General features: G+C 44.3%; 2 protein-coding genes and 2 pseudogenes across 2 annotated transcripts; 2 read left to right on the top strand and 2 right to left on the bottom strand.

The window, feature by feature from the left end:
• Positions 1–7248: 7248 nt before the first annotated feature.
• LOC121456338 lies at positions 7249–9418 on the bottom strand (annotated as a pseudogene).
• A 5792-nt stretch (positions 9419–15210) lies between these two features.
• Positions 15211–82672, top strand: LOC121456306 (NACHT, LRR and PYD domains-containing protein 1a-like). Its single transcript, XM_041664370.1, has 15 exons — positions 15211–15464; positions 16247–16387; positions 17742–17906; positions 37589–39263; positions 43456–43626; positions 51100–51270; positions 53712–53801; positions 65285–65370; positions 65913–66012; positions 66969–67192; positions 71736–71998; positions 72536–72661; positions 73498–73639; positions 78846–78890; positions 79311–82672. Exons 1-15 carry the CDS (start codon positions 15314–15316, stop codon positions 79598–79600), a joined length of 3840 nt encoding a protein of 1279 aa, XP_041520304.1. The 5' UTR covers positions 15211–15313; the 3' UTR covers positions 79601–82672.
• A 1284-nt stretch (positions 82673–83956) lies between these two features.
• On the bottom strand, positions 83957–86685 carry LOC121456339 (annotated as a pseudogene).
• Positions 86686–100602: 13917 nt separating this feature from the next.
• LOC121456340 (NACHT, LRR and PYD domains-containing protein 1a-like) lies at positions 100603–125568 on the top strand. Its single transcript, XM_041664423.1, has 13 exons — positions 100603–102323; positions 105761–105931; positions 107208–107378; positions 110467–110556; positions 111679–111745; positions 111777–111849; positions 114451–114592; positions 118166–118389; positions 120069–120319; positions 120833–120958; positions 123980–124115; positions 124811–124855; positions 125270–125568. Exons 1-13 carry the CDS (start codon positions 100603–100605, stop codon positions 125566–125568), a joined length of 3516 nt encoding a protein of 1171 aa, XP_041520357.1.
• Positions 125569–131015: the final 5447 nt, after the last annotated feature.

A 131015-nucleotide genomic window follows, 5' to 3' on the forward strand; every position in this document is an offset into this window, starting at 1 on the left:
GGTCATGAAGGAGAAAAGTTATATGGGAAGACTGGGGATAAGGAATAGAGAAGACAAAAGCAGCAGCTGGGACCACCAAGTCTTGCCTAAGCTGATTAATTAAGTCAAGCAAGCTTATGAGGAAGTACAGCATAATACATACCATCTGAGGGATGGTGAGGCAGAGAGCTAAGTCAGACAATGTGTGAAGAGAACTCAGGATCCATCAGACACAGCTGCCCAGGGGGAAGAGTCACTTCCCCTGAAGCTACAACTTCAATTCCTCGGAGACACTGGCTCCAATGTCAATCAGGCCTCACCAAGCGCACTCTCCTGGAAAAGGACAAGGAACTAATATTCCATTTGTCCTTTCAAAAAGCCTCTGGGAAAGTCTTGAGTGACTCTAAAGCCCCACACTTGCCCATGTTGCTGTTTGGTTTTCTCTGTGTAATGTGTCCTTCCTGCTGAGTTGTCTCTGGATTGTTCCCCTGTATGGTGCCCATGGATAAGAGACTTCTAAAGATTCCTCCACAGGGCCTAGCCTGAACTCAGACTGAGCTCTTGACTCCTGCTCTGTGCTACCTCTCCTCATCCTACTCTCAGATACAGTGATGGCTGAAGGATTGATCTCCTTAGAGTGGGACACTAGAAAAGGAAGAATTTGAGGAACACAGAATAGTGAGTGTCCTGCATGTTCCATCCCTGCATCCTTCATCCCTGTCCTTGAGAGGGGGAAGGGGGATGGATGCGTGCATTTATCAGATCAAAACCAACCCGGTGAGCTCCCCCTCGCCCCAGCTGTGGGGTAGGTGCCAGCGGCTTTGGTGACTCTAGATAACCTCAGGTCAATCGCACGCTCACCCCCCCGCCCCCCACCCCGTGGCGGTGACGACCCATTCGAACGTATGCTCCTGGCAGCACCAGCTACTTCAAGAGGAAGATGGGCATTGAAGAGGCTCCTTATGGAGTTGGTTAGCCATTTGGGCAAGAAACTGCTCTTGCCTGGACTGATGCATAAACTGGACATAAAGAACCCGCAGAGAGAGGATTGTTGAACTTGCCTAAAGATAAGATGATCCTTCGGGGTTCCTGATTCATGAAAGGGTCTACGAGACATTCTGCAGGATACAGAAGAAAGTGACTGAACTGTCTTTGAAATTCCCTGCTTCATGGAAAAGTCTGCTGGATACTATGGGCCTGAAGGCCAGATATGGATGCCCCAACGATACAGAGGAACTTTGGATACTGTCCAAGCAGCATGATGTCTCTGTGATTTCTAGAGTTTTGGAAGTTGCTTATTTCTTGTTTGCTTAGGTAATATTGTATTCTTTTGGAGTCTTTGATGGAGTTGAAGAATAGATAGATAGTTATAGTTATAGTTTTCCTTTGTTATGATAAAAGATAAAATAGATATAAATATTGTAACTGTAATTCTTGCTTGATAACTGTTTTGTTATATGTAATTTTACTATGTTAAAGTGAAAGCCTTTCCTTTTTGTTTAAACAGCAAACAGGGAAATGGTGTAGGAGGGTTTTCTTTCTATGTGTTGCTTTCATTGGTTGAATAAAGGAAACTGCCTTGGCCTTTTGATAGGGCAGAATTTAGATAGGTGGAGTATGAATAATGCTTTACTAACTTCAAAATTTTTAAATGCCATTGAGGCAGGGACAACAGCTGCTAAAAGGCATGGGACTTTGGGGGAAAAAATCTGCTGAAGTGAGTCAGCCTGCAAACTACAAGGATATTTTAACATCAGAATGGAAACCAAGGAAGGTGTTGTGTTGGAACTGAGGTTATGCTTATGTTTCTGCGGGAGATGGCAAGCTGTAAAAGAAGGATTTAAAAGCCTTTGAAGTGGGTGGCTGATTCTCCTACCTGGGGAAAGCTTAAGGAATTGTCTGATGAAGAAGAAAGAATAGTTCCACTGGCCAGAGAACCTTTGAATGCTACAGTTTGTTCCTTGCAATGCTGTTTGTAGTAACTGTACAGGTAACAGGGACCAAGTATGCACAGGGGGCCAATATTCCTAATCCCCCAATTAACATAGGAGTAAATTGGGGAGATTTGGATATCCCTGTGGTGGCTAATGAATCTTCTTGGCTACTTGGTCCTTATGACAACGGAGGGCCTGCCAAGCCTATGGGCGAGGTTAAGGAAATCATAAACTACACTATAGGAGTGCAAGAAATTTCTATTTGTATGGGAAATGGAATATAATGTCTAAATATAACCTTTCAAGTGTGGTCATCTATAGTTAATGCTACCCAGGATTTTCGTAACTTTTACATGTTTCATGCATCTGGTTTTAGAGGGCAGGAGATTAATGCTACTAGTTCCTTAAATCTTCCATTTTGTGAGATGTGGGTTACCAACAAGGAATCTGACTAGGTACACTGGCAACAATGTAAAAGTAAGAAACCTTGGGTGCTTATTAATATCTCTCGTGGAGAAATTGTTGATTGGAGCCCTTTGAGCTTCCCTCAGGAAAATATTCTCACTCAGAATTGAGACAGCAATGGTATAATTTAAATGGAACTATGGAAATCAGTTCTACTGTTAATGAACCTATCTGATGGCCTGGAGTTGAAATCCAAGTCAAGGCCTCTCTTTGTCATATTATTGGACTGATTATTACTGTGGTTACAGGAATTACTGCATTAAGTCCTGTAGCTGCTACGCCTTGGCCCATGCATCATAAAGAAATTCATACTGTTGAGTTAGCTAGAGACAGACGTAACCATTCTACAGAACTTTGGACTCAACAGAATAAAATAGATAAATGGGACAGTTAATGAGATAGCTGATTTGAGACAAACTGCAATACTAATGGGAGAGCAGGTAGATATGCCGAGGGAACAGATAAAATTAAAATGTGATTGGAAAGTTACATCCTATTGCATTACACCTTGAAAGTTCAGTAATAGCAAGTATGACTGGGAAACGGCTAAGATGCATTTGACGGGTCATCCCAATTCTTCTCAAATGATTTATGGTTTACAGAAAGAAATTAAGGAAACCTTTTCAGAAAGATTACCTGATGTGACAGGCATGGACGTTATCAAAAGCCTTACAGATGCCTTAGCCTCTTTTAATCCTGCCCATCATCTTAATAAATTTCTTGTCCTAGCGATTGCTATCCTTGTTCCAGCAATAATAACTTTATCGGCTTTAAAATATATTTTGGCAAGGCTGGAGACATGGTTCAGTGGTTAAGAGTACTGACTGTTCTCTTCTAGAAGCTCTAAGTACAATTCCCGGCAAATTTGAGGTGGCTCACAACCATCTGTAATGAGACCTAGTGCCCTCTTCTGGCCCAGCAGGCAGAATGCTGTGTGTATAATAAATCTTTTTTTTAAAATGCATGTTGACTTATTTGCTTACGACTGTAAAATAGAGAGAGGGCTGTATTTATTGTAAGGCTACATAATCTTCAATGTAATTAATTATACTTAAACAAAATGAGGAGACATAGTAAGGGATTCCACAGAGCCCTTGCACATGGCCTGCATTTTGTAGTGATAAGACCTACGCTTTGAACAACCTTTGTATATATCAGAGATTGTTATCTGAGCTGCTATTTGAAGGAATTACAGAGCCTTAGCATAACTTACTCTTGGAGTACCTGGCAAGCCAGGATGTCTCATGACTGAGTATTGCTTAGGCAAACGGTTCCTTCAAACAAGCTCCAAATAAGAGATTTTTGTATGCAGAAATTGGCTTGCTAGAGGTGTAATTTGTGTAACAATAAAGCTTCCTTTAGCAATACAATTCTTTTTTATTATTATTTTTTTAGAGAAAAATATGTTTTCTTTCATTTCCTTTTTTAACAGCACCTGTAAAAAAATGAATATATATATGGATGGATTTGTGGATGTTGGATTATCTAAACATCAACTGCATCACATTAATAGTTACTGAAGGCAAGGTAGGCTACACAGGATAGAATTTTAAAACTAAAATTATTCATAGCAGCAACTTTTGAAAGGTGATTTTATTAAAGTTATTGCACTTGGTCATTTTATTGCTGCAGCACAAGGCTATTCAGCTGTAACACTTCTCAATTCTGATTGTAAAGATCGTCTCATTCTGCTCATACATTTCAAGTTTAAACGTAAGCATAAACATTCATCAAAAAATCCAGAGTACTTGGAGCGTTTTCTTGAATGTGACCACTGTAGGGGAGTGTTAAACCAGGCCCATTCTCTCTGCATCTTCCAGCTTCCCAGTGAAGTTTGCACAGCTCTGTGGAGGTGACAGCTTTATAGTAAGAAATGAGCTTAGTGGTCACAAGCACACCAAAAGAACATTGAAATCCCATAGAAACGTAGAAGTATTGTGTTTCAAAGAACAGCAAATCTGACATTCACTAGTAATTTGGCAATGATAGATTCGATGCTGTCTCATCGAAACTCATATATGGGGAAGATTTACCTCAAAATAGAAGTTATTATTAATATAATTTTGTGATATTAACTTCAGGAAGAATAAAAGTTCCCATATCTGGGGCAAATACTGGCAAATTATTAAAGGAAATCATTTTTTTCCCTTTAGTAAGTTCAAGCTTGCTTGTTTTTTTCTGAATTCTTCCGTTAATGTCAGAAAAACAGACGTACAGAATGACTTCTCCATTCTGACTGAGAAGGCAAACGTGTGCACCACAGCACCCTCTGCCGTTCTGACTGTACAGGCGAGTGCAGAGCACTCACTATCACCACCATCACCACCAAAGGAAGATTGTTTCCTTCTTACCTCGGTCCCTATATAGCACAGGCTGGCCTCAAACTCATGGTTCTCCTTCCTCGGTCTACAATCTACAGGCATGCAGTCACCATACATAACTACAATAAACCTTTTAGTAGCTCACAACTATTAAAACATATGTGTTGCAAGGGCCAAGATCACCAAGCAGATACATGATGCATAATAGTTCAGAAAGGAACTGAACTGCACAAATTTAATATACAATTTTCCTTACTCATGATTATATCACATAAGTTCAGTTTTCTGTTACCTTTTTCTATAAGAATTATTTTCTCATTTATTTTTTACATTTTAATTAGCGTCTGTGAGCTACATATTTGTCCAGAAAGCATACATTAGTCACTCGCCTACTGTTGAATATTTACATTATTTTTCTATTAAAATAACCTTCAATGGGAAAATAAGAAAGCTTGACCTGCTGGAGCCTTTCCCATCCAGCATTGTGGAGGAAGACAAATCGTCAGTGTGGAAAGCAGGGGGTGATATCTAAGATGGGATGATTTACTTTTATCTGAAAACTGTCATTAGGAGCTAATTTATTAACAAAAAGCAAATTGATTCATTTGGCTAATTTTTTGTTCATCAATAACCCCTCATTAGATGAGCTTAGACTTGAAATGGTTAAAACGGCTAGGCACAGTGGTGTGTCAGTCATCCTAGCACGCAGTGGGCAGAGGCAGGGGGATCAGAAATCTAAAATCATCTTTGCTACGTAACAACGTTGAGTCCAGCCTGAGCAATATAAAACCCTTTTTCAAACAACCAAAAAAGCTAAAATGCACACTTGATGTACAGTTAATGCTGTCCCTAGAAGTTAATCAAGTGTAATTTTGTGTTGGCAATTCTACTATTTTCTACTTCAGTTCTCTTTTATTTGAAGCAACACAAAAAATTTTATTTAAAAAGATTTCTCCATTTTAAGATTAAAATGTAAAGAAAAAGTATTTTTTAAGAAGTATGATACCAGCCGGGCGGTGGTGGCGCACGCCTTTAATCCCAGCACTCGGGAGGCAGAGACAGGCAGATCTCTGTGAGTTCGAGACCAGCCTGGTCTACAAGAGCTAGTTCCAGGACAGGCACTAAAGCTACAGAGAAACCCTGTCTCAAAAAATAAAAAAAAAAATAAAAAAAATAAAAGGAAGTATGATACCTCCAATCTGACATTCATTTAATTTAATAAAGTAAACCTTAAAACCTAGCTTGATTTTTAACAAATAATACAATTTCCTCATTGATTTTAGACATGTTGCCCTACAGATAGAAAGTTTTAAATGTTTGTCTGGTCTGAATGTGGTTGATCTAAGATGTTCCACTATCGATTTGTGATGATGAGAAATGGCTAAGCATTTATTCTGAAATGATCTTCAACATGGTCGATTATATTTGATTCTCATAATCCATAATGTCACTATTTGTGAAATACTAACACTCTTTTAACATTTACATAAGTAACAATCCAAAATATCTCTAGGAGTTAGTGTGTTCTAGTAGAGAAATTATGTCTGTAAACCCTGAGTTTACATTATAGCTTTCCCAATAAATTTCGTTCTGAATTTTTGAAAAGATCTGGGTTTAGAGGCTTTGCTTCCTAAGGTTATCATTAGTGAAAACTAAGGGAAGGCTACAAAGAGCTAATTGTAAGATAATGAAATGAGTAATATTTAGAACTGTAGAATGGGCACAAGAATACAGCAGTAAGGCTGGGGTTTACACTATTTAACATGTGCTGCAGTGTCTAGGCACAAATAAGAATCAGCATGACATTTTTAGATTCCTTAGGCCACATGAATGAGAACAAAGCTCATATTTTCCCAAAGATTAATCCAGTAAATTTTAACTAGCTTCCCTTAATGAACCCTATAGTGTGAGCATTATAGAACACCCTAGAAGTTTAATTTGCTTTTATTATTTCATTAACGATTCATTATGCATGGGTGAGGAACCTGGTAATTAGGAACTCTTATTTTACCATCCAATGTACAAAGGCACAACAGTGTACTCCTGGGTAAGAAGCTAAAAGTGTGTGTGTGTGTGTGTGTGTGTGTGTGTGTGTGTGTGTGTGTGTGCATGTAGTGCATTATGCAAGTGTATGTCCTTATGTGTTACAGGAAAGCAGTGGTTCTAGTTACTATAAAGCTAACCCGTCCATCTCGAATAGTTTATCTTACAGCTTATTTGTAAAGATAGTACAATATTTATAGTATAGAACCCTTTAAAAATAATACAAGTTTCGATAAAAAAAAACTATTGTGAACTTTCATTCCTTTTTATACAGATTCAGTAGTATTTTCAAGCAAACAACATAAATGTTTGCTATCCCAGCACAGTAGGAAATAAGGCCTCATTTCTCATATTTGCAAATATATATATACACATATAATTGTCATACTCCCTAACTTTCTGGTAGATATCACAGTTCGTGTCCTCTCATTCTTCATCACAACACCACATCTGCTGTCTTAACAAGTCAGTCAAGTTCACAATGTTGCTCCTAAATCACTGGAGCATTAAGAACACTGGGTCCACAACACCTCAAGAAGACAGAACAACTTCAGCTTTGCAATTTCCACCTCTAGATTACTCCGCATGGCCTTCTCTTCTATCTATTCTTTGCGTAGCTTTTCCAGTTCTTTCCCATGATGCTTTTTCAGTGCATCTACAATACACAGTAATTCAGCAATCTGGGCTCTAAGTTCATCCAAAGGACTTTTTTCTCATCCTGTCTCTGCTTTAGCTTTGAGTTCTAAGGGAGTTAGGGAAGCAGTTGCGTTTACTTTAGAAGCACTTGCGGGTGTTGAAAGAGATGGCTCTGAAGAGCAGCGTGTATCCCTTTTAAGCTCCACCGGCTTTAGCTTATCACCATCTTCTTCTCTTGGTAACTACAACATTTTTTTCTGGTCTTTGAGTTGGAGAATGTTCACCATTGAAGCATCCAGGCAACCTTCCAGGCATCTTGGGTCTATTTGTACTGAAATATAACAAGTTCTCTGAGGAAGCTATGTCATCAAAATGCACAGTGTCTGTTCTTTGAAGTACCTGGCTAACAAGGCATCAAAATCTACTGATTTTGGCCTGACTGGCAATTGTTCAGGATCTAACTTTGCTTTTGATACTGTCTCTCAGTTTCAATCTTTGAAGAAATTGTAGAAAGTTCTCCCTTAACTTGGGCTGCTGGAGGTGGAAGAGGAACTAGTTTGTCGGGTCGCTTTTGGGTTCCAGGAGACCTTAATAAATCATTGGCTTTGTTAGGTGGGGTGGGCTTTTTTAGGTGGAACTTGAAGAGCAGCTGGCCTAGAAGGTTTTATATTCCAGTGATTTTTCATCTTTTTCTTCAGACTTTAAAGGGAAAGCTTTCTTCTCTGCAGCTAACAGGTCAGGCTTTGGAGCTGGACCCTTTGCAGAAGGAGGTGATTTCTTTGGTTTTGGAAAGTCTTTATCTAGTTCACTTGTCAGAACAGTGAAATTGTCTGGAAACACTCCTTCTTTGCCATTATTTCACCCTTCCACCAGCCTGCTTCTCCAGTGTCCTTATTTATCCAATGGATTATCTCCCCTTCTTTAAAAGTAAGTTCATCTTCATTGGTTCCTTCATAAGCAAATAATGTTCTAGAATATTCCTTAGCTTTACTCTTGCCATCAGTGTCTGGTTTGTCACCTCCACGTTCTGATTTCTGGACCCCAGTGACTGCAGAATTAAGGGCTTTTCTGGTTTGGTTTGGTTTGGTTTGGTTTGGTTTTCTCTTCTGTTTCACTACTGGATGCTCTTGTCCTAAGTTTCACAGAGCCTTCTTTAAAAATATCTCTAAACCCAACTCCTTGGAAAACTTTCTTTGGCTGTGTAATTGATCCAGAATCCCTCCCATTTCGTGGAGGCAGTAATGGTGAGGTAGGGCAGTCAAAGCTATTTCCGATTCATCCTGAGCTTCGTGAGTTTCACCATCATCTGTGAGCGGCTAACTCTTTCACAAAGTTCGAGGGGGAAAGTCCCAACTTATTGTTCAGGGTTCTGCTCCACCAGCCTTCCTCCACCTCTTCATTAGTATCAATGATACCCTCACTCTCAGCACCAGTTCGTCCTCATTTTATGGAAGGTAGTCAAAAAGAACTTTACACTGACGCTTTTGTGTCTTCTTAAGGGTTTTGATTTGTGGATGTGGCTGAATTCCTCCAGCTGGAAGTCCGTAAGTGCTGATTCGCTGTACAAGACTCGCTACGTTTCCATGCCTTTCCCGTTTGATGGACAAATTGTTATCCTTGGGTTCCGTCTCTCGCTTAATTTCCTTAACAAAATTATCAGGTGAAGGGGCGTAAAACGACCAGCAATTAGTATTAACCAGACTAGCTTTAATATAAAATATTCAGCTTTAATAAAGGGAATAAGGGGAACTTACAAAACCAGGGTTCCAGCCGAGCGCAGGAAAACAAAGAGGAAGTGGGGAGCACACCTGCAAGATTTATCTATATTCTTTGGCCGGAGGGGAACACACCCCCAAGACAGAATGTGATTGGTTGAGCTTCCCCATCAATCAGGGAATATCCCTCTTCTCCCATTTAGTCTCCTTCCAGCCATCCTTCTTCCTGTAGTTTTCTCACATTTCTGATGATTTCCCCAACTCGAATACTTAATTCATCATCATGTACAGCGTCAAAGTCATACTCCACCACATAGTCAACCATTCTGCGGCTCTGGCGGGGAGAGTGTGACCCCTCGCGGGGCCTCTTCTGTGCACCCATTCAGGCGCAAAGGGGAGGAGGCTCCATGTGCCAGCTAGCGCTCTCTGCCTCTCCTACGCCCAGCCTCAGCAATAAAGGAGACTTTTGCAAAGCCAAGATTGGTCAGTCCATCAAGACTGATGCCTCCTGCTACTTTTGCTGAGCCTAAATTACATTTTGAAGTGAGCCTTTTTCTTCAAATGACCCATGAAAAACAGAACACCCACAGAGAGCTAACTGGGAATGGTGTGGGGTTTTGAAGCCTTCCAGGCCACCCCCTTGACACACCTCCTCCAAAAAGGCCTTTTAATCCTTCCCATACAGTTCCACCAAATGGAAACCAGTCATTCGAATATATGCCCCTGTGGAGGTCATTCTTACTCAAACCACCACAGCATCACACACACACACACACACACAAATTAAGAATAAGAAAGGGCAAAACAAATCTCGCTGGACCCCAGCTAGAAGGCTCAGCAGGGGAAGGCACTGGTTTATAGTAACTTTATCTGAACCGAAATCTCCATCTTGGAGGGAAACTTGTTAAGACAGAGGATGTGTCATATTTTGGTTTCCATTACTGTGCTAAACACCATGACTGACCACAAGCAGCCTGGGGAGGAAAAGGTTGATTTCACTCTACAGTGACAGTTTACTGCCTTTCCTGAGGAGACAGGGCAGGAACCAAGAGCCAGAAGACTGCAGCAGAGGCCCTGGAGGAGGGCTGCTTACTGGCTTGCTCTCTAGGCTTGCTCAACCTGCTTTCTTAAATGGCCCAGGGCCACCTGCACTGGGACAGCACCACTCACAGTGGGCATGGCCCTCCTGTATCAGCCATGTTTTGTCAGAAGAGAAGCACACAGCCAGTGAAGGAGCACTAACCCACTCCAGCTAGTGGGTCTGGCAGGCCTTGCCCTTCTCCCCAGTTCTCTCTGCCTTGGTAAAAAACCGTTACTTTATATTCCTGCAGCTACCGCCCAAAGTCCATTTCCTTATTGTACCAATCCCTCCTCTCGAGGCTGACTACCAAGAGCCAACTAGTAAAATATTAAAACCCAACAATCAAAAGCCCCCTTTGACTCACCTAATTAACATGTCCAATTAAAATTAAACACCTCACCCTAACGCAGGGTTTCCCCTTGAACCTTTATAAACCACCATTTTCCTACCTTGCCACCTTTCTATCCAGAGACAGTTCTTTGTCTTCCAGGACAGATATCCCTTCCCCTTTCCTTTGTTACCCTCTTCTCCCTCTTTCTCTAACTCCTGTCTTTTCTGCCTGTCCCTGGCCTCTGTTCATCTGGGGCAAAAAAATCTCCTTTGTGCTGAGAACATGGTCTAAGAACTTGGTCTTGGGAGTCTGAGCCAATACTTTACATTTAAACAGGCACCTGCCTTGAAGCCTGATGTCCTTACACAGTTACACATGGTAGAAAGAGGGACCTGAATCCTAAGAGCTGGCCTATATCTTGCACATATACTCCATGGCATGTGCACACATACCACATACACACCAAACATACACACACACACACACACACACACACACACATACACCACAAGAAACACATCAAACTCATAACATTCAGACAACACATGCCACACACAGATACACACAAACATACACCACATACATACACCACAATCACACACCACATATATACATGCATACACATACACCACACAAATGCACACACCACACACAAACACAAATAAATAAACATTAATATTAAAGAAATAACCATTTCTCAGAGACTGTGAGCACCTCCATGCTGTTATTGTGGGTCAGGCACTGACTTGAGCCCGTGGGATATAACAATCAACAAACATACTTTGCCCTGTCTTCCAAGAGTTTCCATTCTCTTTGTAGGTAGAAGTGACAGAAACAGATCAAGTTTGTGATGGTGTGTGATAACAGGTATTAAGCAGAAAAATAAAGGAGGGTAAATTCTGAAAGGGCAGTGCTGTTTCTGAAAGGGGGTAGCAGTCTTCTACCTAATAGAAAGTCATCCCGAAGGAATGATGAAGCCAGTGCAAAGGAGAACAAGTTCCTAGTGTGTTCAAAGAATATGAAGGTCGAGCAGATAACACACAGCAGTGTTGCAAGGAGAGCCAGGTCACTTGTTCGTCCGACTAGCTAAGCCCCAAAATAACTACACAGAAATTGTATTAAGTAAAACACTGCTTGGCCCATTAGCTCTAGCTTCTTATTGGCTAACTCTTATTCTAATCTATTTCTATTCATCTATATATTGCCATGTGGCAGTGGCTTACCTGGTAAAATTCCCAGCATCTGTCTCCGGCAGATGCATGGCGTCTCTCTGACTCTGCTTTCTTCCTCCCAGAATTCAGTTCTGTCTTCCCCACCTCCCTAAGTTCTGCCCTATCAACAGGCCAAGGCAGTTTCTTTATTCATTAATGGGAATCACAGCACAAAGAGGGGACTCCCACATCACAGCAAGGTGAGTGAGGAGTATGAAAGTGTATCTACTGTCAGAAAAGGGTAAGGTAGGATGGATTATGTCATGTAGAGCCTCATGAGTCACTGAAGAAGCCAGTATTTCGTAGAATGATAAGAGAGTCTAAGAGGTAACTTAAACTAATTTACATATTAGATATGTGACTCTAGATTCAAGACTGAGAATAGACCATGAAGCATCAGCAGGAAGAGGTAGGAAGCTGGACCACACACCCAAGATGCTGGCTGGACCAGCAGTCTCCTTGGACACAGTGAGAAGGGTCAGATTACAGATCTGTTTACAAGCCAGTGTCAGGCTGCAGCAATGGCTCAGTGGGTAAAGCAGTTGCTATGCAAGCATGAGGACTTGTACTCTGATCCACAGCATCCTCACAGATGCCTTCTGGGCGTGGCTACAGGCTTGTGATCCCAGAGCTCAGGAGGAGGAAACAGGAAGTCCCCCAGCTGTCTAAGTAGCTAGACTAAACATATTCATAAGCTCTCAATTCACACACATGCACACACATGTGATTTCTCATGTACATGAACATGTACACACACCATAAACCTGAAGGAAACACATGGAACCAAATACCAGATTTGAGATTTAGGAGAGGCCAGGAGTGAGAAAAGCCCCAGGGTTTGGGGCCTGGCAGCTACTTCCTGAAATGAAGAGCTTGTGAACTGGACAGGCTACAGGGAGGAGAGGAAGTACAGAGATCCAGAGCACAAATCTGGGAGATTGGGAGCTTTTGCTGAACTGGGGCCTGTTGGCAAACCTGGGGGGCGGGGCGCTTTAGTAGATGAGAGAAGTGAGGCTCTTTACTCAGGAGGCGAGGCCTCTGCAGGCCAGGAAGAAACTCTCAAACTTGATGCTTCTGCAGAGACTTCACAACAGGAAATGAGCTGAACAATGTTCAACCTCCACTCACAGGGTTCAGAGGAAGACCATCTGCGCAGGCTCTGATGCCTGGCTTCCTGGGGGAGTTCCTGGCTTCCAGAATCTCTTTCACTTTTGAAGAAGATAGTTTGGCCAGAGATTCAGGCATCAGTGGGCCCAGTGGAGAAGCAGGGTGAGTAGTGGGACCAACAGAGTCCACAAAACCATTTGAGTTGTGGGAAGATAAGTGCTGGCCTGACAGCACTAAGGCATACTGTGGCAGACATGGGGACTTCTTCCTTATAGGAAGGACGGAGGCTTGAGCCACTACTTGGAGAGTCTGCAGGCCAGCCTTGGTGGGTGGGAGGTCGCTGGATTTCCCTGTATGCTTCATGTACCTACTCCTGTCATAGCCTATCCTGCACCCTCCTCTCTCCTGTCTGTCGTGAACCTGCAGGATTAAAGGTCCTGAGTGGGGAGGTGTTATAGTGAGAAGCCTGAGGATGAGAAGTAAAGAAGACAAAAGCAGTCGCTGGGCCCAGCAGGACTTGCCTACGCTGAGAAATTAGGCCAACCTAGCTTACTAGTTAGTACGGCACTATTTATATTATTTGAGGTATGGGTGGGTCAGTCAAGGTCAGCAGAGAGCTAAGTCAGACAATATGCAAAGAGAACACAGGATCCCTCAGACATAGCTGGTTTAGGACTGATCACCACAGCCCAGGGGGAAGAGTCAGGCTCCAAGCAACTATAACTTCAATTCTTCCAAGGCACTGGCTCCAGTGTCAGACCGGTCTTGCTATGTCCATTCCTGGACAAGGACACAGAATTTGTCCTTGTATTGGGGCCTCTAAGAAAGTCTTGGGTCACTCTAACCCACACAGTTGTCCATGTGGTTCTTTGGTTTTCTCTGGATAATTTATCCCTCCTGCTTAGTTGCCTCTGGATTGTTCCCCCTTGTTTTGTCCAGGGACAGGAGACTTCTAAAGATTCCTTCACGAGGCCTAGCCTGAACTCAGACTGAGAATCTCCCCCATCTCATCCTCTGTCACAGTAATGGCTGAAAGGTTGATCGTCTTAGCATGAGACACTAGAAAAGGAAGAATCTGAGGATTGCAGACTAGTGAGTGTCCTGCATGTTCCATCCCTGCATCCTCCATCCCTGCACACTCCATCCCTGTATCCTCCATCCCTGCATGTCTCAGCTACTGTCACTATAATCCCAACACCCTTTCATCTATCCCTAACCCTTCACCCTTGATTAGCATCCTCTAATCTTCCTAGCTATCAAGCTTCATGTCCTGCATCCTTCCATCCTCTTGCTTTCCCATCCTTACATTTCCCCACCCTCCACTCTCCAGATGCCACCTTCCCGCTCCCCATCTCCATCACTTTCCATAGTTAGGCCTGAGACAAGTCTTTGCTGCTGTGGTTCTCCAAAGTTAGAGACCTAGATCTCTAGTCTGCTGCTGGTGGTAGAACTGTGCCCTCCTCCAGGGACAGCGCTGCTTCTGCACCAACAAACCCAAGCTGGTTGACAGGGCCCCAAGACTAAATTAAGGACCAAATAAAGATTCAGTGACAGTCATCTTCCTGAAGATGGGCTTTTGTTCTCTCCCAATCCAGTTCCTTCCCCTGAGCTCTCTATTCCTCCTCATCCTCGTCCTTCCATTTTCCCCGCCCTTTAAAAGTTTCACACAAGTTCCTCCTGGATCAAATCACTGCCATCACTAGGTCCATGTTAGGACAATGGGTACCCTGGCTAGGAGCTTACTGGGTCCCCTGTCTTCGGTCTCATCTTACTCACTGTAGCCCTGTCTATTAACTGTTTTCACAGGTTTCTCCAGGAGTGAATGACAGCAATCACATGATCCACTGCAGCAGATCAATTTACAATTGTTTTCCTGCTACATGAAGCCACCCCACAACTTAAACCCCCTTAAATCCAAGGACAGAGCCTGCTATCGTCTCCACCGTCCCCCTCCCACAGGAAGCAGCTTTGTGAGAGAGTACACCTCCTCTTCTTTTTATCTGTCCTCAGGGTCAGATAAATGACCTTAATGACCTAAAAGAAGAAAATTTAGACAAACTGAGAAACCCCTGGCTCAGCATAACAGCACACTTGCCTGACAGGAAAGCCAAAGCAGTAAAGAGAACATCCACTGGCACCATTCATGAAACTATAGAGAACACATTCACTGTAAACTTCACTTCCCAGCGTTCCCTTTCCTGCCCTATAAAGACCAAGCCCCTGCACTTGGACACACAGGCTCCATCCCCAGGAAAGACCTGAGTCCTTCGGTTGTTCTGATCAGAGGACAATCTGTCCCTGTAGAGGCTGCTCTGCTCTTATTTCCAGGGTTCCTCTATCAGTTCTGATCAAATGCCCTTTCCCAAAGCAGAAATGGGTGGCAGAGACAAGAATTCACTGGCCTTCTGCTTGGAGTTACAATAGAAGGAAGATGTGAAGCTGTGTGGGATTTAGCTGCATAGCCAGGCATCATCTGAGGGCTCTATCACCATGGGAACAGCTCAGTCCAGGAAGGCGAGTGGCTCAAAGAAGGCTAAGTATAGGTGTCGACTGTTCTTGGAACGTACTCAGCACACAAGGAGACAGATGGACCTGGAGCTGCAAGAGATCAAAGCCCAGGCCGAGAAGGACTCGATGCTAAGTAAGTACACCAAGAACTACAACCCACCACTGCTGTGACCCCTTCATCACCACTGAGCCCTCCTGACAGGTTTCCATGGGCAGGCTAACCTCCTGTCAAAAGAGTTCACAGGCCCCAGGAGAGGCTGGAACAGGAACCTTGACAAAGGTAGTGAAAGAATGCTAACCCACACACACTCTCCTACACTGGCAAATTCTCAGGCTCCTGTGGTACTCAGAGCCCCTGGGGAGAAGCACTCGGAAGCTGTAGTGGGAAGAGGATGGTTTTCAGAAGGACTATGAGAGGTGTCAGCACAGGGTTCTAGTCATCTTCCTAAAGGAGCACCTGATAACACTGAAGTTAGAAACCCAAGCCTTAGAACTGGGCAGAGGCTGACTGCAGCCTCTTGAGTGTCTCCATCTGGGAAATGGAAAGGTAAACAGTTGTCTCCTTGGGCTGTGGGAGTAAAGTGTCAACCACAATGAATATTAACAATCTAATATTCAATAAATGTTCAGTAATTATAACTATTATATATAGCTCCACATGAGGGAGCTGAGGCTCAGAGAGGAATAGAGACTCACACAGAGGACTAGTGTAGAACCAGGACAGGTGAACTTCATGGTGACAGAGCAGGACCATTTCCCAGCAACACTTGTGACATTGTCTTTCTCCTCATGCAACTATAGAGAAGCATGTGAGGGTAAGCAGGAAAGACCCCAGCCTTACTTGCCTGGCTCCTGACTCTGCCTCTCTGCCTCTCTGTTAACACACAACCATTGTTTCTTCCTCCACAACCACAGCTCAAACCAGCATGCAATTCATTGAATGGATGAACGACAGGGAAGAATTCTGCATGAACCTAGAGACTTGGAGACACATTCATATCTCAGAAAAAAAACCTGATGAATCGGAATCTGAGGACTCTGGATTCGGAAGCAGAGGTAAGCGAGGCTGTGGATGGAACTTCAAGGTGATGTTTCTTCACAGGTGAGCCTCCAGTCCTATGGGGACCTGAGATAAGAGACTTAAATGGAAAGTCAGAGGAGCAATCACGGAGTTCTAGGTGTCACAGGCTACCAATGATCCTTCTGGGTTCTGCAGTGCTGAAGTAGCACTGAAGCTGACACAGAGGAAACTGGAACCCTTGAGGTTAACAGTGTGTCTAGCCCAGCTGATACCCAGAGCTCAGTGGAAATTATGAGTGGGAACAGAGGATCCCAGGGGTCTACGTCCCGAAGCTTCATGGTCTCTTCTCTTGAGCTGAGCCCTGAGAAGAGGATAACTTCCTGTCTCAGCTTCAGCCAGTGTCCTCTACTGGCTTCCTTATTTCATTTTCACTTATCCAGATCACACCCTTGCCTCTTCCTCTTCTCAAGCATCAAAGTAGCCACTGCTCTCCAGTGCACAAGGTCTAGAGATGGAAGTTAACTTGTCCAGGCTCATGGCACATAGAGGCAGACGCAGGGCTGGAACCTAGAAGAGTGAGACCTGAAAAATGACTTCATCCTCCTTCATCCTGCTCCTGCCCACACTGAACTCTTGTCTCTCCCTTCAAAGTCCATTCTTCTCACCAAAGCTGAAGAAGCCTGGGTTCAGGACTAACCTGAGCTCCATAGCGAAATTCTATTAAAGTTACTAACTGTAGGGTGCTAGTTACTTGGTATGTCACTGTGAAAAAGTTACTAACCCAGGGTGCTAGTTACTTGTTGTGTGTCATCTTGACAAAGTTACTAACCCCAGGGTGCCAGCTACTTGTTAACGTCATCGTGACAAAGTTACTAACCCAGGGTGCTAGTTACTTGTTGTGTCCTTGTGACAGAAGCAATTTGGAGAAGACAGGGTTTGCTTGGCTCACAGTCCATCAGAGCAGAAAAGTCAGAGCACAAAAGAATGGAAGCTCTGCTCACGTTGTATTTAGTCAGGAAAGAGAGATGAATGCTGGTCTCAGCTCACTTTTCCTTTGTATTCAGTGCAGGACTCCAGCCCTTGGGATGGTGCTGCCTAACTAAGGTGGACCTTCCTACCTGCCCCACAAGTGTTCCCAGGGACATTTCTGCTAGGAGCATCTAGATCCTGTGTTAATGACAATACTGGTCTCCACACCATCTGACAGGATCGTTGTAAGAGTTCAAAGTGTAGCAGGACTGCTTCCCAGCAGCACTTGTGCCATTGTGTTTCTCCTCATGAGACGATAGAGAAGGGTATGAGGGTAAGCAGGAAGGACCCCAACCTTGCTTGCCTGGCTCCTACCACTGTCTCTCTAATAAACGCACAACCACTGTCTCCTTCCCATAGAAAATTCTGCCTCCACAACCACAAGCACAGCCCGCATGCAGGCCCTTGAATGGACAGAAACCGAGAAACTATTGAGCACAGACCATGAGTCTCAGAGACATTTTCGGATATCAAAGAAGAAACCTGATGAATGGGAACCTGTGAACTCTGGGTTCAGAAGTGAAGGTAAGCTGATGACTGTGGAAGGGACTTCAAGTCCACATAGATGAGGTTTCTTCACAGGTGAGCCTCCAATCCTATGGGAACCTGGGACCGGAGACTTAGAAGGAAAGTCAGAGGAGCCATAGTGGAGTTCTAAGAGTCACAGGCTACCAATGATCCTTCTGGGTTCTGCAGTGCTGAAGCTGCATTGGACACAAGGGAAATTGGAACCCATGGGGGTCAGCAGTGAGCCTAGCCCAACAGGCACCCAGAATTCAGCTCAAAATATGAGTGGGAACTGAGGATTCTGGGGTTCATACAGGTCCTGGAGTTCAAGGTCTCTTCTCTTGAGCTGGACCCTGAGAAGAGAATAACCTCCTGCCTCCACTTCAGCCAGTGTCCTCTACTGGCTTCCTTTATTTCAACTTATACAGGTTATACCCTTGCCTCTTCCTCTTCTCAAGCACCAAAGTAGCTTCACAAGTGAGCCTCCTCTCTCAGGTGCACAAGGTCTAGAGTCAGAGGTTAACTTGTCCAGGCTCACGGCACATAAAGGCAGACGCAGGGCTGAAACCTAGAATAGTGAGACCTGAGAAATGACTTCATCCTCCTTCATCCTGCTCCCGCTCTGTGAAATTCCTGCCCACACCGATCTCTTGTCTCTCCCTTCAAAGTCCATTCTTCTCACCAAAGCTGAAGAAGCCTGGGTTCAGGACCAACCTGAGCTCCATAGCGAAATCCTATTAAAGTTACTAACTGAAGGGTGCTAGTTACTTGTTGTGTGTCATCTTGACAAAGTTACTAACCCCAGGGTGCCAGCTACTTGTTAACGTCATCATGACAAAGTTACTAACCCAAGGTGCTAGTTACTTGTTGTGTCCTTGTGACAGAAGCAATTTGGAGAAGACAGGGTTTGCTTGGCTCACAGTCCATCAGAGCAGAAAAGTCAGAGCACAAAAGAATGGAAGCTCTGCTCACGTTGTATTTAGTCAGGAAAGAGAGATGAATGCTGGTTCAGCTCACTTTTCCTTTGTATTCAGTGCAGGACTCCAGCCCTTGGGATGGTGCTGCCTACAACTAAGGTGGACCTTCCTACCTCAGATTACCTAACCTGTCCCCACAAGTGTTCCCAGGGACATTTCTGCTAGGAGCGTCTAGATCCTGTGTTAATGACAATACTGGTCTCCACACCATCTGGCAGGATCGTTGTAAGAGTTCAAAGGGTACTTGTCTGAAGCACAGTGGACACTGAGGAACTAGCTGTTTCCTCCCAGTCTCTTCTCGCTCAAAGAGCCCTTTTCACACTTTCAGCAAGCTTTTCCAGCCACACCCTCAGACCACAAGTTTCCGGACCAAGAGTCACCCAATCTTTCAATATCAGAGGGGGTAATGGGCTGGAGAACCTCCATCCAACCCTTAGAACAACAGTTAGAAAGCTCCTAGAAAGAAATGGCCTCCAGCAAAAAGTCTAAACTCACTGCTCAGGCGGCATGAGCTTCTTTTTTTTGTTTGTTTGTTTATTTTTTTTTTAGTTGTCGAAAAAATTTCTGCCTCCTCCCCATTTCCCATTTCCCTCTCCCTCCTCCCACACATCGCCCCCCACTCCCCTTCCCCTTTCCTCACTACTCTCCCCCTCCCCCCACTCCATTCCCCCTCCCTCTCGAGACTGAAGAGCAGTCCAGCTTCCCTGCCCTGCGGGAAGTCCAAGGTCCTCCCACTTCTATCCAGGTCCAGGAAGGTGAGCATCCAAACAGGCTAGGCTCCCACAAAGCCAGTTCATGCATTAGGATCGAAACCTATGCCCTTGTCCTTGGCTTCTCATCAGCCTTCATTGTCCACCATGTTCAGAGAGTCCAGTTTCATCCCATGCTTATTCAGTCCCAGTCCAGCTGGCCTTGGTGAGCTCCCAATAGATCCATTCCACTGTCACAGTGGGTGGGTGCACCCCTCGTGGTCCTGACTTCCTTGCTCATGTTCTCCCTCCTTCTGCTCCTCATTTGAACCTTAGGAGCTCAGTCCAGTGTTCCAATGTAGGTCTCTGTCTCTATCTTGATCCATCACCAGATGAAGGTTCTAAGGTGATATGCAAGATATTCATCAGTATGGCTATAGGATAGGGTCATTTCAGATTCCCTCTCCTCAGTTGCCCAAGGTACTAGCTGGGGACATCTCCCTTGGTTTCTAGACATAAATAAAGGACATTGAGCATATAATTTGTGATCCTAGAGAAGCTAAATAAGAAGGTGAACCCAAAGAAAAACATATAGTCATCTGCCTGAATATGGGAAGTAGACAAGATTGCCAGGCAAAAACTGGGAACTTGGGGGTGAGGCGGCATGGGGCTAAGGGGAAATGGTGTGAGAAACGTGAGAAGGGGAGGATGTGGGGAGCTTGGGGGAATGGGATGGTTGGGATAAAGGAAGGGTGGATACGGGAGCAGAGAAATATACATCCTAAGTAAGGGAGCCTTAGGGTTGACAAGAGACTTGACTCAAGAGGGGCTCGCCGGCATGAGCTTCTTAAGGTGACAAAAAGACATGAACAAAGACTCAGTCCCCTGGGGCCACATGCCAGCATAGCACCCAGAACCTGGAGAACTTTAGAGGACAGCCTAGACATTCTGTCCCTGGAGTCTCTCACTGTTGGGCTCAGCACTGCTCCCAGGAGGCCCTTGGAACTAGGGACAGTGTCTTCTCCAACACAAGAACACAGCTGGCATATTGAGCAGGGAGCTGACATCAGGAGAATCCATTATCACAGGATCCCTCATCACTCACGTTCCCAAGGGCCAAAGGGTTTGCCGAGCACCCCACTTATGTCAGACCCTGTGCCCAGAGCTTCACTTGCATCTCGCTTGCACTTGAATCGCACAAACACTTTTGAGAGAGAGAGAGAGACTGCTATTGTCTCTCCTTGGCAGGAAGAAGACCAAGGCTTAGAGAAGTGGACACTCACAGTGGAAGAACTGCATTCATTCTTCACTGTCACTTAACACCCTTCTCTCCCTCTCTCTGACGTCAGGGCAATGAGGACAGTCACACAGAGTCAGGGAAGTACAGGCTCTGAGTGCCAAGGGCCTGACCTCAATGCTAGGAGATGCCACCTTTGAAATCTGAGCTACACTCAAAGAAAAGCATTCCAATTCAGGTGGTGGGGGCGCACGCCTTTCTTCATTTTTTTGTTTTTTTTTTTTTTGTTTGTTTGTTTTGGGGTTTTTTTGTTTTTTTAATTTATTTATTTATTAAAGATTTCTGTCTCTTCCCCGCTGCCACCTCCCATTTCCCTCCCCCTCCCCTAATCAATCCCCCTCCCTCGTCAGCCCAAAGAGCAATCAGGGTTCCCTGCCCTGTGGGAAGTCCAAGGACCACCCACCTCCATCCAGGTCTAGTAAGGTGAGCATCCAAACTGCCTAGGCTCCCACAAAACCAGTACGTACAGTAGGATCAAAAACCCATTGCCATTGTTCTTGAGTTCTCAGTAGTCCTCATTGTCCGCTATGTTCAGCGAGTCTGGTTTTATCCCAGGCTTTTTCAGACCCAGGCCAGCTGGCCTTGGTGAGTTTCCGATAGAACATCCCCATTGTCTCAGTGTGTGGGTGCACCCCTCGCGGTCCTGAGTTCCTTGCTCGTGCTCTCTCTCCTTCTGCTCCTGATTTGGACCTTGAGATTTCTATCCGGTGCTCCAATGTGAGTCTCTGTCTCTGTCTCCTTTCATCGCCTGATGAAGGTTAATATTCAGGAGGATGCCTATATGTTTTTCTTTGGGTTTTCCTTATTTAGCTTCTCTAGGATCACTAATTATAGGCTCAATGTCCTTTGTTTATGGCTAGAAACCAAATATGAGTGAGTACATCCCATGTTCCTCTTTTTGGGTCTGGCTTACCTCACTCAGGATAGTGTTTTCTATTTCCATCCATTTGCATGCAAAATTCAAGAAGCCCTTGTTTTTTACTGCTGAGTAGTACTCTAATATGTATATATTCCATACTTTCTTCATCCATTCTTCCATTGAGGGGCATCTAGGTTGTTTCCAGGTTCTGGCTATTACAAACAATGCTGCTATGAACATAGTAGAGCATATACTTTTGTTGTATGATAAGGCCTCTCTTGGGTATATTCCCAAGAGTGGTTTTTTCATTTTTTAAAGATTTTTATTTCTTTTTTTGAAAGCAGATTATTTTTATTACTTTATAAATAATACCATTCAAAATTTCCACCTCCTCCCATTTCCTTCCCACTCCTCTATTCCCCCTCCCCCTCCAGTCCTAAGAGAGGGCAGGGTACCCTGCCCTGTGGGAAGTCCAAGGCCCTCCCCACTCTATCCAGGCCTAGGAAGGTGTGCATCCAAATAGACTAGGGTCCCAAAAAGCCAGTACATGCAGTAGAATCAAATCTCAGTGCCATTATCATCGTCTTCTCGGTCAGCCCCCATTGTCAGCCACACTCAGAGAGTCCAGTTTGATCACATGCTCCTTCAGTCCCAATCCAGCTGGCCTTGGTGAGCTCCAATTAGATCAGTCACACCATCTCAGTGGGTGGACAAACCCCTCGCGGTTCTGACTTCCTTGCTCATTTTCTCCTTCTTTCTGCTCTTCAACTGGACCTTGGGAGCTCAGTACAGTGCTCCAATGTGGGTCTCTGTCTCTATCTCTGTCCATCGCCGGATGAAAGTTCTATGATGATATTCAAGACATTCATCACTGTGGCTATGGGAAAAGGCCAGTTCAGGCACCCTCTCCTCTACTGCCCAAGGACCTAGCTGGGACATCCCCTTGGACACCTGGGAACCCCTCTAGAGTCAAGTCTCTTGCTAACCCTAAAATATCTCCCTTAATCAAGATATCTTCTTTCCTGCTCCCATATCAGCCCTTCCTCCATCTCAACCATCCCACTCCCCAAGATCTCCACAATCCTCCCCTTCTCCACTCCTTTAATCCCAGAACTCAGGAGGCAGAGGCAGGCGAATCTCTATGAGTTTGAGGCCAGCCTGGTCTACAAGAGCTAGAAAGGCTCCAAAGCTACACAGAGAAACCCTGTCTCAAAAAACCGAAGAAGAAGAGGAGGAGGAGGAGTGGGAGGAGGAGGAGAGCAGAGGAAGAAGAAGAAGAAGAAGAAGAAGAAGAAGAAGAAGAAGAAGAAGAAGAAGAAGAAGAAGAAGAGAAGAATGTTCCTTCTACTGGCCACTTGCAGTAAACTTGTACATTCCAGGGCCTTAAAATGTGGTCCAGGCTTAAAGAGCACCAACTGACTTAATCAGTTCCACCACTTCCCATTCGAAACATAAAGAAAGGGAAGAAGGAAAACAGGGAGGACTTGAGGCATCTATAGACACATACAAACGCAGTAACATCCATGCAGTGCAGCAACCTTAGGAATGACAATCGCAAATGTGAAGCCACGAGGACTAAAGAGTTGCTGTAACTGAACAGCCCATGGATTAGAGGATCCTGGCAAGCAGGATGATGGGCAAGGGGGTTCTATATTAGGTATTATCAACAGCAGAGCAAAGACCAATTGAAGATAGAGGTACTTTTCATTGATTTTAAGTACCAATGGAGTGTCCCATCTGAGAAAATAACGTAATATCTAACAACAGCTTCATAGCAAATGTTCAATCCACATGGCATGCTTTGTGATGTATCAAGAGGAAAGGAGGGAAACTGAATAAGGGACATGATGATTGACACTGTAGGCTCTGTGGGTCTCTGTCACACCTGTACAGCTCTGCTGACACAGTCTCAAAGATGAACAGACAACAGAACAACAAATGACCATGCTGTGCTCCAACTGTGCGCCATGCTGTTTGTAGTATTCCTCTCCTGATTTTATCTGTTTACACTCATAACTATTTTTTCTATTATTTTCAGCTTGCAAAAACAAATGACTAGCTGAGGCTGGCAAGCACTAGCCGAATATACCCAGGTTGCCCCTCCTCTGTGTGTTTCACCGGGGTTTGTTAGCCCCTGGTCATGGGAATATTAAAGTGAACCTCATCAGGATCATAGGAGTTTTCCCAACTTCCCAGTGGGCTGATAGAAGGTCCAGGTCCACGATTTTCACGTGGCTTGGACCTTATGCCTTCAGTGCAGCAGTGGCAGAAATAGGGCTCCATGAGTAGAAGAGAGACAGATTCCTCCAGCACTGTGCGGGAGACAGCGCAGCACTGGTGGTGGTGGGACAGAGTGATTATGTGTCTGAGATGAAAGGCAGATAGAAAAACGCAGAAAAAGTAGGCTATATTTCCAACTAACAATCGCTGGTAGAATGTAAGCTGATGATAGGCAGCTATGTAGCTTGATATCTGAGGAGGGGAGGCACACACTCCATGAGTAAGGCAAGAAGATCCAGAGACAGAACTCCAGCATCCCAGAGGTTCAGCATGGATCCCAGCTCAAACTGGCTTTGGGTCATCACTCTCAAAGTCCAGAGGCCATGAAAATGGGTGGGCACAAACCATACCGCTACATCATCACATGGAGTCGGGAGTCTGAGTGAGGGGCCTTAAGCCTGAAAGGCAAGCAGTTGACCAGTACTGGGCCATTTTTATGTGGTGGGAACTACTGCCAAGGGATTGCACACTCATGGAGGCATGGCCGGATGTGTGGGAGGAACCTACCATTTGATGTTGGGTGTAGAATTGCAGTGATTTTAAGTTGAAAAGGTGACACTATTAAAGGGGAGAGGATTATAGGATCCCTAGCAGTCCTCAGCTGCAAGGGATAGCCTGCCATGTTCACAGCACCAATGAAGGATTTACAGAGGCCCGACCCTGGTAGGTGGGAGACCCAGTGAGAGACAGACAGATATGCAGTGCAAAGAGCTTGGGTATAGAGGTTTTTTTTTTTTTTAATGAATAAGGGGATTACAGAGAAAAGAGGGAGGAAGAGAGAGAAAGAAAGAGATAGGGAGGAGGGAAGAAGGGAGGGGGAGGCAGTAATTACCTCTTCAGAAGAGGGACAGACAGAGAGAGAAGATGGAGGGAAGGCATGAGATCAACTCGCCTCTGTGGGAAGTAGGGGGATTGGGGATGGGCAGAGCTTGTCTCTTAAAGGGACAGGGTATACAGGTGACAGGGAAGGTCAACAAAATGATAACTCTAAGCACCTCCCCTTGTATTAAGGCTGGGCAAGGAAACCCAGTATGGTGAGTAGGGTTCCAAAAGCCAGCAAACAAAACTCAAAGACAGCCCCTGCTCCTACCTTTAGGAGTCCCCAAGGAAGACAAAGCTACACACTATCACATATATGCAGAGAGCCTAGGTCAGTCCATGTAGGTTCCCTGGATGTTGATTAAGTCTCTATGGGCTCCTGTGAGCCCAGGTTACTTGATTCTGTAGGCTTTCCTCTGATGTCCTTGACCCTTCTGGCTTGCACACTCCTTCACTTCAGCAGGATTCCCTGAACTCGGCCTAATGTCAGCTGTGGGTCTCTGTACATGTTTTCATCAGTTACTGGATGAAGGCTCTGATGTCATTTGGGGCAGAATCTCACTGGGCATCATTACATTGACTTTTTTTCTCCAGTTGTATTTAGTTCTATCATAGGTCTCCATGCTACCCAACCTCTGGGTCCTAGAACTCCAGGCAGTGTCAGAGGTGGGGAGAATTTGGGTTTTTAGTTCTTTATATATTCTGTATATTAATCTTCTGTCAGAAGATTAGACGGCAAATATTTCCTCTTTCTCCATGGGCTTCATTCAACTTATTGTTTATTAGATGCACAGAACCTTTTTAGTTTGATGAGATCCCACTTATCAGTTGTTGGACTTAATTGTTGGGCAAATGGAATCCTATTCAGGAAGTCCTTTCCTACACCCATATCCTGTAGCCTGTTTTCTTCCAGCAGTTTCATAGTTCAGAGCTTCATTCTTCTAAACATATGCCAGTTCTGCCAGGGCCACTTCGAGAAGATGCTGTCTTTTATCTACTGTACACTTGTGGGGTCCTTGTTAACTATCAGTTGGCTCTAGTTAGGTGGATGCATGTTAGAATCTTCTATTTTTCCCCACTGGCCTCTATGCCTATTTTTGCACTGGTATCAAAGTGCTTTCATCACTATACCTGAAATTACCTGGCGCAAGTGAGAAGGAAACACGGAACACACAACAAACCTGCTTAGGAGTTTATTAGAGGGGGCGTGCACAGGCCTGGGGAATCAGTGTGCAGAGAGAGAGAGAAATGGCATGTCCAGCTTTTTAAAAGCTGCCTAGTGCATGCACACAGGGGGGTTGACATGGCTACATCATATGCAGATAATGCGGCTCACACATGCACGCAAGGGCTTAGCTGAGTCACACATGGATGTAACCACACATGTGCACACATGGGTCATGTGGGGCCCTTTAACATTCAGGCACTTCTGCCTAAGGGCTTGTCTTCATGTGCATGGCTCTAGAACCTAGAAGTGCAGCCTTGTTTGTGGCTGAATAATTACATTCCACCCTTTTGTTTATTATAAAAAAAATTGGGAGTTTGGAAGTCTTTAATGGATGGGAATGGGGCGTCGTAAGGTCTTTTGTGACTACTTCATGTTGATTTTGTGGGTGTTGGGGACTTGAGATGCTTGACCATGTCCTGGGGTAGCTGACTACTTTTGTGTTGTTTTCCGGGCTCTGTGGAACTGGCTGGCTGGCAGCTTGGACCTCTCAAGATACTGGAAAGGCATAGAATTATGTCTGGAAAAAAATTTAGATCCCAGTAATTAAGGGAGGAGAGTTCCAAGATGGAAGATAGAGAGGGGTTCTTTTGTGGTGGAAGGAGGGAATTTCCAAGGGGTTCCCAAGACCAGGAATGATAAGGAAAGAATTAAATAATACCTATTCTGGGTGAGTCTGGTCTGTTTAGGTAGGTTCAGTTGGGTCCCTGAAGCTAATGAAAAAAAATGTTTGAAAAGAAATAAATTTTAGACATATTAAAAGCTTATGATTACAATGGTATAGTGTTGGAATGGAAGATGGTGGGGAGGGGGAGGAAAAGAAGGGGGAATTATTGAAAGGGGGAATTATTAGACCACTTAATGTTTTACCTGAAGTAAATCTTAAGTCACTTGTTTTCCTTAAGCATCATGGTATTACCTAACATCCAGGAGACACTGCTGCAGTCAGTTATGTTAAAGTCTGTTTTGTGAGGTTTTGGAATTTGGGGCTGCAAACTCGTTATTGTTTCTTACCACTTGGGCTTTTGATAGTCCTTGTACCTCCAGATCTATATTTAGTGATGGTCCCCATGATAACAGCTGAGTGGTTAACTGGAAAATTAAGTATGACATTAGAGATATCGAGAAGATGGTAAAGCAGATAGGAGAAAGAGGGAGGGGGAGAGTATATGGAGATTTGGGCACAGGAGAGTTGAGTACAGTGATGACACTTTTATTTTTCTGGAACTGGAGAAAGAGTGGCTGATCTTGGTGCCCTCTAGAACTTAACTTAAGGGAACATGGCCCTGTTTGAGTTATCATATATGAGGGACTATCTTGAGCTGGAAGAGTAAAAAGTTTAAGGTGGGACAGGTAAATCCAATGAGGAAATCCCTCGAGTTTGGCAGCTGTGGGAGTTACAAGAATTACTTTAAAGGGACCCTGCCATTTAGGGGGGAAGGGTTAAGGAGAGTTGGTCTTGGGTAGAGAATAGTAACTGATCCCCTATTTTAATCGGCAGTGGGCATGAATTAGCACATCGTTGAAGTAATGAGTAGTTGGTAAAATCCCATAATAGGGAAGAGAAGATGGGGAAACAGCAGAGTAAGCAGATGATCAGGAAAGAAAGAGGCTTTAGGTGAGAGGCCAGAGGATAAAACTGGCTGCCCATACATGAGTTCAAAGGGTGAGATGAAAGGGGGGCTTTGGGGGAGCCCTAAGCCAAAGAAGGGCCTGAGACAAAAGTTTTACCCAGTCAAGGTGAAGCTCCTGTGACATTTTAACAAGACATTTTTTTTTTAAGGAACAGTTAGTTTGTTCTACCTACCCTGAAGACTGAGGGTGGCATGGGATATGAAAAGGCAGGGGATGTTAAGAGCCTTAGACAAAGTTTGATAAATTTGGAAAGTTAACTCTGGGCCATTATCTGAATAAAGAGAGAGGTTGGGATTCCAAACCAGGGGATGATTTCTCAGAGAAGAACATCGGAAATTGTCTGGGCCTTCTTGCTGGTAGTGGGAAATGTTTCAATCCACCCAGACATGGTATCCACCAAAACCAGGAGATATTTAACTCTTCTGACCGTGGGCATATGAGTAAAATCCAGCTGCCAGTCAGTTCCTGGAAGGGAGCCCTTGGCCTAGTGGGTGGGAAAAGGGAAGCTACAATATATGGTCTTGGGATCTGACTTTTGACAGATTTTTACAAGAGGCAGTAATAGCTTTTAAGGGCACTAGGTTCTCAAGGTGGGTTGGAGGTGAGCCTTGACAAAATGAAATAGAGCTTTGCTATTAGAATGAAAGAGCTGATGTAGGTAGGACAGAATTTGCTGGGTGTCAGGGGGTGTCTGTGAGAATGTGGGCTGTATTGTATGAACCCCCTGAGGTGACTGAGGTAGGTTTGGGCTCTGGAATGCTGCTGTTCTAGCTGCTTGGTCAATCCAGTTATTTCCCTTGGAAATAATGGAACTGTTGGTCTGATGAGACTGACAGTCAATAATTCGTATATCTTTGGGGATATAGGAGGCTTTTAACAGGTCCATAATGTAACCTGAGTTAGTTACGGATCCTCCTTTTGTTGTCAGAAGCCCACGCTCATTCCATATAGCTGCATGGGACAGGAGGATATAAAAGGCATATTTGGAGTCTATGTAAACATTTAAAGATTGTCCCTTTGCTAACTGGAAGGCACAGGTAAGGACTATTAATTCAACCTGCTGATTGGCACTATGGGAGGAGAGTGCCTGTGCCTCCACTAGCCCAGTACCTGACACTATGGCGTAGCCTGCTCTACGGGTCCCCTCACCTAAAAAGGAGATGCCATCTCTGTACCAGGTATAAGTGGCCTGGGACAGTTTGCCCTCCTGTATATGTGAGGGGTGGGGCAGTACATGCTCTAAGATTTCTGGGCAGGAGTGAGACAGGGAATAATTAATGTTAGTTTGAGGTAGGAGATTTGAGATATCAAGGGGTGGGCAGCATTGGAAAGTGAGTACGGCATCTTCCACTAGTGCCATCTGGAGAGAAAGGACTTGGGAAGGGGGTAAGATCTGTAAGCCTTTGTAAGTTAAGATATGGGGCACATTGTGGTGGGAGAAGACGGGTAGATGACCCAAAGGTTAGTTTCTTTGACTCACAAATAAGAAGCTCAGTGACTGCTGAGTAATACTCTAATATGTATATATTCCATACTTTCTTCATCCATTCTTCCATTGAAGGGCATCTAGGTTGTTTCCAGGTTCTAGCTATTACAAACAATGCTGCCATGAACATAGTTGAGCATATACTTTTGTTGTATGATAGGGCCTCTCTTGGGTATATTCCCAAGAGTGGTATTGCTGGATCCAGGGGTAGGTTGATCCCGAATTTCCTGAGAAACCGAAACACTGCTTTCCAGAGTGGTTGCACAAGTTTGCATTCCCACCAGCAATGGGTGAGTGTACCCCTTTCTCCACAACCTCTCCAGCAAAGGCTATCATTGGTGTTTTTTATTTTAGCCATTCTGACAGGTGTAAGGTGGTATCTTAAAGTTGTCTTGATTTGCATTTCCCTGATCGCTAAGGAAGTTGAGCATGACCTTAAGTGTCTTTTGGCCATTTGAAGTTCTTCTGTTGAGAATTCTCTGTTCAGCTCAGTGCAGTGGGTTTTTGATCCTACTGCACGTACTGGCTTTGTGGGAGCCTAGGCAGTTTGGATGCTCACCTTACGAAACCTGGATAGAGGTGGGCAGTCCTTGGGCTTCCCACAGGTCAGGGAACCCTGATTGCTCTTCGAGCAGATGAGGGAGGGGGACTTGATCGGGGGAGGGGGAGGGAAATGGGAAGCGGTTGCGGGGACGAGGCAGAAATCCTTAATAAATAAATAAATTAAAAAATAAAAAAAAGAAGCTCAGTGACTGCTAAAGCACATTTGCAGGGTGCCCAGCCCTGAGTGGTGAGGTCTAGCTTCTTTGACAGGTATGCAAAGGAAGGTCCAAGCTGATGACCTAGGACTCCAAGGGCATATCCCTCCTTTTCTGTAACAAAGAGGGAGAAAATATGAGTTAAATCTGGAGATGAAGAGCTGGGGCCTGGATAAGGGCTTGCTGGAGTCTCTGAAAGGGTTTACTAATGGGATGGAGAAGGGGCTCATGCAGAAAGCTGAGAGCTGCCTTGTTTAAGGGGTGAGTGAGGAGAGAAAAAGAGGGGATCCAGAAACACAGGAAGCCAGCTATTCCTAGGAATGATAAAATCCTCTTCTTTTGTAGAAGGAATTCCAAGGAACTGAATTAGCTTTTTTCTGTCTAGGGTAATAGCTTTTTGGGTTGGGGTATTAGTTAATCCCAAGTAAATAACCTGAGAGGTAGACAGTTGGGCCTTAGAAGGTGAGATTCTATAGCCCCTTTTGGACAGAAAATTTAAAAGAGTGGAAATATCAGTTTTGTTGATCTCCAAGGATAGACTGCAAAGAAAAATATCACCTGTATACTGTGTGAGTTTAGACTTAGCGAGAGACCGTGAGAGTAGATCAGAAGCTAAAGCCTGACCAAACAGGTGTGGGCTGTCCCAGAATCCCTGGGTAAGGACAGTCCAGGTGAGCTGTGTGGAGAGGTGAGTGTCAGGGTCAGTCCAGGTGAAGGCAAAGATATTTTGAGATTGAGAGCTGAGAGGAATAGAGAAAAAAGCATCCTTGAGATCTAGAACTGAGAAGTGGGAGGTTCCTGGAGGGATAGTGGAAAGAAGTGTGTAAGGGTTAGGCACTACAGGATGAAGAGGGACCACTGCAGAGTTAATGAGCTGGAGGGTTTGAACCAGGCGATAGATTCCATTAGGTTTCTTAACAGCAAATGTAGGGGTGTTAAAGGGAGAAGAGGTAGGGCGAAGTAGTTTTTTTCTTAGAAGGTCAGCGATAATAGGCTTAAGTCCTCTAAGGCTCTGAAGAGAGAGGGGGTACAGAGCTTGGGTAATGCACTTAGTAGAATCCTGTAATTGGATAACTATGGGGTAATGATTTTTAGCAACAGAGGAGTTTTGGGTGTCCCAGCCTGAGAGGCTAGTAGAGGAAAAGACATATTGGGGCTGGGAAGTTGGGAGGCCAGAAGGAGAAGGAGTGGAGCTGCTGGCGAGTCTGGGGTAAGGTGAATGGAAGGAGCAAATGAAATGGAAGCTCCTACTTTTGCTAAAAAAAAAAAAAATCTCTTCCCATACGAGGTACCGGGAAGGCTGGCATGACTAAAAATGAATGAGTGAGATAAATACCCCTAAAAACACAGTTAAGTGGTGGAGTCTGCTAAGGTAGATAAGGCTATCCCCATGCCCTGACAATAGGGAAACTAGAAGGAGAGGTGCCCCCAGAATTCCCTCAGTACTGAGTGTGTGGTTTCAGTGTCCAAGAGAAAGGTGATGGGCCATCATGATACCGTGATGTTTACCCATGGCTCCCTGTTACAGATGACAGTTGTGGTTGGGTCAAAGGAACCCAGGCAGCCTTACTTGTCAACAGCCAGACCTAGCAGGTCAACTTGGGAATTTTCTGGATTTGATGTTTCCATGCCACTATGTACATGAGGACAATAGACTGCCCAATGTCCTTCCCTATGGCATCTCGGACAAGATGTTGCGGGACCAAGATGAGGATTAGGGCATACTCGGGCCCAGTGACAAGTTCTACAACATTTGAAACACAAGCCTGGTGATTCTAGAGCCCCCGGTGGCAAGGCACAGAAGAGTCTTGTCATGGTGTCAGAGACCAGCTTCAACAAAAATACCATATATCATGGCCTCAACAACCTCAATGGTATCTAGATTGCTGACCTTGCTCTAAGAATATATAAGTTTTCAAAGGTCGAATTTAAAAACATACTGGAATTAACACAGGTATGAAGGGTAAAGCATTCACAAATGATGTTGTAATAATTAGGCTGCCATTGTACAGTAGTAAGTGTTAGGAATATTTTCCTAAAACGAGCCTCCCTGCTGATGCAAATAATCCCAATCAGACTGAATCAGACAAAATTAAAAGATATCAAGGTTTAATTGAATGCCTGCACTCTCAGGTGGCCCAAGGGGGGGGGGGGGGATGGAAGCCACAAACATGACCACCAGAGAGGAAGAGGGAACACCATGTGATTATTTTCTAGGGAGCAGTTTAAATAGCCTGTGGGAGTGGTCTTGACCTATGCTGAGGAGGGATCAAGGTTTGGCAGGCTCCTTTGACCCTCCCTGGGGAGGAGTCATGGTTTGATGGGCTCAGGGTAGGGGACTTCTAAAGATGGAGGCCTGAGGCTGGGATTACAGTAAGTAAGGAAGTGGTACACATGGCAGAAAAAGACAACTTTGATTTAGTCTAAAAGACAAAGTATATTTACCTTTCTTAATGTTTAATTTTCCTTCTCACACCTTACAAGGGTTGAAGAAAGTTAGACAGGATGGAAGAAGCTAAATGTCTGTTCCAACTTGTTTTCCCTAAATCCTGTAACAAAAGTATGTTATGTCTTCAGCAATAGAGTCTTAACTCTAGTTCTGGTAGACTACCAAGAGCAATAGCAACAGATTTTGCTGTTTGTGGAGTCTCTGCATGACCACTAACTCTTAGGAGGTACTCCATGCTTGGCGTTCTGCATCCTCCATGACCAGTAACTCTTAGGGAAGTACTCCATGCTGGGCACTGGGATTTCCCTTTAATTACTCATGTCTTCTGAGGAAAGTACTGTGCACCCATTGCTCATCAGCTTATATTTATTTGAGTTATATTTTTGATTAGCTTACAAAATGGTGTGTTCCTTAGGAACTTTCATACATTGTTAGTTTTTGTTAATCCATCACCACCCAGTCCTCTTCCCTATCTCACAACCCCTATCCTCACTTCAACTTTGAATGTCATTTTCATATCACAAATATTCTCCTCTACCCACACCACTTAAGACCCCTTACCCTACCCCTCTCTTGGGTTCATTATACTTTCCTGACCTCTAGAGATACTCTAAATAAGTCTCACATGGTCCCACCTCTAGTTGAAAAGCTACAGGCAATCAATGGAAGCTGAGAGAGGGAGACTCAGTTCTCTCCAGAGATGAGTACCTTGTAGGTTACCAAATTCCAAGAGGTCATCATTAAACACATAACAGCAACACTAAATGGACTCATCAGAATGTGTGTATGTATGTATATATGTATGTATGCATGCATGCATGTATTACCAATCAATAAAGAAGAAAAGGTGATCTTAGTGGGAAAGAGGGGACATAGGAGGAGTTAGAGGGGATAGAGAAGTTAAAGAAGGGTGAAGATGATGTAAATATAGTATAAACATAGAAGATTAGAAAAAATTAACTTAAAGTAAACTTAAAAAAAACAAAGTAAAAATATAAATGTAAATATACCATGCTAATATCCACATATGACAGAGAAAATTTGGCATTTGTCTCCTTAGGCATGGGTTATCTCACTTAGTAGAATATTTCCCATTACTATTCATTTTCTGTAGATTTTTTAAATTGGACTTTTCTTTCTATGTGTATTTTTATGCTGTGGATACATATGTGTATGCATATTTGCATGTGTTGGGCATACATATGTTGGGAGTTGCACTTGTATGTATGTGAATACCCTAAACTGATGTCAAGAATTTTCCTTAGCTGTTCTCCCTCTTTATTCATTAAGACAGAATCTCTCATCATCCATATTCAGAGCTTGTCAATGGAACTAGTCAAGCTAAAGATTTGCTCTGGAGAACACCTGACTCGTCTTACTGAGCCTGAAGTGACAGGTGCCACAATGCACACACAGCGTGTATGTGGGGTCCTAGAATCCAACTGTCCTGATAGCTCTTTAACTTCTGAACCATCTTGCTGCCACGAGGTCTTTTGAAGTGTGACAGAACTGAAGAAGATTTAGATGTGTGCATGGAAGCAGATACATTCCAGCTGAACCTACCCCTTTGCACCTGGGTCAGGCATGGCAGGCAGACCTTGGCCACAGGCATGAGTGGCCAGCCTGCTGCACTCAGGAGATTGTAGTTTTCTTACAAAAGACAACAAGAGAAAATCTATAGACACTTATTTCAGAGTCAAATGACCCCTGAAGCCAGTTTCTCGGGGGCTGATTGTGGGAACTGATGTTATACTCTGTGCTCTACCCAAATTTCCTTCAGCACTTTGGCCAAGGCAGGACAGACAGCTGCCTTGTATTTTGAGAAACCTGCAGATGCTGAGGGATGAACTTGGATTCTGGTCCATGGGGAATTCTCCTGTCTGTCTTGCCTTGAGTTTCTTAAAAAAGAGGCTGAGATGAAATTTATTTTCAGGCCCAAAAGTGGCGAGAAGACTCCTCAGATGCACTGGTTGGAGGAAGGGCGAGTAGGGCAAGATGCGGGAAGCCAGCAAAGTGTGCTGAGTAACAGTGGAGCAGGTTACATCAAGAGCAAATGTGTTCATTTGTTTCTATTGCCAGGACAGAAACCAGCGATTGGGTAACATTTGTTATTCTTGTTCTTTGTTTGATTGACTGACTGGTTGATTGATTGATTGACTGATTAGTGATTGTAGCTCAGGAAGTTTCCAAACTCACTATATAGAAAGCCTGGCTCTGAGTTCCTGATTCTCCTGCCTCTATCTTCTGAGTGAAGAATTACAGGGCTACACCACCATACCCAGGGTTTTATTTTTTGTTTGTTTGTTTGCTTATTTGTTTGTTTAGAATATGTATATTAAATCATAGTTCTGGAGTTGGGGAGTCCAAGTAGAGACTATGACTGTTCAGCTTAAGAAAAAATGGTATACAGGCAGGCAGGTGCCTGCAGGAAAGAAAGGGAATCCTTTCCCCGAAAACAATATTTTTTTTCATTTATTTATTTATTTATTTATTTATTTAAAGTAGAACTTGTGGATGCCTCGCAGCATCTTTTTTTTAAATTTATTTATTTATTAAAGATTTCTGTCCCTTCCCCGCCACCGCCTCCCATTTCCCTCCTCCTCCCCCAAATAAGTCCCCCCCCCAGCCCGAAAAGCAATCAGGGTTCCCTGTCCTGTGGGAAGTCCAAGGAACCCCCACCTCCATCCAGGTCTAGTAAGTTGAGCATCCAAACTGCCTAGGCTCCCACAAAGCCAGTGCGTGCAGTAGGATCAAAAACCCATTGCCATTGTTCTTGAGTTCTCAGTAGTCCTCATTGTCCGCTATGTTCAGAGAGTCCGGTTTTATCCCAGGCTTTTCCAGACCCAGGCCAGCTGGTCTTGGTGAGTTCCCAATAGAACATCCCCATTGTCTCAGTGTGTGGGTGCACCCCTTGCGGTCCTGAGTTCCTTGCTCGTGCTCTCTCTCCTTCTGCTCCTGATTTGGACCTTGAGATTTCAGTCCTGTGCTCCAATGTGGGTCTCTGTCTCTGTCTCCTTTCATCGCTTGCTGAAGGTTAATATTCAGGAGGATGCCTATATGTTTTTCTTTGGGTTCTCCTTATTTAGCTTCTCTAGGATCACTAATTATAGGCTCAATGTCCTTGGTTTATGGCTAGAAACCAAATATGAGTGAGTACATCCCATGTTCCTCTTTTTGGGTCTGGCTTACCTCACTCAGGATAGTGTTTTCTATTTCCATCCATTTGCAAAATTCAAGAAGTCCTTGTTTTTTACTGCGGAGTAGTACTCTAATATGTATATATTCCATACTTTCTTCATCCATTCTTCCATTGAGGGGCATCTAGGTTGTTTCCAGGTTCTGGCTATCACAAACAATGCTGCTATGAACATCGTAGAGCATATACTTTTGTTGTATGATAAGGCCTCTCTTGGGTATATTCCCAAGAGTGGTATTGCTGGGTCCAGGGGTAAGTTGATCCCGAATTTCCTGAGAAACCGCCATAATGCTTTCCAGAGTGGTTGCACAAGTTTGCATTCCCACCAGCAATGGATGAGTGTACCCCTTTCTCCACAACCTCTCCAACAAAGGCTATCATTGGTGTTTTTTATTTTAGCCATTCTGACAGGTGTAAGATGGTATCTTAAAGTTGTCTTGATTTGCATTTCCCTGATCGCTAAGGAGGTTGAGCATGACCTTAAGTGTCTTTTGGCCATTTGAAGTTCTTCTGTTGAGAATTCTCTGTTCAGCTCAATGCCCCATTTTATAATTGGGTTGGTTAGCCTTTTACGGTCTAGTTTCTTGGGATCTTTATATATTTTGGAGATCAGACCTTTGTCAGTTGCGGGGTTGGTGAAGATCTTCTCCCAGTTAGTGGGTTGCCTTTGTGTCTTAGCGACAGTGTCCTTTGCTTTACAGAAGCTTCTCAGTCTCAGGAGGTCCCATTTATTCAATGATGCCCTTAGTGTCTGTGCTGCTGGGGTTATACGTAGGAAGTGGTCTCCTGTGCCCATGTGTTGTAGAGTACTTCCCACTTTCTCTTCTATCAGGTTCAGTGTGTTCGGGCTGATATTGAGGTCTTTAATCCATTTGGACTTGAGTTTTGTGCATGGTGATAGATATGGATCTATTTTCATTCTTCTACAGGTTGACATCCAGTTTTGCCAGAACAATTTGTTGAAGATGCTCTCTTTTTTCCATTGTATACTTTTAGCTCCTTTATCGAAAATCAGGTGTTCATAGGTTTGTGGGTTAATGTCAGGGTCTTCTATTCGATTCCATTGGTCGACTTCTCTGTTTTTATGCCAATACCAAGCTGTTTTCAATACTGTAGCTCTGTAGTAGAGTTTGAAGTCAGGGATGGTAATGCCTCCAGACGCTCCTTTGTTGTATAAGATTCGAAAACAATATTTTTAAACAAAAGAACATTTGTTTAAAAAGTATTGATCAATTAATAAGGGGCCTGTCCCCATGACTACACTAAACCTTTGTCCCCTTACTGCTACATTAGCAACTAAATTTCTACACAAGTTTCAGTGGGGACAAAGGACATCCAAACAGTAGTCACAAACAAGGCTTGTTATTATGAATGATATCTGGAAGGCAGTACAAAATAAGCTTGGGATTGGCAGTACTGGGAACAGGGGCAAGTCTATGTCCTGAAACACACACTCTAAGGCATCCCAAGATCACCTTATCAGACCTAGAATCTCAGAACCTACAGAACAATGTTGTCAGGACTGCAACTGTGGGGCCTGTGCAATCTATCAGGAGCAGACATTGACTCCACTGGCTGTAATCACCCCATCATTCTAAGGCCTACTACAGGAGAGACCACAGCTCCCAAATTCCAGATGGGAACACTGAGCTCTGTGGAGCCGTGGTATCATCACATGGACTGAATGAGGACAAAGCTGTGTCTGTGATCTCACCCTTTATTCTCAGCCATAAGAACAGGTCTGGCACAGAGTAAGACATTGGTAAATACCTGACATGTGGATGAAGGTCACACAGCATTGTTACAGGTGAAGTGAAACTTGAACTAGACTCTTCTATTCTCTAAGCTCAAGTTCTTTGCACTGCACTGTTCAGAATATCCCAGCACCCACAGCCAGTCCGTTGCACAGCTTAGACAGATGCCTAAGCATGTCCAGTTGTATAGATTGGAAAGAAAGAAGATAGAAAGGAATGAAAAAACAAACAACTCTAGTGTGTACACTTATATTCCTTTTTTTCTCCCTTATTTAGGAAGTGTTCCAAAAATATATCAGAACCTTGAAGAAAATGATCTTTATAAGACAGAGACCTTGAAAACAGAGGGCTTGCTCCAAAATTTCACACAGCTAATACTCCTACAAAAATCTTGTCCAAGAGACTGGGAGAGCATAGTCGGAAAAAGCTGGTATCAATGTGTAGCAGAGAAGAGAGGACATCTGATTGAGATCCAAGATTTATTTCGCCCAAACCCAGATACACAGGAAACGCCTCAATTAGTTGTATTACAGGGGGCTGCTGGCATTGGGAAGTCAACACTGGCCAGGCAGGTGAGGAGAGCATGGGAGGAAGATCAGCTCTACAGAGATCGCTTCCAGCATGTCTTCTACTTCAGCTGCAGAGAGCTGGCCCAGTACAAGCAACTGAGTCTGGCTGAGCTCATAGAAAAAGACCAGGCTGTGCCCACAATTCCCACCATGGAGATCCTGTCTCACCCTGAGAAGCTGCTCTTCATCCTAGATGGCATAGATGAGCCAGCTTGGGTCTTGAAAGATCAGAATCCTGAGCTGTGTCTGCACTGGAGTCAGACACAGCCTGTGCACACACTTCTGGCCAGTTTGCTGGGGAAATCTGTCCTGCCTCAGGCTTCCTTGCTGCTCACAGTTCGGACCACAGACCTGAATAAGATCATTCCTTCTTTGGGACAGCCACATTGGGTGGAAGTCCTGGGCTTCTCTGAGTCTGGGCGGAAGGAATATTTCTACAAATATTTTTCAGAAAAAGGAGGAGCGATTAAAGCTTTCAGCTTGGTTTCCTCAGACCCAGTGCTCTCAACACTGTGTGAGGTACCCTGGGTGTCCTGGCTGGTCTGTACTTGTTTGAAGCAGCAGATGGAACAAGGGGGACAACTCTCACTCACCTCAAAGACCACCACAGCCCTCTGCCTGAAATACATTTCCCTGATTCTCCCAGACCATGCCCTACTGACCCAGCTCAGAGGGCTCTGCTCACTGGCTGCTGAGGGGATCTTCAAAAGAAGGACCCTGTTCAGTGAGAGCGATCTCTGTGAACAAAGGTTATCTGGTGATGTCATTGGCACTTTTCTGAAGATTGGAATCCTTCAAAAGCAGCCCAGCTCTCTGAGCTACAGCTTTTCCCACTTGTGTCTCCAGGAGTTCTTTGCAGCAATGTTCTGCATCTTGAGGAATAAGGAGGAGAAACGTGGTGATAGGAAAATATACAGAACTGTGGAAACACTGATAGAAGTGTATGGGAGAGAAGACCTGTTTGAGGCACCCACCATACGCTTCCTGTTTGGCCTGTTGAGTAAACAAAGGGTTAAAGAAATGGAGAAGATCTTCATCACCCGCTTGCCTCTGGACACCGTGTGGGAAATGCTATATAAAGCCAGGGCATTGCCCGAGCACCTGGATCTCTGTTCTCTGGGGTTGTTTCACTCTTTTTATGAGACTCAGAATGAGGGGTTCCTGACACAGGTGATGCGCAATCTTCAAACAATAAAGGTCTGTAACCCAACAGATATGGCTTACCCAGTGTTCCAGACAAATGTGAACCACCTGGTGGTCCAGACAGACGTGGAGCTCATGGTGGTCACTTTCTGTATTAAGTTCTGCCGCCATGTGAAGAGGCTCCAGCTGAGTGGATATGGACAGCAGAGACCAACACTGTTGGCCTCCAGGATGGTTCTGTGAGTATCCAGACACAGCCCTCTCTCCAACTTCTCTGTGGATCCCATAAGCACACGTGTTCTAGGCACCAGCACCACCCTAGGCTGGCTCCAGGACAGCGGGGTACAGGTCACCAGTGGCATCTAACTGCTGAATCTGATCTCCTTTCTCTATTTGCCTCTGTGTGCCTGACTATACAATGGAGCTATAAGCATTTATCTTTCTCTCTGTCTCGGTAAGGACTACCCACCTGCTCTGATTCAAATCTTCACCCTTCACAAGGTTCAAAAGGCCCACAGTTATTGGTTTCACCATGCTTTCTTTCTAAGAAACTGCTCATTCAGCTCCTGCAAGAACCATCCTCTCTCCCCGTGACAGTGACCTTGACGCTGATGTCTTGCCCCATCTCCTCAGAATTCATATGTATGAGAATTCCTATGTTTTCCCTACCCAGTTTGTGTCAATGTAGGCAGTCTAGTCCGGGCACTCAGCATGAAGGCTTCCTAACTTCCTGCCAATCCAGCAGCAAGATAGACCACCCCTTCCAAGATCGCCTACACTGGGCAGAATGCTGACTGGGATCAGTATGTGTCTCTCTCCCTTCCAGATGATTCACTCCAAAGCGCTGTTTTTATGGCTGACCCTAACAATCAATTACAGGGGGAAAAACTGTTCTGAGTATCTCAAAAACTGATAAAAATTCTTCTCTGATTAAATTCATCTCCACCCTTCACAAGGTTCAAATGGCCCACAGTTAGCTGACCCTCTTTCACACCATGCTCTGTCTCTAAAAAACTGCTCATTCAGCTCCTATATGCACCATTCACTATCCCCAGGACAATGACCTTGGCCCTAAGGTCTTCCCACCAACACCTCAGGATGCATACTTGTAAGAGTCCCTATTTTTCTTGCCCAGATGTCTTCCTTGTATGTGTCATGAAGGCAGCATGGCCCTGACACTCAGCCTGAAGGCTTCCTAACTGCCTTCCAATCCCAGCAGCAACACAGACTTTGCCTTCCACAGTGCTGTAGTGGTGACTCAGTACCAGGATGTGTCTCTTTCCTGTCTAGATGACTCACACCCATCAATATTCATTAAGCACTCATTTTATAAAAGGCACAACCAATCAGCTACAGGAAGAAAACTACAAGTACTGCCAAGAGGATCTCAAAAAGTGGAGATAAGGAAGTCAAATATACTAATTACATAGGGCATGACACTTGGAACGACCAGGCACACACCAAGTATCAGGGAGGAAAATGCTCACTCAAGTGAACCAGAAAGGAAAATATTCACAGAGGAGGAGTGTAGTAATAAGGGCGGCGGATATTTTCATTTTGAGTCTTCTGTTTCTACACACTGAAACTTTTCCCAGATAAGCTGAGTTGACTTGTTAGCAAAAGTTTGAAATTCCATTATTCTGGTGGTTAAAACTGGGATATTTCTTGAGTTCTGGCTTTGACACCAACATGAGCAACACAGCAAAAGAGGTGAAAAGCCCACATAAAAAGTAAATGACTTAAAAGTAGTATAGCAACTGTTAGAGAACAGGAAGGGAGTAAAGAGAGAAAAGAAAATGAGTCAGAGAGAGCAGACATGATCAAACTATGTTATACACATATGGGAAGTTGTCTCAATGACTCATTTGATTAGAATGACGTAATTAAAAACCTACTTGTTGTAAAAGAGTAAGGATATATCAATTATCAAAACAAAAAAGTAGCTTTTATAATTCCATGTATCAGGAAGGACAGCCTTAAGAATTGGAGTAGCTGAGCTTGGTCTGGCACATTTGTCCTCCCAAACTCAGAAGGTTGAGGCAAGAAGACCAATATGTCCCAGTATGGCCTGAGCTACCTAGTGTGCGGCTGTCTCAAAATATTACGGGCTAAGAATGTAACTCATCGGTAGAGAGATTGCCTTTGCTGGTTAATTCTCTGTTGCTGTGATAAAGCGTCAAGGTCAAGGCAGCTTACAGAAGAGTTTATTTGGGCTTCTGGTCCCAGAGGGCTCAGGGTCCATCGTGGCAGAAGGAATGGATGTGACTGGAGCCCCAGCTGAGAGCTCATTCTTGAACCACAAGCAGGAAGCAGAAAGAGTGCACTGGGAATGGCTCAAGATTCTGAAGTCTTAAAGCCTGTGCCCTGTAACATACTTCATTCCACAGAGCCACACCCCAGGAGCATTCTTAAATAGTGCCACCAAATGAAGACAAGGCATTCAAATGCCCACGATTCTTGGTCACATCTCATTCAAAACACCACATTTAGGAATCCCAAAACCCTAGATTTTGTACAGAGCATGAGGTAAAGAATTGGAGTATAACTATTAATCCCTTTTCTATATACTTTTCTGCAGTATAACTGAGTCACACAATATATTATATTCATGTTTATTTACTTAATGAATTAAGACTGTCTTCTCTAGTTGCTAAAAGTCTAGTTACCATTCTGAATAGCTCAATAAAAACAGTTAAAAAATAATATTCTCCAGGGAGAACACTTTGGCCAGTTGGACAGTTTTTTCTGTTCTTGGCTATTTAAGGTAGTTACTGTCAATGGTTATAAACAAGTCAGCCTTGGATGACTTTGCTACAGATGTTGCAAGTAGAAAGGTCTTCTAAAGTGGACCTTTAGAAGAATTCTAAGTCGGTACAGAGACAGGCCACATAGCACAAAAGAAACCAGAACACCAGCCTGCTTGGAAAGGACAGTGGCGTTAGGATCCTGGGACAATCCGGTGAGAAAGGAAGAGGCTTTAGCTGCTAGAGAGAAGGGAAAGTTGAAAGGGAAAGTCAGCCAGACAAAGCAGGGGGGCAAGCAGGAGGCCATTGCACACTCGGAAAACATTTCAGGTGTGAAGACTGGCCAAAGCCAAGGGAAGGGAAAGACCAGTCCAGGGAATTAAAGCATCAAAGATTGCAAGGTGAGCACTTTCTGTATGTGGCTCATAATGGCACCTCTTGGTTTTGGAATAATGCATTCTGAAGTTCCACTTTCAGTCAGTGCAAACACTGACCATGCACCCAAACTGCCATCCTTTGACGGCAGGGAGGGGTTCTGTGCTTAAGACCATTGCTGGGCTTGTAGAGGATGTGGATCCATTCCCAGCACCCCATCAGATGGCTCACAACCACCTTTAACTCAGTCCCAGAGGGTCCAAAGCTCTGATTGTATCCTCTGCGGGATTCTGCATGCACAGAGCACACACAGACAGGCAGGAATACAAATGTACACATAAAGTAAAAAATAAGTAAATTCTTTTAAAATCCACCAGCTTTCAAAGTTTAGTATTTTATTTCCTTGACAACTCTTTGGTTCTATGAAACTGGAATGAAATATTTTATAGTTTTTGTTCCAGTTAATGTTGGTCACTTTTCATCTGTGTTTCTGGAGTTGTGGTTTTTGAGTTGTTATTTTGTTTTATTTGTAGAGTTTGGGACAGAATGTTGCACAGGCCAGGCTTGAGCTGCTCCCAGCCCCTTCAGGTTTGTAGCTTAGGCTGGCCTAGAACTCACCACTTTCCTGACTTCATATGCTTGCTTTTTACATTAAAGGAATTCACTACCACTCTAAGCTGATCTCTCTCTCTCTCTCTCTCTCTCCCTCCCTCCCTCCCTCCCTCCCTCCCTCTCTCCTCATTCTCTGTCCCTTCTCTGTAGTTTTCTAGTCCTGTAAAGATATAGGGACCATGTGAACCAGCACGCCTGTGGTGTTTTTGATCATGCTCAACATCCCATCACAGGCATGCTCAGTTACCTCTGCTGAGCTCTCTTCCCATCTCCCCATTCCAGGTTATCTTTACGAAACTCTAGACTTCTGTTCCAAAGGAAATCAGGTATATTCACATCAGAAGGAAGAAGGCTTTGTGCCAGGCATTGTACTGGGCATTCTAGAGTAAAAAGAAAAGACACCAGTTACCTGTTCACACCCTGTAGGACACCTAGACTAGTCAGACACAGACACACAAAATGAGCAGACAGCATGCTATGTTAAGGATATAGATGAGGAACCACCCAGAAGAGAGGATCAAGATGCTGGAACAAAGGAGGAGGTAGAAGCTGGTGAATTCTAGGGGTGGCATGTTGAGGCCTGGTGCTCAGGCAGATAGGAGCCTAACCTGCTGTGTAGGGCTGTGCACATCAGACCATGCATACACAAGTTACATCCCTCATTTCTTCTCCCCACCCCCGCCATATCTCTCTCATTCAGGTCGAGGTGGATCCCTTTCACAGATACCAGTTGGCAGATTCTCTTCTCCACTCTTGAGATCACAGGAAGCCTGGAGAAGCTGGACCTAAGTGGAAATCCAATGAGCTCCTTGACACTGTGGAGACTTTGTAAGACCCTGAGATGCCCTGGATGTCACCTAAAGACATTGTGGTGAGTCAGACCTTGGTTCTTCCCTGAAGCACAGATGGGTTGAATGGAGACCAAATGCAAAACCTGAGTCTAGGGTGAGGCCTGGTATTCATCAAATATTCGCCAAGCTTTCTTGACCACCCCTGTGACAGATGCCAGATTAGCTATGATAAACAAATGGGGTTCTGTTCTTAGAGATCATGAGAGACTGACATGCAGCAAGGAACCTCACTACCAACCAACCCATGAGGTCATGAATGGAGCAAACTTTCTGAGAAAGGGATCAGGAGAGTTGCAGAACACAGAGACAAAGTGAAGCAGGAGGACAGAAAACTCCAGGCCCAAGGAATGTCAGCCCCCATTTCCTCCTGCTCTCTGTCCTTGCAACCACCTTCTACTCCGTTTCTATGGACTCCATCTTTACTAAGATTCCACATGAGCAGTGAGATTATGCTCCAGTGAATAATCTCCAGTGAGATTATTCACCAGTCTATGGCTGGTGAATGTCACTTCCGATGGCTCTTGAAATAGACCGTGAGCTATTAGACATAAAGCAAAGGATAACCAACCTACAACCCACAACCTCAGAAGACCTAGACAATAAAGCAAACCCTAAGAGAGACATATTTAGGAAGGAGAAAAAAAAGACAAGATCTCCTGAGTAAACTGGAAGTGTGGAGGAGGCATGGTAATGGTATAAGGGGAGAGGGGAGAAAGGAAGAAGAGTAGGAAAAATGTCTAGCTTAATTAAAAAAAATTTAAAAATTTGTAAAAAATGAAATAGAGCAGGTCTGAGGCAGCAAACTCCACAGGAGCAACCACCAAGAGAGCAGGCTCAAGTCACAGACCTCTGCGGAACTGGGTCCAAGTCAGGACCTCTGAGGGAGCAGATCTGAGTCAGTAACCTTCACTGGAGAAGGCCTGAGTCAGTGACCTCCACCTGAGCAGGCCCAAGACAGCAGCCTCCACAGGAACAGGTACAAGGGAGAAACCGCCGTGGGAGCAGGCCAAAGACAGACACTTTTGTGGGACCTGGCCCAACACAGGGACCTCTGCAAAAAGAGGCTGGACCAGCCACCACCCTGGGAGCAGACATGAACAATCTCTGGGATTTCAGAGGAACCCTTGGGAGCACTGAGCAACCTTCAGGGGTGCCTGGAACCATGGCCCTGACTACACCACAAGGAGCAACCATCTGAACCTTAGGTCCACTAGCACCTGGAAGACTGATCAACAGAGACACAGCCCCAACTGCACCAATCAGAGGAAAAGGTGGGTAGACAAGGTAAGAACACACTCAACACCACAAAGAACAACACAACACCAACAAAAACTAGTGGCTCTACAACTGCAAGACATGAACACCCCAAAATAGATGAAGCAGAGGACAATGACCTACAAAATAACTTTAGGAGAATGTTTGAGACCCTTAAAGAGGAAATTAAAAATTCCCTCAAAGAAATGGAGGAAATGACAAATAAAAAAATTGGAAGAAATCAACAAATCCCTTAAAGAAAATTAAGAAAAGCAATCAAACAGATGAAAGAAACTATTCAAGACTTAAAAACTGAAATGAAAAAAAAAGGAAACACAATCCAAAGGAATTTTGGAAACAGAAAATATGAAAAAATGATCAGGAACCACAAATGTGAAAAAAAGGGTGGAGTCAGGAAGACACCAGAAGTCGCCAGAGAAGCAAGATGTGAGGTAACAAGCCATGAGCCTTATTGCAAAATATAGAATAATAAAAATGGTTTAAGTGGTAAGACCTAGCTAATAATAAGCCTGAGCTAATAGACCAAACAGTTTGTAATTAATATTAAGCCTCAGCGTGGTTATTAGGGAACTGGTGCGCAGGAGAGAAACCCCAAATTGCAGGTAGTTGAGCTGTAAAGAAAAAAAAAGATGGAATATCATGAGAGGAGCATCTTTAGAGAAACATCATAAGAGAATATAGAAAGGAAACCATCAGGAAAGTGTATAAGTGTCTCCTCCAAACCCTTCAGATAGAAAAGTCTTTGGGCATTGACTCCTGGATTTTTTTCCCCAATACCCTGTGCAGTCTATGAGTTGACTGTTCTCTAGACTGCAGTATAGGTGTCCCACAGGGTGTGAACAGGTGGCTAGTATCTTTTCTTTTTCATCTAGAGTACTCAGCACAGGCCCTGGGACAAAGGAGGGACCTTGGTAATTCAGACAGCCTCTTCCATTTGATGTGAATGTACCTGCTTTCATTTGGAGCAGAATTCAAGAGTCTCATAAAGTAAAACTGGAAAGAGGAGATGGGAAGAGAGCTCAGGAGAGGTGGTTGAGAATGATTCTGTGGTGGGAGGTTAAGCATGGTCATAAACTCTACAGATGTGCTGGTTCACATGTCACATATCTCTCCAAGAGAAAGGGGAGAGGAGAGATAGATATATAAATAGGTAGATAGATAGATAGATAGATAGATAGATAGATAGATAGATAGATAGATGATAGATGGGAAGATAGAGACAGGAAGAGACAGAGACACACAAAGACGTAAATTTATAGACACACACACAGAGACAGAGACAGACAGACAGGCAGAGAGAGAAGGGGGAGAGAATATACATGACCCTGAATGGTAAGGCATTCCTTTAATGTCAGTAACCAATCATACAAAGGCAGGTGAACCATGAATTTTGAACCAGCCTAACTTACAAACTGCAAGGAGCTGTGAGTAGCTAAGAATCCGGTGTGTGCAGAATTTCATCACTAACACTGTAAACTAAACAAGCTAACAAATTCAAAATAAAACCACAAGTCTCAAAACACAGATTAAAGATGACCAACTTGACTGAAACAGAAAGTATAGGATGTTTCCTTTTTGCATTTACAAAACCAAAGAATGCTAAGAAAACCAAACACTAAAATCTAAAGGATTGTGTTTTTTTTAAAAAGTTTAATGAATTAATTAATTTTGATTTTTTTGAGACAGAATTTCTCTGTGTAAATAGCTGTCCTGGAATATTCCCTTTGTAGACCAAGCAGACCTCCAACTCACAAGAGATCCTCTTTCCTCTATCATCCAAGTGCTGGAATTAAAGGCATGCATCACCACGGCCTGGCTATTTATATTTTACTTTATGTAATTGAATGTAAATGACCTCCAAAATCTCATAGGGAGTGGCACTATTAAAAGGTGTGGCTTTGTTTGAGTGTATGCTACATTGTTGGAGGAAGTGTGTCACTGTGGGGGAAGGCTGTGAGGTCTCCTTGGCTCAGGATACCCCTGAAGGTATCAGTCAACTTGCTATGGCCAGCATATAAAGATATAGCCTGCACCACATCTGCCTGCACACTCCATCCCCACCCTGATGATAATGAACTGAATCTCTGAAACTGTTAGCAAGCCTTCTGTATTAACTGTTTTCCTTATTAGAGTTGCCATGTCTGGATGCAAGCCCAGAGTACTATAACTACTGGACAGGTCTGCCAGACGGAAACTTTACAGAGAAATAAGGAAACAGATGTTATGACTCAAATGGATTTAACAGACATCTATAGAATATTCCATCCAAACAGAAAAAAATATACCTTCTTCTCAGCACCTCATGAAACCTTCTCAAAAACTGACCACATATTAGGTAACAAAACAAACCTTAACAGATACAAAAATTAGAATAACCCTATGTATCTTATCATGTCACGATGGCTTAAAATTAGAATTCAACAGCAATACTAATTTCAGAAAGACCACAACACATGGAAATTAAACAATGCTCACCTGAATCATAAATGGGTCAAGGAAGAAAGAAAGGGAGAAATTAAAGACTTCCTAAAATTTATTGAAAATGACCACATAACACACCCAAATTTATGGGACACGTTGAAAGCAGCGTTAAGGGGAAAGTTCATAGCACTAAATGCCTACATAAAGAAGTTAGAAAAATCCCACACTAATGAGTTAACAAAACACCTGAAAACTCTAAAACAAAAAAAGCAAATTCACCCAGGAAGAGTAGAAGGCAGGAAATAATCAAATTGAGAGCTGAAGTCAACAAAATAGAAACAAAGAAAACAATACAAAGAATCAATGAGACAAAGAGTTGGTTCTTTGAGATCAACTAAATAGGGAAAGCTTTATCCAAACTAACCAAAAAGCAGAGAAAGAATATCTAAGTTTAAAGCCGGGCGGTGGTGGCGCACGCCTTTAATCCCAGCACTCGGGAGGCAGAGGCAGGCGGATCTCTATGAGTTCGAGACCAGCCTGGTCTACAAGAGCTAGTTCCAGGACAGGCTCCAAAACCACAGAGAAACCCTGTCTCGAAAAACCAAAAAAAAAAAAAAAAAGAATATCTAAGTTTAAAAAAAAATCAGAAATTAAAAGAGAGATATAACACCAGAGATGGAGAAAGTTCAAAGAATCATCAGGTCTTATTTCGAAAACCTGTACTCCACAAAATTGGAAAACTTAAAGGAAATGAACAATTGTCTGGATAAATATCACTTGCCAATATTAAATCAAGACCAGAAAAGCAAATTAAATAGATCTATAACTGCTAAAGAAGTAGAAACAGTCATTAAAAGTTTCCCAAGCAAAAAAACCCAGGACCAGATCTCAGCTCAGAATTCTACAAGATTTTCAAAGAAGAACTAATACCAATGCTCCTCAAATTGTTCTGCACAATAGAAGCAGAAGGAACATTGCCAAACTATTTTTATGAGGCTACAATTACCCTGATACCCAAACCACACAAAGACATTACTAAGAAAGAGAATTACAGACCAATCTCACTCATGAGCACTGATGCGAAAATACTCAATAAAATAATGGCTAACTGAACCCAAGAACACATCAGAAAAATCGTTCTCCATGATCAAATCAGCTTCATCCCAGAGATGCTGGGATGGTTCAACATAAAAAAATCTGTCAATGTAATCCACCATATAAACAAAATGGAAAAAAAAAACACACGATCACCTCATTAGATGCTGAAAAAGCCTTCAACAAAATACAACATCCCTTCATGATAAAGGTCTTGGAGAGAGCAGGGATACAAGGAACATACCTAAGCATAATAAAGGCGAAATTCAGCAAGCCAACAGAAAACATTAAACCAAATGGAGAAAAACTCAAAGAAATTCCACTGAAATAAGGAAAAAGACAATGTGTCCACTCTCTCCATATCTATTAAATGTAGACCTTGAGGCTCTAGCTAGAGCAATAAGACACTAAAAAGAGATCAAGGGGTTACAAATCAGAAAAGAAGTCAAACACTTACTTTTTGCTGATGATATGATAGTTTACATAAGTGACCCCAAAAATTCTACCAAGGAACTTCAACCACTCATAAACACCTTCAGTAATGTAGCAGGATACAAGATTACATTGAAAAAACTCAATAGCCCCACTTTACACAAATGATAAATGGGCTGAGAAAGAAATCAGAGAAACATCACCCTTGCCAATAGCCACTAATAGCATAAAATATTTTGGAGTAATCAAATGAGTAGAAGACTTGTACGACAAGAACTTTAAATCTTTGAAGAAGGAAATTGAAGAAGACACCAGAAAATGGAAAGATCTTCCATGCTTTTGGGTAGGTGGAATTAACATAATAAAAAAGCAATCTTACCAAAAACAATCTACAGATTCAATATGATGCCCAGCAAAATTCTTCATAGACCTCGAAAGAACAGTACTCAACTTCATATGGAAAAGCAAAAAACCCAGGAGAGCCCAAAGAATCCTACACAATAAAGGAACTTCTGGAGGCATCACAGTCCCTAACTTCAAACTCTACTACAGAGCTTCAGTACTGAAAACAAACTGGTATTGGCAGAAAAACAGACAGGAGGACCAATGGAATCAAATTGAAGACCCGGATATTAATCCATACACCTTCAAACACCCACCTGATTTTTGAAAAAGAAGCAAAAAATATCAAATGGGAAAAAAGAAAACATATTTAACAAATGGTGTTGGCATAACTGGATATCAACATGTAGAAGAATGAAAATAGATCCATATCTATCATCATGTACAAAACTCATCCAAATGGATCAAAGACCACAACATAAAACCAATCACACTGAACCTCATAGAAGAGAAAGTGGAAATTACACTTAACTCATTGGCACAGGAGACTTCTTCCTAAATATAAATCCAGTAGCACAGACACTGAGAAGAACAATTAATAAATGGGACTCTTGAAACTGAAAAGCTTCTGTTTAAAAACAAAAAAAAAAAAAGGACATAGTCAACAAGACAGAACGGCAGCTTACAGTATGAGAAAAGACCTTCATCAACCCCACATCAGACAGAGGTCTGATCTCCAAAATATGCTAAGAACTCAAGAAATTGGTCATCAAAAGAACACATAATCCAATTAAAAAAAATGGGGTACAGACCTAAACAGAGAACTCTCAACAGAGGAATCTAAAATGGCTGAAAGACACTTAAGGAAATGTTCAACATCTTAGCCATCAGAGAAATGCAAATCAAAACAACTCTGAGATTCCATCTTACACCTGAAAGAATGGCCAAGATCAAAAACACTGATGACAACTTATGCTGGAGAGGATGTGGGGTAAAGGGAACACTTCTCCATCACTTGTGGGAGTGCAAACAGGTACAGCCACTTTGGATCATCAATCAATATGGTGGTTTCTTAGAAAATTAGGAAACAAACTTCCTCAAGACCCAGCAATACCCCTTTTGGGTATATATCCAAAGGATGCTCAATCATACCACAAAGACATGTGTTCAACTATGTTCATAGCAGCATTGTTTGTCATAACCAGAACCTGGAAACAACCTAAATGCCCCTCGACCAAAGAATGGATAAGGAAAACATGGTGCATTTACATAATTGGATACTACACAGCAGAAAAAAATAATGAGATACTGAATTTTGTAGATGAATCTAGAAAACATCATATTGAATGAGGTAACCCAGACTGAGAAGATAAATATAATATGTACTCACTCATAAGTGGCTCTTAGACATAAAGCAAAGAAAAACCAGCCTACAGTTCACAATCCCAGATAACCTAGATAACAAAAAGGACCCTAAGAGAGATATACATAGATCTAATGTACATGGGAAGTAGAAAAAGACAAGATCTCCTGAGTAAATTGGGAGTATGGGGATCATGAGAGAGGGCAGAAGTGGAGAGGAGAGGAAGGAACAGGAGCAGATATATATATATATATATATATATATATATATATATATATATATCAATAAAAACAATTAAAAAATGAAATATACCGGTGAGCTGTCCTGAGCCTTGTGGAGCTCTGCCTTGGCCAGTCACAGCAGAGCAGTGGTCCCCAACCTGTATTACACTGCTCCTGCTGCTCAGCTGTGGGAAACATGGAGTTACACACCCGGACTAGACAGGGCATTCCAGAGAGCTAAGCACTGCTAACACCGCGTGCCAGGGCTCACAAAGGGAGACCTGAGCTCAGTTCCCAAGAGCAGTGAGCTCTGGAGAAGCTGATGGTGAGCATCTCCCATGCAGGCTTGTCAACTGTGGCCTCACATCCAGCCACTGTGAGGACCTGGCCTCAGTGCTCAGTGCCAGCTCCAACCTGACTGAGCTAGACCTGCAGCTGAATGACCTGGGAGACAGTGGTGTGAGGCTGCTGTGTGAGGGGCTCAGGAGTCCTGCCTGCAACATCAGAATCCTGCGGTAAGTAAGACCCCAGTATTCCCTCTGGGCTGGAGGCAGGGGAAAGGACACAGGTGCATTACTAGATGACAAGACATCGAAAAGAAAAGGGACAGATAATGTACAGTCAACCTGACTCCTGTCCAGCTGTGTCTCATACACCGTGACTTGGGCAAGTGACATTCTTCTCTAAAACTCAATGCCATACCCACCTCATGGATTGCAATGACACAAAATGTGCATATGTACCAGGTAGGGAGCTGGGCACAGTGGAATCGTATGTATTAGCAAGGCTGTATATCCTGGAAGACTCCCAGGGTTGCCTTACTCCAGGACAATGCTTCAGTCATTTATTCATTCAAGGATCCATGCATGCATCCTTATCAGGGCCCCTGTGTGCCAAGCACTGGTCCAGACCCTAGACATACAATCACAAACACACATGGCTCTGTCCTGCTGAAGCTGGGTGGAAAGAGACAGACATAGATCACCCGTCAGCAGGTGACTGTGTTGACAGGCTCTGCTGAATGCCGTGGACTCACAGTATTGTAAGATTGTCATGCTGTGAGAGGTGCGACTTTATTGAATGCCCACGAGGGTTGTCTGAGGCCTGAAGGAGAAATAGGACTTGGTTGGGCCAAGCTGAGACCAGACAAAGGCGGCAGAGTTGGGGAAAACTCTAGAACAGAAAGAGCCTGGAGGCCTGGAGGGTCAGCAGCTTTCACTACAGGAGCCTGAGATAATTCTCTGTACCAGAAACAGAGCCATTCCCCCTGAACTGAGTTTCACACAAGCTAGGCAAGTCTCCAAACTACAGCCCTGGAGACCCTCCTTCTCCACACAGCCCCTTCATGTTGTCTCTAAGCTTCTCCCTCCCCAGCACAAGCCCACAGCCAGCTTCTGGAGAACTTCCCAGAGGTTTCTGGCCAGTGCCCTTCATGGCCTCAGAGATCCACAGAGATCTGACCCCTGTACCCAGAGCCTTCTGGTTCTTCCAGCCAACAGGAGAAGTTCAGAAGTCCTGTTCCCTGGGACTTCCCTGTCAGGTCTTCTGCTCCAACTCTATTATTGCTTTTATTATTATTATTATTATTATTATTATTATTATTATTATGTTAATTACTTTGTTTGTTTATGTCTGTGGTTCTCAACCTTCCTAATGCTGTGACACTTTAATACAGCTCCTCGTGTTTTGGTGACCAAAAACCATAAAAATTTTTCTTCATTACTCCATAAATGTAATTTTGCTACTGTTATGAATTGCAATAAATATCTGATATTTCCAGTAATCTAGGCAACTTCTGAGAGGATTATTCAACACCCACACACACAAATCACAGCGCACAGTCTGAGAACCGCTGTTTTATGTGGGTGCAGGTGGCCCCAGAGACCAGAGGAGTCAAAATCCCCCAGAACTGGAGTTAAAGGTGGATATGAACTGTATGAAGTGGGTTCTGGGAATTGAACTCAGGTCCTCTGAAGGAGTAGTACATGCTCTTACCCACTGAGCCTTCTCTCCAGCTCTCTGGTTCAATTTTGAGCACACAGGAGCAGCTGGACAGTGAAGAGTCTTCCTCCACCTCTCTGGGAGCTGAAACTTACACAGCTGCTTGTCACCTTTGTTCCGCAGCCTGCTTTCAGCCCTGACAGTTTGTCACAAGGTGAAGAGCCTGTCCAGAGCTGGCCTCTGCTGCACCTGACAAGGCACAGCCTCTCACAGGTGCAGGAACCTTTCCCTCCTGCCTTGTCTGTGCCTCACAGTGGGCAGATGGGAATGATGGGTCTGTGTTATGGACTGAGGATGTGGAAACCCAAAGAGGGACACTACCCCAACTCCCAGAAATCCTGCAACTTGAAGATCATAAGAATGCAACCAGCAGAACTCAGATTGTGACTGCTGTGTGAGGACAAGGCTTCCTTCGTCAGCACAAAAGGAAATGGGGAGGGAGGCGAGAAGGGAACCAAAGTTCTTTCCATCCAGGTACACCCATGATCCCAGCACTATGTGTTTACTTTGAAGAGCTGCCCAGAATCCCTTTGGGGATATGACCGTGACATCTAGTCACTGAGAATTCTGATGGCTACTTGCTGCTCTTTGCCTACATAAGTGCCCTCATCTCCGGCCATGTTCCCCTCCCTGAGACAGTCTGTTTCCAATGACTGGTATGCGGGGGAGGTATATAAGTGTATAAGTGGTAAGACCCTTACTTCAGCTCTGCAAAGTTCCAAGGTCCTCATCCTGAATTCAGCACACTGACCAACCCCACTGAGACTGTATTGAGGACGCATCTCCCTCTGCTCAGCCTGCTGCTCTCCATCCTTTTTCCTGGATTTCACTCAAAAATAAGCTTACTAAGGCTCCTCACTGGCTCTACAGGCAACAGAGTCCAGAGTCCTGGACTCTGAGGCCTCATGATCCTGTGGTGGATCCCACAAGAAATAGCCTCCTCTTTTGCTTGCAGGCTGGACCAGGCCTTTCTCAGTGACCAAGTGATGAAGGAGCTCTGGGTCCTGAAGGCAGAGAATCCACGCCTGTTCATCTCCAGCATATGGTAAGGGGTAGACACAGAGCTCCTACTGGTCAACCCAGGCCCTATGTGCCTGCTCCAGTGTTGAGAGGTGGGAAAACTATCCTGAGGTGATGGGAAAGACAAACAGAGCCAGGAAGAAACCAAGAACCACAACAACCAAAATGAGGTGTGAGTAGGGTGTGTGTGTCTGTCTGTCTGTGTGTGTGTTACAGTTGTATGAGTTTAAAAAAATAGGATTATATAACATGCCTTCTTAATTTCTTCAATCAGGATATAATAATATAAGAAGCTGAGGGAGTGGTGACTCCTCAAGCCCTACAAGTGTGATGATAGTAGATAATAGTAGCCAGCAGTGAACCCAGGCCACAGGAACAATGAAAGCAGTCACCACACTGAGGAGAGAAAGACACAGACAGAAAGACTCTCAGAGAAAAAAAAAAACCTATGTATATCACTATCCCAATCCCAATATTCAAACACGTGCACACACATGAGCACACAGACACACAGACACACACACACACACACACACACACACACACTGTACTATGGGAGGGAGGGGAAGCCATAGAACAGGAGAGTCATCTTCCATTCGAGAGACTGCTAAAGCCCCACATTCTCCTAGTTTAGTCAATATCTGTTCCCAAGGTCGCAGCTGCTATGACACACATGAAATGGAGGGGGACTAAAGGCTTAGAGGGTCAGACATTCATTGAGCAGACATTCCTGTAGACCTACTGCACATCATGCACTATTGTGGGATGTGAGGGTAGATCAGTGAATAAGGTAGACATGAACTCTGTCTAGAAGGAAGGAGACGCTTGTTCTCCCATAGCCCACACAATTGTACCTGGGACCTTATGAGAGTCATGGTGGTCCTTATGACCTCATCCAAAACTGAAATGAGCAGAGGTGGACTCTCAAAAATGGGAAATGAGGGATGAGTAAAAAAGGAAAAAAAAATCATGCAGACACAGAGGGTTTTGTAACATTTTAAATATGTATTTATTAGACCATAAACAAATCACCTCCTACCTCTCAGACACTGACACAGGCTTGAGAGGCAATCTCATATACAATAAGTTTACTAATCTACCAATCACAAAACCTGTTGAGAAACCACCAAGGTCAATCTTCACAGTCACTCGGGATGGACGGGAATGTGATGAAAGGAAGCGTACACAAAGGAAGAAATAAAGACTCAGAAAAGTGAACTGTTCCCCAGGTCTCATACAACTAAAAGGTAGAAGGTACCTGAGTCCCTCACTAACATCAGGACCCCAGGACTCTGTTTTTTTAATTTTATTGATTTTTATTGAGCTCTACATTTTTCTCTGCTCCCCCCACACACACACCTCTCTCCTCCCCTTCAACCCTCTCCCAAGGTCCCCATGCTCCCAATTTACTCAGGAGATCTTGTCTTTTTCTAAGTCCCATGTAGATTAGATCTATGTATGATTCTCTTAGGGTTCTCATTGTTGTCTAGGTTCTCTGGGATTGTAATTTGTAGGGTGGTTTTCATTACTTTATGATTAAAAATCACTATTAGTGAGTACATGTGATAATTGTCTTTCTGGGTCTGGGTTACATCACTCAAAATGATGTTTTCTAGCTCCATCCATTTGCCTAAAAAATTCAAGATGTCGTTAGTTTTTTTTCTGCTGTGTAGTACTCCATTGTGTAAATGTACCACATTTTCCTTATCCATTCTTCAGTCAAGGGGCATTAAGGTTGTTTCCAGGTTCTGGCTATGACAAACAAAGCTGCTATGAACATAGTTGAGTCATTTCCTTGTGGCACTATTGAATATCCTTTGGATGTATACCCAAAAGTGGTATTACTGGAAGAAAGTTGTTTCTTAATTTTCTGAGAAATCACCACACTGACATCCAAAGGGGCTGTACCAGCTTGCATTCTCACCAGCAATGCAGAAATGTTCCTTTTCCCCACAACCTCTCCAGTTTAAGTTGTCATCAGTGTTTTTTATCTTGGCCATTCTTACAGGTGTAAGATGGAATCTCAGAGTTGTTTTGATTTGCATTTCTCTGATGACTAAGGATGTTGAACATTTCCTTAAGTGTCTTTCAACCATTTTAGATTCCTCTGTTGAGAGTTCTCTGTTTAGGTTGTACTCCATTTTTTACTGGATTATGTAATCTTTTGATGACCATTTTCTTGAGTTCTTTGTATGTTTGGGAGATCAGTCCTCTGTCTGATGTGGGGTTGGTGAAGATCTTTTCCCATTCTGTAGGCTGCCATTTTGTCTTGTTGACTGTGTCCTTTGCTTTACAGAAGCTTTTCAGTTTCAGGAGGTCCCATTTATTAATTGTTTCTCTCAGTGTCTGTGCTGTTGGGGTTATATTTAGAAAGTGGTTCCCTGTGTCAATGCGTTCAAGTGTTCCCACTTTCTCTTCTCTAAAGTTCAGTGCGGCTGGCTTTATGTTGAGGTCTTTGATCCATTTGGACTTGAGTTTTGTGCATGGTGATAGATATGGGTCTATTTTCATTCTTCTACATGTTGATATCCAGTTATGCCAGCACCATTTGTTAAATATGCTTTCTTTTTTCCATTTGACATGTTTTGCTTCTTTGTCAAAAATCAGGTGTGCAAAGGTGTGTGGATTAATATGTGGATCTTCTATTCGGTTCCATTGGTCCTCCTGTCTGTTTTTCTGCCAATACCAGGCTGTTTTCAGTACTGTAGCTCTGTAGTGGAGTTTGAAGTCAGGTATTGTGATGCCTCCAGAAGTTCTTTTATTGTACAGGATTGTTTTGGCTATCCTGGGTTGTTTGTTTGTTTGCTTGTCCTTCTATATGGAGTTGAGTACTGTTCTTTTGAGGTCTGTGAAGAATTTTGCTGGGATTTTTATGGGAATTGTGTTGAATCGGTAAATTGCTTTTGGTAAGATTGCCATTTTCACTATGTTAATTCTGCCTACACAAGAGTATGGGAGATCGTTCTAGTTTCTGGTGTCTTCAATTTTTTTCTTCAAAGATTTAAACTTTTTGTCATACAGGTCTTCCACTTGTTTGGTTAGAGTTACTTTGAGATATTTTATGCTATTTGTGGCTATTGTGAAGGGTGTTGTTTCTCTAATTTCTTTCTCAACCCATTTATCATCTATTTTACAGGAGAGCTACTGATTTTTTTGACTTAATCTTGTATCCTGCTACATTACTGAAAATGTTTATGAGTTGTAGAAGTTTGTTGGTAGAATTTTGGGGGTCGCTAATGTAAATTATCATATCATATGGAGAGAGTGGACAACCTTGTCTTGTTCCTATTTCAGTGGGATTGCTGGGAGTTTCTCTCTATTTAGTTTGATGTTGCCTGTTGGCTTGTTGTATATTCCCTTTATTATTTTAGGTATGTTCCTTGTAGTCCTGCTCTCTCCAAGACCTTTGCCATGAAGGAATGTTGTAATTTGTCGAAAGATTTTCAGCATCTAATAAGATAATCATGTGGTTTTATTTTTCAGTTTGTTTATGTGGTGGATCACATTGACAGATTTTTGTATGTTGAACCATCCCTGCATCTCTAGAATGAAGCCTACTTGATCACTGTGGATGGTGGTTCTGATACATTCTTGGATTCAATTTGCCAATATTTTATTGATTATTTTTGCATCAATGTTCATGAGTGAGATTAGTCTGTAATTCTCTTTCTTAGTAATATCTTTATGTAGTTTGGATATCAGGGTAATTGTAGCTTCATAAAAACAGTTTGGCAATGTTTCTTCTGTTTTTATTGTGTGGAACAATTTTCAGATTATTGGTATTAGTTCTTCTTTGAAAGTCTTGTAGAATTCTGAGCTGAAACCATCTGGTCCTGGGCTTTTTTGATTGGGAGACTTTTGATGACTGTTTCTATTTCTTCAACAGTTATAGGTCTATTTAATTTGCTCATTGTTCTTGATTTAATTTTGGTAAGTGATATTTATCCAGAAAGTTGTTAATTTCCTTTAAGTTTTCCAATTTTGTGGAGTACAGGTTTCTTAAATAAGACCTGATAATTCTCTGGATTTCCTCCATGTCTGTTATGTCCCACTTTTCTTTTTTTTTTTTTTTTTTTTTTTTTTTTTTTTTTTTTTTTTGCTTTTTCGAGACAGGGTTTCTCTGTGGTTTTGGAGCCTGTCCTGGAACTAGCTCTTGTAGACCAGGCTGGTCTCGAACTCACAGAGATCCGCCTGCCTCTGCCTCCCGAGTGCTGGGATTAAAGGCGTGCGCCACCACGGCCCGGCCATGTCCCACTTTTCATTTCTGATTTTTTAAATTTGGATTCTCTCTCTATTTCTCTCTCTCTCTCTCTCTCTCTCTCTCTCTCTCTCTCTCTCTCTGCCTTTTGGTTAGTTTGGATAAAGGTTTGTCAATTTTGTTGATTTTTCTCAAAGAACCAACTCTTTGTCTCATTGATTCTTTGTATTATTTTCTTTGTTTCTATTTTGTTGACTTCAGCTCTCAATTTGATTATTTCCTGCCTTCTAGTTCTCTTGGGTGAGTTTTCTTCTTTTTATTCTAAAGTTTTGAAGTGTTCTGTTAATTCACTAGTGTGGGATTTTCCAAGCTTCTTTAAATAGGCATTTAGTTCTATGAACTTTCCTCTTAACACTGTTTTCAATGTGTCCCATAAATTTGGGTATGCTGTGTGGTCAATTTCATTGAGTTTTAGGAAGTCTTTAATTTCTCCCTTTCTTTCTTTCTTGACCCATTGATGATTCAGGTGAACATTGTTTAATTCCATGTATTTGTAGGTTTTCTGGAATTAGTGTTGCTGTTGAATTCTAGTTTTAGGTCATGGTGATCTGATAAGATACATTGGGTTATTCCAATTTTTTTGTATTTGTTGAGGTTTGTTTTGTTACTGAGTATGTGGTCAATTATTGAGAAGGTTCCATGAGGTGCTGAGAAGAATGTATATTCTTTTCTGTTTAGATAGAATATTCTATAGATGTCTGTTAAGTTTATTTGAGACATAACATAACATCTGTTAGTTCTCTCATTTCTCTGTTTATTTTTTGTCTGACTGACCTCTCCAGTGGTAAAGTGTTGAAGTCTACCACTATTAGTGTGTGAGGTTTAATGTGTTACTTAAGCTTTAGAAGTGTTTCTTTTACATATGAGGGTGCCCTTGTATTTAAGAAATAGATGTTCAGTATTGAGATTTCCTCTTGAAGGATTTTTCCTATGACTAATATGAAATGTCCTTCTTTGTCTCTTTTGATTGATTTCAGCTTGAAGTCTGTTTTGTTAGATATTAGGATAGCTACACCCACTTTTTTGTAGGTCCATTTGATTGGAATATTTTTTCCCAACACTTTACTCTGTGGTGATGTCTGTCTTTGAGACTGAGATGTGTTTCTTGTATGCAGAAGAAGGATGGATTCTGTTTTTGTATCCTGTTGCTGGAGGTCCTTCCGCTCCTTCAGCCAATAGCCGCTGAGATACCAGCCCTTTGGGGCATGGCCTCTCTCTTTTAAAAAGCAGCCACTTCCCTCCTCACTCTCTCTTGCTTCCGGCTCCGCTTCTGGCGACTAGACTTCTTCCTGATTGCGCAGAGGGCTGTTGTCTGGGATGGTGATCTGTACGTTTTTTCCCCTTTAAATAAATACCATCCTATTAATCATAATTCCAAACTGGTGTGGGATTGTTTGTGATTTATGCCTTCATCAGTATTCAATCTGTTAGCCTGTGTCTTTTTATAGGTGAGTTGAGTTCATTTATATTAAGGGATATTAACGACCAGTGATTGCTATCTTCTGTTAACTTAGTTTTTGTTGTTGGTGATGCTAATTTGTGTGTTTTTCCCTTCTTTGGGATATGTTGCTGTGTGGTCATCTATTGTCTGTGTTTTTGTTGATGTAGCCAACTTCCTTGGGTTGGAGTTTTCCTTCTAGTTCTTTGTGTAGGGCTGGGTTTGTGGATAGGTATTGGTGAAATCTGGTTTGTCATGGAATATCTTATTTTGTTCTCCTATGGTGATTGAAAGTTTTGCTCAATATAATAGTCTAGGTTGTCATCTGTGGTCTCTTAATGTATGCATAACGCTTGACCACAACCTTCTGGCTTTTATTGTCTCCAATGAAAAGTCAGGTGTAATTCTGATAGGTCTGCTTTTATATATTACTTGGCCTTTTTCCTTTACAGCTCTTAATATTCTTTCTTTATTCTGTATGTTTAATGTTTTGATTATTATGTAGTGAGGGGACTTTTTTTGATCCACTCTGGTTGGTATTCTGTATGCTTCTTGTATCTTCATAAGTATATCTTTCTTCGGGTTGGGAAAATTTTCTCCCATGGATTTTGTTAAATTTATTTTCTGTACTCTTAAGTTGAATTTCTCCTTCTTCTAAAGCTATTATTCTTAGGTTTGGTCTTTTCATGGAGTCCCATATTTTCTGGATATTTTGGGTTAAACTTTGTTAGATTTAATGTTTTCTTTGACTTATAAGTCTATTTTCTCTATTGTATCTTCAGTGCTTGAGATTCTTTCTTTCATCTCTTGTATTCTGCTGTTTATGCTTGCGTTTGTGGTTCCTGATTGTTTTCTCATTATTTCTGTTTCTATGATTCCCTCAGCTTGTGTTTTCTTTTTTTTTTTAATTTATTTATTTATTAAGGATTTCTGCCTCGTCCCCACAACCGCTTCCCATTTCCCTCCCCCTCCCCCGATCAAGTCCCCCCCCTCATCTGCTCGAAGAGCAATCAGCAAGGACTGCCCACCTCTATCCAGGTCTCGTAAGGTGAGCATTCAAACTGCCTAGGCTCCCACAAAGCCAGAACGTGCAGTAGGATCAAAAACCCACTGCAATTGTTCTTGAATTCTCAGTATTCCTCATTGTCCGCTATGTTCAGCTAGTCCGGATTTGTCCCATGCTTTTTCAGACCTAGGCCAGCTGGCCTTGGTGAGATCCCAATAGAACATCCCCATTGTCTTAGTGTGTGGGTGCACCACTCGTGGTCCTGAGTTCCTTGCTCGTGCTCCGTCTCCTTCTGCTCCTGATTTGGACCTTGAGATTTCTGTCCGGTGCTCCCGTGTGGGTCTCTGTCTCTGTCTCCTTTCATCGCCTGATGAAGGTTAATATTCCTGAGGATGCCTATGTGTTTGTCTTTGGATTCACCTTATTTAGCTTCTCTAGGAACATGAATTATAGGCTCAATGTCCTTTATTTATGGCTAGAAACCAAATATGAGTGAGTACATCCCATGTTCCTCTTTTTGGGTCTGGCTTACCTCACTCAGGATAGTGTTTTCTATTTCCATCCATTTGTATGCAAAATTCAAGAAGTCCTTGTTTTTTACTGCTGAGTAATACTCTAATATGTATATATTCCATACTTTCTTCATCCATTCTTCCGTTGAAGGGCATCTAGGTTGTTTCCAGGTTCTGGCTATTACAAACAATGCTGCCATGAACATAGTTGAGCATATACTTTTGTTGTATGATAGGGCCTCTCTTGGGTATATTCCCAAGAGTGGTATTGCTGGATCCAGGGGTAGGTTGATCCCGAATTTCCTGAGAAACCGAAACACTGCTTTCCAGAGTGGTTGCACAAGTTTGCATTCCCACCAGCAATGGGTGAGTGTACCCCTTTCTCCACAACCTCTCCAGCAAAGGCTATCACTGGTGTTTTTTATTTTAGCCATTCTGACAGGTGTAAGGTGGTATCTTAAAGTTGTCTTGATTTGCATTTCCCTGATCGCTAAGGAAGTTGAGCATGACCTTAAGTGTCTTTTGGCCATTTGAAGTTCTTCTGTTGAGAATTCTCTGTTCAGATCAGTGCCCCATTTTATAATTGGGTTGATTAGCCTTTTACGGTCTAGTTTCTTGAGTTCTTTACATATTTTGGAGATCAAACCTTTGTCAGTTGCAGGGTTGGTGAAGATCTTCTCCCAGTCAGTGGGTTGTCTTTTTGTCTTAGTGACAGTGTCCTTTGCTTTACAGAAGCTTCTCAGCCTCAGGAAGTCCCATTTATTCAATGATGCCCTTAGTGTCTGTGTTGCTGGGGTTATACATAGGAAGTGGTCTCCTGTGCCCATGTGCTGTAGAGTACTTCCCACTTTCTCTTCTATCAGGTTCAGTGTGTTCGGACTGATATTGAGGTCTTTAATCCATTTGGATTTGAGTTTTGTGCATGGTGATAGATATGGATCTATTTTCATTCTTCTACAGATTGACATCCAGTTTTGCCAGCACCATTTGTTGAAGATGCTCTCTTTTTTCCATTGTATACTTTTAGCTCCTTTATCGAAGATCAGGTGTTCATAGGTTTGTGGGTTAATGTCAGGGTCTTCTATTCGATTCCATTGGTCGACTTCTCTGTTTTTATGCCAATACCAAGCTGTTTTCAATACTGTAGCTCTGTAATAGAGTTTGAAGTCAGGGATGGTAATGCCTCCAGACAATCCTTTATTGTATAAGATTGTTTTGGCTATCCTGGGTTTTTTGTTTTTCCATATAAAGTTGATTATTGTCTTCTCCAGATCTGTGAAGAATTTTGATGGGATTTTGATGGGGATTGCATTGAATCTATAGATTGCTTTTGGTAGAATTGCCATTTTTACTATGTTGATCCTCCCAATCCAAGAGCAAGGGAGGTCTTTCCATTTTCTGGTGTCTTCTTCAATTTCTTTCTTCAAAGACTTATAGTTCTTGTCAAGTAGATCTTTCACTTCCTTGGTCAGGGTTACCCCAAGGTATTTTATGCTATTTGTGGCTATCATGAAAGGTGATGCTTCTCTGATTTCCCTCTCTGCTTCCTTATCCTTGGTGTATAGGAAGGCAACTGATTTTTTGGAGTTGATCTTGTATCCTGCCACATTACTAAAGCTGTTTATCAGCTGTAGGAGTTCTTTGGTAGAATTTTTGGGGTCGCTTATGTACACTATCATATCATCTGCAAATAACGAAAGCTTAACTTCTTCCTTTCCAATACGAATCCCCTTGATCTCCTTATGTTGTCTTATTGCTATTGCTAGAATTTCAAGCACTATATTGAAGAGGTATGGAGAGAGTGGACATCCTTGTCGTGTTCCTGATTTTAGTGGGATGGCTTTGAGTTTTTCTCCGTTTAATTTAATGTTAGCTGTTGGCTTGCTGTAAATAGCTTTTATTATATTTAGGTAGGACCCTTGTATCCCTATTCTCTCCAAGACCTTTATCATAAAGGGGTGTTGAATTTTGTCGAATGCTTTTTCCGCATCTAGTGAAATGATCATATGGTTTTTTTCTTTCAGTTTATTTATATGGTGGATTACATTGATAGATTTGCGTATGTTGAACCAGCCCTGCATCTCTGGGATGAAGCCTACTTGATCATAATGGATAATTTTTCTTATGTGTTCTTGGATTCGGTTTGCCAGTATTTTATTGAAAATTTTTGCGTCGATGTTCATGAGTGAGATCGCTCTGTAATTCTCTTTCTTGGTTGGGTCTTTTTGTGGTTTTGGTATCAGGGTAACTGTAGCTTCATAAAAGGAATTTGGCAATGACTCTTCTGATTCTATATTGTGAAATACATTAAGGAGTAAGCTTGTGTTTTCTTTATTGTCTCTATTTCAGTTTTCAAGTCTTGAATAGTTTCTTTCATATGTTTGATTGCTTTTTCTTGGTTTTCTTTAAGAGATTTGCTGATGTCTTCCAATTTTTTTGTTTGTCTTTTCCTCCATTTCTTTGAGGGAATTTCTCATTTCCTCTTTAAGAGTTTCAAACATTCTCCTGAAGTTATTTTTTAGGTCATTTTCTTCTGCTTCATCTATATTTGGTTGTTCAAGTCTTGCTGTTGTAAGGTCTCTAGATTTTGCTGGTGTTGTGTTGCTCTTTGTGGTGTTGTGTGTGTTCTTACCTTGTCTACTCATCTTTTCCTCTAATTGGTGTGGTTGGGGATGTCTGTGATTCTGATTATCAATCTTCTAGGTACCAGTGGATCCAAGGCTCAGATGGTTTTTCCTTGTGGTACAGTCAGTGCCACAGTTCTAGTTACCCTGTTGGTCACTCTGTGTTCCTGCTGGTCACTCAGTGCTCCCATGCTTTGCTCTACTCCCATGGAGTTTACTGTCTCAGGACTGCTCTGGCCCAGTTTGTTGGCTCAGACCTCTTTCTGTAAACATCCCTGATCTGGATCCATTCCTGCAGAGTTCCCTGGCTTGAGGTTGGTCCTGCAAAGGTCTCTGGCTCTGATCTACTCCCTTGGAGGTCCCAGATTCGTGTCCAGACCTGCAATAGTCTCTGGCACTGGTTCACTCACTCAGTGGTTGTCCCCTGTACCTGTTCCTATGGAGTTTGTTGTCTCAGGTCTGCTCTGGCCCAGGTCACTGGCTCAGTCCTGCCTTTGCAAATGTCCCTGGTCTGAATCCACTCCTGCTCCCATGGAGATCCAGACATAGAGGCTTTAAGAAAGCAGAGAGAATAGCTCCATTGAGGGACAGGAAACCATGTGTGAGACCATCTGCTCTGCCTCACCATCACCAGGAAGCTCCACAGAAATGCAGGTTCTCAAACCCCACTCCATCCCTGCTGACTCAGAATCTCAGGAGGGGCAGCTTCTTTTAGTGAGCTTTCTAATTTAGCCTGTACAGGTGACATTTTTCACACAGTGATTTGAGAGACACTGGTCTAGATTTGAGCAAGAAAGAGTGACATAGGAGGGTCATGAGGTGGACAGGAGCCACAGCAAAGTCTATGGACCATACTAAGAACCTTCTTTTCCTCTCCAGAGAAAATGAGAGGCAGCCCAGTGGTTCAGTCATGAAGGGGCATCTCCACCCATTCATTTTATATGGTCAGCTACTATGTAGAAAATGAGCAAGAAGGGACCAGATCAGAAGCAGGGATGCCTGTGAGAGGTTCAGGACAATGCTCATTCCATCCTGGGACAAGAATAGAGTATGTGGAAGGGGAAAATAGAAAACAGAAAAGAGAGAGATTCAGAAGGTCATGTCTAGGTGATTGTCATTCAGGGTGAATGATTATTTTGTGCAGCTTTAACACAGTGTCTGACATTGGGCATGTATCATAAAGAATTGAGATTAGTTTTGCAGTTCTGAATACAGAGAAAGGCAAGAGCATGGACTCTACATCTAAAAAATCCTTCTTCCTGTTCCATCTGATTGTGCAACTGGGAGGGCTGAGAGTGAAAGGCCAATGTGACTTTTGTGACAAGTCCTGTCAGGGCACAGGAATCTACTCCTGTAATGATGTCATTAACCCCTTCATGACAGCAGAGCACTCGTGACCTCATTGTGTCTTATCCTTCATCCTGTCACACTGTGACATTAGGGGTTAACTTTCTAATGAGTAAACACTGGGGAACACATTCAAATTAAAGCAAAGAAGGGGTCGAGATGATCCCAGGTCTGGGTCATGGATGCCTAGGAGAATAGGGTCTTCATAGAGTTCTGGCCCAGAAAAGAAACATATGACTGAGTCACAATTCAAAGACTTAGATTTTATGTGGGAATATCATGTTTCTCCTGACATCTGAGAGAAAGAACATATCTATGTGTAGGAAGTCACGTGTACCCACTAAGGACCCAGATGGAGAAGAAATGGGTGAGACCCCGATCTCAACCAAGCAGCAGAGACTACAGGCAGGTATGTGAAGGGTTCAGACCCAGAGCGTCATGACTGTTGGATGAAGAGGCACCTGTGGGAGGAAGTCATCATATTTTTCTTTTTAAAAATTATTTTGTTATCTTTTTAGAATTTTGAACATGAGTATGAGTACTGTATTTATATCATTTCTACCCCTGTATCTGCCCACTCCAAATCTCCTTGTGGCCACCCACAACCAACACTTCTGGATCAATAGGAAATGAAACATAACAACTGGATTGGGAGCAGATATGGGGGTGCTATGGTTGCTCAAAATGCAAGTAGCAGTAAGAAAACAATACTATATGTTTGTGTGTGTATATATGTATGTATGTATGTATGTATGTATGTATGTAGATGGATAGATAGATAGATAGATAGATAGATAGATAGATAGATAGATAGCATGCAGGTAAACTCAGGGCTGGTCAACCCGGAAAAGAAAGCTGAGGAGACACGGAATGAGCACTACCTGGCCTCTTCTAGAGGAGGAATACCTGCACAACTGTAGCCCTTTCATCCATCTTCCCCTGCCTCTCCAGGACACAAACACATGAAGCCACAGGGGACTGATGATGACTTCTGGGGTACCTCAGGGCCTGTGACTGCTGAGGTGATTGATGGAGAGAGGAACTCATATCGGTGAGTGAGTTCTGCCTGGCAAAGGTTGGCTTTCCCCAGCACTTTCCACAAGGGATCCCCCACAATTAGCATCTACCTAGTCTCTACTGTGTCTCCTCCTCACCTCACCAACTCAGGAAGCAAGGCTAGGACTGGAATAGGAAGTTTGGGTTGTTATAAAAAAAAAAGGATCTTTTTCATAAAATTTTCAGATATTTACAAAACTGGAGAGCACAAGAACTTCCCTGTCCAGTTACTCAGCTCCAGCAGCCATTTTTCCAAATTCATTTCAACTACTCATATTCCCCCTTTGTTATCACTGTCACAGTAGTGTGAGTCAAGGAATCAGGTGATTTAAACATAAACATTTCACTAGAACCTCCCACAGTTAAGACAGGACCTCGTCTTCCTTGTTCTTCACCCACAAACATTTCCCTATGCCTCCCCTGTACATAAGACAGGACCTCGTCTTCCGTGACCAGCACACAATTACCACATAAACAGAGCTGATGTGAGTCCTTCGTTCCATCTAAACAGTCTGTGTTCAACTTTGCTTATTATCTTAATTGTGGTTTTCTGCAGATTATTTTATCCATGTTTTAATGAGTATCAGCTCCCTCCTTATATTTGGGTTCTCTTGTCTCTTAACTTCAAGAACACAAAGTCTAAAAAATGAAGATGAACCTCAGTGGTAGAACCTTTTCGAGTGAGCAAGGTCCTAGCTGGATCCCCAGAACTTAACACACATACACACACACTCACACACAATCTCTCTCTCTCTCTCTCTCTCTCTCTCTCTCTCTCTCTCTCTCTCTCTCACACACACACACACACACACACACACACACACAGAGAGAGAGAGAGAGAGAGAGAGAGAGAGAGAGAGAGAGAGAGAGAGAGAGGACCTATTTCATCATCACAGAATATCTAACTGCTGCAGGTTTGTGTTCACTGGTGTCTGCCTCTCCCTCTTCCAGAGTTCAGTTCCCTATGCCTGGTTCCTACCACTGTCCCAGCACAGGACTCCACTTTGTGGTGACAAGGGCAGTGACCATTGAGATTGGATTCTGTGCCTGGAGCCAACACCTGAACAAGACTCCCTTGCCGGACAGTCACATGGTGGCTGGGCCTCTGTTTGACATCAAGACTGAGCGGGGAGCTGTGGCTGCTGTGTACCTGCCTCACTTTGTGGATCTCCAAGGTAACCAAGGGAAGCATAAGGAGTCGGGTGGAGCTGATGGGAGGACCTGCCATGTCCTATAGCAGAGCACAGGGTGATAGTAACGAGGGAAGGTCTATGGCTTCCTTAGTGAGGCAGAGCAGACTGTGAAGGTGGACACTGAGTTGTTTTCTCATCCCCTCTTTGAAGCACATGTCTCCCAGCCTTAAGACTTTCTTTCTTCTTTACCTTATGGAGTCCCTGAGTAGAAAGTGATGACCTCAGTAGCAAATTAGTTGATGATTATTAAATGTTCTTTACACATCTAGTCCTCGGGGACCCAGCACAGAACTGAGAATAACTGAGAAATTTAAAGAGATTGTTGCAATGTAGGAGTAAGAAAACTAACAAGAATCATTTGGTATTCAGGGTCTGCCAACACTGTAAGTCCTTACACTGCTACTGGCAGGGAGAAAATGATGTCACCAGATTCCACTTGAGAACAGGAAAAACAGAAAAAGAGTTTCCTAAGAGAGGAACTCACAAAGTGTCCCAACCTCTATGATTTCCAAAGAATCCTTCTGAAGATTTATTTTTATTTTTATTCATTCTTCTCTCATAACATACATCTCAAACTGCAGCCTCCCTCTCTCTGTTCCACACAGTTTGCCTTCCCCTCCCCTCTGTTTCCCTTCAGAAAATAGCTAGGGTCAAAGTGATATCAACCAAAGACAGCATAAAAGTTGCAGTAAGACTAAGCACAAACCCTCATATCAAAGGTAGATGAGGCAATCTGGTAAGAGGAAAAATGGTTCTAAGAACAGAAAAAAAAGGAATCAGAGACAGCCCACTCCCACTGTTAGGAGTACCACAAGAACACCAAGCTAAACAACCACAGCATGTGACCAAAAAGAACATTGTTTTAATATATACAATGTTCTCAGTGACAGATCTCATAAAGAAAGCCATTACTGTATGTCTGTAACCAAGAACTCCTGGGGCTGAGGCAGGAGAATTTAGAATTCAAGAGCAGCCTGAACTATGCAGCAAGACTATGTCTATGAAAGAGAAAAGCAACATCAAGGAACAAGGTGTTGTACAGTGGATACTGAGACCAACTTCCTCTCCTGCTTCAAGGAGTACAGCCATCTGCTCCCCATAGACACCAGGAGAATCCAGTTCACTGCAGATGGAGATGGTGTTTGTTCATGGTGATGAAGATGAGGAGTAGGTCCAAGAAGGAAGACCTGACAGTTGAAGAAGTCATAAAAGCTAAAGTAGAAATGCAGACAGTTCCAGGTGATATAAGAACCATGAATAGAAAGCAAAGTATCCCTCAGATTAAAAATATTCTCATTTAATGCCAAGCCCCAAGAAGAAAACAAATGAAGATGAAGTAAACAAGCAGGACTCAGTTGAAAAGAACTCACAAAACAAAGAAAGACAATAGTTACATGTAGTAATAGGAGCGGCGGGGCTGTGGCACACTGGCTGCCAGCTAGCTTATGCCCCGAAATAACAACACACAAACTGTATTCATTTAAACACTGCTTGGCCCATTAGCTTTAGCCCTTACTGGCTATTTCTGATATCCCGGTCAACCCATCTCTAATAAACTGTGTAGCACCAGTCTTACTGGGAAAGATTCAGCATGTCTGACCTGGCAGCTTGCTTCATCGCATGCGTCTGCCTCAGAGAGCAGAGCTATCGCGTCTGCCTGGGAGAGGGGAGCATGGCGTCTCTGAGCTCACTTCCTCTTCCTCCCAGCATTCTGTTCTGTTTACTCCACCCACCTATGTTCTAACCTATCAGGGCAAGCAGTTTCTTTATTTAATTAACCAATGACCTTCCTCCATCAGTTACATTCATAAACTCATGAGGTCTTGCACTCCAGACCCTGACACAGGAGCACTGCTACCCAGATGGTGGCCAGTCCAGCAGGTCCACACAGAGCTCCTGGTCTCTCTAAGAACAACATTTCCCCAGTCACCACTCAAGCTCTTCCCTGCAGGCCACCACCTTTCCTATTTCCTACCCCCCACTCTCAGATCAAAAAATTACACAGTTGGAAAAGTGTGTGTGTGTGTGTGTGTGTGTGTGTGTGTGTGTGTGTATGATTCTGTTAAAACTTATAGAAGAACAATATTTACTGGAGGACAGTCACAGGGTGGTGGCACACACCTGTGATCCCAGAGTTCTGAAGGCTGGGCAAGAGTAGGGTGACTTCTACCTGGAGATACATAGTAAATCCCTGTATCCAGGAAATCAAATGATCAGACCACAACAAGACAAAACTCTGTCAGCATAAACACCAAATCCTGCAGCCTCATGTCTGGCTATTAAACTCATTATGTCATTCACTGGACTCCAAACAACTCCACCCCTCCAGTTCTATCACATGAAGCACACATAGCCTCTCCTTAGACCATCTCTCTACTTCTTGCCTAAAACTTTATTTAGCAGAAAATATGTGGGTCTGGTTTTTACAACACCCAAGGATTTCCATTCCACCTTAAAATTCACTTTCAAAGGTCCATGGAATGAGCTCTCAGGATCCTTGCAGGATATTCGATACAGATGCATTGACTTTCCTCAGCTGCCATCTGCAACTGTGCAGCATCACTCGGTGATGATTCATCAATCTAGCAACCCTAAAAAAAATAAAAAAAAAAAACTACAGGGATGACACTGCCAAGTTCTCTTGGTAGCTTGAGATGTGGCCTGGCCCTGCTCCCCTGGACGATAGCTGTAAGATGTGCTGGCCATGGGGAAACACTTCCACGGGCATTTGCATATGTGGAACAACATAACTAAAAAGGCTTTTCTGCCTTTAAATGGATTTGGATCTTCACAACACGAGCCTACAAAGAGTGAGGTTTTTGTCCTCAGACACCTTTCCTATTGTCACCGTGCAGGGCAGCTTTCCCTTCAGTGATACGGATCCCTAACAGTTACAGCTGATTTTGTATAATTAATTCTGAGTGTTTTCTGTCTTGAAGCTTCTCCCGCCAAATTAGTTCCTTATGTTTAAATTCATCTTCACATATTCAGGGCATTAACCCAATAAATCTAGATTCTTGGCTAAACTGTTGGATGAATGGATCCTTTTACCATTCCCAATAGAAACCTTGCTACTCTCTGCAACAGTGGGCTGGCCTCCACTGTCTCTCTCAGTATTCTTGTCTTCCTGCTTCCACCCAAATGTCCCCATAAGTTCTGTCATCAGCATGGAAGTGAGTTCCTAGTCCTGGCTACAAAACTCTTTCACATTCCAGCCATAAAATAGTTCCAGAGGCTTAGGAACCACATGATTGTGTTTATTACAGCAAAAGCCTGAGTCCTGGTACCAATATTCTGCCCAGGTTAACTTTTCTTATAACTCTCACAAAATACTTGACCAAAGAAGCTGAAGAAAGAAAGGATTTATTTTCCTACCAGTCCAGAGGAACCGTTCACCGTGACATGGGAGTCTGAGAACACAGAGCTTGTGGCCCCTGTAAGCCTGTGGGGACAGAGCAAGCAGAGAACAGGAAATGCTCATGCTCTTGTGACTGTCTCCATTTTACACAGTCCTGGGTCCTAGTCCATAGAATGGTGCTATACACAGTGGATAGGTCTTCGCTACTCAATTGTTTCAATCAAGATAATCTCCTCCTCTCATGCCCTGAGGCCTACATCCAAGATGATGCTAGATTTCATCAGGTTCACTTGACATTAACCATCCCAGGGATCTATCCAGTTTGTCTTCAGTATAAAAAGATACCCTTGGGTCTCTTTAATAACAGCAAAACTCTATTCTGCAACTTAGAATTTAGAGAACACTGCAAATCCCAAGCCCCTGAAGCTGGTGACAGCAGTACCTCAAAGAACTTGCTGATTTTCAAGTTTCTGGCAGAGGTGTCTGGGGCTGTGTTCTTTACAGCATCTGTGAATGAGAAAAATCAAGAACTTCCATCCACTGTGAATGCTCCCCTATCAACTAGACAGGGCCAAAGGTAAACTGCTTCCAAAGGGGGTCAGTCTGCGGGAGTCACTGCCGGCAGCAGCTCACACTCACCTCCCTGGCACGGTGAGCAGATACAGAAGAAACAGCTGAGAGTTCTGCTGTGTTCTCACTGGAAGCTAATGAATAAAACTTAAATTTTGATCATAGTTTTTCTCATAAGCATCAAAAAGTAAATACAAATGAAATAGAAATCATAACCAAAGAAATTTGCAGAAGAAAGATTTTATCGGGTCTTGTGGTTTCAGAGGGTGAGTCCATGACCCTCATGGCAGGAAGCATGGCAGAAAGGGGGCAGGCTTGGCAATGGAGCAGTAACTGAGAACTTACATATTGTAAAGGAGGAGAAAGAAAGGAAATTGGAAACAGCACAAGCTTTTGAAATGTCTAAGCCCACCCCAGTGGCACATCTTCTCCAACAAGTGCATACCTCTTACTCCTTCCCAAGCAATCGCACCAACTATGGTGGCCATTTTCGTTCAAACCACCACAATCATTCTAAGTCCTAGGGCGCTATTTTTCTAGCCAAGAATGGCTCGACGGAAAAACTAAATATACATCTTTAAATCTGTTTTTTCGCAGAGGGACAGGTGGACATCTCCTCGTTCCGTGTGGCCCACTTTCAAGAACAGGGGATGGTCCTAGAAACTCCAGCCAGAGTGGAACAACATTATGCAGTGCTGGAAAACCCAAGCTTCTCCCCAGTGGGAGTTGTAATGAGAATGATTCCTGGTTTTGTACGCTTCATCCCCATCACTTCCATCACACTGATCTACTATCACTTCAATCCCAAGGATGTGACATTTCACCTCTACCTGGTCCCCAATGACTGCACCATTCGGAAGGTGACACTGAGGACCACAAAAGTGAGGCCAGGGTGGGCTGGCAGAAAGCATGAAATGTAGACAGTGGACCCCCTGGAGAGATTCTTAACTGGGAGTGGGATTGCAGTTCTATAAGGGGAAAGTCTGTGTGTGTGTGTGTGTGTGTGTGTGTGTGTGTGTGTGCGCGCGCGCGCGCGTGCGTGCGTGTGGTTCTGCTCTGTTCTTGGCCCCCTTATACCAGATTCTCCCCCAAATGCCTCTGATGCTCATTTACCAATCTCTGGACGTCCTTCTATGACCTCTTTCCCCCATCAGAAGGTGGGAATTCTCCATGCACAGTGTGTAGCCAGCTCCCTTCTTCTGGCACAACAACCCTGTTCCCACAATGAACATGACAGGGGCCAATTAGTCAACAATCTGTGTTACAGAACACAGAGTTGTCAGGAGGTGTCACCAACCAATCACCAAAAAAGTGTACTAAATGATCATCTCACCTTATTCAGACCAGATGTTGTGGCCCAGAAATCTAGATAAATTGCTGTCTGCAATGTTCCCTAGGCCATTGATGATGAAGAAATAAAATTCCGATTTGTTCGAATAAACAAGCCACCCCCAGTAGACTCCCTTTATATTGGTTCCCGCTACATCATATCTGGTTCCAGGAAGCTGACAATCATCCCAAAGGTGAGCATCCAAGTGTTTGCTACTCTCCAGGGTCAGATGTCAGGCTTGGTAAACCTGTGGGGCAGATTAAAGACTCTGCAGTAAATTGAAATTGGGTAGAAAACAAATGAGATTTGGGATGACCAAAGTTTGGTGGAAAGCAGTTTAAGGGGCCACACAGGAGTATAGGTTGAACCTGAAGAGCTAAGAATTTAGATTCAATATGTCCCAGAGGAGAATCCATCTAAAAAGTGCATAGAGAGCAAGTCCTGGCTTAGGCAGTGTGAACTGACTTTCAGGATGAGCTCACTCATCCTCAGACGTTAGTGTTTGGATCTGAAGACTCCTGCAGATGTACAGGTTTAAACACTTAGTCCCCAGTGAGTGACAGCATCTTGAGAGTTTGTGGAAACAAATATGTGAGGCCTGGTTATCAGAAGCATGTCATTAGTGTCAGGCCTGAGGCTTATAGCCATGCGCTGCTTCCCACCTCAGGGTATGATTTGCTGATCCTCTGGGATATAATGAGTCCTACAACAATCTCCTGCCACAAAGAATGGAGCTCCAGCTTATATGAATTTCCCACCATAAAACTAAACAACATCGGCCCTTCCCTAAGTTTCTTTCTGCCTGGTTTTTGTCGGAGTGATGAGAATAGAATTGGCAGAATGGGGGTCCCAGTTGGGTCCTCAACCTTCTGAGTAAAGACATGTATGCAAAGGCTGTGGGTTACCTCAGTGTGAAAGATAGCCAGTGTCTAATGTGGTAAGCAAGATCGTGAAAGTATGGGGGTGGGGACAGCCCTCCTTTGAAGGATTAGTAGTTGATCCTCACATCGTAATTCTTTCTCTCTTCAGGAACTGGAACTGTGCTACCGGAGCCCCGGGGAATCCCAGCTCTTCTCTGAGATCTGTGTTGACTGCATGGGTTCAGGGATTAATCTGCAAATCAAAGACAAGAAGAATAAGAAACTGATATGGGAAGCCTTGCTGAAACCAGGTAAAATTTGTTTAGGTCCAGATACCCCAAAGGTTAAAGAAAGGCAATGAGTGGGGAAGGTGTGTTATCATTAATTATCGGTGTCATGAAATGACCAGATTAGTTATGTGGCTTTTGCTAGATCCAAAACTGGGGGTCTGACCACAGTTTAATCTATGACGCTGTGTTAGTCAGCGATTCCCAATTTTGACAAAATATGTGACAAAAAACAACTTAAAAACGGAAAGTTTTGCTTTGATTCATGGTCTTAGAACCAAGTTTCAGTCCATGGTCAGCTGCCTCCATCTCTTTGAGCCAGAGGTGAGACAGGATTCCATGGAGTAGGAGCTTGTGAGAGAGGAGGCTCTTTACCTCAGAAGCAGAGAAGTGGGAGCAGGAGTTAGAATGAGAGCCAGGGAAGAGAAGAGAAAGGGGAAATGAAGGAGACAGGGGAGAGAAGAGGAGAGGAGGAGGAGAAGGAATGAAGTCCATGCAAATATTCTCTTCCAGGTCTTGCCTCCATTGTACATACACTCTTACATAGTGTCTGTTCTCAGTGCTCACACCATTATGAGTGCATTAGTGTATGATGTCATTCATAAATTCACAGCCCTCAGGACCATCACCTTTTAATAGGACTGCAGGACTGGTCCTTCAACACATGAGCATTATCATATCCAAATCACCACATACTATAAGTCTCATTTTCTCAGTCTTGTATCCTAATTTCCTCCCCACTACTCTTAAAGTGACAGATTTGGAGATGCACAAAGCATCTGGCTCCAGTTTACGTGATATCTCAGTTTTAAGATGAAAGGACTTTGCTTACATGAGATACTCAATCTCAAATCTATACACATTTTTAAATAAATTTATTGACAATTTTATACATGCATACAGTGCATTCTAGTAACTCCACCCTAAACCCACCTTCTTATCTTCCTCCTACTCCTGCCAGCCCCTCTTCTTCAATACAAATCTCTTTTCCACATTCATAAAGTTTTGCTTTGCATCTCACAGAGTTTAACTGGGACCAATTGTGTGCCCATGGGTTTTGCACTATCCAGTAAAACCCAATGAGCTCACCAGCAGGCATACAGATGACCCTTGTCCTCATAATCTATTTTTGCCAATAATTTAGCAGTAAGTGGTACTGTCCCTGTGAACAGCTTCCCCATGTCCAGCTGAGTGATGGGCTGGCCCTACTTGTGTGGTCCAGAGACAACAGGTGCAGGCTCTATGAGTCCATGATGGCCATGGTCATGTCCTGCTTAGAGGAGAGCACTTCACAGCCCTTCCCCATATCTTCTGTTTCAACATTCTTTCCACTTCTGAGAGAACAGATTACGAAACGCACAATGAAACCAACCCGCTTTAAGAGTTTATTAAAGAGAAAGATTCATGCACACAGGCCTGAGAAGTTGGTGCAAGGAGAGAGTTTGGACCCCTCCTGCTGTTAAAGGTTGCCTAGCAAATGCGCACGGTGGCTTACATAACTACATCATACATAGGTGAAGGAGCCCGTGCATGCACACAACGGCTTATGTAGCTGTGTCATGCATAGGTGACGCGACCGTGTTGCATGTAGGTCACATAGGGCCTAAGGACCCTAGGTGGCTATTTAATTTGCCTGGGCGCTGATCGGTGCATGCGTGGCTCTGGAGCCCAGAAGTGCCGGCCACAGCGCTGTGCAATAGGAACCATAACATTCCACCATTTTGTTTATTATAAAAAAAAATTGGGGGACTTAGGGGTCTCCAATTGGTGGAAATGGGGCACTGGGTCTTCAAGGCTGCTTTCTGCTGGCTTTGTGGGCATCGGAGAGTTGGGGTGCTTGACCACGTCCTGGAGTAGCTGGTTACTTCCTTGATCCTGGACTCTGCGGAAGTGGCTGACCAGCAGCTTGGACCTGGCAAGATGCTGGCAAGGTAGAAGATTATGTTTAGAAAAAAATAGATCCGGGTGATTGAGGGAGGAGAGTCCCAAGATGGAAGATGGAGGGGGGTTTCCCTGGATTCCCTAGGTGGAGGAGGGACTCTCCCAGGAGTCCCAAGACCAGGAATGAAAAAGAGCTAAGTTTTAGACATATTAAAAGCTTATGGTTATGATAGTATAGTGTTAGAATAGAAGACAGTTGTATAGTGGGAGAGGAGGGAAGAGAAGAAAGGGGAATTATTAGACCTCGTAATGCTTTACCTGAAGCAAACCTTAAGGCACTTGTTCTCTTTAGCATCATGGTATTACCTAACATCCAGGAGACACTGCTGCAGTCAGTGATAAACCTGTTATGTTAAAGCCCGTTTTGTGAGTCTCCCTTTGGAGTCTGGGGCTGTGAATGTCCCAAAACTTGTTATTGTTTCTTACTGCCTGGGCCTCTGAAAGTCTTTGTACTTCTGGCTCTGTGTTTAATAATGGTCCCTGTAATAACAGCTGGATGATTAACTGGAAATTTAAGTATAACATTGGAGATACATAGAAATTGGCAAGGCAGATAGGAGAAAGAGAAAAGGGGAGAATTAGAAAGGGGAGCATATGGAGTTTTGGCACAGGAGAGTTGAGTACGGTGGTGAGAATTTATTCTTCTGGAACTGGAGAAAACGTAGCTGATCTTGATGTCCTCTGGAACTTAAGGGAGCAGGGCCCTGTTTGAGTTACTGTATACAAGGAGGGGGTGTCCCAAACCGGAATAATAAAAAAGTTTGAGATGAGACAGGTGAATCTAATGAGAAGGGCCCTTGAGAGTTACAAGAATTACTTTAAAGGAACCCTGCCATTTAGAGGAAAGGGGTGAGGGTTGTTTGGGGGGGGGGGCATAAAAGGACCTGGTCTCTGATTTTAATTAGAAATGGGAAGGGGTTGGTGTATGATTGAGGTAGTGAGTATTCAGTAAAATTCCATAATAGGGAGCAAAGATGAAATAGCAGTGGCATAAGCAGGTGATCAGGTGAGAGGCCGGGAGTTAAAAACCAGCCACCCATACATGAGTTCAAGGGGCGAGATTGATAGGAGAACCCAGAGCCAGAGCCTGAGAAGAGCCAGGGGCTCTTCACCCAGTCAAGGTGAAGCTCCTGTGACATCTTAACAACAACATTCTTTAAGGAACGGTTAGTTTGTTCTACCTTCCCTGAGGACTGAGGATGGTATGGGATATGAAAATGCCAGGGAGTGTTAAGAGCCTTAGATAAAGTTTGAGAGATCTGGGAGGTAAATTCTGGGTCATTATCTGACTGAAGAGAGGTTGGGTATTCTAGTTCCTAATCTCCTGTCTCATGTTAGCTGGGAAGTCGTTTCTTCCTCTCTCCACCTTATCATCACTCCACTGAGTCTCCTTTGTCATACAGAATTTTTTAGTGTCTTGAGATCCAGCTTATCAGTTATTCGATTTATTTCTTGGGCTGCCAGAGTCTTAGTCACACAATCCGTACTTATGCTACTGTGCTGCAATGCCCTGTCTCTGTTTGCTCTACCAGTTTCAGGGCACTGGGTCTCACATTGACCTCTTGGGTCAAGTGGAGTTGGATTTTTAAAGGAAAGACGTTTCGTTCTTCCATGTGTTACCATGTAGTCTTTTCCGTATCTTTTGTTGGGCAGGCTGTCCTTTCTCCAAAGGGTATTTTGGATTCTGTGGCAAAGGCCAAATAGTGGTTATGGAGACTTTATCCAGGTCGTCTATTCTGTTCTGTTGATCTGGACATGTTTTTCACTGCCTATATTAGTTTGAAATAAGGTGTGATGAATCTTTCCACAAAGTTGTTTTTGACATCTATTTCTTGTGTTTCCACTTGTATTTCTCATTTTTTTCCCCACTCTATTTGTGAAGAAGGTCCCTGTCATCTTCATTGGGACTGTTTTGAGTATGTAGCATGCTTTTAGTAAGGTGGATTTCTTCCAAACAATGGCTGTAGTGATGGTGTCTTTGCATCTTCTAAGGCCTTCCTCAATTTTTTTCTTTGATGCTTATCTTTAATTTTTTTTTTCTTATAGAGTATTTTCATTTCCATGGTTAGGTTTTTCTGTCCAAAATTGTGGGTTTTACTTATTTTTTTATTTGGCTATTGTAGCCTCATCCATGTTTTCAAGCTGACAAGAGATAACCAAATAGTGAAACTTCATAAGTACAGTTAACAATACAGTCTTAATCCAGACCCACAATGCCAAAACTAAGCTTCTGTCATTAGTAGCTCTAGAGACGCCCAGGCCTTGTTAGCTGTGAGACAGTGGTAGTTCCTGCTTCTGAGCTGCTACTCACAGGCTCCACACATGGTCAAAGAATAGGTTTTGCTCAGCCTTGAGCTGAGTGAGCCACAGGTGGAGAACTGGCCTGCTCCAGCAGCAGGCCAGCATTTGAATCTCACTCCAGCACTTATTCCTTAGGAATCTTGAAAATGACTTAACTCCCTTGTGGCTAACCTTCCTCACCTGAAGGTCAGAATGAGTAGCTCATAAGATGGTTGGAAATGTTAAATACTGTTCATACCCATCTCATAGTATGATTCTTAGCTGATGGGGGCAATGTTGCTAATTTTCTTTATTTTAAGCCAACCTCTTCTACATGTTAATTATTTTTGTTGGGACTCATTAAGATCTAGTTCCTTCCATGTGGGAAAGAATTCAGATACTGGAAGGTTATAATCATGGCCCTCTTGTGTCCTCAATCTTAAATTTTGGTTTTTAAATTCGTGGTCACTCATTGTCTTCATTAGATGCTTCAGTCAGGATGCACCAAAATGGCCCACTTAACATGGAGTGTAAGGACTATCATCTTTCCTTAATGCAAATGGAACCAGGGCTTTCAATACTACAAACGCAGTCCTGCAGATGGCTTCCCTAAACTGTTAGAGAAGAGTGAATTTAGAATTTTGTTGCCTGTGAGTGTACAAGGTCAAACAAGGACAAGAAAATAGCTTTCTACCCTGAATCAAATGTCAAATGATTTAAGCCAGCAAAGGACTTGATTATTTCTCCATGAGGAATTCAGTCTAGGATACAACAGAGGCTGTGGTTATGTGAAAGAAAAGCCTTCTGCTCATTCACATGTCTTCCCTCAATGATGACAGGCCTGGTGCCCAGATTCCCTGTATGAGTAGGGAAATGTTCACCTTCCAGATTATATCAGAATTTCTGTAGTTCGTTCTCAAAATCTCAGGCATGGCTGAGAGTTGCACAGAGAGCACTGAGTGTTGGTGACAGACATCCTTACAGATGCTTCATCTCTCCTTTCTTCCAGGGGATCTCAGACTTGCACAGCTCATGATGCCTGCAGTTCACAAAGGTAAGAAACAACTTTATGAGGCCAGAGAAGCCAATAGCATTCTGCTGGTAGATTATCTGATCCTTGAGACAATGGCAATGAGAAAGGCGGGAATCACGCTGCTTCACCAGTACAGGTGGAAGAGGTGCATGCTCAGGACAGAGTTCCTCTCATGTCCTTTGCTGCTTTCCATGGAGACAATAACTCCACCCATTCCCAACCTGAACACCCTACCATGAACCCCTCCCCCTGGTCATGCAAATTGCCAGACTAGTAACTGACCTCAGGAAGGTACAGATATTTTTCAAATGACCTTCCAGAAGAAGAAGGGAGCCAGGGGTGCAGATGAGATGCATGAAAATAGCAAGAAGTGGGCAGCCAGTGAGAGAGACCAGGGAGGACCCTTTCTATGCTCAGTGTCAGCCTCATCTTCACCCCTAGACGCTCCTGCCTCAGTACACTTCGTGGACCAGCATCGGGAGCAGCTGGTGGCCCGAGTGACATCAGTGGACCCTCTCTTGGACAAGCTGCATGGTCTGGTGCTGAGGGAAGAGGAATATGAGGCAGTGCGGGCTGAAGCCACCACCCAAGACAAGATGCGGAAGCTGTTCAGCCTCAGCCGGTCCTGGAGCAGGGCCTGCAAAGACCAAGTCTACCGAGCTCTGAAGGAGATCCATCCTTCCCTGATCATGGACCTCTTTGAGAAGTCAGGTGGAATCTCTGAGGGCTGAGCACTCTCCTCTGAGTCCTGGCTCTGCTTTGGCTCTCAGTTTCTCTGTTGATAAACCAGTGGCCACCTGAGTTGCCTTTCTGACGCCACTGTTTCCAGGACAGCTCTTTGTGGACCCAGAAAAGCTTAGGGAATTAGAGGGGGCATGGATTCAGTCCCCCCGGGACTGGCAGAGAGAGTGGCATTTCAGGCTGTCCGGCCATGTGGCCACTTACTCACCTCTCCGAATCCCCTCAGCACAGGAGCAGGGTCTCTTGAAGGGATCTAAGGATCTTGCAGACAAAAAGCCAGAGCTCTTGGTGCTCTTGCATCAAGGATCAGAGCACTGCTCCCTGCACCCTAATCAGGCAGCTCACACATGTGAATCCAACTCCATGGGATCCAACAGACTATTTTGGACTCCATTAGCACTGACACACAAGTGCACATTCAAATACACAAATAATTTCTTAACTTTTAAAAAGAATGAAAAAAACGTGGGATTCCTCTCTACTGCTCACCCACCTGTCGCAACGGCACTTGAGGCTTGCAATGCTGTGTACTGTCCCGAGGGTATCCCTGCCAGTCTCTTTCCCCAGGCCACCAGGTTTCCCTCTAGATCAAGCCTCTGCTCCCTACCTGCCCAGCCCATGGCCAGAGCTGCTAGCCTCGCTTCCCAATGCCTCCCATCTTCTCGTCTAGACTCTACAGGTGCAAAGTACAAGCAATCTGGACAGTGGACACGGGTTTTGTTGCATCACTCATATAATGGCACATTTGCAAGGACAGTGCTTAGAGAATAGAATATCTTGGTATTAATTTTCCAAGAAATGTTACGATGTCTTTTCCGTGCTTGGCATTTCAAGATGAGAAGTCTCTGAGGGCTGAGCACTCTCCTCTGAGTCCTGGCTCTGCTTTGGCTCTCAGTTTCTCTGTTGATAAACCAGTGGCCACCTGAGTTGCCTTTCTGACGCCACTGTTTCCAGGACAGCTCTTTGTGGACCCAGAAAAGCTTAGGGAATTAGAGGGGGCATGGATTCAGTCCCCCCGGGACTGGCAGAGAGAGTGGCATTTCAGGCTGTCCGGCCATGTGGCCACTTACTCACCTCTCCGAATCCCCTCAGCACAGGAGCAGGGTCTCTTGAAGGGATCTAAGGATCTTGCAGACAAAAAGCCAGAGCTCTTGGTGCTCTTGCATCAAGGATCAGAGCACTGCTCCCTGCACCCTAATCAGGCAGCTCACACATGTGAATCCAACTCCATGGGATCCAACAGACTATTTTGGACTCCATTAGCACTGACACACAAGTGCACATTCAAATACACAAATAATTTCTTAACTTTTAAAAAGAATGAAAAAAACGTGGGATTCCTCTCTACTGCTCACCCACCTGTCGCAACGGCACTTGAGGCTTGCAATGCTGTGTACTGTCCCGAGGGTATCCCTGCCAGTCTCTTTCCCCAGGCCACCAGGTTTCCCTCTAGATCAAGCCTCTGCTCCCTACCTGCCCAGCCCATGGCCAGAGCTGCTAGCCTCGCTTCCCAATGCCTCCCATCTTCTCGTCTAGACTCTACAGGTGCAAAGTACAAGCAATCTGGACAGTGGACACGGGTTTTGTTGCATCACTCATATAATGGCACATTTGCAAGGACAGTGCTTAGAGAATAGAATATCTTGGTATTAATTTTCCAAGAAATGTTACGATGTCTTTTCCGTGCTTGGCATTTCAAGATGAGAAGTCTCTGAGGGCTGAGCACTCTCCTCTGAGTCCTGGCTCTGCTTTGGCTCTCAGTTTCTCTGTTGATAAACCAGTGGCCACCTGAGTTGCCTTTCTGACGCCACTGTTTCCAGGACAGCTCTTTGTGGACCCAGAAAAGCTTAGGGAATTAGAGGGGGCATGGATTCAGTCCCCCCGGGACTGGCAGAGAGAGTGGCATTTCAGGCTGTCCGGCCATGTGGCCACTTACTCACCTCTCCGAATCCCCTCAGCACAGGAGCAGGGTCTCTTGAAGGGATCTAAGGATCTTGCAGACAAAAAGCCAGAGCTCTTGGTGCTCTTGCATCAAGGATCAGAGCACTGCTCCCTGCACCCTAATCAGGCAGCTCACACATGTGAATCCAACTCCATGGGATCCAACAGACTATTTTGGACTCCATTAGCACTGACACACAAGTGCACATTCAAATACACAAATAATTTCTTAACTTTTAAAAAGAATGAAAAAAACGTGGGATTCCTCTCTACTGCTCACCCACCTGTCGCAACGGCACTTGAGGCTTGCAATGCTGTGTACTGTCCCGAGGGTATCCCTGCCAGTCTCTTTCCCCAGGCCACCAGGTTTCCCTCTAGATCAAGCCTCTGCTCCCTACCTGCCCAGCCCATGGCCAGAGCTGCTAGCCTCGCTTCCCAATGCCTCCCATCTTCTCGTCTAGACTCTACAGGTGCAAAGTACAAGCAATCTGGACAGTGGACACGGGTTTTGTTGCATCACTCATATAATGGCACATTTGCAAGGACAGTGCTTAGAGAATAGAATATCTTGGTATTAATTTTCCAAGAAATGTTACGATGTCTTTTCCGTGCTTGGCATTTCAAGATGTGATCTGTGCAGCCTGCGTAGCTATTGTCAGTTTAGTACACACAGTGTGGTGTCACTAAGAGACTCCTGAATCTGCCGTAAGTTTCAGATCTTTAATAAGTCCTAAAGAGACAATAGAATTTAGAAATGGAGGCTTTAAAGAACACTTTCATCCAACATGAGCCAGTGACTTGGGAGAGATATGCTTTACACAATGAAAGCAAGGAGTTTCTTGACAAGTTTACACCTTTTGTGTTATTGATAATAAGCATAATTGTAACAGGAAACTTCTGAAAAGTGTACTTAAAGATGGCTAAAGGCTGATTGTTTTCAAATGTCCTAAAGTCAGTAGGTTGCATAAGGGAAATTTATATGACATTAGGCTGTAAAATGTCAGTTATCTACTTAAGTAGCTGTCTGCTGGGGGAACGGAATTTTTTTCCCTGTAATACAGGTTAGTGAATGTTTTCTGTCAAGTTACCATCTGTGGCTTATCCATCAATAAAAAAGGTGCTTATCATTGTGATCTGACATCAATAGTCATAACAGAGGGCTGAGGGAATCTGCTTCTTTGCTGGGAGTGTGGGGGAGTGAGGGGATGGCTGTATTTTCCTGCATGGTCCTTCCTCATATTGTAGGGTTTTTTTACTTAACATCTTGTATCCATTGGGAGAAATATTACAAAACTTAAAACCAAAATCTTTAGCTCTAGATACCTCAAAAGTTTTACAGGGTTTTTGTTTTGTTTTGTTTTTACCAAAACATCTTTATTTTTTTAGTCTATAAAAAAACCTTATTACAAAATAATCATGATTAGCATAGAAAAATGGGCATATGTCTTCAAAGTATTTCCCTTTAGCAAAAACTCTGTTTTGTACAATATAAACATTAAAAGTCCAGGGGTGGGAGGGGCAGGGAGTGTTATAGGAGGGCGCTTGTTTGTTCCTGGTTGCTCAAACCCGAAATAACTACACAGAAACTATATTATTTGAAATACTGTTTGGCCAATAACTTAAGCATATTTCTGGCTACCTCTCATATCCTAAACTATCTCCATTAATCTGTGTATCGCCACGAGGCTAAGACTTACTGGCAAAGTTTCAGAATGTCTTTCTCTAGTGGAAGCTCCATGGCTTCCCATTCACTCCACCTTCTTTCTCCCAGCATTCAGTTTAGTTTTCTCCTCCTACTTCTATTATGCTCTGTACAGGCCCAAGACAGTTTCTTTATTAACCAATTGTATCACAGCATACAGAGGGGAATCCCACATCACCTCCCCTTTTCTGCTTAAACAAAAAGAAAGGTTTTAATTTTAATATGGTAAAATTAAATATAACAAAACAGGTATCAAGATTATAGCTACAATATTTATTTATATCTACTTTATCTTTTATCATAACTAAGGAAAACTGTAACTATATATTCTTCAACTCCATCAAAGACCTGAGATGGGAAATAATGTTACTTGAGTAAGCAGGAAGTGCAATCAAGTAACTTCCAAACTGTGCAACAAATGACAGAGACAACTGGCTACCTGGGCAATCACCTGAAGTCTCATTTGCAACACTGGAGCAACCAACTTTGGCTAAGGCCTAGAGTAACTGACAAACCATTTTCAGAGGCAGAAAATTTTTCAAAACCATCTTACTCTGTCTTGGCAGGATTTGACAGTCTTTTTCTTGTATCCTGCTTGTCCTGTCTGGACATCATGTATTTTGTCAGTGGTTGATGCATGGTCAATTCCATGCTTGAAGGAAGAAAACAAGCTCCTACTGGAGTGTGTTTGGGAAGCCAGAATCTAATATAACTCAAGAAAATACATTGTTACTTCAGTCCCTTGTTTTACAGGAACCAGCACTGTTATATTGTTTCAACTTAGTAAAATCTAGCTTAAGTTTGTATCCTTTTTGCTTCCGGTGTAATTTCAAACTGTGACACACCATATTGACAAGATCACCAAATCCTAAAACTGTACCAACAATTTCTTTATTGCTCCTCATGACAGTGTCAATTCTTAATCCTATACTCTTGTCTTTAAGGTCTAGCGGCAGGGGCTGAGACAGGTTTGTGGGCCTGTTAGCTGCTGTGGCCAATCAGGAAGAATGTTTTGCTTAAAACAAGCATGTAGTGCTTCTTTCCAGATGTGACCACTTTGAGGGGTCTGGACTGCGTGGGAGCTAGTGAATGGCACAGACCTGTGGATCCTTTTCCTATCCATCTTGCAGCAAGCCTGAATGAGGCTAATCTGACATGTTTGACTGCAGTGATACAAGCAAATTTTCCCAAAATGAGCAGTGTTTGTTCAAACCCCAGAACCTCTGATAAGGGCAAGAACTGACTACCCTCTGAGCCTGGATCACGTCTGCTGCTTTCACACTAGGTGGCGCTAGGAAGCAAAGTTTCTTTCAATTCAAAGGCAGACAAAGTCAAAGGATTTATGAGATTGGTGAGAGAGGGTGGGGGCAACTTCAGATAAGGGAGTCCCTGTAGACATCTGGGGTCTTGCATTGCTCTATGAATAATCGTTAATAGATTCATTTCTATTCATTAATATGAGCTTAATGAGTCAAAGGTCAGAGGTTAAGTGTAGATAATAATTTTACATCTCCCCAGAAAAGTCACACGATTGGTCAATAAATATTTGAGGACACAGAAAAGAAACTACACACAAGACGTAAATACAAACTATGTATAAAAATGCATATAATCAAGTGTTACTAAAACATTATTTGATTATTTAAAATCAGGAAATTTAATTTTACTTCTTGTTTCTTTTTTTTGTCTCGTCTAAACTGTCCAAGTTATAATGATTCTACAAAGTATATGTAGAAAGTGTATGGTTTCCAGACTTCTGGGACCACACCTTAATAAAACAGACTAAGATTTATAAATCCAACCATGAAGTTTTAAGATAAATTAATCACCTATTCTTGCAGTGTTTTCATACTGCAGCAACAGAGCTTGAAATTATTTTAATGTATTTCTTGAGTAGCATATCAAATATGTTCTAGCTTAAAACAATTTATTGACTAAGAATCTTTGGGTGGAAAATGTTTTAGATGATAAAATAGAGGAGTTGTTCTACAGTAAAATGACAAGCAAAACACTCATTGGTGACAATACTTATTCACTGGCAAAGAGAAAGCCTCGCTGTGGCAGACTTCTCGACCGGCAACGAAGAATGACCACCACACCAGGATTCCACTCAGATCACGCTTTTACTGGAGTGCCCTTGATTGATGGGGAGCATGGAACGAGAGGGCGGGAAAACGAGGGACAGGGAGCGGAGGGGCAGGGAACGAAGGGGAGAGGCAGCAGGAAGCGAAGGGGGTGAAGGGCTCTTAGGCAGCTGCTTAAATAGGGAAATGGCACATGGGTTGCCCTGTGATTGGCTGCCACCAACAGCTGACACCAGACCGCATTGGGATAGGCTCAAGGATCCTCATCCACTGCGCATGAGGGAAGCGGGGGACGCGCAGCTCTCAAAGGCATAGCCAAATATGGAGTTGTTTATTTCCAACAAGACAGGATGTCGGTGCCATCTTGTAATGGCGATCCTGTCCGGCTCACTACACCTCGCTAACAAGTGGTGCTGATAAACTGGATGCCAGCAGGTAGAAGAACAATCCTCTCCTCTCACCCTGCAGAGCTCTCAACTCCAAATGCACCAAAGACATCAACACAACATTCAAAACCCTGGATCTGCGAGAGGGAAAGAGGAGAAAATACTTCCTGATGCAAGCACAGGGGAGGTCTCTCTGACAAGGGCTCCAGTCATTAAGAAAATGGGACAAATTAACAAATGGGACCATTTGAAATTAAAAGGTTATAATATGAAACTCACTCATGTTGGTGTCTAAAAGTCACACCGCCACTGGGGTCATGCCAATCTGGATGGCCCGTGGTGCCACCAGGGTCATGGTGACATTGAGCCCAGGTGTGTCCTTGGCTCTACTGCAGCCAGGGACTGGGTTGATGGCTCCTGCTACCACTAAAGGCCATGCAATACCCGGGGTCTGGGCCATTACCTGAGGCCAGGTGGAGATCTGAGGATCATGCTACTGCCAGGGTCACATACAGATCTGAGTGGCCTTCAATGCCATGAGGTGACATGGTGACATCCAGGCCCAGGCTGCAGCTGAGGGCTGCTTCTAGATCTGCGGTCCTACCACAGTTGGGGTCTGTGATATCCCTGGCCTGTGGTGCCACCAAAGGTCACACAGATATCAAGAGTCTAGGCTATATCCTGTGGCCACGTTGGTGTCTGAGACCATGCTGCCACTAGGGCAATGGCTGCTTCCAAGGGCCATGTCTGGGTTCATGGCCCTACTGTAGCCAGAGTTGATGCCAATGGCTCCTGATACCGTCGAAGGCCATGTTGATGCCTGGGGTCTGGGCAGTCACCTGTTGATGTCCAAGAGCTACTCTGCTGCAGGGGCCATGCTGATCTGAGTGGACTGTGCTGCCACCTGTGGCCATGGTGATGTCAGAACCCAGACTGCTGTTGGGGACCATGACTGGGTCCATGGTCCTATCACAGTTGGGGGTCCCTGATGTCTATGGCCCATGATGCCCCTGTGGCCACACAGATGCCCATGGTCTAGGCTGCATCCTGCGGCCATGTTGGTATCCAAGGGCCATGCTGCAACCAGGACTATGCAAGTCTGTTTGGCCCACAGAGCTTCACCAGGCCACAGTATCATTCAGGCTTGGGCTACTGCTGTGGGCCATGTCTGGGTTCATGGTCCAACAGCAGCCAGGATCCAGGCTGATGTCCATGACTCAAGTTACCACAGGGGGTCATAGGAACCATGTGTGTTGAAATCAAAGGGCAGTGCTGAGCCAGCCCTGCCTCTCACTGGCCCCGGGATAGCTGCTCCTGCCCCCTTGCTGTACACTGCAGCAGGGGTGCTGACCAACCCCCCCACCCCACATACACACTCAGGAGAGATGACCACAAACCTCACCACAGGCATGGGAGAGCTGGCTCTGCCCCTTGCCTAAGAGGGTGAACCCAGTGGCCCAGACCAACCAGCTCAGGACCACCCAGACCCACATCCTGGGCCTTGGGTTGCCCCACATTAACAACTGCCCCATCAGGGACCGACTGGAGGGTGCTAAAGGCCCGGTCCTGTGGAGCAGCAGGATCTCCATGACTCAGGGCAACAGTGGGATTTCCTAGGTGTGCTTCAATGCCCCCAGTGATGATGGTGTGGAAGAGGCCTTGAACCAGACCGAGGACTCATTGCAATGAACCTTCTGCTGGTGGGGATGGTTGGACAGAAGGACATACTGAGTGGCACACTGCAGCTTCCTATGCCGCTCGGATGAATGAAGAGGTGTTGAAAAGATGGAGGAGCAGCCCAGATTTGTTTTGTTTTGTTTTTAATTAATTTTGAGAGGCAAGCTACCCAGGTGTGGAGTAGATATAAAAAGACTGGGAAATGAGTGGGATTGGGGTGCATGATGTGAAATTTCCAAAGAGTCAATAAAGAATTATGTAAAAATGATAAAAATAATAATTTGAGAGTTACGATTGGAGTCCATGACCGTCATGGCAGCAGCAGGCAGGCATGGTACAGGGGCAGTAGCTGAAAGCTGACATCCTGATTCACAAGCAGCATGCAGAGAGAGAGAAAAAACTACAGACACTGGGAACTGTGTGGGCTTTTGAATTCTCAGAGCCTGACCCCAGTGACACACCTCCTCCAACAAGGACACACTTCAAATCCTCTCCAAACAGCTGTACTAACTGGGGCCCAAGCATCCAAATATATGGGGGTCGGTCTCACTCAACTAGCACGGCATCTCCCCACAGCCAGAATGGCTATTTATAGAACAACCACAAAAGACAAATACTGCTGAGGATATGGAGAAAGAGGAATTCTTATTCATTGTTGGTGGGAGTTATAGTGGTTTGAATGATCAAAACATATTGTATAAGAAAAAGTTTGGAGGGAAAAAATAAAATCAAGGGTAGAATAAAACGAATCTCTCGGGGCTCCAGCAAGATGGCTCAGCAGGTGAAGGCACGGGTATACAGCAATTTTGTCTGAGATGAAAGCATCTTGGAGGGAAACTTGTTAAAACACAGGTGTCTCTCCGTTTACTTTCCGTTGCTGTGATAAGCACCACAGCTGACCACGAGCGGCTTGAGGAGGAAAGGTTGATTTCACTTTACAGCTTCCTGTCCTTCATTAGGGGGCAGGGCAGGAACCAAGGGCCACAGAGGAGGGTTGCAGCAGAGGCCACGGAAGAGTGTTGCAGCAGAGGCCACGGAGGAGTGCTGCTCACTGGCTTGCTCTCCAGGGTTTGTTTGCTCAGCCTCCTTTCTTATACAGCCCAGAACCACCTGCCAAGGGGTAACACCCCTAGATGGGTGTGGCCTTCCTGTATCAATCATGTTTTCCCAGGAAGACATTCACACAGCAGGCAGCTGCCACCAAGTCCTATGTCTGGAATTGGATCGGAGGGTTGTACATGGTGGAAGGCAAGAACTGACTCCTGAATGGTTTCCTATGACTAGCATATATGATCCATGGTATGTGTATCTACATATGTCACACCAATCACCATACACACACATAAATAAATGTTAATATTAAAAAAAAAAATAACCACATCTCAGACTGTGAGTATTTCTGTGCTGATATAGAAGGTCAAGCACTAACTTGGGTCCCGGAGACATATCAATCAACAAACAGGCTAAGTCCTGCCTCTAAGAATTTCCATTCTGTAGATAGAAGAGACAGAAAGAAAGTTTTTGCTTGCCAGTGGTGGTGGCACATACCTTTAATCCCAGCACAAAGGAGACAGATCTCTGTGAGTTCAAAACCAGCCTGGTCTATAGAGAGAGTTTCAGAACAGCCAGGATTATACAGTGAAACTCTGTCTCAGGAAACCAAGAAAGAAGAAGAAGGGGAAGAGGAGACGAGAAAAAGAAAGTCTGTGCTGTTGGGTGATAACAATGTCAAGAATGAGAATGATGAGGAAAAAAATCTAGAAGGGAAGTGTTGCTTCAGAAAGCAGGTAGTACATTTCTGACCAGTGGGAAGTCATTCAAAAAGAATAGAGAAGCCAGTGCAAAGGTCCTGGGGTGAGCAAGTTCCTGGTGTGTTCAAAGAATACGAAGGCAGAGCAGACGGCCCACAGAAGAGTGAGTTAGGAGCATAAACAGGGACATAGTGTCAGAAAGGGGCAGGGTAGGATGGAGTAGGTCAAGTAGAGCCTTGTGACCCACTGAAAGGAACCAGTATTTCACCCAGAGTGAGATGAAAAGAATAGGAAGGTTTGAGCTAAGAGGTGACTTAAACTAACTTAGATATTAGATATGTAACTCTGGATTCAAGACTGAGAGACCAAAAACATCAGCATGCAAAGTTAGGAAGCAGGGGAAGAGATACAAGATGCTGGCTGGACCAGCAGTCTCCTTGGACACAGTGAGAAGGATCAGATTACAGATCTGTTTACAAGCCAGTGTCAGGGCTGCAGCAATGGCTCAGTGGGTAAAGCTGTTGCTATGCAAGCATGAGGACCTGTGCTCTGATCCACAGCATCCTCACAGATGCCTGCTGGGCGAGCCTACAGGCTTGTGATCCCAGAGCTCAGGAGGAGGGAACAGGGCATACCCATGCTGGATGACTAACTAGTTAGACTAGCCAAATCCATAAACTCATTTACTGAGGCAGAGGGCAAGACTCTGCCTCAGTAAATGAACTAGAGAGCAAGCAAAGACTGTAGCCCTACCAAACCAATGAGCCCACACTCATGCAAGCAAGCACTCACCACACACCTGAAAGAGGATGGTATCAGAGGGAACTAAAGACTTGGAACTTGGAAAGTTCATGGGGGAAAAAAAAAAGCCCAGTGGGACTAGAGAGATCATTCTGAAGTTAAGGGCACTTGCTGCTCTTCCAGAGGACCTGAGTTCACATCACAGCATAGCATAGCACCCACATCAGGTGGCTAGCTGCCACCTATAACTCCAGCTCCAGGAGAACCCTACACCCTCTTCCAGCTCTCAAATGCACCCACACACATAGCAGACTCACAGACTCACACACATACAAATAGAATAAAAATAAAATTGTTAGAAGAGAGAGGAGACCCAGTGTTTGATGCCACAAGAGCCATTTGCTGAAATGAGTAACCAGTGGGTGAGGCATTAGAGGGAAGAGCAGAGAGAGGAAGAGGTGGGGATCTAGAGTAATCAGACACTGCTCGGCAAACCCTGACATCCTGCATATTAAATGGGCAAACTGCGGCTCTGGGAAGTGAATTCTAAACTCAGGGAGTTGGAGCCTCAGCAAGCCTGGATAAACCTCCTGAGCTGGATCCTCCAACCCAGGGCTCATCAGAACTCTAGAAATTTCTAGTGACATTCCATGAGAGAAAACAAGTTTAAGCGATGTGATTCTCAGCCTGAAAGCCCAGAGATCTGAGAATCTGCCAAAAGACAGAGATCATCTGCGCAGCCTCCTGATGTCTGGCTTTGTGGAGAGGAAACGGGGTCACTTTCACTTTCGAAGGATGTGTTTACTGAGATCTCTGCAATCCACACAGCGGCCTTAGCCTGTGACACACAGCAGTGGGGCACCACAGAAGAGCAAGGTGAGTTGTGGGGCTCCAAACCAAGAGAGGTGAAGAAAGTTTTTCCCTGGCCAGACTCTACTAGGTGGGTGCTGTAGCAGACAGGAGGTGCCATCCTGAGAACCAGGGTTGGTCCCCACCCTGTATGGACTCCGAAGGCCAGCTCAAGTGGGTGGTAGGCTGCTGGGTGCTCCCTTATGCCCCATGTGCCTGCATCTGCCACAGCTTATCCAGGATCCTCCCCTGGCCTGTCTTCACTGCTCTTTCATTTCCCCTGGGTGATTTATCCTTCCTGCCAGAAAGCTGACTCTGGATTATTATCTCCGAGTGATGTCCTGGACCAGGAGGTTTCTAAAGAGAACTTCAAAGGGGCTAGCCTGGACTCACCCGTGACCTCTGAGTGCCACTGTGGCTGTCCCTCACCACCTCACCTTCTGTCAAGGCTGTAGCTGCAAGACTGACCTCATTAGTGTGGGTCCCAGGAAAAAGAAAAAGGTGGGAACCACAAAACAGTGGGTGTCACCCAAATGCCATTCCTCCATCTCTCTGCCATTATATCCACTCTTCCTGCTATCCTATAACTTTCTAAACCCTCATTCTTCCAGCCTCCCCCTCCTTTCCTACCTTCATTCTTCCATTTGCTAATCCTCCAGGCTGTCCATCCTCAGGTCCGTATCCTCCCATTCCTCCACCTGTCAATATCCCACCACCCATCCTTCACTCCTCTGATTCCCTCACCCTCTCATCTCCTTTTCCTTCTATCCTTACATCTTTCAACTCCTCCCTCCTCCCAGGCCCCATCCTCCTCCTCGCTGCCACCTGCCACTCTACCTGACTAGACCTGGGCCCTTCCCTTCATCCTCATGATCAGATCTGCAGTGCGTCCTCGTGTCTTCTTCTTCCTATAACTTCCTGCCACTCCTTTTCCCTTCCTACTTCCCAACACCATCTAAACACAGATAATTTAGACTTTTAAACCTGGGGTCTGACTACTGAATAGAGTTCACCGGGGCCCGGAAACATCACCCCAGTGAGAGCCTTCCCTTGCAGGTGGTAAAGGCCAAGGCACTGGGAGACCACTGTCCCTGTGTCCCATTCCCAGGACAGACATGTCTGACAGAACCCAGCAACGCTTAAGCTACTACTTGGAGCAACTGAGTAAAGAAGCGCTGAAAAGGTTCCAGCATGAGCTGCTAGAAGAAAGGGCTTGGCCAGAGGCCAGTGGCACAAAGGTAGCCTCAGGCCTGGTGGCTCAGTATGGGAATCACCAGGCCTGGAACATGGCCCTCCACACCTTGGAAAAGATGGGCATGACGCAACTTTTCAGCCAAGCCCAGCAAGGGAAGGACCTGACACTGAGTGAGTACACCAAGGACCCCAACCTTCCCCTCACTAACCCTATCACTATTACAATCCCTGTTACTAACCCTATCACTATCGCCATCACTAGCCCTCCTGTCAAGTCTCAGTAGGGGCAAGATAACCTCCCATCAAAAGAGCTCACAGACTCCATCCTTGGCTGGAACTAGAAGTCTTGCTGGAATCTCTTAGTGAACCCATGAGCTCCACACCTCCTTCTACTCAAATACATTCTCAGGACCCCATGTAGTCTTAACGGGCACTGGGAAGGAGCACTCTGGAGCAGCAGCATGGAGAAGCTGGCATTCAGAAGGGCACTGAGAGGGGTGAAGATGGAGGTGAAGCCAGTTCCTAAGAGGAACACTTGCGTACCATAGCTATTTGCTAGTGACTTGGGAGCTAGACAAAGACAGGTGCCAGTCATCGCATCACTACCCTGGGTAAGTCATTTCACTGCCTTCTGCCTCTGTGTCTCCATGTGGAAAAGAGGAGAGTAAATACCTGCCTTCCTGAGATCTCTGAGCTAAATGATGATCCACATCAAACAGAGTTTAACAAGCAATAAATGATCAGTATGTACAAGTGCCTTTGATTGCTGCTATTGCTTAATTATTGTTTGCAACCCCGAAAGGCAGAAAACCATAGCTACAAATGAAGGAGTTAAAGATCAGAGAGGACCAGTGATTCACCTAGAGAAGGCAGAACCAGGGCGGGTGCATGAACTTCATGGCCCCAGATTAGGACCGTATCCCTGCAACACCAGTGAGAGCATTGTTCCACAGAGTCTGTGAAAGGGCGTATGGAGGTTTAGCATGAAGAGCTTCAGTGTCTCTCCTGGACTCCTGCCTCTCTGTTACGGGAGGTCCTCCCACTCCTCCAGCCTATCGCAGCTGAGATACCAGCCCACTGGGGTGTGGTCTCTCTCCCTTTAAAAAAGCGGCCACTTCCCTCTTCTCTCTCTCTTCACTTCCTGCTCCGCCGGTGGGTTGCGCAGAGGGCTGACGGTGATCTGTAAGTTTTTTCCCCTTTAAATAAATACCACCCTATTAATCATAATTCCAAACTGGTGTGGCATTGTTTATGACTTACGCCTTCAGTGAGCTCGGCTGCCGGCCGCAAGTTCGGCTTGGCGGGAGCCCTTCCTTCCTCAGCCCCTCCGGCGGCCTTGGCCTCCCCACATGGATTTAAACTCCACAGGCCCGCGTAGTCTCTGCCTGAGTGGTTTGCTCTTTTCTGAGTCGTTTTTAAATCTCCCTTGCAAGCACAGCTCTTAAGCGGCACGAACCAGAGCACGCAGTTGCTGAAAGCTGCAACCCCTGGGGGTGACTCTGTCATGTGGAGGCATAAGCAGCTTCCAGGTTGCTCTTCTCTACCCCTGGATTCTGGGTTTCTGGTTCCGTCTCTGGAATTGATTTAATTACATTTACTTTGTTGAGCAACTTATATTTTCCAGTTTTTAACAAATACTAGGCGGACTCTGAAACAGGACCCTGTTTTCGTCGCGACTTGGCAACAGCGCCACCTGCTGGATAATAGGTAATATGGCAGTTTTCGTTTCCAATGCGAATTTTACTGTTCTGGTTGCCAATACAATGGGTTATATCATGCAAGGTTTATATGACTATGGGGATAACTTAATTTACTGGTTACTAGGTTTCAGTATTCTTTTGCATATTCTATCATTTAGGAAGATCATGGCACTCCTAAGAACCATACAATCTTTACTAGAAACTCATGCAGGTCAGGAGATTCAGGATTCAAAAGAGACAATAATAAAGACAATAATAAAAAGACTTGAAATGATTGAAGAAATGATTGGAGCTGGTGAACAGAGTAATAAGGCACAAGGACAGGATACAATGCCTCCACCAGCTATTAGAACTGGCTTACCCAAGGTTTTAGCGGCATACCCTATACTTAATTCTGACAAAGCGTCAACTTCGAAAGGCTCAAAGGGAGTCAGAGAAGCTAGATGGATGCCAATAGCTATGAATGATCTAAAAGAAATTAAGCAAGCTATTGTTAATTTTGGCTTGCACTCTGCATACGTAAAGGAAATGATAAGGACTTGGGCTTCTAATGCTAGAGCTACCCCCCATGATTTCCATCAGTTAGTGTCTGCAGTTTTAGATAATGGACCTTCCTTGATGTTTGGAATTTATTTCAGAGAAGAATCCAAACATATGGAACAGCAAGGAAGAGCAAAAGGTGTTGAGGTTTCCCAAGATCAAATTCTTGGTGCAGGAGAATATGGTGATCCACAGGTCCAAGCTATTTATGACGATGAAGTACTGTGTCTATGTCACCAAGCAGCTTTAAATGCTTGGAATAGGATACAAGATCCAGCAAAAAGGGTTGAATCATATACCAGAATTAGGCAGGGACCAAGAGAACCCTTTATTGACTTTCTGCAAAGATTAATTAAGGCTTTGGACATAGGGGTAACAGACCCAGAAGCTAGACGAATACTTCTTGAATCTCTAGCTTTTGAGAATGCAAACATAGAATGCAAAAAGGTAATTGGGCCTTTAAAGTCTAGATCAGCACCTATGGATGAATGGATTCAGCATACGATGAATGTTGAGACGTTTAGCTATAATGATGAATCTTGGGTAGTAGAAGCGATTTCCAAAGCAATGAGGAGACATCAAACTGCCAGGTGTTTTAATTGTGGTAAATTAGGACATTTGCAAAGGGATAGCAGGCACAGAATTTCTAGGAATATTATCTCTTCTGGGAATGACATGTCCTCCTTAAACTTTCCTTGTATATCATGTAGATTCCCATATTGGAGGTACATTCTGTCTGTTACCTTATCAAAACTTTGTGATAAAGTCTGAAGGTCAAATTCAACAGCCTGAACCCTTTCAGATAACTTTCTAATACCCTTGGATATGGAGTCAATTTTGTCTGTCATAGTATCCACTTGTTCAGATAACCTCTGATTTTCAATAATTTTAATCCTGTCAATTAGTTGTTCATTATTAGTTCGTAAAGATCCAATTGTTCTTAGGAGTGCCATATTCTTCTGTTCATTATTATTTTGTAAAGATTCTATCATTCTTAGGAGTGCCATATTCTTCTGTTCATTATTAATACGTAAAGATTCAATTGTTCTTAGGAGTGCCATATTCTTCCTTAATGATAGAATATGGAAAAGAAAACTGAAACCTAGTAACAAGCAAATTAAGGTATCCCCATAATCATATAAACCTTGAATGATGTAATTTATTGTATTAGTAAATATAAATTTACTAATCCATTGTATTAGTGAAAACAAAGCAGTAAAATTTGCGTTAGAAACGAAAACCACCATATTACCTATTATCCAGCAGGTGGCGCTGTTGCCAAGTCGCGATGAAAATGGGATCCTGTTTCGGTGCCTTAGTAGATGTTGAAAACTGGAAAATGCAAGTTTCTCAACAAAGTAAATATAATTAAATCAATTCCTGAGACGGAACCAGAAACCCAGAATCCAGGGGTAGAGAAGAGCAACCTGGAAGCTGCTTATGCCTCCATGTGACAGAGTCACCCTGAGGGGTTGCAGCTTTCAGCAACCGCGTGCTCTGATTTGCGCCAGTTAAGAGCTGTGCTTGCAAGGGAGATTTAAAACGACTCAGAAAAGAGCAAACCACTCAGGCAGAGACTACGCGGGCCTGTGGAGTTTAAATCCACGTGGGGAGGCCAAGACCGCCCCTGCAAGGCACAGGTGGCAGCTAAGGAAGGGAGGGCTCCCGCCAGGCCGAACTCGCAGCCGGCAGCCAAGTAGGGAAAGGAGAGGTTCTAAAACCAAACGTTGGGCGCCAAATGAAGGCGTAAATCACTAACAATGCCACACCAGTTTGGAATTATGATTAATAGGGTGGTATTTATTTAAAGTGGAAAAAACTTACAGATCGCCGTCCCAGACAACAGCCCTCTACACAACCAGGAAGGGAGTCTAGTCGCCGGCGGAGCAGGAAGTGAAGAGAGAGAGGAGAGGGAAGTGGCCACTTTTTTAAAGGGAGAGAGACCACGCCCCAATGGGCTGGTATCTCAGCAGCTATAAGCTGGAGGAGTGGGAGGACCTCCTGCAACACAGGTGGTAAGAAAAACATATAGAATGGGGGCAGGGTTCTGTTCTTATCTCCACAGGAAAACACTCATCTTTGAAAAATTCAAGGGACCCTGGATGTTTGGATACTGACAGATGGAAAAATACCTGCCCAATAGGAAATATCAAGAAAACTGAATGGGTTGTGTAAGTAATATTAAACCATATTTCTATATTTATAAAGCTGGTTTTGAAGTTGGACTCTGGCTCAGTCCCTCTCCAATTCCAAGCCTGTTAGTAAGAGAAAAACCCAGAGTTTCTGGAGTTTCTGTCTCATGTCAAGAGCCATGATATGGGACAGAAAGAAATATGAATTTAGAAAACATCTTTGCTTTTCTTCATATCTATCATACTTTTCATTGAATATATCTATCATGTCTTTCAATGAATATATATATATGTCTATATATGTCTATATGATTAATGTTTAAGTTTTTCATGATGAACAATGAGTTTTTCCTGAAGTGACATTTGAAGTTTCCAGGAAGAAGATGGGGCCCCATAACAACAACTCCACCTGGTTGATAATGACGTCATGATACTGATAGCGCTACTACAAGACCTGCTTTGGGTACCAGCTGCACAAGATAGTTCCAACTTGGTTAGCTGAAATGGTGCACATCTTATACAACATTTTGGCCAGACCTGCACAAAATACTCAGAGACTATTGGCAATTTTAAAAGACATTGATCTTGAAATTTAACCATCATTTTACTTTCACAGGATCCCCCAGAAAGAACGTTGCCCCCATGACAACTGGAAGTAATTCTAGAGGACAACGTCCCCTCTCCCAGTAAAGTTTGCCCTTGGTTTAGGGACATCATTTAGGGGTTGATTATAATTAGTATACGATTGAGGGTTGGGGGAGGAATTTTATAAGCTCAGGGATCATTTTGAAAAAAAAAAGAGGGATGATGGGATAATAGATTTGTAATTGTGAGTTACTGTTTTTAGACAAATATATTGGTATAGATTCTTGTATATTGATACAAAGTTAAATTATATTGACTATTGTATGCATGCATGTTTCTACCTCTGTTTAAAACATTTTTATGTATTGACATATATTGTATTGATATATATATTGTATATACTTACCATATTGCAGTGTACATTTCTACCTCTGATTAAGATACTTATATAATGTTTGTGTATTGATATATATTTACCTACTGCAATGTATATTTGTACATTGTTTATATTTGGAGGTCATTGTCCTCATTTGTTTCACAGTCGTTTATTGTCTTAGTCTTTAAGTTAGATAGATATTGAGAATTATATAGACTAATAGTCATCTAAGTTTGTCATTTATAATTAGACTAATCAGGTTCTTTAGATATATAGAGATTATACTCAGTATAGATAGATAATCTTCAACTTCTTCAAAAAGCTGTAGAAAATGGCCTTTAATCTAACTCAGAGTTTTGTGGTAGTGAGACACAATTGCTCCTGGCAATACCATTCTATTCCGGAGAGAATGTTGAGCACCAAAGACACTCCACCTGGAGCCTTTCCTTTTGGCAGAACTGGCCTTTGGGCAAAGAAATGCCCATACCTCAACCACTGACAAAGATACAGAGCGTGCATCAATGGATAAAACAGGGCTGTCATATCCTGCCAAGACAGGGTAAGATAGTTTTGAAAAGTTGCTTGCCTTTGAAAATGGTATGTCAGTTATGTTAGGCCTTAGCCAAAGTTGGTTGCTTCATCACTGCTAATGTGACTTTGGGTGATTGCCTAGGTAGCTAGTTGTCTCTGTGATTTGTTGCATGCTTTGGAAGTTGTTTTATTAAACTTCCTAATTACCCAGGTAACATTATTTCCCTTCTCAGATCTTCGATGGGGTTGAAGACTATATAAATGTAGTTACTTTCTCTCATGACTTGGCCAAGTTATTTATTATACAAGACCTAAGCTAGTTAGAATAGGATATTTGTACTTATTGTATATAATTTCATAGTAGGTTTAGAACTCTCTTATTTAAACAAAAGGGGGAGGTGTTACGGGAGGTCCTTCCACTCCTCCAGCCTATCACCGCTGAGATACCAGCCCACTGGGGCGTGGTCTCTCTCCCTTTAAAAAAGCGGCCACTTCCCTCTCCTCTCTCTTTCCACTTCCTGCTCCACTGGCGACTAGACTCCCTTCCTGGTTGCGCAGAGGGCTGACGGTGATCTGTAAGTTTTTTCCCCTTTAAATAAATACCACCCTATTAATCATAATTCCAAACTGGTGTGGCATTGTTTATGACTTACTCCTTCACCTCTCCCTGACAAACACCCAACCACTCTCTCCTTCCCACAGCCCATGACCCCTCATTCCTCAGTTTCCCGAGCACATCTAACGTGGAGTCCTCCAGCCAGCTCGCTTCTGCAGGGTTGAGCCCAGACTACCAATCTTCATCTGACCAGATGTCCACAAAGAAAACTTTTGTAAAGAAACATACCAAGTTCAGGTGCAGAACAAGAGGTGAGCTGGGCTAAGAGCCCTGCATGGCTCTGTGAGACAGCAGAACATCTCCCACTATGGGAGCCTGGGGTGGGGGGCTGCAAAAGAAGCAGCCAGAATTCAGAAGTGGGAGGAACAAGGCAGAAATGATCTTTCTGGGCTCTGTGGTGCTGAAATTGCTCTTGTCAGATGGGTTTATTTTAGTCTCATTAACCTCAACCCAAACCCTTGCTTCTTCCTTATTTCAATGCCGCATTTAGCCTCACTCATGCTTCTTCCCCTTCTCGGTGCAGTCCACACCCTTGCCTCTTCCTGCGTGGGAAAGTGATTTCTTCCCCCCAATGCGCTATTGCTGGTAGAAGTCCAGCCCTCTTCCTCTCTTTCTCTTTCCCTTCAGGGCCCGTTCTTACCCCAACACACACCCAGTTCTGGCAATGGTTGACCCAAGATCACACTCCATTGCCCTCAGGTGTTACCACTTCCTGTGTGATGTGGACCCAGTCAGTAGTGCGCCACTGTCTCTCATTTCTGTCCTTTTGTTAAAGCCACCAGGAGAGAATAAGACCACTACCACAGTATTTGAGCCAAATTTGAAGCAAGCTTTATCAAATATTGGCCAGGACAATGGATACTGGCCAGGTTTATACCTGGGACTCTCAATACGTTAGTTAGAAACTTAGAAAGGCGGGGGCTGGAGAGATGGCTCAGTGGTTAAGAGCACTGGCTGCTCTTCCAGAGGTCCCGAGTTCAATTCCCAGCACCCACATGGTGGGTCACAACCATCTGTAATGAGATCTGGAGCCCTCTTCTGGCATGTGGGCATACATGGAGACAGAATGTTGTATACATAATAAATAAACTCTTTTAAAAAAGAAAAGAAAAGAAAAGAAACTTAGAAAGGCAACACCCATAAGGCTACATATTTCCTACCTTCATCCAATCAGGGGCAAGGATACATCCTGATGTACTTCCTGCCTGCATTCCACCCACCTATGTGTGATCAAGCTCATCGGTTAGGGTTAGGGTTAGGGTTAGGCAACCATAATTGTTTACAGAAGTGAAAACACATGGCTTATTTTTTGAAAACAATCTTTTTTTCATTTTACATAGCAATCCCATTTCCCACTCCCTTCCCTTCTCCCATCCACTCCACCTTCCCCTCCCCACCCCCTATCCACTCCTCAAGAGGGAAAGGCACATTGCTTTGAGGAAGGACCAAGGCCCTCCCTACTATATCTAGATTGAGCAAGGTATCCATCCAGAGAGAATGGGTTCCAAAAAATCAGTACAAACAGTAGGGATAAATCCTGGTACCAATGCCAGTGGCCCTGCAGTCTGCCCCAGTCATACAACTGTCACCCACATTCAGAGGATCTAGTTTGGTCCTATGCTGGGTCCTTCCCTATCCGGCTGGAGTTGGTGAGCTCCCATTAGCTCAGACACACTGTCTCAATGGGTGTTCCCATTGCGGTCTTGACCTCTTTGCTCATATTCTCACTCCTTCCACTCTTCAACTGGACTTTGGGAGCTCAGTCCAGTGCTCTGCTTCGGGTCTCTGCCTCTGCTTTTGTCAGTTGCTGGACAAAGGTTCTATAGTGATGCCATCACTGTGGGTTGTTATCTTACATTCACAGAACTTAGATCCATGGGCAAGTGGGGCTTACAGTTAGAGGCATTTTTGCTTTATAGATTTCTTAAGCACAATCAATTAAACTTAAAAAAAGAAAAGCTTAACCATCACACTTTGAACTGTGAAACCCAAAAAAAAATGCCCAAATCAAACTGGGTATGGGGACACACATATTTAATCCCATCACTTGAAAGGCAGAGGAAGATCAATCTCTGTGAGTTCAAGACCAGCCTGGTCTACATAGCAAATTCCAGGATAGACAGGGCTACATAATGATGCCCCCACCCTATTTTTAAAAATGTCTAAATTTATTTGGTTGTTGGCTAAATGAATGAACGAACAACTCACCATTACTTTATGTCCTTTCTTTCCTTTGCTTACTTAGAAACTGCAATAAAAACATGCCAGAACCAGAGAAGAGAGAGCCTTTACCATACACAGACCTGGGAAACTGAAGGTTTCCAAAAATACACACAGCTGCTACTATTACAAAAATCTTGCCCCAGAGGCCAGAGGTCCATGGTGAGAGAAGGAGGGAACCAGGACATTGAAGACAGAGGACATCTGATTGCCATCCAAGACTTATTTGACCCAAGCCCAGGTAGCCAGAAGAAGCCTCAGTTAGTCATATTAGAGGGGGCTGCTGGCATTGGGAAGTCAACGCTGGCCAGGCAGGTGAGGAGAGCATGGGGGGAAGGCCAGCTCTACAGGGATCACTTCCAGCATGTCTTCTACTTCAGCTGCAGGGAGCTGGCCCAATGCAAGCAGCTGAGTCTGGCTGAGCTCATAGCAAAATATGAGAATGTCCACATGGATCTCATAAAGGAGATCTTGACTCACTCTAAGAAGCTGCTCTTCATCCTGGATGGCATAGATGAGCCAGCCTGGGTCTTGCAGAATCCTAAATTCTATCGGCACTGGAGCCAGTCACAGCCAGTGCACACACTGCTGGGCAGTTTGCTGGGGAAATCTTTACTTCCTACGGCTTCCTTGCTGCTCACAGCTCGGACCACAGAACTACAGACATTCATTCCTTCCTTGGAGCAGCCACGGTGGGTGGAGGTCCTGGGCTTCTCTGAGTCTGGACGGAAGGAATATTTCTACACATACTTTGCAGAGGAAAGAGAAGCAATTACAGCTTTTACCTTGGTTGAATCAAACCCAGTGCTCTTGACCCTGTGCCTGGTGCCCTGGGTGTCCTGGATAGTCTGCACCTGCCTGAAACAGCAGATGGAGCATAGGGGAGACCTCTCACTGACCTCACAGACCACCACAGCCCTCTACCTGAAATACCTTTCCCAGGCTCTCCCGGCTCAATCCCTGGGGTCCCAGCTCAGAGGGCTCAGCTCACTGGCTGCTGAAGGTATCTGCAGAAAAAGGAGTCTGTTCAGTCTTAAGGACCTCAGGAACCAGAAGGTACCTGGGTCTGTCATCTCCACTTTCATCAAAAGGGGTGTCCTTCAGAAGCAGCCTAATTCTACCAACTACAGCTTTGCCCACCCGTGTCTCCAGGAGTTCTTTGCAGCGATGTCCTGTGTCTTGAGTTACGAAGAGGAAAAGGACAGCTGTGAAAACTTTAAAGCTGTAGAAAAGCTGATAGAAGTCTATGGAAGACTTGACCTGGTTGAGGCGCCCACCATGCGCTTCCTGTGTGGCCTTTTGAGTGACCAGGCAATGGATGAAATGAAGAACATTGTCGCCTGCTGGCTGCCTCTGGAGAGGAGGTGGGAGCTACTGAAGAGGGTCCTGGAGGAAGACCACCTCCAACAACACTCGTATTCGCTTGGATTGCTCCACTGTCTGTATGAGATTCAGGATGAGGAGCTCCTGACACGGGCGATGCACAGTTTTCAAGGATCAAGGGTTCATGTCCAGACAGATATGGCGCATCCAGGATTCCAGGCAGATGTGAAGCACCTGATGATCCAGACAGATGTGGAGCTTATGGTGGTTGCTTTCTGCATTAAGTTCTGCCGCCAGGTGAAGGCACTTCAGCTGGATGGGGGTGGACGGCTGGGACAAGAGCTGAGGGTCCCCAGGCTGATTCTGTGAGTATCTATACATACCTCTCCCTCCACCTTCTCTGTGTGTGGCATGAGGCCACACATTCTGAGCAGCAGGAACACTCTCAGAGGGTATAGAATAGAAGTCTCCAGGGACACCTAGCCACCAATCTGACCACCTGTCTAATTCACCTAGGATCCTCCATGCCTGACTGTTGATGGGGCCTTGAACTGCTGTCTTCCCCTCTGACTATGTAAGGACTATCTTCTCTGCTACACAGGCTCATTGTTATGCTGACCTTCACATTGCCTGGACCCTCCAGCAGCATCCCTCCAGCAGCATCAGAGGGCCCACAGCTTCTACTCCCCCCTCTTAACACGCTTTGTCTCTGAGAAACTGATCATTCAGCTTCAGCAGGCAATGTTTCTCCCCCAAGACAATGACCGTGGTCCTCATCTTCCCCATCAGTGTGTGTGTGTGTGTGTGTGTGTGTAGCACTATGGCCCTTAGTACTCATCCTAAATAGTCCCTATCCACTCTCTAATCTTAGCAGCATGGTGGATGTCCCTTTCCAGGTCCCATGCCTCCGTAGTGAGTACTCAATATCAGTGGTTACTCAATATCGGACGCTCCTTGAGTCATTCCAAAAATATTCATTAAGCATTTATTTTATGACAGGCCCAATCACCAAAAAAAAAAAAATACAACTGCTACCCTAAAGACCTCACAACTTGGGAGAAAAAGCAGTCCTGTACTCTAATTGCCATCTGGCAGGACACCTTCCATGGTCACCCACAAGCAAGGCACCGCGAAAGAGAATGTTGACACAAGCAGACCAGAAAGGGAAAGAGTCTCGGAGGAATAATGATTTGGGTTTGGGTTTGGGTTTGTTTTCAGTCTTCTATTTCCACATTTTCAAGCTTCTTCTCATGATAAAACCCACATTCCAGCTGGACTTGCCAGCATAGGCTTGTCATTCCATTACTCGGGAGGCCAAAGCTAGAAAATTGCTGGAATTTAGAAGTTTGAGACTTTAAAATTTAGACTTTTGAATTTAGAAGTTGAAAAGTTGAGCAACAGAGGGGAAAAAACTCACCTTAGAAATAAAATATTGATTTAAATGTAGTAGAGTGAGTACTAGAGAACAGGAAAGTGGTGAGGAGAGGAGAGGAAGAAATGGGTTAAAGAGAATAAATGAAATCAAAGAATATTTATATAACACATGCACATATATACACATGAAGGTGGCTTAGTGAAATGACTCTCATTTTTATTTGATTATTGTCTTAGTAAGGGTTGTTGTTGTTTTCTGTCCTTCCCAGTTCCTGCAATCATTAAGTCCCAAAGAAATCATACATTAGTTGTAATTACTAATGTAGAGATTACTAATTAGTAATGTAGATTACTAATGTAGAGGTCTACATTAGTTGTAAACTGATTGGCCCATTAGCTCAGGCTTCTTATTAACTCTTATAACTTATACTAGCCCGTTATTCTATGTTGACTGGGGTTTCTGTCCTGCCCAGTTCCCACAGTTGTTAAGTCATAAAGAAATCACACAGAGGTCTACATTAGTTGTAAACTGATTGGGCCAGTATCTCAGGCTTCTTATTAACTCTTACACTTATATTAGCTCATTATTCTTATCTGTGTTAGCCACATGGCTCAGTACCTTTTTCAGCAAGGCAGTTACATCTTGATTGGTCGGTGGCTGGGCCAGGACTGTGGGAAGAGCTTCCTTCTTCCCAGAATTCTCCTGTTCTCATTGACCTGCCTCTGCTTCCTGTCTGGATGTCCCACCTATACTTCCTGCCGGGCTACTGGCCACAGAAGATGTGGAGTCCCCAGGGAATGGAGGTGGGGTGGGAGAAGCAGACATGCTTAAGTCTGGAGAGACTAGCAAGGAGGACAGGAAGAATAGTAAAAGCTGTCTACCTATGTCCCAGCCCAGTGTGGCCACTGGATCCCTGTTGAAAGCATTTCTGTGGGTCACTGCTGACATAAAGACGTGGGGCTAAGCTAGAATGTAAGGCTTGGAAGTCTGTGGGAAAGAGATAAGGGATCTAGGATCAGCACCAAGAAGTGGAGTCCCCAGGGAATGGAGGTGGGGTGGGAAGAGGGGCTTCTGCAGGCAAAATGACAAGTAAGTACACTACAATATCTTGTCATCCTCATGAGTCTTCCGAGTAGCAGGGACCCCTGTGGTCCAGGCTTTTGCAACTAAGTAGACTGAGTTAGGCACAGCTTGGTGTGCGGGCAGCTGTCTAGTTACCTCTGCATGGCTCTATACACTGTGCAGGTGGTGGGATGGATTAACCTTGGTAACAAATTGGAACACACTAGATCGAAGAGTTAACTGAAGTATTGAACTAGAGAACAGAAATAGCTGAAGTGTGGTGTAAACCTTGAGTAACTGAAGCCTGCAACTAATAAGCTTGATGGAGAAGTATGTAAAAATCGAGAAATTAATCAAACAGGAGTTATACAGGGCAGAGTCTACTCCAACACTCCCAGAATTCTCTCCTCCTCAGACTGCAGACATCCTCTCCCAAGACATTCCCTTTGTTCTCTCCATGGAACTTCTCTGTGCTCTTCTATTCTTGGAAGGGGATGGGGTCCATGTAAACCAACATAGTCATCATGTTTATGACCATACTCAGCATTTCATCACAGAATCTCCCACAACCACCTCTCCTGAATGTTCCACTTCCCATCTCCAGCTTATCTTTATGGCCACTGTGACTCTAGAATTCTATAACAAAAGAAGACAGGTATATACATGTCAAAGAAAATAAGACTGAACTATCAATGTCTTCCTCTGTGCCAGGTCCTGTACTAGGCACTGGTATAAAAAAAAAGATGCCACCCATCTGCCCATGCCCTCAAGGAACACCTAGACTGAAATGGAAACAGAACACAAAACAAGCACACAGCATGCTATGCTAAAGACCGTAGATAAGGTAAAGGACCAAGATGTTGGAGAAGAAGAGTAGGCATAGAGGTTGGTCTGTCCTGAGGATGGCACATTGAAACTGTCTTAGTCAGTGTTCTGTTGCTGTAAAGAGATGCCATGACCTCAGCAACTCATAAAAGAAAGCACATTGACTTGGGGCTGGCTTCCACTCAGAGGTTTAGTCCATTATTATCATGGCAGAAAGCATGGTACATGTAGACAGACATGGTGCTGGAGAAATACCGGAGAGTTCTACATCCAGACCTGAAGGCAGCAGGAAGAGAGAGACACTGGGTCAGGCTTGAGCACTTGAAACCCCAAAGCCCACCCACAGTGACACACTTCCTCCAACAAGGCCATACCTCTGAATAGTACCACTCCCTAGTGACCAAGAATTCAAATCTGTGAGCTTTGGGGAACATTCTTGTTCAAACCTCCAGAGAGGCCTCTCACTGTGCAGTGTGTGTCTGTCCACTTCAGAATATGCATAAGCAGTTCACATCCCTCCTTTCCCTTTCTTTCCCTCAGGTCCAGGTGGACCCCAGTCACTAATGCCACTTGGCAGGTTTTCTTCTCCACTCTTGAGTTCACAGGAAGCCTGGAGGAGCTGGACCTAAGTGGGAATCCAATGAGCTACTCCGCAGTGCAGAGTCTCTTTAGGATGCTGAGACATGCTAAATGTCACCTAAAGACATTGTGGTGAGTCTGCTCTGGATTCTCCCCTGAATGGCAGGAGAACAAAGGCAAAAACTGAGTCTAGGTTGAGGCTTAGGATTCATCAAACATTCACTGAACTCATTTGACCACATCCATGATACCAGACTTGCTATTGAAACAAACAAATGGGATTTCTTGGGGATCCTGAAAGACTAACATTCAGTGAGGACCCCCACTAGCTATTGCTAACAACAGGCCCATGAGGGCTCCAGTGGAACAAACATCCTGAGAGAGTGGCTGCAGGAGAACTGAGGAGCACAGAGGAGGAGGCTAAATGAAGCAGAGGGAAAAAAGTTCCAGGCCCAGGGAATGGCATCCCCACGTCCTCCTACTCTCTGCCCTTACAACCACCTTCTACTCTATGGACTCCATCTTTACTAGGATTTCACATGACAAGTGAGATCATGCTCTAGTCTATGTCTTCATAGACTATTTCACTTTCGCATGGTTCTTGGGACACACTAGTGGGATGCTGTGGATTTCACAGCGCTTGGCCCTCCTTGACCCAACAGCAACAGAGGAGTAAACCTCTAATTATATACTATTTATCCTGAAGCTCAGCCACGAGACACATTGAATTTTCCACCCTGATAAGACATGGGAAGACAGAGATGTAGCACAGATGCCAGCTGCAGACAAAGCCCTGGCCTGAGCAACACATACTCCAGATCCCAATATGTACTGGGGAGCCCAAGACAGGCTCTCAGGTCCAAACAAACCTGCCATACTCCCTTTCACCTTCTATTCTTATGCAAGAAACTCATTGGTTTATTGTCTGGCCTATCAATGACCTTAATATTGAAACTACCTAAACATCCTATATTCATTGTCTCTGGTTATTTAGCTAGGTCAATGTAGCTAATGCAATGTAGGTTTGTATCCTCAGGGATAACTTAGGTGCAAAAGGAAAACTAAAACTTTGAAAGTTTCTACAAGCCAGGGAAGCCCCAATTTCCCCTTAATGAGGACTTGAAGGGGGCTGGAGAGATGGCTCAGAGGTTAAGAGCATTGCCTGCTCTTCCAAGGGTCCTGAGTTCAATTCCCAGCAACCACATGGTGGCTCACAACCATCTGTAATGGGGTCTGGTGCCCTCTTCTGGACTGCAGGCATACACACAGACAGAATGTTGTATACATAATAAATAAATATTTAAAAAACAAAAAAATGAGGACTTGCAGGTACCAGAAAGGGAGGCCCAGTCCCCACTATCCAGAGGAGTGAACTCTCAGCAAATGACAGGGTGCATCTCCCCTGCAGGCTGGTCAGCTGTGGCATCACAGCCAGCAGCTGTGGGGATCTGGCCTCTGTGCTGAGCACCAACTGCAGCCTGACTGAGCTGGACCTGCAGCTGAATGACCTGGGCGACCAAGGGGTAAAGCTGCTGTGTGAGGGGCTCAGGAATCCTGCCTGCAACCTCAGAATCCTGCGGTAAGACCCTGGGGGATCTCTTCTACCAGGAGACCAGGGAGGGCAGAAGATGGGGTACCAGAGGATCAGATAAGGAAAAGAAAGGGACAGATAATGCATAGTCAGCCTGGCTCCTGACCAGCTTCTGCCACTTATACCACGGCTTAGCAAGACCCTGTGTTTCCCAACTTAATTTCCTCATCTATTAAGTGGTAGCGTCATACCCTCCTTGCATATTGTAATGATATAAAATATACATATGTATAAACAAATATAATGATAGTTGGGCAGCCGGGTACTATGGAATCATATTTCTTAATGAGGCTGCAGGTTGGCGGCATGGTTGGGGCAAAGATGCCCCCCTTACTCCTTGCCCCTCACCCCTTGCTGTCTGCAACAGACAAGGGAACAAGGAAGCTGACCCTTCGCCTTACCAGCTACAGCACTTAGGAAAGTGTGCCCAGCTCCTCGCCTGGGTAGCACAGTAGAACTGACCCTATTGGTGGAGGCAGAGGTGTGCTAAGCCCTGAGGATGGAAGAATGGGATCCACAGCCCCCTCATCTGTCATGTGGTAGTGAGGGCAAAGGAAAGATGCCCTCCACTCTTGCCCCTACCACCTTTGGTGGCTGAGGGAGCTGTCCCTCCCCCTTACCATTGGCAGCACTCAGGCAAGTGAGCCCTGAACCTCACCTGGGCGGCACAAGAGAGCTCATCCTCTTGACTGGGGTGCAGATGAGCCAGCCCTGTAAAGGTGAACATGGGAGATCTGGTCCCTCCCCTCCTCTTCCAGGAGGGCTGGGAGAGGTGCCCTCCCCACTCAGTGGGAGGGTTGACCTTGATGGTGTAGGTATCGACAAGGGAGGGCCAATCAGGAGGGCCTGAAAGCAGGAGAAATGGCCCCACCCCCTTGCTCGTTGAGGCAAGAGGTGGACTAGCCAGGGCAAGTTGGAGAGCTCCCCCTGGTGGTGAGGACAAGGGAGAGCTGACAGGCTGACCAACTCTGATAGAACCCATCCCAGAACCAGGGTTATGAGCTGGGCCAGCACAACATCCATCCCATCTGTGATTTACTGGAGCATGTGAAGAGACTGGTCCTGTAGACACAAAACTGCAGGGTCTCCACAGCACAGAACAACAACATGATAACCAAGAGGAGTCCCAGTGAGGCCCCAGCATTGATAGTGCAACAGATACCAGAGGCCTTGAACCAGACCAATGACTCTTTGCAATGAACACTTGCAAGTAAAGATGTATGGATAAAAGGGTAAATTGTGACTCACTGTGTCACCCTAAAGTACATATGATGAGATTTATTTTTCCTTTTTTTATTTAGCCCTAAAATTTTTATTCTATTTTCAGAGGGAGGTTGCAAGGACAGAAGATAGATACAAAGGTATGGGGAAATGAATAGAATCGAGATGCGTGATGTGAAAGACACAAAGAATAAATTAAAAGAAAGCTAAAAAGGAGGCCACATGTTCACAGGGTTTCACTTCACTCCATGGTAGCTCATTCACTCAGTCAGTCACTCATTCATTCATTCATATCAGGCCCCCTGTGTGCCCAGCACTGGTCCAGGTCCGAGGGATCCAGGCACAAGCACACATGGCTTTGTCCTTCGGAAGCTGGGTGGGAAGAGACAGATATAGATCACCTGTGATCACGTGATCCAGCATTGACACGCTCTGCTGGAGGCTGCGGAGTCAATAGTATTGTGAGAGTGTAGTGCTGTGGGAGGGGAGACTGCACTGAAGGGTCCATGGGGGCCTCTCTGAGGCCAACCTGGGGACAGTCAATAAATCAGAGTAGGGGAGACCCTGAAACAAAAGGAGGCCAACAACCTGGGCAGACTTAGAGCCTTGAAGGGGCTTGAGTCGGCCCTGTGTGGCTGAAATGGAGTTGTCTCCGGGCCATAGATTTACATGCAAACTAGAAATGCGTGCAATGTCCTTCTCTACTTCCATGTATCCAGGTTCCTCTCCCTTCCCCAGCTTGAGCTAGAGGAACACTCCCTATAATTTCTGGCCAGAGTCCTCTGGTACTTACATTTGACAGAGGGTCCAAGTAGGCTATGCCCTGTGGCTTTCCCCACCCAGGACAGCACTTCTACTTTGAAACCCAAAGAAACAGTCAGAGCAGGCTATGGTGCTGAAAAGTCTGCTTTTGGCCTCTCTGTGGGAAATGGCCCATCCAGCTTACACCCCAACTCTCTCCCGCCTGCTGATGACCCTTTCCAGGGGGGGCTCTGCCACAGGTCTGCTTTAGGACACATCTCAGTGACCTGTCAAATCTTAGCTGCCTCCTTCCCTACTGGAGACAGGAACAAACTTCAGCATCAATGGCTCCATCTCCCTCCCCAGAGAGAACAGCCCATAAGACTGGAATGGTGACATTGCACAGCCTCTCACAAGTGTGGGACTCTTTCCTCTCCTGCTTGTCTTGCTTCACAGCGGGCTGAGAGGGAGTGATGGTGTCCCTGGTTATGGACATGGAGGCCCAGGGAAGGTGGCATTTCTCCTAAGCCAACAGGAGCTCTAGAACTTGAAGCCTGAATGCAATCCAGGGTCTGGGGTGTGGCTCAATAGAGAACGCTCATGTGTGAGAACAAGACTTCCATCTTCAGCACTAAAATGTGGGTGAAGGAATTCTCACAAAATCCTAGAACACAGATATTCTATATTCTCTTTAAACAACTGTCCAGAGTCCTTTCTGTGACAAAGCCACAACCCCAACCACTGGGATGCTGATGGCTGCCAATAAGAACCACCTCATCCAGTCATGTTCCCTTCCTAGGATGGTCCATATCCGGAGTCTGACCCATGTAGGAGTATAAAAACTCAACTTTAGACAGCCCCAAAGGCCATCATCCCATTTCAGATATGCCTGCAATCTGGCTAAGACCTCACTGACACCACATCATGGCCACATCTGTCTCTCTCCGTGGTGACTGGCCTCTCCTCTCTATTCTGGTGTTAGTCAAGGAACACACCCCAATAAGCTCCCTCACTGGCTTTATCTCAGAACTAATTCTGAGGAACCTGACTGTGACAGAGTCTTTCATGCTCCCTAGTGTATCCCAGGACAATATGGCTTCCCTTGTGCTTGCAGGCTGGACTCGAGCTCTCTGAATGACCAGGTGATGGTAGAACTTAAGGCTCTGAAGGAAGAGAATCCCAAGCTGCTCGTCCAGAGCACACGGTAAGGAGTGGCCCAAACTGAGATCCTAGGTCAGGGCTAGAGCTCAGAGATGAGAAAATGGCCCTGGGGTGGCAGGAGAGACAAATCAAAACAGGAAGAAACCAGGAAACCATAGCAACTATCATGAGGTAGGTTGTTTTGATTTCATTTGTGTTAGTTTTATTCATTTGGTTCTTGGTGAAAATGGGATCATATAACCTGCCTCTTAAGTCCCTCCATGGGAAATGGAGATTATAAAAAAAAAAAAGTAAATGAGTGGAGAGTCCTTTGTGCATAGCATAGTGTCATAAGTAGCCACCAGTTCCACAGTGAACCCAGAACACCGGAGCAATGAAGTCACCACAGATGGGAGACAAAGACACTGACGTTTGGTATTGCAGCTGGAAGACCAGCTTTCAAGGCTGCTTCAGGGTGGTAAAGAAAATGCCACAGAGTAGCAAAGGCTTCAGGAAACCGTTTTGTTTGACGGTCTTTAGGAAAGGAACGTAGCAAAGGCTTCAGGAAACCTTTTTGTTTGACGGTCTTTAGGAAAGGAACGTCTGCATTCTAATGGTAACTTTCTTTAGTCTCTCATTTACTCTCTTTTCTCATCTAGACTCCATTTTCTCATGATGACTTCAGGCTCTCCTTTATCTCAATGGCTATATATAATCAACAGGAGTTACATTTTAAGGTTGCACTTCAGTAAATGATAAGAAACCTAGCCATCCTGATACATACAATTAATAAATCTCAACTTCTTAGTTGATTATAAACTGCAGCTGGAAATAAAGAATCATTCATTACATTATCTATTATTTTGTGCTTAGCGGAAATGCCAGGCTTTCTAGAAGTGTTTATATAAAAAGAGCTGTGTTGTAAATGCTTTGGTAGGAACCTAGGTTTGCCTTAATATGAGCTCTCTAGGGCATTCACTAATAACACACTAAAAATAGAAGTGATTGGCTTTTGGTGTTTTGAGACAGGGTTTCTCTGTAGATTTGAGGCCTATCCCAGAACTAGCTCTTGTAGACCAGGCTGGCCTCAAACTCACAGAGATCTGTCTGCCTCTGCCTCCCAAGTGCTGGAATTAAAGGTATGTACCACCACTGCCCAGCTGAGAACTCACATCTTAACCCACAGGCAGAAAGCAGAGAGAAAGCTGGAACAGTCAGAGTCTTTGAAACCGCAAAGCCCACCTCCCAGTGATGTACTCCTTGAAGCAAGGCCACAGCGCCCAGACAGCACCACCAGCTGGAGACCAAGTGTTCAGTGCAGTAGATTATGGAAGACCTCTCACTCAGACTGCCAAAGGTATTAAAAGCATGTGCCACCACTACCTGGCAAAAGTGTTTTTAATCTTGAAATATATTTTCTTATCCTGTCTGTAACTTATTTCTCTTTGTTTGTTTGTTTGTTTTTTGAGACAAGGTCTCTCTGTGTAGCCCTAGCAGAACTAGAACTTGCTGTGTAGACCAGGCTGACCTTAACTCAAAGAGCTCTGCCTTCTTCTGCCTCTGCTTCCCAAGTGCAAGTGCTGGGATTAAAGGCGTGTGTGTAACTTCTGGTTACCTGAGAACATCTACAGTCCTCATTGGGCATTACAGAGTCAAGTCATTTTCTGTAGCCTTGGCCAGTGAAAACATGTTTTCAAACTGAGGTCAGGAATGGATGCAAGGCCTAAATCATTTCCCAGCTAAATCCCTGGACTCTTTTGTATTTACAACCTATCCAGAGAGCTCAGTATGTCCCTGTGAACTAGACTGCTATTTCTGCGAGTGTATATTCTAAAATCCCTTAGCAAGGCAGCCTGGTCTTAATCTAAAGGTTTACTTTGAAACCTTAAATTAGTCATTTAGAGTTGGGGAGATGCAACCGTTTTTCTTATGTCAGCCTAAGCTCTGAATTTAAATAGTTCTCAGGAAATTAAAATTCCTGACTACTGTCAAAATTCCTTGTATGGAATTTATTCATCAAACTCTTTGCAAGTTAACATTATAAATATAAAGTAAGTAATACAGCTTAGTGAGGGGTCATCGTTTAGACAGTCCACAGAATAAATGCCCACAAGATTGAGAGGTGATCATGAGCTCTCTCATTAAAGTACAGGTATTGAGGAGATTTCACAACTGGTTTTGCACATGTTAAATTACAGACAGAAGCAAACAGTACTCAGAGTCCGTGGCCTTGTAAGCCTTACTTGAAATGAGCTTCCGCCATCAGAGAATTATTAATTGTCATCTGCTATATTATATCATGGGCCATGGCAGTTTAGGATTGGGAAGCTCACTGGTTAGAGAACTTTCTGCTCTTAAAAAGGACTCAGGTTCAGTTCTCAGCACCCAAATGGTGGTTCACAACCATCTGCAACTCCAGTTCAGAGCATCCAAGGCCCTCTTCCGTGGTCACCAGGCACGCATGAGCTGCACATACACATGTGCAGACAATCATACACATAAAATTACAAAGGAGCCACAGCTTCTCAAAGCCCACTCCAGACCAATTGATTTAGAATCTAGGAGTGAACAAGCTTCCGTCAATAGGATCTGTGATTTAGCAGGTCATCCGGGTGACATCCACGCACACTGAATTTGAAAGCCACTAGTCTAGATCAGGAAAAAAGGCAGCATAGTTGGGGCTCGAGGGTGACAGGGCTGTGGCAACGCCTTTGCACTTTGCTAAGAACTTCCTGCTTTCTTCTAAGAAGCAGAGGAGAGCCATTCCCAGGCATCAGCATGCAGGTATTCGTGGAAAGCACTCACACATAAAAAGTATAAATAAATAATTTCTTTTAAATATTTATTTATTATGTATACAATATTCTGTCTGTATGTCTGCAGGCCAGAAGAGGGCACCAGACCTCATTACAGATGGTTGTGAGCCACCATGTGGTTGCTGGGAATTGAACTCAGGACCTTTGGAAGAGCAGGCAATGCTCTTAACCACTGAGCCATCTCTCCAGCCCAATAAATAATTTTTTAAAAACGGGGATCAAGATGATATCAGTTCTAACATGGGGACCTAGATAGATCTGTGAGAGGGAGATTAAAGAGACGTGCCCTAGAGAAGAGTCATGTGCCTTAGTTCAAGTTCAGATGAGTTAGATCATAGTTGGGGATGTCTTATAGACAGGCCTAGTTTCCCCTGACATCTAAGAAGAAGAACATCTCTGTGTATAGGAAATCACCTGTGAAGGTCTCTACTCCGGATCTGGATGAAGGAGAAACGAGTGCAGGCCCATCCTCACTCAAGCGACAGAAACTACAGTTAGGTATGTGAAGGGGCCATACTTGAAGCATCAGGATGGGACCATCATATCTCTACTCTGTCTCTGATATGGGGCAAAACAGGTTACTGAAAAGAGAAACACCTTCTTGCAAAACATTTTACACTAAGAATCTAGAGGAAGGATGTTCTGCTTTCTTCTCTCGCAGCATCAGGGTCCAGTGCTATGCCTCACACATGTCTGGGTTATGCTTCTGACTCTACACCAGGGAACCATGGCCATTGTCAGAGGGTAAGGCCTGGAACTCACCTATCCGGCCCTGCCCAGCCATCTTCTTTCAACCTGTCTCTGAAGAAATGCTGGAGAGAGGAACAATGGGCCACAGGGAAGGAGGCAGGACCTTAGGCAGAAGCAGGTGCCAAGGTTTGGGGGTGGTCCTCAGAAGGTAAGCTGTGAAAACAAGAAAAAAGGAGATAGATGCAGGAAGGAAGGGGAAGAAGGAGGGCTGACAAGGAGAGAGAGAGAAAATTGAAAGAAACAGAGAAGCCCCCGGAGCAGGGACAGAGACAGCAGACGCATTCCCGGCTGGAGCCAGGTCTCAGGAAGAGCCTAGCCCTAGTCTAGCAGGAGATGGAGGCTGGAGAGACATGCCTGGATGATAAAGCGTGACCACTTTCTCCCTCTTCCAGAGGAAGCTCCAAAGCAAGAAGCCGTGCAGCACTCTTTTCCGCGAGACCAGCTCATCGCGTCTCTTAAGATTGAAGATGGCTTCTGGGGTAGCACAGGACCTCTGGCTACTGAGGTGGTTGACAGTGAAAGGAACCTGTACCGGTGAGTGAGCCAGCCTTCTCCATTCCAGTCCCCACAAAGGATTCCAAAGACAGAACACAAACCAGTCTCCCATAGCATGGCCCCTCTCCTTACCAGGCCAGCGGGCAGGGGCAGGGCTGAGACAGTGGGCGTGTCCCTTTTACAGTGGAAAACTAAGCTTAGAGGTGAATGTTTCCAAACATTGACATAAGTAGAGAGCAAAATGCTTCCTCATCCTGTTCCCTAGCTTTGCCAGATTCTTTTCAACCACTCTCATTCAGTCTCTCTCGTTACTATTACAGCATTTTAAGTCTACTGTGTCTGGTGATCTCTCCATAAACATTTCACTAAGAATCCCTCCAAAACTCAAACAAGGTCCTCCATAGCCAGCATGGCACTGCATCTAACAGAGCTGGCAGGCTTTCATTTCAATTAAACAGACCACACCCTGGGTTTACATTTGTTCAAGGACATGAAATGTCTTTTTTACAGGTGATTATTTTAATTGCAATGCAATTAATTTATGTTTGGCTTGTCAAGTCTCTTAACTTTCACTTAAACCCTTGTGTCCTAATGATCCTGTTCAGCTAACAACCACTGTGTGCCATGAAGCTACTAGAAGCTACGAGCACAGAATGAACACAGCGGCCCTGCTCTCTAGGGTTCATAGTCCCATGAATAATGAGAGACTGTGGCTTCCATAACTTGTTACCTTCCTCCAACATGGTGATGCTCACTTGTCTCAGCTGGAGGAACTGTCACTCTTGACTTCCTCCCTTGGAAACTGCCTCTTGTCCACCTGCCAATCACCAAATGGGGAGCCTTTGAGAAAGTCACTAAAAGTCCCAGTAAAGCGTTGTTTCAAAGCCAAAAATTTATCACTAATAGTAACATATGCTCTAACATATGCTCATTTCTATTTAGTGGGTTTGTGTGAGCACACACAAGCATTTTCAGGCTTGGCAGAAAGTGTCTCTGCCTGCTGGGCCATCTCTCCAGCCTTAGCCCCTTACAAAGAAATACACTTTTTAAAAACTGCTACAGCCCACAAGACCACGCAGTGGGAAGTACAGCTGACAACTCTCTAGACTAACTCACAGGAGTGTTCCAGCGAAGGAAGCCTGATTGGCAAGGCTCCGGAAATACTTGTCTTTTGAATAGTCCCTGTCATTTCTGTAAACCCTTGTGAAGTCATAGCAACCATAGCACCCTCTTTTCCACAGTGGGATTTTTCCCAAAAAGCCTCAGCGGTGCACTAATTATTGAACGTAACCCCCTTCCGTATGGTAACTGGACGACCTTATCTATCCCATAGCGTGGGGCCCTGGTATGAAAGCATTCACTCAAAAAACCTGTGTTCTCACAGTCAAATCTACATAAAGTTAGTCTCCCACAATCATCCTTTATGGAAGGACATCTGACAAGGAGAGAAATGTTGCAAATAGACCACATTTGGTCTCCAAAGACAGGCACTGACTGAGCAGGAGAGAGCAAGTCTGCCCTTACTGATAAGCATGACCTGGCAGCCCTGAATTCTCTAACAGCCAACTCAGGAGAGTGTAACCTCCTGGCCTTTATTCTACCCTAACAAGCTACCAATGCACTGTACTTACCTTTATCTCGCTTTCATTTGACACCAGAGCTTAGTCTAGGAAATTAACTGTTTGTGACTTTACACCTAGAGATACAGGAAAAATATTTGAATCCCTAAACCAGCCCCAGAGAAAGGAATTCCTTCTCAACTGGGTACCAGCAGGTACAGCGCCCTGCCTCTTAGCCAGGGGCTAGAAAGGGCAGGCTCTGGACTTTACATAACCATGCCTTTCACTTTGATCTGGTGCTAAGAAATTTCCTTTAATTCAATTAGGAAAAAAACAAAACAACAACAACAAAAAAAAAGCCAATACAAAACAAGTACCATCTGCTTCCCTCCTGCGGCTCACTCTGGTTGCCATGGTTACCACAATCCTGCTTTCCCAGCCATTGCAGAAGGAAGCAACAGCAGACGTGCTCAGGGAGTGCAACAACCCTGCCATGTTTTCTTCTCCTTTTTCCTACACTTATTAATTAGTAAGAAATGTAGTTAGTACACAAAAAGCCCTTTTCTTCTTAGAATTCTATACTAATTTAAAGCTCCCTCCTTAACTAATCTTCCCAGTATCAGATGCCTGGGTGCTATGAGACATAAGTAAGCTAACAGACCCCTACTTTGTCAGACTTATCTGTTTCTGTGGTTCTGTGAAATGCATGTTCGGGGGTTAGAGAGATGGCTCAGCAGTTAAGAGCACTGACTGCTCTTCCAGAGGTCCTGAGTTCAATTCCTAGCAACCATATGGTGGCTCATAACCATCCATAATGAGATCTAGTGCCCTCTTGTGACCTGCAGAATGTTGCAGGGGAAGGGCCCACTTGTTTATCCTGGCCACCAGGCTAGCTTAGCCCTGAAATAACCACACAGAAATTATACTAATTAAATCCCTGCTTGGCCCATTAGCTCTAGTTTCTTATTGACTAATTCTTACATCTTAATTTAACCCATTTCTATTAATCTGTGTATCGCCACATGGCAGTGGCTTACCGGGTAAAATTCCCAGTGTCTGTCTCTGGCAGATCCATGGCATATCTCTGACTCCGCCCTTCTTTCTTCCAGCATTCAGTTCTGTCTTCCCTGCCTATCTAAGTTTCTGCCCTATCAACAGGCCCAAAGCAGTTTCTTTATTAACCAATGAAAGCAACACAAAGGCAGAAGGAACTCCTAAACCAGCAGAACACTGTATACATAATAAATAAATCTTTAAAAAAAAAAAAAGAAATGCATGCTTGCTTGGTATCATTATTATTGCCTAAATAATTGTTAATTGTGTATGTATGTATATGTACACATATATGTGTGTGTATAAACACATATATATGTATATATATGTATGTGTATATAGGTATATATATATATATACTGGAAGCCTTGTGGGGAGTGGAAACTTTTTTAGAAGAATAAAGAGACATGGGTAGGAATAAAGAGACATGAGGAGAAAATGTGTTTGAGCTGATTTGTTCACCCTCACACCTTTTTAGCGAGTTTTCACTCCCTGTAAGCATTCTGTTCTGAATCCTGAGGGGCGCTGAGGCTGAAACCCAAAGGACCCTGATTTAAAAAATAAAAAATAAATAAGAACACCAAGAGCTGAAAATGTAGCCAATCAGTAGAACTCTTGCCTACCATATAAGTGTATTGAGTTTGACCCCCAGAACTTCACACACACACACACACACACACACACACACACACACACACACACACCTATTTCATCACCTTCATCATCATCACAGGAGCATTTAACTCCACTAGGTGTGTGTTACCTGTAAGTTGGCTCTAGACCACTCAGTACCCACAGGTCTACGAGATTGGCTCTATTTACAGATAAGGAAACTAGGAGTCAGAAGGCTAATACTTTGTTCAGGCTCCACACAGAGAGAGCAAAAGAGTCAGGACTCAGAGATTTGACTAAAGACGGTGTGTCCATAGCCCTGGATCAGATCTGCATCCAGCATGTCAGCAGATCTTGTCCAACTCATGTCTGTTTCTGCACCTTCTAGAGTTCAGTTCCCTATGGCTGGCTCCTATCACTGGCCCAGCACTGGTCTTCGCTTTGTGGTGACAAGGGCAACGATCATAGAGATAGAATTCTGTGCCTGGAGCCAGTTCTTGGGCAAGACTCCCCTGGAGCAGAGTCACATGGTGGCTGGGCCTCTGTTTGACATCAAGGCTGAGCAGGGAGCTGTCGACACTGTGTATCTGCCGCATTTTGTGGCTCTCCAAGGTAACCAAGGGAAGGATAGGCAGGATGGCGGTGGTAGTGGGAGGTCTTTCCGGTCACATAGGAGAATGGAGGATGATAGAGGGGGTGATGAGGAAAGAGCTCATGGCTTTCTTAGAGAGACACAGAGGGTCATGGAGGTAGAGCTTACCTGAAAGAGTCCCTAAGTAGGAACTGATGTCCTCAGCTACAATAATTTTAACTCCTTTTATTTTTCTTTGTGTCTTCCAAATCATGCAACTCCATCCCATGATAACTCCCCCATCCCTTCATATCTGCTCTCTGCCCGTGAAACATCCTCCCGCAATTAAATAAAATTTAAGTGGAAAAAAATCAGTCTCATCATGTAAGCTTCAGTGTGACACACTGAGTCACACCACATCCACGTATCTTTACTTGCAAGTGTTCATTACAAAGAATCATTGGTCTTGTTCAAGGCCTCTGGTTTCTGCTACACTGTTAATTCTGGGCCTCAGTGGAACGCCTCTCAGATATCCTGTTGGTACCCTGTGTTGAGGAGATCCTTCAGCTTCGTGTTTGCTGAACCAGTCCCTACACAATGCTCCAGCAGATCACAGATGGGGTGGATGTTGTGCTGGGCCAACTCATCACCCTGGTTTTGGGCCTGGGTTCTTTCAGGGTTGGTCAGCCCTTCAGTTCTCCCTTGTCCTCACCACAGATAAGCTCTCCTGCACTGTCTTGGTGAGTTTGAGTTTTCCCTTTGTGCTGATGAGCAAGGGGTGGAGCCAGTTCTCCTGCTTTCATGTCCATAGGGTCAGATCTCCCATACTTATACCTTCGGTCAGCTCTACCGTGTTGCCCAGGCAAGGTGCAGGGAGACTCTCCCAAGTGCTGCAGCTAATGAGGGGCCGGGGCAGCTCTCCTACCTGCCTCAGATATTGGTAGGCAGGGGGTAGGGTAAGGGAGGACATCTCTCCACTGTCCGGGCTACCTATCAGTAGCAATATTAACTGGCATTTCTTAAGTGCTTTTTACATATCATATCCCTTTGGCTTCTAACAGGAAATGGGATAAATCAAGCTATTTTAAGAGATTTTTCTAAAGACTATGTACCAAGTGAACTAACAAGCAACTGTTAGTACCAAAGTCTGTCAGCATGTGAAAACCATTACCATCCCTACAGGCATGGAGAAGATGGGGGTCACCAGCTTTCATTTGAGAACTGGAGATCCATCAGCTGGGCCTAGGAAATGGAATTTTCCTCCAAGGAATTAGGGGGCCTTTGAGTACAAAGGAATCTACCCAAAGCCTACCGAGCTGCAGGTCAGATTTGGACAGGGATGAATTCACCAAACTGGTAACAATGTCTTTTGAGGTCTCCTGGGAAGGCCAAAATCAAGGTGCTAGTGTATTCAGTGTCTAGAAAAGAATATTCTCTTTGTAAATGGCATCTTCTACCTGATCCCTCAAATGGCAGAAGAGGCCCCTTGACTCTTTCCTAAGCCCATTCAAGAGGGGGTCTACATCCATGTCCTCATCGCCTCCCTAAAGATCTGCCCAAATTCATTCCCCTGGATTAGGATTTTGAGAGGTCAGGGTCATTCATACCTCCCCCAGAAGGTCTCTCTGAGACTGAGTCCTGGGCTTCTGCTATCCCAAGCCTGGCTCAGTCAGGCACTTAATCTATGTCTTTTGACTTCATTCTTGGACAGGAATTCAAGACACCTCAAATTTCCAAGTGGCCCACTTTCTGAAGCACGGGGTGGTCTTTGAGACACCAGCCGAAGTGAAGCCACATTGCACAGTTCTAAAAAAACCCAGCTTCTCTACCATAGGAGTGATGCTAAAAATAATCCCTGTCACCCGGCGATTCCTACCCATCACCTCTATCACGTTGCTCTACCATCAACCTCATGCTGAGGAGCACAAATTCCACCTTTACCTCATCCCCAATGACTGCACTATTCGAAAGGTAACACAGAGAACCACAAAGGCCCATCCAAGGTGGGCTGACGGAAAACATGAGACACAGTCAGAGTATCCCAGTGGGGTCCTCTCCTGGGGGTCGGGGGGGGGGGACTCTAGTGAGCGGACCCTGGTGTGCATGAGTGATCTGTCCTCTGCTCAGCTTTGGTCTGGTTCCCTCAACCCCAAGTCTCCCCTGTGTCTACTGCTCTTTCATTCATCTCTGCACAGCCTTCTATGGCTTCTCTCATGGCATTAGAAGAACGGGGAGGCTCCACGCCCAACCTGCAGCCTTTCCCTCCCACTTCTTCTCTGTCAGCAGCTCTATGACCACTGTGAACATGGAACAATCTAGAGTGGGAAGGTCTGTTCAGTACATGGGAAAAAGGGCTGCAGAGGTTTTGTTTCCATCCCCACCACCCTCACCCCCACTTCCGTGCACACACACAAAAGAACCAACATCTCACCTTATTTGATGAGATTATGTAGAGAAGAAATCATTGTCTGTTATCTTCCTTAGGCCATAGATGATGAAGAAATGAAGTTCCAGTTTGTGCGAATACACAAGCCTCCTCCGATGGGCTCCCTTTATGTGGGCTCTCGCTATACCGTGTCTGGTTCAGGGACCATGGAAATTACACCCAAGGTAAGCAACCTGATACTTGCCCTTCACCAAGGTCAGATGTCAGGCTTGGAAAAACCTGTAGGGTGGGTCTTCCAGGAACTCACACTTGAGGTTTGGAGGGAAGCGATTGAGATCCACCGTGAATAGACTAACTAACTAGATGGATGAACTAAGCTGGGGCACGGTAGTGTTTAGGATGTACTGTGCCAAAGCCATGGAGTCAAATTAACCTGGCCTATTATTCATCATAGGGCATCTCAGTAAAATGGTTCTAGAAGGAAACCACTGTAGGATGTCTGTCATTTGGTAATTGTCAGAAAAGACTAAGGAAGCCTATTTCCTCTGTCTTGGGTATTGTTACAGAGCAGGGACAATTCCATGACTGATCTCAACAAACTGAATGCTATCATGGTTAAACCAAAGCAAGTAGAGTATTGGAATTGTTGAACATGCAAGACTCATGTAGTGTGTGCTGTAAGGGTGTTTGGGATCCTGTGGGCTCCAAGGTAACCTGTTTAAAGAAGATGCTCTATGCATGTCCAGTGGAAAAGCAGTAATACAGATGGCCTGCAAGCCTTGGAACATTTTGTACCAACACTGAGATTTAGCTCTGAGTCTGAGATTCTTCCAGGATACCAGGGGCTGCTTTTAGCTTTTTCCTCTCAGTGTATCCTCTCCTAACAGTCTTTGACCAAAAGCTACTGAGCATTAATCTGTATTCCCCAAATGTCCATAACTCTCCCAGATTTTCTGCTTGTGAACAGAAAGCATATATGAATGGTGATCTGTGACTGAACCAAATTTAGATGTGGGTGAGTTTAGTCTGAAACATCTATCAGGACACTGGCTGGCAACAGTATATAAGACCCCAGACAAGCCAGGTGCTGGCACACTGCTTTAGTCCCAGCACTTGGGAGGCAGGGGCAGATGGATCTCTGTAAGTTCAAGGCCAGCCTGGTCTATGGTCTACAGAGCTAGTCCAGCACAGCCAGGGCTACACAGAGAAACCCTGTCCAAAAAAATAAAATTAAAAAAATCCCTAAAAACTAAAAAACAAAATGACAAAACAGGGGCTGGGGAAATGATAGCAAAGTATGATTTCACAGAAGCATGAAGGCCTGAATTAAGTCCCCCAGTACACAGGTCAAAAGCTGCATGTAATTCCAGTACTGGAGACACAGAGACAGGAGGATCCCTCCGGAAAGCTGGCCAGCCTAGCAAAAACTGAGGTGGAGCCTTATGAGCAAGATGGCTCAATGGATAAAGGCACTTGCCACCACACCTAACAACCTAAGTCTGGTCCCTGGAGCCCACCATGGTACATGGAGAGAATTGACTCCATCAAGCTGTCTTCTGACTTCCATATGCACACCGTGGCACATGTACACACACACACACACACACACCCTGATGGTCCTGTTTAATATTGAGCTAGGTGACAGGTACTGAAAAGGAGGTGATGTCTGCTTTTAAGTTGGAAATTAGGAACCAAAGGATAAATTGGCAAGCTGCTCAGTTTGGAGCCCTCCTGCACATCAGTTGCTTACAACTGATAAGAGAGAGATAATCTATTCATTCAGTGGGTATTAACCTAGTGCCATGGATATGCTTCAAGGAAGTTAGGTCAGTGGAGCAGACAGACCTGCATGAATAAGAGTAACCAGTACCACTGAGAGCTAGCAAGTAAATACAGCATTGTGAGAGAGTGACTTGGAATCGCTTCTCAGCCTTTTGATCAAGATCAATTATAGGATCTGCACTTACCAGAGAATGAGTTGCCCACTTCCACTGGCAGTCAGAGAAACACCTCTGAGAAGATGCCACTTGAGTTGAGGCCCCAGTGAGATAAAGACTTGAGGCATGTAGGATTCTGAAGTGCATCAGACACAGGACATGTGCAGAGGCACAGAGGTGAGAGCAAGCTTGAAATACCTTGGTGTCAAAGAGGAGGTCAGCGTGGCAGAGTTGGTGCCTGTAGCAGAAAATAGGGTCACACTAGAGATAACATCTCCCAGGGCTCATTGGTCCATGTGAGCCTGTTGCAGGGTTTTGATTTTGTTCAAGTACATAAATCATAAACATTCTGCAGGACTTCATTTACTCTGATAAAGATGTGTCTAGCACTAGGAGAGAATGGATGACAAACAGGCAAGAGCGGAAGTAGAAATGAGTCAAAGGCTGCAGATGAGAGGCCATGGTAGCTTAACTAAGGCAGCAGCCATGGAGATGAATGGTTGATAGATTCAGGAAACTGACCGCACAGGAAACCGTCAGGACCATGAGTCTTTGTGGCAGGTATCCAAATCGATCTTATTGGTAAAGGCAACAGGCTTTGATAGACAGGTTGCTATGGGAAGAAAAAGGAACAGGTTACAGATGGGGATCTGAGCACTAACCAGAAGGTTGTACAATTTTCTGAGTTTGAAGAGACTTGGGAAGGGCAATCTTGAAAGACAGTTGGAAACCAAGTTCTCTGTCTTGGATTGGAACTGCCTAGGAAAAGGGATAGATGTAAATTTTCTGTTAACTGGAAACAGTTTAGGTTTAAGACGTGTTAGGAATGAGATTTTGTACTGAAGGAATAAGGGCTTGGGTTCAAGATAAGAAATAAGGGAAAAAAGGCCCAATTAAAGATGGACAGCCAGGTGGTTGGTGGCACATGCCTTTAATCCTAGCATTCAAGAGGCAGACAGGTAGATCTCTGAGCTCAAGGTCAACCTAGTCTACAGAGTGAGTTCCAGGACAGTCAGGGCTATAAAGAGAAATTCTGTCTAAAGGAAAGAAAAAGATGAAGGGGAAAGTGTTTGGCTTAGACTATGTGAGCACTGCTTTGAGAAAGAGCCCTGAGCTGGTCCGTAGATTCTCTTCAGGGCTCTTACCCTTCTGAGGTAGGAATGGTGCTATCAATGCTGTTGATTGACTTCAGCGGGAAGGAAAATGTCCTTCTGAGATGGAGTAGGACCCAAAAGGTGTTAAAGTGGGAAAAGCTTCATCTTCAGAACAAGCAATGGCTTCTCACACAGAGGTTCTTGCTCTCTCCAGGAACTGGAGCTGTGCTACCGGAGCTCCACAGAAGCCCAGCTCTTCTCTGAGATCTATGTTGGCCACTTACAATCAGGGGTCCGGCTGGAAATAAAAGACAAGAATTCTGTAGTTTGGGAAACTGTGTTGAAACCAGGTAAATGCAGGACAAATCCAGGGTGCACACACGTAGGAGAAAGATCTATGGTGGGCCAGGTGATAAGAAATGTCCCCAGAGAAATGATTTGGCTCTCTAAGTTATAGAGACACGATTTGATCAGAATTTCAACTCTTCCAGAAGTCCCGAGTTTGTTTCCCAACACCCATGTTTCATGACTACTTCTAACTCCAGCTCCAGGGCATCCCGCACCCTCTTCTGGGCTCTGTAGGCACCTACACTCATGTACATAGGCACACACAAGCATAATTTAAAATTACAAAAACAATTCTTTAAAAATATTAAAGAGGAAAGGGAATAGATCTATACTCAAAGTATCAAGTACTTAAAACTATCCTCTGATTTGGTTAATTCTCCTCCAGGAATCTAATTCAGGCTAAGACAGGCTAACATGGGTTGAGATGATGTTGGAAGAAATTGCTATTATTCATTTAGAAACTATCTTTCTTTCTAAAATTATAACTTCCAGCTTCTGCTTCCTAGAGACATCAGGAAAGAATTCACCTAGATTTTGTCTATGGGCCCATCCTATCCTCATGCCGGATTCTGACAGAATTTGTCTGCAGCTTGGCTTGTTCTCAGAATCCAGGCATCTAGATGAGAGATTCGGGGTATGTGGTGTGAGTTCATAATAGCCCTGATATAGATGCTGCTCCATCTCTCCTTTCCTCTAGGGGACCTCAGACCTGCATCCACCCTGGTCGCTGCAGCCCCTACAGGTCAGTAGTACCTGCCAGACCAGATGAGGTAGTGGGAATTTCAGGGTGCATGCACTATCTGGCTCTGGAGGGAAAGGAAAAAAGAAAAGAGGGGACTCTCTCTTTGCAGACCTCACCGGGGTGGGGTTGGAGAGCTCTACATCCAGAGTCCCCATGCTCCTCACTGCTGGCCATGGGGGCCGTAACACACCTCACTCACAACCTCAATCATGAGCCCTCCTGTTCCCATGGGGGTGTCGGGCTGGACGCTGACATGAGGGGAGATGAGGGGTTTCTCTGGTAGTCAAAAGGCTTGCCAGAGTGAAAAGGAAGCCGGTGACACAATGAGATAAGAAACAGAAGTGGAGAATGAGCCAGGAGAGGCTCCAGTGGGAGCCTTTCTTGGATCATCACCAGTCTTGCCTTCACCTGCAGTGGCCAGACCCTCCCGGCACTTTGTGGACCAGCATCGGGAGCAGCTGGTGGCCCGAGTGACATCAGTGGACCCTGTCCTAGACAGACTGTACGGTCAAGTGTTGAGTGAAGAGCAGTATGAGATGGTTCGTGCTGAGGCCACCAATCCCAACAAGATGCGGAGGCTGTTCAGCTACAGTCAGTCCTGGGATCGGGCCAGCAAAAGTCAGTTCTACCAAGCTCTGAAGGAGACCCATTCTCACCTGATCATAGAACTCTGGGAGGTGTGGGCTAGGGATCTTGGGGAATGGGTATCCTGAAAGCTCAACAGCTGAAGCCTGGGCCTTGAATCACATTCCTGCCTGGTCTTTCTTTTGGCCTCAATCCCACCATCTGTGATCCCTCTTGGCTTCGTCTTGGTCTGTAAAGCTTCCAACAGTCTTGCCAGCTGCAGGACGCATTCTCAGAGATGTCATTATTCCCTCTGGACAGCCTACCTGGGAAAGCCAAGGGGGCCATCTGGGTGACTGTGAGACATCCTTGGCAGTGGGCATACTTTATCAGTCCACTCAGAATGGTTTACAGTTTAAAACTTAAACATTGTTTGTTTCTGGAATTGTCCATGTAGCATTTTCAGGCCACACTCTACTTTGAGCTAGTTAAAAACCCTGCCCCCCCCCTTTTTTTTAAAGACTAGAGTATACAGCGGGCACTGAGCACAATATCTTGATTTCACTGCTTAGTGGGTGAGTGAAGGAGACCAACATTCCACAACTATATGGCTAGGAAATGTAACACTGTATACAAATGTTGGGGGGATAGAGGGCCCCCATTAGGAACATTCCAGTGCCCAGCAGACTCAAGCCTAGAGGATAAAGAAGCTGCAGACAGCAGACTGCTAACAGTGGTTAAAACAGTAGCAGCAGCCCTAAACAGAAGCGAAGAGCCCCACCACCACCACACACAGAGCTACTGAGCAGTAACACTCAGAGTAACTGTAACACTTCTCAGAACTAAAACAACATTCCACTGCTACCGAGAATTCAAAGCTCTTTCATTTTAATCTCATTTAAAGCCCTGATGAACTAAGTGAGCAGCCTGGACACAGCAAGCATCTGCAAACATCACAGCAGAAACCTCTACAGTGTTTCCTGCCTCTGTGGAAACAGAGACTGGTGAAGCTCTGGGGTCTTTCCACCACTGGGTTTGATAGCTCTTCTCTGGTTGGTGCTATTTCTTCACCTTATTTGCATATTCACATTTAGCCAGCTAGGATCTAGCTAGCATCCTGACAACCAAGTCCACACATTTCAGGGCTATAAAGCCAGAACTATTGCAAGAACCCATGGAAAAAAGAGGAAAGAAAGACTTCCAAGCCTGGTGTTCCTGCTCTCCAGAAAAAGAAGAAGAAGAAAAAAAAAAGTCCTTTGTACTTCGAAGAGCCAGACTCCCAAACACCTACCTCACTCATAAAGAGGGCAGACTTGCAGGAGGCTGCCTGCACCTGAGGTTTTTCTGTCCTGGGCAAAGCCAGCTTCCAGGACTCAGTTGTTTCTGCCTCAGCCTCCAGGACTTGGCACTGGCTGGGTGGCAAAGGGGAATTCATCCCTGCAACTATTTCCAGCCTCCAAGAACTGCTGCTTTAGAGACTGTGGCTTCAACCTTCCGACCTTCCAGACCCTCTGGAGACAGGAGAACAGGAGACAGGCGCTCACGGTCCTCCTGTAGGTACCTACGGACTTGCTCCACAAGGGACTGCTCTTGGCTGGCCTCCCAGAGCTCTGCAAGCCGCTGAGCTGAAACACTCCCCTTAGCTGGAACACTTCTCAGAACTGTTAAGAACATCCCACTGCTATGGAGAGTTCAAACTTGTTTCATTTTAATCCCATGTGGAAGTCTGTTTTAAATTTTGTTTTGTTCCCCTTGAACCTTGCCAATCCCAATTTGAAAAATAAAATGCCTATCATTTGTACTCATTTCTGTCTGCCCACTCCATTCTTGAGGAGAGAGGGACAGGAACGTGGTAGGGGACAGAAGACAGTCTCCACCTACCACTTGACAAGCATAAAAAAGAAAAGAAAATTAGGAGGCAAAAACCCACACCATGCCTCAGTCCCATCTACTTCATAAGTATGAGGAATAAGCCAAATAAACCTTTCCTCCCCCAGTTGCTTTGACCATAGTGTTTAATCACAGCTGTAGTAACCCTAAGACAGAAATTGGTACCAGGATAATGAGGTATTGCTGTGAGAGATCTGACCATGTGTTTGGGGGAGGATTGCAGGTCTTTGGACTAGAAAACTCACTGATTGAGCTTGGGGGGCCGAGGTGGGGTGTTGAAATACGAGCGGTGGGCTGTGTCCCGCCACCCGGCTAGCTTTACCCGAAATAATTACACGGAAACTGTATTCTTTTAAACACTGCCTGACCCATTAGTTTCAGTTTCTTATTGGCTAGCTTTTACATATTAATCTAACCCATCTCTATTAATCTGTGTAGCCCACGAGCTGGCTTACCAGGAATGATCTTAACCTGCGTCTGTCTGGAGTGGGAGAACCATGGCGACTCCCTGACTCATCTTCTTTCTCCCAGCATTCCGTTCTGTTTACTCCGCCTACCTAAGGGTTGGCCTATCAAATGGGTCTAGGCAGTTTCTTTATTAATAAGAAATTACTCCCACATCAGTGGGGGGCTGTTCTGTAGGAGCTTGGAAGATAAAAACGTTGATGAACTTTAGAAGTCTGAACTGGAGCCTGCAGTTCTAGAAGATCTGCCAATCTTTCCCCCTGGGGAAGGAGGGGAACCCAAAAGTGCTGAGTCCTCCCACTTGGACATACAGGAAACCCCAGCTTCTAGTGGGAGCAGCTAGCCTTGGGCCTTCAGAGCTTGCCCACTTCTGCCACCTGCAGGACTAAGCGGCAACAGCAGCCATAACTCTGAAGAGGGCTGAATGCAGAGGAGGAGAAAGCAGACAAGAATCCAGGTGGGGAGCAGTCAAAGCTGAGAGCTAGAGTGAGGGCGTCACTGAGAGCCTGCATCCTCCTAAAGACTAAGGTCACCCATAGACAAAGGCACACTCATGCACTCACACACTCGCAAATAGTTCCTTGATTAGGTTTCCAGGGTCCAGGCAGCCGATATGATAACACAAGTTGTTCTAAATAACTTGGTGCCTACCCAAGATAAACGAGTGCACATGGCCATACAAAGACTTGTAAACAAGTGGCCGAGAAGCTAAACCTTTAATAGTTAAAAATCTAGACACAACCCCAAACCCACTAACAGATAAATAGAAAAATGCTTTGTGGTGATATGAACACGGCGGAATACTGTATTAAAATTAGCAATTACAAATAAACTGCTGGAATCCACTTACGAGTGAGTACCTACCATGTTTTTCTCTCTGGGTCTGGGTTACCTCACTCAGGATGTTTTTTTCTAGTTCCATCCATTTGCATGTAAATTTCAAGATGTCATTGTTTTTAACTGCTGAATAGTACTCCATTGTGTAAATATGCCACATTTTCTTTATCCATTCTTCGGCTGAGGGACATCTAGGTTGTTTCTAGGGTCTGAGTATTACAAATAATGCTGCTATAGCCGGGCGGTGGTGGCGCACGCCTTTAATCCCAGCACTCAGAGGCAGAGGTAGGCGGATCTCTGTGAGTTCGAGACCAGCCTGGTCTACAAGAGCTAGTTCCAGGACAGGCTCCAAAACCACAGAGAAACCCTGTCTCGAAAAACCAAAAAAAAAAAAAAACAAACAAACAAATAATGCTGCTATGAACATAGCTGAGCAAACGTCCTTGTGGTATGAGTGTGCATCCTTCCCGTGTATGCCCAATCTGGGGTCTTGCCATAGGAGGTGGATTTCCAATTTTCTAAGAAACCGCCACACTGTACAAACTTGTACAAAGTAGCTGTACAAGTTTGCACTTTCACCAACAATGGAGGAGTGTTCCCCTTACTTTACATCCTCTTCAGCATGTTATATCATTAGTGTTTTGATTTTAGCCATTCTGACCAGTGTAAGATGGTATCTCAGAGTCGTTTTGATTTGCATTTCCCTGAGCACGTCCTTAAGTGTCTTTTGGCCATTTGCAATTCTTCTGTTGAGAATTCTCTGTTTAGATCTGTACCACATTTTTTATTGGATTATTTGGTAATTTGATGTCTAGTTTCTTGAGTTCTTTATATATTCTGGAGATCAGTTGCCTGTCTGATGTGGGGTTAGTGAAGATTTTTTCCCATTCTGTAGGCTGCTGTTTTGTCTTATTGACCATGTCCTTTGCTTTAGAGAAGCTTCTCAATTTCAAGAAGTCCCATTTATTAATTGTTGCTCTCAGTCTGTGCTACTGGTGTTATATTTAGGAAGTGGTTTCCTGCACCCATGCATTCAAGGCTACTTCCCACTTTCTCTTCCATGAGCGTCAGCGTGGTTGGATTTACACTGAGGTAAAACAAAGGATAACCAGCTTATAGTCTATGATCCCTGAGAAGCAAAAAAACAAGGAGAACCCTAAGAGAAGCATACACGGACACCTCCCCCCCACCCCACCCCCGCCGGGAAGGGGAAACTGACAAAATCTCCTGAGAATATTAGGAAGGGAGGAGAAGGAAGGGTGTTAAGGGAAGGAAAGAAGGAGAAGGATAAGGAGAACATGAGGGAATGGGATGCTCAAGAAGGGGGAAGGACAGTGCAGGAGAGAAAGGAAAGAGTTATCTTGATTGAGGGAGCCATAAAAGGGCTAGAGAGAAACCTGGCATAGGGAAATTCACAGGAATCCACAAGGATGACCTTAGATAAGACTCTAAACAACTGTGGAGAGTTGGCCTTCCCCTGTAACAAGATTGTTGACTACCTTAATTGTCATCGTAACTTTCAACCAGCAACTGATGGAGTCAGATACAGAGATCCACAGCAAAGCACTGGGCCAAGCTACCTGAGACCAGCCTAAGAGAGGTAGGAGTGATAACATGAGCAAAGGGGTCAAGACCATGGTGGTGATGCCCATTGAAACAGCTGAGTAGTGAGAGCTCACAGACTCAGGACTGATGGTGGGGGAACCTACATAGGACCAAACTAGGCCCCCTGAATGTGAGGGACATTTGTGACCAGTGGGACCAGGATTTAGCCCCTAGTGCTTGAACTGTCCTCTAGTAGTGTATTCTTTTTGGAGGGATATCTTGCTCAGCCTACATATAGTGGAGAGGGCCTTGGTCTTGCCTCCAAGTGAAAAGTCTGCCTTTGTTGACTCCCCATGGGAAGCCTTACCCTTCCTGAGGAGTGAATGGGGGGGGGGAGCAGTAGGAGAGGAAGGACTGGGAATGCGATAGCTATGTAAAATGAGTAAAGATTGTATTAAAAATTCTTTTAAAAAAATAAATAAACAGATAACAAAATGAAAATAAAAAAATAAATATGGGGACGGAACAATGACTCAGCAGTTAAGAACACTGGCAGCTCTTCCAGAGGCCCATATGGCCCACAACTGTCTGTAACTCCAGTTCCAGGGGTTGACACCCTCTCACAGACATATGCAGGCAAAATACCAATGCACATAAAATAAATAAATTAAAAAAATAAACCATCAAGGGTAAAAGGGTGGGAGTGTGGACCTGGAAGGGATGGGAAAGTGAGTATGATTAGGTGAAATTCCCAAATAATTAATTAAAATGTTATGTTGGAGAGAGGGGGGAAAAAAACTACTAAAAAAATGGTATAAAATTTTTGGAAAGAAAATATTAAATTTAAAATGCTAGAGGA

This window comes from Microtus oregoni, unplaced genomic scaffold (genome assembly GCF_018167655.1).
Source record: "Microtus oregoni isolate MIOR12 unplaced genomic scaffold, Mior012 000015F_ref0000493, whole genome shotgun sequence".
Taxonomy (NCBI): domain Eukaryota; kingdom Metazoa; phylum Chordata; class Mammalia; order Rodentia; family Cricetidae; genus Microtus; species Microtus oregoni.

What these genes read in the sequence shown, in the direction of transcription:
- LOC121456306 (XM_041664370.1), top strand. Translation starts at nt 15,314, where the DNA reads ATGGGAACAGCTCAGTCCAGGAAGGCGAGTGGCTCAAAGAAGGCTAAG. An exon ending in CTGTTCATCTCCAGCATATG is followed by an intron (nt 53,802 to 65,284) that starts GTAAGGGGTAGA and finishes ATCTATGTGTAG; the next exon opens with GAAGTCACGTGTACCCACTA. An exon ending in TCACTTTGTGGATCTCCAAG is followed by an intron (nt 67,193 to 71,735) that starts GTAACCAAGGGA and finishes GTTTTTTCGCAG; the next exon opens with AGGGACAGGTGGACATCTCC.
- LOC121456340 (XM_041664423.1), top strand. Translation starts at nt 100,603, where the DNA reads ATGAATGAACGAACAACTCACCATTACTTTATGTCCTTTCTTTCCTTT. An exon ending in TGCAACCTCAGAATCCTGCG is followed by an intron (nt 107,379 to 110,466) that starts GTAAGACCCTGG and finishes TTGTGCTTGCAG; the next exon opens with GCTGGACTCGAGCTCTCTGA. An exon ending in AGTGAAAGGAACCTGTACCG is followed by an intron (nt 114,593 to 118,165) that starts GTGAGTGAGCCA and finishes TGCACCTTCTAG; the next exon opens with AGTTCAGTTCCCTATGGCTG.